General features: G+C 38.5%; 1 protein-coding gene and 2 long non-coding RNA genes across 4 annotated transcripts in view; all 3 read left to right on the top strand.

The window, feature by feature from the left end:
• Positions 1 to 3,098, top strand: part of LOC310880283 — a 10,307-nt gene extending 7,209 nt beyond the window's left edge. The window contains exons 3-4 of the long non-coding RNA XR_014571585.1: positions 1,198 to 1,249; positions 1,931 to 3,098. This is a non-coding gene — a long non-coding RNA (uncharacterized lncRNA). The remainder of the gene's footprint in view (positions 1 to 1,197; positions 1,250 to 1,930) is intronic.
• A 45,834-nt stretch (positions 3,099 to 48,932) lies between these two features.
• On the top strand, positions 48,933 to 63,900 carry LOC310890151. Its single transcript, XR_014577069.1, has 3 exons — positions 48,933 to 50,498; positions 62,516 to 62,635; positions 63,723 to 63,900. It is a non-coding gene; the product is annotated as an uncharacterized lncRNA (long non-coding RNA).
• A 13,458-nt stretch (positions 63,901 to 77,358) lies between these two features.
• NECTIN3 (nectin cell adhesion molecule 3) lies at positions 77,359 to 143,796 on the top strand. Of its 2 annotated transcripts, XM_083819343.1 has the most exons (9): positions 77,440 to 77,748; positions 103,657 to 103,995; positions 109,677 to 109,973; positions 111,949 to 112,066; positions 114,830 to 114,981; positions 128,948 to 129,086; positions 130,386 to 130,467; positions 140,379 to 140,441; positions 140,985 to 143,796. In XM_083819343.1, exons 1-9 carry the CDS (start codon positions 77,583 to 77,585, stop codon positions 141,159 to 141,161), a joined length of 1,533 nt encoding a protein of 510 aa, XP_083675469.1. In that variant the 5' UTR covers positions 77,440 to 77,582; the 3' UTR covers positions 141,162 to 143,796. The 2 variants fall into 2 exon arrangements, with proteins under 2 accessions (XP_083675468.1, XP_083675469.1); XM_083819342.1 differs by lacking the exons at positions 128,948 to 129,086; positions 130,386 to 130,467; positions 140,379 to 140,441; positions 140,985 to 143,796 and adding an exon at positions 123,803 to 126,704 and having other exon boundaries at positions 77,359 to 77,748.
• Positions 143,797 to 144,179: the final 383 nt, after the last annotated feature.

Raw genomic sequence — 144,179 nt, 5'->3', positions numbered from 1 at the left:
GATACTTCTGTTATCTGAGTGAGATATCCTACCTCTGATACCCTTTGAATCTTAAAATAGAATACATAGGCTGCTCCATTGATTAAACTGAAATAGTTATCAGACTGACATGATACAGAAGTAAAAATGGAGAACTAAACATTAGGTCTGAATATTATTTCAATGCTCTTCATTGTATTTACGTTCTTTTTCATCTAAAGAAATTAAGTAGTTATTACTAAAACAGTATGTTATCACAATAGTGTGGTGGGTGCTTTCAAATCCAGTAGCATGTTGTGTACTTAAAATGCCCAGCTAAGGGGACATACTGTGGTATGGTCATGAGCTCAAGAGCTACATGTTGTTGAGTGCTCAATTCTCCTGCAAGTTTCAAGTGCATCAGTTGGAGGCACTGAGTCCTTTTCATTGCATACTACAAAGCACGTTTTCACTAGCTCTGGGACAGAAGAACGGTATTCCACACATGGTCCTGAGTCATACCATGTTTGTAGTGGTCCTACACCTCATCCTGAAAAGAACTAGCATCTTTTTTGATTTAGTGGCCTGCTCTTTCTATGGTATAATTAAGATAGATATCACCTTGCAGTGGTTGGATGGCAATGTGCCCATTAACTATTACATTTTTGGGGGTACCAGACTTTTATACGTTTGACAACTAATATGAATACAGATAACAGGACATCACACCATCTGTTCAGAAGTGAGATTTTAATTTGCAGAATCATTTGTTGTACAGCTGATTCTAGTCAACTTTTATCTCTAAGCTTTTGATATTTCACTTCAGCTTGAGCTATGGACATACTTATGAGAAGCAGGTTTGTGACTGAAAGAAGCATACAAACAGTTAATCACTGGCTGCAGTTCTGCATTTAAGAAAAGAAAGACTTGCCTATGTAGCTCAGCCAGTAGGTCTCTGAAACCTCTGTGTGTTAGTGGTATTGTAAGTCCTACTATTCCAGATAGAAACTATCATCTAGGAGGTTCACCTGCATTGTTCTTTTTTATCCTTTAAAATGTTGTTCAGAAGGCCATTATGATTTTTGCTCTTTATTTGAAATTACTTGTCAAATATTTAACTCCCAACATATACTACCCATCCCTTATTTATACAGATTAAATCATTTAACAGTGTACGGTGCATATACATTTTGCTCTTTTCCCTTGTCTTCTGATTTTTAAATATTTTGCATTTTATAGGGACTGTAAACTCAATCATCACTAAGTTCTGATTTTGAAGCCACTGAGAAGGGTAAGCTTCTCAATAAGATTGCCTGAGCAGTACTGGCAATGCCCTGGTGCCAGAGAGAATAAGCAGTTTGTTTTATCAATTACTCAGATACATTAATGTATTTTTTTTTTTTACCAATCTGTAGTTCATCCCACCATGTCAATACCAGTCTCTTAGAATAAGAAATGAATCTCTTACATGTAGATTAAATTGTTTAGCTTGTATAATCATACATAAAATGTGTGCCACAAATAGACTCATTCCTGCAACAGAGCTTGGAGAAAAAGATGCATATTTCCCTGAACAGTGGTTAACAGTTCCAAATTCTTGTGGTCATACCGAAGAGGTGAACACTTAACATTTGGACCTCTACCTATGACTCATGCTGCTTTTATTCTGAAAGCATCAGTCTTAGCTGGGTGGCAGAAATGCTGCTATTCTGCAGCTTGAGTTTCAGGAAGTGGATAAAAGCAAGAAAGCTGTGCCCTGTGGCAGTGAAGTTTTTTCCCCTTGTTAACTGGATTTCTGTACAGTCCCTGGACTGTCCTATAGCCTGTATGCTATGAGGATGCCTCCCACCTTTCCGTATGTGTAGGAGGGCACCATTGCCACAGTTAGTTTTACTGTCATAATCATTTGCTCCCTGGCTGGCATTGTCAAGGCATTTGGAGAATGAATTTCATGCTTTTTTTATTGTTCTAGGCCATACTGTCAAGACAGAACAGACAGATACCTACAGCTTCATCATTGCCAGCAGCAGACTGCTGGGTTGGCATTTACTGATCAAAAGAAACACTGCCTGAAGAATTTCCTCTGCCCAAAGATAAAAGGAATACAATACTTTCATGGTAAATTTGTTTGAACGTGTTCGGTTACTACTCTTCAGCCATGAAATAAGAAGCTGTTTGTAGAGATCACATTCCCAAACAAACGACGCTGTGGGAAAAGCCAGATGCTCAATGGTAGTTAAGTGACACATCTTTATTGTAGGTGTCACAGCAGTCCCAACCGGAATAGATTTTCCACAGTTCCCCCACACTGAATTAGCTTCTGCAACTATTTATCACTTATTGGTCAGCAAGTGCAGCCTCTCCCCTAGAGCGCATACGTAAAAGGTCTACAAATGTTTGTTGCTTGTGCAATAGGTTGTTCGGTGGGTCTACAAGGGGTCCTCTTCATTAAGTACTAATGCATCAGCTGCTGCAAGGATTAGGAAATCTTCAACTGAGTGTCAGCTTCTGGAGGCAGATAAGTTTCTTTTAGTGAATTCAGAAGGGTTTTGAAAGCTGAGGGGTTGATATGTCTCTCATGAATGGCTCGTATAACAACATTTAAACCAGGAAAGTTTTCTTCCATGTTTAATATTTGCAACAATTTCAGCAGATTTGAAGACTGTCTTTTGTTATCTTAGTGCTAGGTCTTAGCTGGGGACTCCTAGTAGCCCCTCTGAAAATCCCATCAGTGAGAAACTCAAGCAGGCGTTGAGCTCAGGAAGGATTTGGGGGAATGAGCACCTGTCACTCGGCCTCACTGTTGTGACTAAAGGGAGCTTTGCTTCTATGGTATTTTCACATAAAATATATAAGCTCTTGGGTTCACAGCCTTTGAACTTCAGCAATAAGGCCAACTGCTTGAGTCACTTAAAACCTGCAGGAGAAAGCAGAAACAATACCACCCCCTGCCAGCTGGAGACTTACTCAATTCATTTATGCTTTATTTCAGCACACTACATTTCCAGCTAAGCCAGTGGTACAGCAGAGGTCATAATTTGTTTTTCTTTTTTTACATCACTTTGATTTTAATACCCTTCAGTCTCTCAGTTAAAGATCCTAAGAGTTTCTTGGTGCCCACAACTACCCATCTTCCAGCCTTCTATCTTACTAAAAGCCCTGGTGTGTTTTTTTGTTCTAATATGTCTAGGTCTGTCACACAGAAAAATAGCTGCCTATAGAAAGTTCAGCTGAGAATAAAACCAGAATGAGTAGCTCAGTTATCTATGTGACTGCTTCCTAATGTCATAACAATCTAATGTATATATTCGAATGCTTTCATCAAGACCTGAAGGGGATCTGTTAAGCTTTAAACAGAGCCATGATATTTTCAACGGTGTAAATTTAAACACTCCTGATATGTGATCCCTTGCAATCTCTGATCGTATCTGCATGCTTAAACTTCTGCAGGAGAACCAGAAGCTGCTTGCATGTACAAATCCAGGTAGAAACACTTTAATTCTGTAATCTGCTTTTCCAGACTCCCTGTTTCCAACCTTACTAAGTTTTACTGATTTTATTTTACCTTCCATCTTTCTGTGTTTATCTCGAAGATGCATTAAACACAAGAGCTAACCAACTTAGTTGTGTTGGTAGTGATATGATTATAAGTATTTTACTGAGTTACAAATACTTTCACACATGTGGCATGTACCTGTGTATAGCTTGCTCGTTAACATCAAGAAAACTATGGTAGTACTTAGTTAAAAGTAGTAGTTTAATTCTTGTCTTAATCAGAAAGTTAATCAGCACTAATAGTTAAGCCTTCTGGTCATAAATGCATGTGGTGAAGCTTACTAAACTATTCCCTTCCTGCTATTTTTACCTAATTTGTAGAAAACTATTTCGTGACCCAGAAAATCTGTCGTACCAATGACACCAAATTTTAGTCCTTTGGTATGTATTGTGTCAGAGGAACTTAACCCATTTCATCTTGTACAAGTTCATTCAGATGGCTGCAACTGAAATGCATCTATCTTCTCTACCTTCTCTTGTCTGTTTAGAAACTATGCGTTGCCTTGAAAAATAATATGATACCATTAAATCCTGAGTATAATTTCTAAAATGTGGCTGCTGAATGAGGATGAACTGTTGAGAAGAAAGACGTTCATCCAAAGATGAATCACATTTGGGTTAACCTAGGTACAACTTTTATCACTGCAAGTACTGTAATTCCACAGCTGAAAAATCATTTTTAACTTTTGGGGCAAGTTAAACTTTTATTGCAGTGCTGTTTGTTTCAAAATCTCTGACCTTTTCTCCAGTCAGTAGCAATTCCCCAGACTGCAGGTGTTTGCTTTAGACTTTTTCTTTTTTCTTCTTCTCTTCTTGCCATGATTCATTTATTATAAGTTAGAAAATTACTCCTACTTCCACCCTCCCACATGATGTATTACTACTGCCTTTGAGCTCACCCTCGCAGATTTGCAGGTGCTGATAGGACCAAAACCAGTAGGCCCAGTATCTCCCACAGCACAATCACTGCACGTGAAGAGCACAAAAACTGCATGCGCATCAAAGACACAAGCTGTGAATGTTCATAATCCGCTGCTGAAAATGTGCATGTCAGCAGGTCCTTCCATGTCAGGCTCTTTAAAAGCAGGCCAAGATCTAGACTAAGAATATTTGTACATTCTTTAGCACAGGCTTGTAACTTAACAGTATGCTTTTTGGGGACTTTTTTTTGTTCAGCTTTTTGCTGCACATGATAATTTTCTTTCAAATAGCAGATAGAGGTTAAGAAACCCAGCATATAAGCTCTTACTTCACTCTGTGTATGACCCTCTGGTCTTTTCAGGGATTCAAGTAGAATGCTTTGGCAAAGTATCCCCAGCTGGATATTTTCTCATGTTTACATTATATTTTTCTGCTGGATATTAAATTATTTTACATCCATAGTACTCAGGCTAAGCTATTAAAAAAAAAATCCTAAAATATAAGGTTAAGCCTCTGTACATCTCCAGATAATTGCAATTATTTTAGCTTCTTTCATTATGAATAAGTTGGTGTAAATATATTCTGACATACCAACCTTGCTTACAGAATTCCCAAAGAATGTTTTCAGGTTTTGTTGCACAAGATCTGCCTTTTGTCAACTACATAACCAGAAAATTAAGTACCCTCCAGCACTGATTAGCAATAGAGTTCATAAACTTTACTCTGACTTGTGCTTTGCTAAAGAGAGGAAATTGTCATTTCCACTTTTCTTGTAAAATCAGTGTCTAATATTTGAGCAGAAAGGACTATACCTGATACCAAGTACGCTGGTTAAAGCTCACTCCACCCTTCACTCTCTAGCATTTTGTAAGCAGTTTCCAAAAATGCAGGAGTGGAATTAGAATGCTACTTTTTGCCTTTTTTCCTAATTTCCATGGAACCTATCAAAGTTGTACAGTAGTTCTTTGACACACTAGAACTTTCTCTCTCAACATTCAAAGGCCTTTCTCCAGTGAAGGTAGATTAATACACTTTTCCAGTACGTTTTGTTTTGTTTTCCCCATAGAAGGAAGGAATTATTTTTGCATCCTTCTTTGTGATCAAAATGAAGCCTGTCCAAGTTTTAAGATCCAGAATGACTTCGTTTTTTTAATGAAGACATTAACCACCAGAGAGAAAGCTTTCCTTGGAGACATAGTTCAGTTTGTTGCTATCCCAACAGGGTGCCTTAGATCTAATGAAGTGAGGGAGGTCCTAATTATATAGCCCAGTGACAAAATATCACTCTTCAGGGCAACACAGAGGGATGAAAAGGTTAGAATGACCTTTTCATCCCTTTCCTGCACTGGTCTTAGATAAGCTCTAAAAAGGAGATTTGAAGTCTGTACTGCTTCCAAGAGGGACCAAACTGGAGGAAAAGCAGAAACCTTAAATGACCTTTTGTTGAGAAGGAGAAAGGTTATCAAACCAAATGGCGAGAGGTTATTTACACTGTTTGAAAAAAAACATGTGTAATTGGTTCAAATGATACTTAGCACCAGATTGTCTCAACAGTTTACTTGAGGCACTTTTGATCAGTTCAAGTACTTAACTTTGTGTTTATGGCATAAGGTGTTTAATTAGTTGAAGAGCTTCTTACTGTGTGTAGCAAATATTTCTTTACAGATCAAATAATTTTTGCTACCTAGAAACAACATGTCAAATATGTTAGCACTAAAGTCCTGCCTACCTTAAGCTTTGGTTGGTGTAAGACGCCATACAGGGTTGTGCCCATTTTTGAAGAGGAAGAGACAGAGAACTGAAGTACATCATGGTAAAGAAATAAAATCAAAATATTAAAGAATGTTTTGGCTCCTTTGACATCCAACAGAAACATTGCCTCAATGTGCCGTCTTTGCTAGAAATTACAATTCCATTGACAAAAATCAGACCAAAAAGCAATGATTAAGAAGGTGTGAAAAAGCAGAAAAAAATGCTTTGCTTTTCTACACAACTTTCAACATAGTAAGTTGTGTGATAGCAAGTGACTCCACACACTATTTCATTTATGGACTTTTAAAAATAATCAAAATTAACACTTCTGCAGCTCATCTTTTGTCTTTCCTTTGGTTACATATGTGACTTCAATATGTTCACTTTCATATCTGTTATTGTGACACTGGTGCATCATTAATTAGTGGCAACATGGTTTTCAAATTGCAGACTGAGTGCTAGCATGCAATTAATCAGAATATGCTCCGCTGCTAAAGACATTTTCCTTCACTGAAATGATGCCTAAGGTATCATATTCAAGAAAGAAAAGGGTGCTTTGTAATTCAGACTTAAGATAACTGCTCATTAATTACAGTCTGTGAGATACAGAAGAAGCTTTATTGTATTTTCGTAGCTTAAATTTTATAATAGGTGTAATTGAGGAATAGTTTTTCCTACATTCTTCATTTATTAAATATATCTGTTCCTTAGAAATGCAAGAGAGTCTAGTTGTATGGATAATAGTCTTAAACTCAAAGTAATTATAGTTGATAGAAAATAAATTCTGATAGGTTCCTAGGGAGAAAGTGTTTACTCTGGTCCTAAGGGCTTTCTAGTTCATTTTCTGTATAAGATTTTTGATATGTGCTCTCATTTGGGGACGTGTCTGAGCAGTCAGCTAAGAACACCTCTCATCAAAAGACTCGTATCATGTGGAAGCAGGGCTGATTTTTTTTTCCTGTTCATTCTATTGCTTAGTAGAAAATGTGATGTATGAAGTAAAGGATTCTAGTCTTCAAGCTTCAACAAACAATCTACAGTATGAGAATAATTCATAGCTTAAACTTCCAGTTATTAGTTTCCATCTCTTTCTTGATTTTTGCATCAAGAACTTGCCAGCAACAGTCTTGCATGGGAAAAATCTTTATATGTTTCTTGATAGTTTCTGCCAGTGGAGAGACTTCATATGGCCAATGTTTCTGGAGGTAAATAATTTAAAGCCTTGGTCCTGTACAGATACACAGAAAGGAGGAGAAAGGAAGAAAAATGAACTGTGAAACTAAAGGAATATTTGCCAGTGCAAGCTGAAAACATCAGGCCTGTGGCAGCAGCTTTGGGAATGAGTGCAACTAGAAGCCCTGGGAGTTTGAAGCAGTCTTTCAGTAAAATCACTTAAATCAGCCTGTAGAGTTGGTGCATTAACAAGCTGTTCTGGGACAACCCCCAACACAGCAGATAGGCATCAGCAGCCTTGCTGTCACAGCTGGCTCTTGGCCAGGGGATCTGCAACCCCATGAAAAGCCATCTCTCAGAGAACATATCCCTGGCAGCTGCCCAAGGAACACCATCTCCTGTCATACCTCAGGCTGAAATTATACTCAGAGCAACATGCGGACTGGGTGACTGGATGAGCTGTGCCCAGGTTCACTCCAGGAGCTCCAGCAGATGTGATGAGACAATGCCTTTTTGATAAATGTTTGTAAGAGCCCCTTCCTGAGCAAATCTGCTGCACCCATTGGCAAAGGAGGTAGGCTTCCCCATGGTGGAGAGCACTGTGCATGCTCACAGGCTGGCAGGACTGGAGTATCATTACCCCTACTGCTCTATAAAAAGGCTTTCTAGTGCCAAATATGATGAGAAGTGATGCTTGTGGTACATAACTGAACAGGGCTGAGACCAAGAATGTAATTCCATCCTGGCTTGTGAAAGCCATAAGAGAGCTCTCATCTTCATCAGTGCCAAGAACTTAAATTAGTAGAGATTTCAATTAATTTTAGATAGTGTGGCCAGTAGTTTCATAGTTATCTGAGTGAGAAGATAAACTTCACTATCCTTTCAGCTTTCCTATGGGTTTACTAAACTCAGATTTGAAATGTTTTTTAAAAGCCCTGGTATTTGCATACACTTCTTCAATCAGCAATTTCTTGCTGCTGAAGAGTTTTCAGGTTTTCTTTGGAAAAACACATGCAAGCTACTGACATTTTTGTTTCTGAGTATTATTTGTATCCAGTCAGACACAGTCATTTTGCTTTCTTACTCTGTTGTGTGGTTATAGGGTTGCCTACTGCAAGCTTCCTCAAGATAAAAATAAAATATGCCTTGTCCCCATTAGTTTGCATAGTCACAATATCTGACCATTTGCTGATCAATCCAGAAATTCTTCCAGCTGAAGCACCTCTAGCTTGGATGACAGTTTTTATAGGGAAAAAAAAAAATCTGAAGCCATATTTAGGATCTTATCTCACAGATTTCACACATGGTTGAATGTCACAGTGGTCATACTTTAGAGTGTACCTGAGGAAAATCATGTACCACAGGAAACTTACTGTGGCCTTCATGTCTCACAAATAATTTCTTTCCAATAAATATTTCTTCAGACAGGAATAAAATAAATTACAGAAATCCAAATCTAAACAATGCTGCCCCAGAACACGATTTACGGGAAAGGGTGACTTTGGAATCCCTACATAGACTTATATATACAGTTCATTTTAAAATATTGGAGACGTTATCTTTAATCCTTCCAATACTTAAGTAAACCTATTTCTGAAAATAAATAAATAAATAAATAAACAGCTTTCATAAGCCTAATGGTGTGTGCAGTCTGTGCCTAGTGTTCTACGGACTTCACCAGAGCTGAGTTAAGAAGGATGAGTGAAGAGAGCATGTCATGGTTATAGCAATTCAGATGAAGGCTCAGTACAAGCTAGCATCCAGTTTCTAACAGTGGTCATAACTGAACACAAAAACAATTAAAAAATTACAAGGCAAGAGCAAGGGGTTTAAGTATTTTGTATTTCATTTACTTTCTTCTCAATGTGCAACAGTTAAAAGGAAGACGCTTCAGCAATTCCTTGCTGTGGACATTCCTGTAGCTTCTAGATAGTCCTTTATTTTTTTGTAAAGGTATTAACTAAAGGTATGCACTATATGTTTTTATACTCTGCTACACTCATTTTATTGAGTGATTATGCAACATAAGTTCTGCAACAAGTGATTGTGTTGCAGGAGGTGTATACTTTGCTTCCATTTGGTGCATCTTCATCAAACTGAACTTCTTTCCTCATTGCTAAGCATTGCTTATCTCTTGAGCAGATATATCTTTAATGAGACATTTTTTCCTCATTTCATGCTCATGTTAACATCATCCGCCACTACAAGATGTTGATTGTAACAGCCTTTTAATATGCCCTTCTTGTTTGCTTTTCATTCTCCAAGTCTGGATGAAATACCTAGTTTTATCTGAATAACGGAATGTTTTCTTGCTCAACTAGTGGATGTAAAACCTAGCAATTCTGAGCCTTTAACAAATTTCATCAAATATTTTTCAGGTTGGATTTTCCCTCCATGGACGTGGTTCCTTTTCCAAGTATTTGTGGCAAAAGTAGTTTTTTAAAAAATCACTTCTAAATCTCCAGTTCAAACTTTAATACACTATGCTATAATTGCCAAAGATTTGCTTTTGCCATTGGGAAATTATTGTTTGATGATGAGCTTTGATATCGCTCTTTTTTTTTTCTCTATGCCCTTGCATAGGAAATTAAATAGAGAAAGCTGATTGAAGCACAATACAAAGAAAATGCGGGCATTGTATGTAATATGTACTATCTTAGCCTTTTATTATAATGTACGTGACAATGTGTTTTTATGTTCTCTGGTTTGTTCTAACAGTAATCTTTGTTAGAGCACTATACAATATAATTTATTGTATTTTATCCAGTAATGATGGCAATGCAACTTGAAGACAATAGTTACAATAGTCTCAATACTTCTTCAAAATTCTAGTACATTCTCATATTCACAATTAAAAAATATAATAATCTGGACATCAGACCAAGTTTTGGAACTATTCACAGAAATGTCCGCGAAGAGGAAAAACAGTAGTTGCTATATTACAAAAGAGTTTGTGATTACAGATTCCAAAGGCTGACTTGAAAGCAACCACCTAGAACTGTCAGAAATAGAGAGGCAAACATGCATGAATTATTCCCCGAGCAGTTTTATCTACACCTATTTTCTTTTAGAGTCTGAATGATTTCCTATTTTTTTAATCTAAAAAGTGTCCTTTCCTGTAGTTGTAAGATAGTATCTTTTGCTAATAAGACTTCTGCATTTGTCAGTTAGAAAAGAGTCTGCTTGTTTAACCAAGCAAAATTTTTAAGTCGGAATTTTCTGTCAGCCAATATCTCATTAACACATACACAACAAGCACAGTAGTGTAGCAGGACAAAAATATGAAGTCAGTAATTGCTATTTTCCTTCTGTCATTAGCATCTTTCTTTGGGACCTACTTTTCTGTAAGCCAGTATTATATTCTCATCAAGGGATATGATACACTAAGCTCTACATTGCTATTAAAATTGTCAGACTAAATCAAGACACAGATCTAACATACAACACTAAATGTTCAGCTGTAGCAAAATAGCATAGCAATTGCTAACCTACTTGTATGATGTACTGACAACTGTGCAGCCCAGCCTATTAACTGGCAAAGGCAATTCTTTAAATGCTTTACATGGACCCTGTTTCTCAGAAATCAAAACAGCCAGAACTTGTGAAATTTCTTCAATTTCATTGTCCAGATAGTATATTACTTTAACATAAATTGCTGGTAGTAGGTTTTTCCATTTAACTACATCAAGAAACTCTGAAGAGTTAATTAAAACATTGTATTTCATTCATGGAGCACCGTTATTTAAAGTTTTACAGGCATGAAGCCTTCAAGTCATCAAAGGATGAGATGAGATTTCCTTTACTCCTAGACATCGCTTCACCAGCTGCCTTTATCAGAAAGCACAACACAGCGATCACCTGGAAACATATTGATCCATATCCTGGCATCCAGCGTACCAAGTCTCATAGTTTGATGAGAATTCTCCTCTGCTGTATTATTCTCTTATTGTCTTTGACAACAAGCAATCAAAGAGGTTATCTTCAAAGCTCACGTTTCTCCAGAAACACATAATGTAAATGTATGGTACTCTGCTTGTCAGGTGACCCCAGGTAATTTAACACCAGGTAAGATTAATGCTACATTTATTCTAGGACATGTGGTACTAAGTTCTTGATCACAACTTGGAAACATTACAGAAGTGGTTCAAAGCACTTTTTCACTTAGAGGAAACCTAAATATATAGCCAACATTAATCACTAGCTCCAACTATCATTTCCATTTGAGACATGCCCCAAAATAAATGACCAAGTCAACTGCAGTCTGTCTTCAGAGGGATACTTTTAGAATGGACCACGACTCTAGTTTTATAGATCTCATTTGTCTGGGGGCATTAGTTTTCATTGCTATGGAAGCAAACAAATTTTCAAAAGCTGCTTGGCATTTGTTAGTGTGCTAATGAAATATTCTTAAAGTTTGTCAGAGACTGATTCCCATCTCATATACAGAAGGATGCTTGGCATGATGTTATTTCTTCTGACATTTATCTCCTTTTAGTAGGATGACTGACACCACAACATTGCAGTCATAATTAGCAATTTGTAAGTTGCATGATACATTTCTCTTCATAGACCTGATCAGCTTTTTTTTTCTACTAATTTTCACATAAACCAAACATGGCAGTGTAATGGTGAATAATAATTTTAGACATTATTGTATCATAAATCTCATCTTAATTTTGTATTTCCTTTTCTAACCTTGACTCCTCCCCATTTTGGTTAAAATTCTACCTCTTAACTCAGTTCTTATGGTCTTAGTAATTTTTCTTATTCACTTCTATGTTACAGTTGACTGAAAACCTAATAAGATATATCTCTGAAACCTTTCCTCTTAATTTCAATCACTATTTTCACTACCTGATTTTCCTGTGTTCCTCAACTAGGAAAGGTTGTATTCATTCAGTGGTAATTTTTTCAGACATTAAACTCACCAGTCCAATTTGCCAATCTTAAACAATAGACAGACATATAATCTGAGATAGTCTACTAATTACTCATCAGCTATGAGACACTGGTTTTCACTGTATCCAATTTCATTAAGTATTGCAAGTGTACAAAATTAAATAATATGTTAATATTATTAATGTTATATTAATATATTAATAGTAGATATTTGTGAACTTGGACTTTCACAACTTTTAATCTAACAAGCTCATCTCAAAAATCTTACAGAAGTAATGCAACAACTTGAATGGAAAATAACCATGAAGGTACCCTCACAGCTATGCTAGAATATATTTTACCTCTATTCCAGGTTGTCGATATAACCACAAAGAGATTTCAGCATCAGTTCAGATTGTATTAGGCATTTGTGATATTCAGTTGGTTCAGGTCTTGAGAGATTTTCATGTACCGAGAGTACCATTGCTCTCCAACATGAAGTACCTCTGTAAACACAAAACACTACATCTGGCAGGTCACACATTCAGCATTGAAAGAAATGAAGGCCAGGTAACTCATACAAGTCTAGCTGCTTCAGGAAATGTACCGTTCCTAAGTCATATTGGTAGGGGCTGTTGATCAGCTGTGGCTGATTCTAACCATCCATTTTCATCCCACAGCCTACAGATTTTTAAATAAAATCTTGAACAGCTAGCAGATAAAATGTGTGCACATATGTTTGTGTTGTGAGAGGAGGAGGGAAAGGGCAGGGAATCAATATTATAAAGAAGCAAAATGAATAATTAGAAGCAACAGTAGGAAAACAAGATTTATATATATATATATCCTTGCTTATAGCACTTCCTTGGTGAATTATAATCCTTCATTATAAGCTAAAGCTAACAAGACACAGCAAGGCTTTTCTGAAAGTTTACTAACTTTCTAAAGGGTCACCTTCTTAAAGTCATTCCACAACTCTCTGAAGTGTGAAAAGTACAGAACATAAAGGCTATAATATGAAGGTAATACTGTAGGGGGAAAAGTACAGAATGGTCTTTTAAAGTGGTCTGGTTACACTAGATTCACTGAACTAAAGGAAGGCTTTTATTCAGGAGGGGGCTGATATGAAGATTCTTAAGAAAAGATTTTGGTATACTGGGCTCTGAGGAGAACTCTGTTGCTTATTCTCTAGGAGTTCAAATACTGGTATTTGATTAGCTAGCTTTTGTAAGTGGGCACTGCCTTCAGACATTAACATAATTAAGTTAGTTCAGGGGGAAGCACAAATATGAAATTCAAATAGACTTTATAGTCCTCATTTCTTAAACACTCCTAAATGAGCTAATACACTTACCTTAATAGGAGGAAGATAAGATACATTTAGAAAGAGCTACCTGTTTGTATTGAGATCAACATACCTATAATTTCTACTTTCCTGATAGAATGAATGATGATGGAGAACAAAATGAATATTAATGCAATAAAAATCTGGTAATATATTCAGAAGGAAAGATAAAAGAAGAATAAACCAATGAAATTCTAGATCTCCAGAGATGAAAGCTGTTTCTTAAAAGTTGGAGTAATACAGGAGCAATAGAAAAACGCTTCTATCTTCAGATTGCAGAGGAATCATGAATCTACTGATAGATGTTGGCAATAACATGAGGAAAGATAACTGTATATGCATTGCACTGAGAATTCAAGTTGGAGAGGAGAAATTAAAAGAGTAAAGATTTAGCAAGTTGAATCAGCCTAAAGAGACATACACTTGAGTAAAGCTAGGTAAACAGTTTTTGCTCTGAAAATGAGCCAAAAATTAAAGGGAAGTGGAATAAGATAACTCTGCTTTCAAGTTCAAGTTAGCAGATGACAAACCTTTACTTACTGGAAAGAAAAAGACAGCTAACATGACCAAGAAGCCATTAGACATAGTCAGTGAGTTCCCCTAAAGGTTCTTTGGGAAGAAGCTGTAAAAGCAATACAAGATTATGTATATGCAGGCAGGTTGTCTGATTTTATCAGTCTAATGTTTCAATATTTTAGTAAGATGAATGCATTGGGTGGCCTCGAGGTGGAATGCTAATGGAAAAGTTCAGAAAAAAAAAGTTAATAACCATAAGCACTAATTCTTCATAAAGCACACATAATCCCTAAACTGCAGACTCAAAAATTCAGCCCTTGTAGTCTTGTGACAATTTATATGCATTGATTAGGATCTTGACTGGTGATTGCAATTAAAGGAGAGACAGGAAAACAGGATTTTGTTTTCAGCTTTTTAAGATGTCCTTGCTGCTGCATTCTTAAATTGATTCTAGTGCCTCTATTTGGCATCTGTTCTCCAGATCAAACCATGCAGGAGTGAAGGTTCAACAACTTATTTTAAAATGGGATAAAAGGCTTACATGATATCCTCAAATGACTCAAAATTCATGGCCTCCATTTCCTTCTGTGGATTGCTGAGTCATGTAACAAATTGAGTATGTATAAAAGGTGGCCTTTAGAGATGAAGTAGCAAAGAATTTGATTTCTTAGGAAATGCAAAGAAGGCAAAGAAATATTTAGCACAATCTATAAAATTTTCCTAACTCAGACAAAGTATTCTGTATCCAGTGTCTAAACAGCAGATTGCAATAAAAGTGGCTGAAAAGCATGATGGAAGATGAAAGATAGAATTCCTCCTTTAACTCAGGTGCCTATATTCATGTATTAATGAAAAAGACAGATTAAAGTAGCAGCTGAAGTTGTGTGTCAAGTTCCTGATTTACAAGCAATTATAACTGGAGATATAAAGCATTTATTCCTCTCTCAACTTGAAAATCTTAGGGAAACCTGTTTAGCTCTGCCATGACAAAACTTGAAGTGACCATTGATTAAAAAGATGCAATTCAAAATTGGTTTGGATATGGAAAACATGTATTAAGTTTTATCTTTAAGGAAAAAGATATTACAAAAGTCAGGAGCAAAATCTAGGGAAAATGCAATGTAGAAATGAGGTTAATTCAGTGAACATAGATTTTTCTTGAAAGTATCCAAATAAAAATTGATTTTTAGTGCAAATTTTTTGCATGTGGGGAAGGAAGAAAACCACAGGAATAACTATAGTTCACTAGGTCTGTCAAATCACTCGGATCTTTCCCTGATGGTGATTTAGATGTGGGACTGCAGGTAATGTACTGATAAGGAATTTAGAGAAAATAAAAAATAAAAGAAGGTGGCAGTAGACCTTCCAGGATATAATTACTCTAGTGTGACAGTTCAGTTTAAAATTTCCTCTCTACTGGAAAAATATTTATTGTAAGTGAGTATGGGAGGAGCTTTTAACATTTCCATAGCAAGGTTCTGACTGTCAGATTATTTACAGTTTGAAAGAAAGGGTGGGAATATCTTTTGTCATTTCAACACTTTAAGTGGTTTTACATACAGCCTGAAGTTACGTATACAGTCTTCGAAATCAAAGTATGCTTTATTCCACACTCCTTTTCTCTTACATATGCTTGTGACTATGGCAAGGGCTCAGGAAAATTGGCCAAAGTGGTTGTTTATTTAATGGAACTTAGACACTTCTAATTTGGGCAACAGAGCTGAGTCATTGCTCACATAACTAATTCGCTCTATTTTCTCTTTGTTGTGTGATGTTATTTCAAATCATGCTTATACTGAAGATTAGATACCTGATCAATGGGATCCCAGCAGTGGAAATATCTTCAGTTCAAAAATTAAACTAAGAGATTATAGCTGTCAGTGAAACAGGCTCATATAAGTTGTCTTTGTTAAATCTCTCCATAGGACTGTGGAACTAATAGATAAGCTAGCTCCTTAAAAGAAAACTGCTAAGTATCAAAACCAAGAATAAATCTCACCAGAGATTCAAATTCTGGATTGTTTCTCCCACTCTGTCAAAAAACAAAGTTCTTAAATATTTACCTATCTGTCTATTCCGAATCGTGTGTCAATTAGAGAATAAAACTTGAGCATGAAAATGTTCCTCTCAGGCTTGTTGAGCCTCAGGCAAGCTATTTGAGGTACAACTGCATATGCACTCACAGTGTATTGAAGACAGGGTAGGTATGTGGAACTGGAGGAATGCAATGTGCTGTCAGGCAATGCCCAGAAATACCTCCTAGTATTTTGTTTCAGAACAGCAATGCAATGAAATGTAAATAAGTCAGAGTGAACTGGTTTCTTTCAGGGTTTACCTAGAAAATATGTCTCAAATCATTTTCACAACTATGCTCTAGATTTGCAAAGCTGCAGAAAAGCTCTTGAGGTTAGAAGACTGCTCAGACAGCTGAAAAGAAGCAGTGTCAAGTTATTGCCTCTCTGTGTTTCTTCTCTGAATTCATTTGTGCAGAGACAGAGAGAGAGAGAGAGAGTACAATATGAAAGTGTTCTGGACATGAAAGATTAATTTTAGGAAGGTAACAGGCCAGTCAGGCAAAGATTGTGTCTAGCTGGTGAGATATACTTCTGAGCTGCTGCATGTGTGGGGAAAAAAACACATCAGACAGTGGATAAGTGTCAAGTTATCTGCTTTTAAAATCTTTCACAGTTTTCACAGTTGGTGCCATTTTTAATGAGAGTCTCTTGTATTGTGTCAGGAGAAGAAAGGGGAAGAGTTCTCATGCCAGTCAGGATGAGCTATAGATGAATCAGTGTTACAAATAAAGCTATATGGCTTAACCGTTTTGGTACAGGTGCTATGCATATCATACAGGGTGTAGCCGATGGGAAGGGACTGTTGACTTTATGCAGACTCTTGGTGGGTAGCATCAAACAAAAACCATAGCAAGGCTGCTATTAGTTGTACTGCACTGCAGCACACAGCTTATCACTTCTGGCTTCTGGGACTAGAGCACTGCAGGTACACTGCAATTAACCGCTGTAGAGAAAAGCAAGCATCCATTTGTACTTTTACTTGTTCTCTTCCAACTTAGGCTAACATTCACAGATTTCTAGTTTTTCACAGTAGTGGCTATTATTAGGATCATTGCAAAGAGTTCTGTTTCAATCTTTTGAATGTTAGGAGTAAAAAAGGAAAAAGTGATCTTCAAAAGAGAATCTCCTCTTCACATACAAGAAGTGAATTGCTTCTGTGAGTGACTACTCTGCAGTTTCTCCACCAAATAAAAAAAAAAAAAAAGCATCTTGGTTTGCACATCACAAGGATCTCTGGTGGATAGCCAGGTGTCATGCTCTTAGTTACTGATGTTATCAGTCCCTTGTACACAATGGGCATTTTTTAGCAGCCTGCTACTATTAAAACAAGGCACATGTTATGAAAATGATCCAAGTACAGTGAGGGTATAGAGGTGACTAAGTAAATCCGTGCAGATAAGTTGCCATTAAAAGAATTGTCAGAAATGTGTAAGTTAGCCAACACCAAGTCAGCAGACTACTGCTCCAAGACCATTGCACACAGCGAAACGGAGTGCTAAATAAAGCAGCTGAGACACAGACTTGTCATGCATGCAGAGCATGTGGTCACAGTGACCACAATTCAGTCAGGTGTGCATGAATCCATAAAGGACTCTGCTCAGAAACTCTGGACGCTGTTCTGACACATGGATTAGCAGACAAAAGGCTTCAGAGAAGTCAAAAGTTCAAAAGTGCATTTCTCCATAGCTCTATATTGTGCTTGTCTGTACTTTTGATTTGTTTCTTTTTATTATTCCAGCTTTTTTTTTTCTTTTTTCCAAAGAAATTATAAATTAATAGTGAAGGTCATGGAAACTATTTTGCTTCAAGATATTGTTTGATTCACTTGTATTCTACAAAGATCACTATCTCCTTTGTTCTCCTTATTGCTTATTCCAACAGGGATGAAACAGACATATTATGTTTTTACTCTACCCAGGTCAGATTATCACAGCATTGTTGAAGAGAAAAATCCTTTAAACAACAGGCAACCTTTAGTTCCACCACCACTACATCAGAAAAGAACAGCAATACAGCTCATTTTCAAAACAATTCATCATTAAAAGTTATACAAGACATAGGCATTCTCACACTCATGGTTTTGCATGTAGATTTCATTTCTTTGCTTAAACTCTTGCTGGTATTTTATTTATGGGATTTCTTAAAACTCAGTTACTAAAATGAAATAAATTGGATGAAGAACTCTGAGCTGATATGCTGCTTTTCTCCAAGTTGCTCTGCCTCCTTTTCCTTCACCCCTGCAGACTGAGGAGGCTGGACAAAGGAACAGACTGAAGTGAACAAAAATTGTAACTAGCAGTAAACATTGGCAAGTGTAAATAGAAAGTGATTTTAAGGAGATTTCCATTAAAAATTTAAGTTGAGTCAAGCCTGCATACAATTCTTGAAAAGGATAAACAGAGCTGCTGTCAATTCTTGCTTAGTTTCAGTTCTGTGCCTGTTCACTTGGTCTAGAGTTATTTACATATTACAATTCACAGACTGAAGCCCCTCTTTTTCAATTCTTTATGTGTACTGTATTTGCTTACTTCCAGTAACTTAACATTTTACTGGTACATTTAAAGTTACAGGCTTTTAAATGGAAGCTATCAAAATGTTTATTATAAGCATTCTCATCTTACCTGATGAGCACAGTATGAAGGATGTTCATATTTTCACTGACTTTTCAAGGTGATCAGGATCAACATAAAATTCAGTGTTTTGCTAATACTCCTCTTCTGTATGAACATATTTTAATGCAGGGTGGTTCTGGCATTAGGTGCTGTCTGTACTACTATTACAAGTGAACTCGAACTTGTCCTTGGCTTTCCTATAGGAAGACTATTCAGTTTTTTCTACATCCAATCCAGTTAGTTTGGCTTGTATAACAAGCTGGATTTAATGCTTCTGCACTTAACAAGAAGATTTTTTTGGAGGGGTGATCCTTTGGAGGCCCAGGAGTTGGACTCAATGACCCTTGTGGGTCCCTTACCATACCTATATTCTATGATTCTATGATATCTATTTATTCAACAACATGCACACAAAGCAGATGGAGCTTATTTCAAACAAGTACAATATCTGGATTGCTTTCAGTTGCCAAAGTGACTTTTATGAAATCCCAGAAAAGGTTTTGAACTACCACAAATAGCTGCCTAGGTTAAAGGTACAAGTTGCCAAGCATTTATGCATACAGTGCAAAACCATAGCTTTCTGGGTTTTACTTCTATTAGCTATCCCCAAGTTGTTAAACACGTGCTTCATTTTGTATGATCTGCTGTGCTTTCTACAAAGAGTGCAGATTTTAGGCCTAGTTTAAGCTTTTAAGCTTTTAATTGCCAATAAACAACTTTTGGTTCATTTGACTCATTGCCACACTAACATACTTTACATCTAAGGTTCGTTTAAGCTGACCACTGATTCACACCTGTTATCAACAGCATCATTTTTGATACAGTGGCTCCAGAGAAATAACTTGGGAGTTTTACAAGTAATACTTCTGGATGTCTGCATTAGGATAATTATCCAAAATATAGGTTTATAGGATCTCTGAGGTCCGAAGACCTGAAAGGGTTGAGAAGGAGACTTCACATCGACGGGCGGTAGGATGGTCATATTTAGATTTATTGCAGAGGGCTACCAGAGAAGCCTGGTGACAACACTGAAACATCACAGGCATAGTCAAAAGTTTTGTGTAAATTTCACATTGCAGAAATATAGCCATGGAAAAATACCAGTGTCCAGCAGGCAGGGAAAAGGTCAGAAAATGATTCATTTTCTCACCAGACCCAAGGGCAAGCCTCAGGTGATGATTTTCCTCACAATAACAGAAGGGCAATATTTTCTAATCTGTGTAATCAAGAATCTAATCCTTTCTCTTTGCTAGAATAAAATGTGTGGTCTTCACTGTAAGCTTGTGTAAATGTATGAAACAGAATAAAACTGACAGGCAGTAATCATTCCCTGTTTCGCCAAAACTGCAAAATGCAAACCCTCAAGAACTGGCAGCTCAAAACAGATTAGAGTCTCTCAAAGGTTGGTCTGTCTCTCCAAAAAGGGACAAGAGTCATTCTGAAATGTAAGTTTATGAATAATTCTCATTTCTAACTCAACTATTCACTCATCACTTGAGCAAACTCTCAGAATATAAGCACTATTGCTCCATCAGGAGAGACACATCCTGATCTTCTATTAACTTTTAAAATATTATTAAAACATTAATTATTAAAATATTAACCTTTCATTTTTGCAGTCCACATAAAGGACTGTCTATTTGTCTTAGCATTGAACATGCTAGCCATGTAACCAAGAGCATGGTTAAAAACACTTGTGGCTCTTCTCTTCTTAGGTATCAAGACCACTTTTGTGTACCTCATCTGAGGTACAAAACCCATTCAAGAGGGCTGTATTTTAGGATTCATATTCTGCCTTTGACTTTTCTGATCTTTCTGGACAATTGTGTGACCTCTGATCTCCCACTAAATATGACTCTGTGTTCACTTGGTTCCTCATTTAAAGGGTAGGATTCCCACTCAATGAATAGGACAGAAAGGGTTACTGAGGTCTGTTAGCATAGCTGCAGGTACGATCTTCCTCCAAAACATGGGCGCAGAGGAACAGATGTGTTGAGGAGGGATGTGTTCTTATGAACTGCACCATACTCATGGATGACTTGTTTGGTTGCTCCACCCTGTAGTGTCAGAAGCTATTTCTGGGAGCACACCTGCTTTCAGTTTTATGGTAATAAACCTTCCTAGTTCAAGCACAGCTTTGCTAGTGTTAGTGTATCAGCTCTAGGAAGTTGTGCCAATGCAACAGAATCTTGAACCTAATGGGACAGTGAGGGAGAATCTCCAGCTATTAACAAATCCCTCTGGGCCACATATTTATTTCCTCCGTAGAGTTCACATGAAAATACAACTTCAGCATTTTGTACTGTGCTCAGGTGGGTGAGGATGAAGAAGGACCAAGTTTAGAGTCTGCTTTTTATTTAACAGAAAAGACACCTGATGCTCAAAGAAAGGCAAGTGCTAGTAAGGACTTATTGCTAGTTAAGATTTTAGGGAACTGAGGTACTAATTTACACTATTGTCACTGCCTGTAGCTTTGCTTTCTGTTCACATACATCGTTATGAATGTCCTTCTTGAGTATCCTCCCTACAATGTGGAAATGAGCTGTCTTTCTCCTCAAACCCAGTCTCCCATTGGGATCACTTTCTCCATGTAGGGGCTACTCATTCACCTGCCAACAAGGCCTGCTTTGGCCCTCAGCCAGGCTCTGTCCCCATCAGTTTCTGTTACCACACACCTTGAGATGCTCCGTGGAGCAGATCACCTACTAGGTCTAAAACACCCCTTTGTCTTCAGCATCAAATTGAAAACATTGGTCATGAATTTGAACCCGTATGCCAGGAAGTCTTCAGGCAGACTCTTCTGTGGCAAAATATAACGATGTTACTCCTCCTCCCCACTCTGATTAGATAGAAAAAAAAAAAAGCAGCTGTGTGCTGCTCCTGACAGATCTGCCTCTGTCCTTCACCAGTCTGCCTCAGAGAAGCTATGGAGTAGATCCTTCGAGCAATTTCATACAGTGGTACTGGGAAGTAATATGGATTCATTCCTAATTTGGAGACAGTAAGTAACATCAGCTTTACTGATTTCATCAGTTTTTATTAGATACTTACCTTAAAAGTTCTAAAGAAGATCTGAGAAGTTACCTGCCTTGCTGGCAAGTTGTATTTCATCAATAAGCATAAACCTTTCTTACCTCAACATGCTCTTGGAAACAGAGTCATGCCTGTAGCCCTTAGCAAGCATCCTGCAGTCTTAATCCATACGTATTTGCAGTGGCGAACTTGGAAATAACAGTTCCTAGGCCTTTAAAAAGAGCTGTAACTTCTCTATCATCTCATGCTCCTTTTGGCTTAGAAATCCTAAGTCTGATCAGTCCTCCTCTGTATTTCCTACTAGGTTTTGCAATATTTGTCCAGCACTAAAGTTTCAAACTGAGGTTTATTCCAAGGCTCAGGAGTTACCAGTCATAAGAAAGCTGGAACTCCAGCACTGGTTACACTGAACACAAGTGAAAGTGCTGTAGTATTACCTGAGACATGATAAAAGTTGTATCACTTTCATTGTTTTACAAGAAGCAGGTATTCTTTTCCTTGTGCTTCTCAGTTGCAGAAAGAAAATAGCAACAGCAAAATTTCTTTTGCCTGGGACAAACACTAAGCAGTGACATTAACTTACTCTTAAGCGAGAGAGTCAGATGGCTGCACTCCTGGAGATCCATACAGAATCTCTTTACCATTACATTTCAAGTAGACTTTTTTTTTTTTTAAATACTGACTTTCTAATGAGAAACAGCATGTAGCTTTGTTAAGCTTGATTAGGCAAATTTAATTGGCTATAGTTAATGTATTTGTGTGAAAGACAAATACTCAGCTTAAGCATGGTTCTTAATCTTTCAGTAATTCAGAGTAATTTAACTAACCATGAAATCTTTAACTTTTAATGGGCTGTATTTCAAATAACTTCCTCTTTTGTCTCTTCAGCTGTCTCTTAAATGTTGTACACTTCCATTTCTAACTGTGGTCCACAATTTTAATGTCTCAGATAGATATGGATATATCCCTTTCAAGTACCTTGACAGTTTGGTCTCCTTCCTTGTATATCGCAGTATGAAGCACATCCTTTCTATCGGCCATAATCTAGTTTAGAGTTCTACCATTCTGGATTAAAGTCATGCCCTGCCTCCCCTCCTCCCCCCCATTGTAATTAGTTTCTCAGCACACCAGCAGAGCTTTCCCTGATATTTATCTCTTTTCTCTCCATGTTCATTAAGTTGCTACATTCACATAACTACATCCACCATAGGAGTCTGCAAGAACATTGTAATCAGAAAAATTAGACCTTAAAATATAGAGCTAAATCAGATATCAGTTTTCTTTGAGGAGTGTTTTAACCTTTCTAAGCATCTCTTTCCCTCTATAAACTTATCTTCCTTTTTCCTAAATTCCCTCTGTTTTGTTACCAAATTGGTGCTCATCAGTGGAAAGGTGGCAATTCAGCAGGACATTCAATACATAAATGACCAGCCGCAAACATCTGCGAAAGAACCACCCTCCTCAAAGAAAAAATTACTTTCTTGCTTCTTTTTTCACACTTCCATCCTAGCTGTTATGGCACACCTCTATACATGTCTACTGCGGTTACTCAGTTCTAATTATTCCTTCTCAACAAATATAAATTACTTCTGGTCTGTTTTTATTTTTCTCTTATAGGCTTGTCTTAATTTTCACTTAATACTTAAAGGTGTCTAAATGCCTTCTTATGCCTGTAATTTTATTTTGTGTTGTATTTTATCAAATGAACACTTCAATCAATCAACTTAGAGTTCATATTGTTTGAAGTATGCAGTCTGGATACTGAAGAACAAATAGCCATTTGAAAAATGGAACTCTGCCTTAACTTATTCTGTATATTTCAACCTTAATCACATCCTAATTGAAACCAAATTTAAACTTGCGGTATTTTTCTTCATTGCTATTGAATGCTATGTTCATGCCTGTGACTTTTGAAAGTATGTCTCTAACATTTGCAACTAAATAAGACAAAGTTGACTGTTAAGTGGCTGAAGCAATCACTCCATTAAGCTAGATCTGCCCTTCCACCCTCAAAACCGAGCAGAAACATAACTTTGCTGAAAAGTCCTCTAAATTTCTTATGTTAGAAACCACAAAATATAAATACTGACTTTTTTTTTTCTTTTGCAATTACATAAGGAATAAGGAATACTCATGCACATTTACTGTTGAGAGTGGCATGCACTAAATGACCTATCAGAAAGATAAATTGATCCATTACGTTAAACCACAAGGATAATGAACAGTACCATGTTGCTTTTTAAACCAATAGCACCTTATGGCAACTTAGAACCATGAGCTAAAAGTTTCTGAGATTTAAGTCGATTAACAGCGGCTCTGTTGGTCTACCTGTAACCTAGGTAAACTGTGTGCCAAAAGACTGCTCACATGGATGATGTGGCTCCATTTGCTCTTTATGCTAACATTTAGCTGTTCAAGTGTAATTAAATGTAATGTGTCTGTAAAGCTTTAAAAGATGCTACTTAATCCCCTAAATTCAGCTAGTCATGTTCGTTTACTTTAAAACTTATTAATAGCTTATCCTTGTGAGGTGTAAATTTGCCCATAAATGTAACCAGCTGCAAGAGAAAAAATATTTTCTTGGACTTGGCATTATCATCTGATCTTCACACACTGCTCTTGCTTATTATCTGAGCTGAGGAAATAGTATTTAAGCCCTTTCCTCTCCCTTGGACTGCTCCAGATGTGCAGCTTCACCAAGGTCTCTGCCAAACAGCCCCAGCTTGCCCCCAGGCTGAGTCCACTGCTTTGTCTGGCCTGAATTGTTCTAGTTAAGCAGTGACAAAGATGTTTACAGGTGTTTTGTTCAGGATGATATGTTGGAGGTTATTCCCACATGGGAATTTTGATGCTAAGGTTTCACCATTTCTTCAGAAAAGCACAATACAAAAAAAAAAATCTAAAATTTATAATCTCTATCTTCTGTTATATCAAAATGCTAAATGTTAAACCATCAGTATAATATTATAGGTGAAAAGATTAGAAGGCAAAAATGCAACCTTAAAACAATCTTGAGTGTTTTTTTTATTATTTGTACCAGTTTTCACACTTTTGAACTCTTAATCCCAAAGTAATCCTGGTTAGCCTGTGTTTTAGCTACATTATATTTCTATGAATTGTATCTGACTTACTGAGAGCATTGCAAACATCTGAATGCCTGGGATCAGGAAGAATCTGCTGTTTTTTCTTAGTGGAGGGTAACACAAGGTTCGTAATCCTAGCTGCATTAATTTTCAGCTTGAGTTATCACGAGACAGAAAACCCAAGAGAAAACAGAACATGTTCCTTGAATCTCTGGTTGCTCTTGTGGTATATTTTATAAAGCTCAAACTGACGGTGACACCGGAAGATGTACCTACATGTTAGAGATATATAATCTGTATTATTTCTTCAAGTTTTCATTAGTGTATGAAATAAACCTCCCAATTATTATGCTGGCCATCCCCATTTCTGTATAAATGAGCATGCTTTTGAAGCAACATAAGCTTCAGTACCTAAGTTTCTCTAAATTAGGTTGAAGAAATCTCCTAAATGCAATACACGGAACCATTATTTCTTCATTCACTTCAGGGATTCTTTGGCAAATTCCAGAATTGTCTGTAATAACCTGGAATGCTTTGTTACAGACAGGCATTTCTCCTTTATGCCATAGCAGACTTAACAATATTGCCTATCATAAAATCACAGAATGGTTTGGGTTAGAAGGGACCTTAAAAACCACTCAGTTCCAACCTCCTGCCATGGGCAGGGACACCTCCCACTAGACCAGGTTGCTTGTTGTGCTGTGAATTTTATTCCATTTTTGCCATATCAGTGTTGTGCAAAATATTCTATTTCTTCCATTAAAGATTCCTCCAAGCTTTGTCTTAGTGTATTTTGTCTCCATGCTACTAGTTGTTTCATCAAATTTATTCAATGTACAAATTTAATAAAGGTCCCATGACTGATCTTTTCATAATTTAACTAATCAATTCCCTCTGACAATTCCAACACTTCCCATTCTTTCCTCATCAACAATGATTACCTATTTCGTATTTCTTCTACAAATCTCTATCTTTGCCTGCCCTGCATCTTTTTGATTTCATTCATTTGCCTTCTTGCACACAGACAGCTGCCCTGCGCTAGCATAAACTGTGTTCATTTCTTTGTTAGCACAGCACAAAAATGGCTGGAAAAAAGTTTCTGTCAAATGTCCAGCTTGATTATTTAATTTCCTACTCAGCTTGGAAAGTCTGCTTGCAGACATACAATAGGTTATTTGGTCAGATTTTATTTATTTATTTATTTTTAACCTTTACTGTTTCTTTAGAAAGAATTGCAGACTTTTTTCTTGAAGACAAAACTCAAGTTTATGGTGCAAGTACTTTCTTAAAAAAATAAAAATCTCTATATTATATTCCTTTCATACAAGACACCAGTGAAAAAAAGTGCTTCATTACTGGTCTCTGATACCTCTGAAGGAAAATCTGTATGCAACACAGCAACATCAAGGTGTTCCTTAATAAATAAATAAATAAATAAAAGTAAGCTACCTGTTTCCCAAGAGAAATAATGAACATCCAATGATTCCTTTTCAAATAGAGCAAAAACTGTTTTGTATCCTGTGTAGAGAGTTAATAAGAAATTGATAGGTCAATTTAAAACTTCTGATGTGGATCACTGTTTCAGTCTTTAAAGAAAAGTATCAGAGGAAGAACTTACTTTATATTCCTGTGTGATGTTGTCACATGTCCTGTTGCCTGACACTTAAATGCTATCCATAGTCCAAGGCTATATGAAGGTTACTGCCAGGCTATTCTTCCATTTCCCTTCATCTTCATATCTTTAGTTAAGCACTAACATACAAACCCTTATTTTAAGCTACAAAACTAGTTTGAATCATGAAGCTTCTGCTTTTTAAAGAACTGTTTGTTCCATCAATCCATGACAATTCACACCTTGTCAGAAGCAAGTGATGCTTATTCAATTGAAGTATATGTTAGTGTACAGTTTTTAATTCTGAATTTTCTTAAAGGGATGGTACCAGTTGCTTGTCGGGTATCAAATATCCAGCATTTTGCATTTTTTCCTTATTTGAACACCCTGTCTAATCCCAAACTGCAGCATGAGTTAACTTGCCAGTCTCTGTGAACTGAGGTAAAGGTTTGTATATAACATCAGTTGTAGGTATCCCTCATACAAATAGACCCCACCCACATCCTGATGTCATTTGTTCAGCAAAACAGTATTCTGAACAAATTGACCCTTGAAATGTCACGCAGAGCTCAAATGGGTGATTCCCACTAACCAAGAATTGTCACATTGTCCTTAAAATAAAAGGAAAATGATAAAAAACTGCCATAAAATACTGTTAATCCATCAAGATTCCACAAATTCAAATAACATTTTAGAAACTCATGCCCCATAGACTGTAACCTCCTTTACAACCTTTCTCCATCTTTTTCTTTGTGTTCTCCAAGGCTAATGGAAAATAGCCTGCCTTTGAGGAACAAATTCCCCGTATTTGGCAGAAAGCATACCATGTTTATGTTTGAGCTCTTTCAATAGAAGTGGATTTTTTATATATCTACCAGGATTATATATTCAGCATTGTGTATGAACAATGAATGTGGAGCCTGTCACACTTTTCCAACAGAAAGCATGAATCAAAGTAAGTGTTGTGTTTTTTTTTTTTTTTTCTCCACTGTTGATAGTGCCATTTCTATTTTTACTGTGTTTCTAAGCACGATACAGCAGAAGTGACCAAGTGGCCTTCACTTCTGCCATCTTTTCTGTAGGCTTCAACTTCTTCACCCAAAGATGACAACAGGCTCAGGACCCCAATATTTAAACTCTTCTTCACTCTTTCAGACTACCAGAGATGAGGTTTTGATGCCAGGTTCCTCGTGTCTTTGAGGACTACCTGGTACTAGGGTGCACTTTCTCACTCCTCTGGCATGGTTTGCAGGTGAGGTTCCCCTATTGTAACGCCAGCTGCCATGCTAGGAAAACACCACTGGTGTCCTCTGCCAGGATGTTCCTCCTTCCTACCTGGCAAGCCATACTGATCTATGTACCTTGTGTACAAATATTAGAGTTTACGGGTTTATCTCACTGAATATCACACAGTCTTTGTGTGCGATAAAACATTGAAGGTCTGCATTTCAGATTCCTTTGTCTTTCCCACTCCCAGGATGTCCCTTCTATTTATTCTCACTTTTCTTGGTTTACAATGTGCGCTGGAAAACCAGTTCAGCTAGTTTTTCAGTTTCTTTGGTTGATTAACTTTTCCATAACGAAGTCAGGGTCAAGCCTGCTTTCTGGCAGTGCTATTCCATTTTCTTGCTCAGCAAACTTTGCAAGGATCAATTACACTTGAATGAACTGGAGAATAATGGTGGAATATGCATTGTTTGATGGTCTGACACCTGTTACTTCTTTTTGAATCACGCTCTGTATAATCGTTTATGCTTCTCTAGAGCAGTGAATGTCTCTCTGCAGAATGTAGATGTCTAGTTTTCGGTGGAGATCTGGAACCTGTCTAATTTTATTTCTGCCCTATAGCTTTCTTGTCAAGCAGAGTACCTAGGGCACGGTGTGACAGTAATTGCCATTTTCTGACAACCTGGATGATGCAGGATCATCACACAGGCAGCCTGACTCCTATTCTCCTGACAACAGGGAGCTTTTTTCTTTTTCCAAATAGGTTTCTAGCTAGGCTGTATTGCTATCAAAGCCGGAGTGGGCAGGCTGTGATGGACTTGGATCCATGCCATAGCACAGGGGTTCTGCCCGAGTGGCCAGCAAGCAACATTGAAACCTGCACCTAAACTTACGACACTGGCACTGCACAAGTGTGGAAGGCAAGCGATGTGACGAGCTTGATGAGCAGCTTTGACTCTGGATCCTGGCAGTCGTGTCTTCCCAGCTCAGAAGCCAGGGCTAGTGTTTACATGAGGGGACCCAGAATTTAAATCCTGTCATCTCTTCCATCCCAATGTTTCTAGACATTAAGGCTTTTAAAGCTGGTCAGCCTTCATCAGTAGGCAGCCCTCATTAATTATTCCCCTTCAGTATAGATTTCTCATCACCCTCTGAACAATGTTAAAAAGTTGTTATTCGTATGCAACAATGCTTGTACTGAAGGATTTAATTTAAGTTTAGCTTAATGGCATAAAGTCTGGAAATGTATATTTTTTTTCCTGTAGAGCTTTTAGGGCTGTCAGAGTCAGCAGCTTTCAAACATGCATTGTTATAGGTATGTAATTTTCAAAAGGTAAAAATTTGACAATGTAAATTTGTCAAAAATTCCTCTTTTATGACCCGAAGGGTAAAATGTTTGTCCTCTCCTGTCCTGTGCTGCTCTTTAATATATGGTCATTTGTTTTTCTCGTGTTAGTTAAATGCACAACACTCTATTTTTAACCTTTCCCAGAATTTGTCTACAATAAAACAAACAAACAAAACAAAACAAAACCAGACACATTTAAGTTCCAGAACTCCATGGGACGAGAGGGCAGGATATGTTAATCTTTCGATTTAACCTCTTCTACAGCATTAACACAAATTTTTCAAGATATTTTGCTGACTATTAAGGCACACCATTTTTACACTGTATCAGTAGTAGTCTGTTGTTGTTGTTGTTCTTGGTAAGTAACAGTAATGCCATACCATATGGTTCTTCTATTACTTCTAAAGATGCAAGAATACAAGAAAAAAAAATTATTTTTTTTTTCATGTCATGTGGAGGAGGGAAAAACTAATTTGTCTGAAATTTAGTTTGTGGTGAAATTGTAACTTATAATTGTAATATTCTCTAGAAGAATAGTGGAGATATTGAGTTGCAAAAATCTTCAACTAAGAGTATGATAATCATAATGAACATAATATTTTCCAGTTTTGGATTACTTAGACATAATGAGATTAGAGAAGTTAACAAAGAAAACATGAGATATTACCAAATATTACACAAATATTTTGTGTTACCAAAACAGGAACAGAAAGCTTTCTTTATGAAATATCTGCTATTTGGATACTTATCATTTGCTAGAGCATGGCATAAGAATTTTTAATAAAATTTTAATACATACTGACACATTCTTTTAATCTTTAACTTAGTGCAGTTAACAGTAGGTATAACATGTCAAATTCATTTCACGGGCTGAAAAAACTTTTTTGTCTTTATCTCCGGGCATAACAGTGCTGCTACTTACACACTATTTCGAAGTCCTACAGAAATGATGTCTCTCTATCTATAAGCCAAAAATATTGGTACCTTTCCTTTTTTTTTTTTTCCCCCCATCATTGCTTTGCAATGCAATGATTTCCTTGCAATGATTGTAAGAAAAATCACTTAAACCCAGCAAACTTATGTTAGGTATCTTGGTGTTCACTGTTGTTCCATCCTTGGTAGCCACGTAATGACCCACTATAGTTGTCACTATGACAATAAAAACTACTACAACAACAACAAGGGTACTATTTCAGAAATCTGCTTTGTGAATGTGAAATACAGCTAATCAACTTTAGAGTCTAGTTTTGTTAAGTAATTATTGCACAAGTGTTCCCCAAGACCTTCTTCCCTTTTCCAGCAAAACTCTTCCAGTCCTTCACGACTTCTGGAAATCTTCCGAGTTCAAACAATAGTTCCACCACACTTCTTCATCTAAAATATTTCAATAGGTACCCTGAAGCTTTCCTAGTCATAGGTTTGCCACGTACATACAGCTATACATTATCTTAAAACACTTGCATAAGCCTTCGGCAAGTCTAGATCACATTTCAGGTCTCAGAAGAATCATAGAATGGTTTGGGTTGGAAGGAACCAAAGATCACCTACTTTCAAACCCTCTGCCATGGGCAGGGACACCTCCCACCAGACCAGGTTGCCCAGAGCCCCATCCAGCCTGGCCTTGAACACCTCCAGGGATGGGGCATCCACAGCTTCTCTGGGCAACCTGTGCCAGTGCCTCATCACCCTCATTGGAAAGAATTTCTTCCTTAGAACCGATCGAAACCTACCTTCTTTTAGTTTAAAGCCAGAACCCCTTGTCCTCTCCCTACACGCTGTGACAAAGAGTCCCTCCCCAGCTTTCCTGTAGGCCCCATTTAGGTACTGGCAGGCCACTGTAAGGTCTCCCCAGAGACTTCTCTTCTCCAGGCTGAACAACCCCAGCTCCCTCAGCCTGTCTTCATAGGAGAGGTGCTCCAGCCCTCTGGTCGTCCCATTGCCCTCCTCTGGACTCTCTTCAATGGTCCATGTCCTTCTTGTGCTGGGGGCCCCAGAACTGAACACAATATTCTAGATGGGGTCTCACGAGACCAGAGTCAGGGAGGAGAATCACTTCCTTTGACCTGCTGGTCATTCTTCTTTTTATGCAGAATATTTCAAACCTATTTAACTTGAGAGACCTTCAAGTATTCACAGGCTGAAACCAAGGAGACCAAGGAACTGCTGAAGGATGGAAAGAAGAAGAAAAATTAAGCTAAGAAATCAGGAACAACTTCCTGCTCCTTCAATCAAGTAAAGCTGTGAGATAGATAGCTAGGGAAAACAGTGGAAACTCCACTGACTAGAAAAACATAAAAGCAAGACAAAGAATGTATAAGTAAATTAAATCCAATCTAGGCTTTGGTTAATCCTCTACATCCACATTCCCTACTGTACTTTAGGTTAGGCTAGGTCTACATGCAGAAAGTTCAGTTACACTCAAGACCTTGGAGAAAAAGGGCATCTTCTGCTTGATATCACGATGCCAGCAAAAAAAAAACATTATTTTGGACAGTTGTTCCAAAAGAAAAGATCTTCATATAATTTGGGGAGCTGCCAGAGAAATTAGGCCAACAGTTAGCATCTCCTAACTTCCTGATCTAGGTAGTGAGGCTTTGCCAGCATAGCTACATGAGTATCTAAAGAAAATGTTTTGAATATAAGTTTCACTTTCTAGTTCTCAGCCCTAAGGGATAGCTGACCCATGAATAAGACCCACAACACTATAAATGGACTTACCAGACATAGGTGTACAGTGTCATACGGTATGTTAGTTAACACAGTGAAAAATATGCTTTGTCTTATACAGTCCTGTAATCCTTCTTCAGCAGAGCTAAAGCTCAGTTTTTGCACCTGAATGAATGTCAAGTCCTGGCATTTATGGCATTTATGAATCATAGAATCATAGAACCACAGAATAGTTTGGGTTGGAAGGGACTTTAAAGCCCACCCAGTTCCAACCCCCTACCATGGGCAGGGACACCTTCCACCAGACCAGGTTGCCCAGAGCCCCATCCAGCCTGGCCTTGAACACCTCCAGGGATGGGGCATCCACAGCTTCTCTGGGCATCCTGTGCCAGTTTTTCACCATCCTCATAGGAAAGAATTTCGTCCTTATAACTGATCAAAAACTACCCTCTATTAGTTTAAAGCCATTCCTCCTTGTCCTATCCCTATACTCCCTGAAAAAGAGTCCCTCCCCAGCATTCCTGTAGGCCCCCTTTAGGTACTGGAAGGCCACTATAAGGTCTCCCTTGAGCCTTCTCTTCTCTAGGCTGAACAATCCCAGCTCCCTCATCCTGTCTTCATGGAAGAGGCACTCCAGCCCCTTGACCATGTTCATGACCCTCCTCTGGACTCATTCTGACAGATCCATGTCCTTCTTGTGCTGGGGGCCCCAGAACTGAATGCAGTAATATTAATACTTCTACATTTTAGATTTGCTGGTGGCAAGTCAGGTTCAACGGCTGCAATGACACATTCATTTAGTCACTTCTCACATATTGGTCATAGAGGAATCATTTTCTTATACTGCCTGTTCACACCCACCTACCCCCATCCCACAAGCTGTGTTGTTTACCTGTATAGATTTTTTATGTCTGGAAAGAGACTGGAAGCCCCATGTATATGCGTAGTATATGTACACTACTATTTCTTCGCACTTCTTTTGTGCCCCAAGGGTGCTTCTGAGGATCTCTTTTCTGAGGAATCTGGTCAATTAGGTCCCATCTAGGATGATTTCACCAAATTTTCTCATGCTTAATTTTCAAACTTACAGTGAAACATGAATGCAGAGCTTAGCCTCCTTCTTGCCTCTAAGGAGAGGAGGATGTAGCAAATCTCTCTCAGAAAACAGATGTCACATACTGTGTCATGCAGGCAGTGACTGTATGAAGTCACCAGCAAGATGACATGTCAGGGACAACCTGACCTAAGACAGGGTTAAAAAACCAAAGTTGTGTCCATTCTGCAGTGCGCTACCAGACATTGACCAGTAAGGACATTAAGAGAAAGAATACAAGAAAAAGCCAAGTATAGCACAATACTTCTGGTTATAGCCTCCCAGATTTAGTCCTTAACCAGAAAATTGCAATCAGCACTCATCCACCAACATTTAGCTGTGCAAGTTGTTCATCTCCAAACTATTTCCCTTGGATTGCTTTTTAAACATGCTGCCTGATGACTTAATTGGATGACCTGTGAGTCTGGTATCTGGCAAATAAATAAGTAGCAATCCCCTTTTTTCTCTCTGTGATATCAGTGATTTTACAGGTCTGAACTTCTGTAGAGAAGACAGAACTAACTAGTGGGGAACTGCAGAAGAAATCCAGCTTGTCAAGGCCAGGTGTGCTAAAAGATCATAGTAGTTCTAAAGTTACTTTGTTTATGTCCTGAAGTATCCTATTTCACACAGAAATGTAAGGTATTCAGAACAGTAGTCACTTACAAAGCCATTTTTTTTTCCACAGTACAGTTACAGCACAGCATTTACTTGTCCTTATCTTGTAAAGAAGGTTTTAGAATACTAACCTGACAGCCTCAGCATTGTAACCAACTTTTGGCACATATTCGTCATGGGTGAAATATCCTCAAAAGAAAGAGCATGTAATTCCCTATTTTTTTCCAAGACAAAATTAGTAATTACATTTCTAGGTGACAAAATGATAATAATAATTAAAAAAGACAATTTCTTTTGGCCTTCCAAGAGAAAAAAGTTGTAACAGTTGTTTCTAATCTCACCTATTTATGAAGATGAACTACTTATTAGCATTTGCTTTTCTTTGCAGTGGCATTATTTATTTACAGGCAGACATTTTTCCTTTTTCGACGTTACTGATGTGTCAGTTATCAAAATGAAAGGAGTAACTGAAGCCTTCAGTTAGGGTTTTTACTGGCTCAGGTGCTTGCCACACAATACATTCCTCATTCCTCAAAGGCTGTGGACGTGGTCTACCTTGACCTCAGTAAGGCTTTTGACACCGTTCCCCACAACATTCTCCTCGAGAAACTGGCTGCTCGGGGCTTGGACTGGCGTACGCTTCGCTGGGTTAGAAACTGGCTGGATGGCCGGGCCCAGAGAGTTGTGGTGAATGGAGTCAAATCTGGTTGGAGGCCGGTCACTAGTGGAGTCCCCCAGGGCTCGGTACTGGGGCCGGTCCTCTTTAATATCTTTATCGATGATCTGGATGAGGGCGTCCAGTGCACCCTCAGTAAGTTTGCAGATGACACCAAGCTAAGTGCGTGTGTCGATCTGCTCGAGGGCAGGAAGGCTCTGCAGGAGGATCTGGATAGGCTGGAGCGATGGGCTGGGGTCAACTGCATGAAGTTCAACAAGGCCAAGTGCCGGGTCCTGCACCTGGGCTGCAACAACCCCAAGCAGAGCTACAGGCTGGGAGATGAGTGGCTGGAAAGCTGCCTGGCCGAGAAGGACCTGGGAGTATTGGTGGATAGTCGGCTGAATATGAGCCAGCAGTGTGCTCAGGTGGCCAAGAAGGCCAACGGCATCCTGGCCTGTATAAGAAGCAGTGTGGCCAGCAGGTCGAGGGAAGTGATTGTGCCCCTGTACTCGGCTCTGGTGAGGCCGCACCTCGAGTACTGTGTTCAGTTTTGGGCCCCTCGCTACAGGAAGGACATGGACGTGCTCGAGCGAGTCCAGAGAAGGGCGACCAAGCTGGTGAGGGGTCTGGAGAACAAGTCTTACGAGGAGCGGCTGAGGGAGCTGGGCTTGTTCAGCCTGGAGAAGAGGAGGCTCAGGGGCGACCTCATCGCTCTCTACAGTTACCTGAAAGGAGGCTGTAGAGAGGTGGGGGTTGGTCTATTCTCCCACGTGCCTGGTGACAGGACGAGGGGGAATGGGCGAAAGTTGCGACAGGGGAGTTTTAGGTTGGATGTTAGGAAGTACTTCTTTACCGAAAGGGTTATTAAGCATTGGAACGGGCTGCCCAGGGAGGTGGTGGAGTCACCATCCCTGGAGGTCTTTAAAAGACGTTTAGATGTAGAGCTTAGGGATATGGTTTAGTGGAGTACTTAGTGTTAGGTCGGAGGTTGGACTCGATGATCTTGAGGTCTCTTCCAACCTAGAGAAATCTGTGAATCTGTGAATCTGTGAATTTTCAACTTGCTTTGCTGCTAAGAGATAATAGTGCTCTATATCCGAGCTTTCAGCTCTCAAGGACAAGCTGGCATTTAAGGGCTGGTGACTCCTTTGCATGCTTCTTTGTGCCAGCCTGAGGAAGGCCGATGAGCAAAGGAAAGCTAAACTGCTACCTAACCACTGATCCTTTAACTTATAGCAAAAGTGACTTTCATCAGATCTGGAAGGAGACTTGTAACTCATCATAGTTTAGCAGGTCTTGCATTTTAATCTGAATATATATGAAAGTAATTTGAGGCTCTGTTTTATGTTAAGATACAGTGTAATGTACGATTTTCTATGCTTGTGTTATTATGTGGATCTGAACAGATCTTAGGCAGCCACCATCTCTGTCCCCTTTGTGCCTCAGGGTTTGTTAATTGTGAACAATGGGTCACTGTCTCTGAGAACGAAGAGAGGCTAATGCTTCCTAAGTACATTATTGCCTATTCATTTTCCCCTAAAATCATTTGGCTGAATTTCATCTGCTCTTCCATCTGTGAAATCATCATTTAGCTGAATGGTGATTATGCAGAGTTGCTTTTCAGTTCTTCATTACTGTTTAATAGCTGTGTTGTCTTTAAAATATTGCCATATTTATACAATAGCTCAAATACTTGAGTCAACTGTGGCTTCATTTATGATGAACCATCTTCTTTTCCCATCATTGAGTTACACTGGTGGGAGCTCTAGTGTAGCTCTGGTACTGGAAAGCACTGGAGGTTTTTTTGTCTCCCTATATTCAGACATGGAGTGAGAAAGCTTAAGGTTGTCCCTCTGTACCAAAGCCAGTACCATGGCCCAATACCGTGCGCATTGAACTATAAATGAATCTGAACCATGACTGAACGGATTCATGATTGAAAATAGTTATATTTTACCTCATTTCCATGTAATTTATCCATTGTTATATTTCTTCTTTATCACAATGACCTTCTCTGGCCATAGATAAATTTGGATAAAATAAAATAATAAAATAAAATAAAATAAAATAAAATAAAATAAAATAAAATAAAATAAAATAAAATAAAATAAAATAAAATAAAATAAAATAAAATAAAATAAAATAAATAAAGTGATTTTATATATGTTTTCATGCTTGCAGATGTACCAAGACCACAATGGGAAGTTTGTTTTTCTACTACCTATACCAAAACTATATTTGCACAGAACATTTTATTCTGGTTATGCTTGGGATGTGTCATCATATTCCCATGCTCTTGTCTACCGTTGACGATAACATAAATTTCTACTATCTTTTTTTGCTGAAGTAGCCTTTTGGCAAAGAACTACATTCCTCTATTAATAAATATAATCTGTCATGCAGCTGATTTCTAAGAATAAAAGTTACAAAAGCAAGAGCTGTACTGCCCTGCTAGTCCTAGAACAGGCAGTGAATTAGCTGTTACCCATGACCAGCTTGTAACAGGTACAATAGCACTCCTAAGTCACGGCTCAACCTGAGCCAACAATCCCTCCCTTATATTTAATAATCATTTGTCTCATGGCTCATTTCCATCGATATCTTCAGGGTACCCTTTCTGCCTGGACAAAGATATGTACTGTCTTCTAAAGTTCTTTCACCACTACAAAGATTTAAATTGGCAGGCAGTTCTCTATTTTCCAGGTGCATACTATTAATAATTAACAGTAACAAAAAAAGAGGCAAATTTTTAGTTAAAGTTTTATATAACTGAAATTGCACCTCACTATAATTTACTCTCACATTTGAGAAATGTGATAAGAAACCAATTGCTTTTCATCTCTTTCAAACAAATGAGCCACAGTTCTCAACGGTGGAAAAAAAAGGTCTCCATTCTGGGAGAAGGAGTGAGTCACTTTTTTTCCTGTTACAAGCCTTCCTACTCAAAAGGAATTCAGGTCTACAGAGTAAAATCAAACAAACTATGATTGCAGGAAGCTAGGCACGTCTTATACAGCATCAGTAGATGTGGTAAATCAGGCTTATAACTCATGGAGGATCCTGGGAACCTGCTCTAGGAACAGACTCCAGTGCCTTCTCTTCACTGCTGTAAGCACAGTGAATTTGCTGTAGAACTGGCATAGCCAGGTATATCCATACGACACCAGTCCCTCATTCTGCACTCACATCAGTGGTCAATTATACTGTATTTGGATATATTTACACGTGTCTTATATTACAAGCCTGAAAGGGAAAAGATTTGTTTTCTTTTTCCACAGTCCATTGTAGGCATGTGCAATGTTGTGTCTTTCTTAAAACACATTGGTGGGAATAACTCCTGACCACTGAAATATGAGATGGGATTAGGATGATAATTTTAGGGAGAAATATTGAGGCATATTACAAGCTTACAGATGAAAGATCATTTGTATTGCTTTCTGATCATACTCCTAGAATGTATATAGATAATAGCAATATGCTTTGTAGCTTATAGTGGTATGAGCTTATATGTTCATGCACTTAGACATTGCAGTGCTGACTTCCACTTGACTCTGACCAAGCCAGGTTTCTAAGAAATCTGTCTCATCAACGCAGTAGCAAGGGGCTAAATGGGTTAAGTATATATTTTGTCTTTATCAGCTGCTAGGAAAATTACTATCCAGTTTTACTCTGTGTGATCAAAACCATGCCCAAAAAGAGGATAAGAAAAACTTAATATGGTAAAACTGTGTCTGTTACTCAGAGTGAGAGTAAATCAGCACCACCAGAATCCTCTTCATATTGCCACTGCTAACCAGGTGTAATCTAATTATAATCTTATCTCTATATCCCATTCATCTCTTCCCTTATGGCCAATAAAAAGTTATCCTCAACTGAAATGATAAAGCTTCTTCTGACGATATAACTCTTTTTTCTTTTTACAGAAGTAAACTTGTATATTGAAACTCTTTCCTGTAGCCACTGACAATCATCTTCCCTTCAACCACTAAAACAAGTTTACCAGTGCTCCTCATTCTTCTCAAAAAGACATAAAATGTTGTTTTGTCTTCCTGACACCTTGCTTAAGACATCTGCAGGTTAGAAAACAACTGATCTCATGGTGTACGTGGTGGTTCATGGGCACATGGTGGTTCAGAAACCATTTGGAGAGTTGTAGTTACCTTCTCTCTAAAGATGATTCTTCACCAATTCCAATATCTTCAGTGCTATCATCTGTTATCCTACAGTTGAATCAAAGGGAAACATTCACTAGCACAGACAATAATCTTCAATAATCTTCCAGGTGAACAGTGCAGATTGGCTTATTCTAATGCCCAGTAGCTGCTTGGCCACTATGGTTAGGTCTCATACCATACGTTAACAAGAGCTTGAAAATATTTAACTCTCATGATTTGGATAAAATCACTCTTTTCCATTTAAGAAGAGAATTATTCAGTTTCAAAGTTACCAAGAAAATCATGGACCGAAAAAATACTGTTTTTTGTAACAGTCATGTGTTTAATATATGGTACTGTGAAACACTGTGGTATAGATTAGTGAATTTTAAAGAGTCAGCACTACCAGAAAGGGGGTGGGGGGGTGGGGGGACTTATTGAAAAGAACTTTTTTCCTCTAGGAATTGTTAACCTGACAATTTGCAAAAGTATTAGCATAGTTATGAGCTCTAACTCACATTTTTCAGCAATAATCAAGGAAGCACTATCTATTATTGAACATTTATATATTATCACAAATTAATAGTATATGTTACTTGTAGGAGGCCTAAGAAAACCTGGAAGTTTAAAGTTGAAATATCTAGAGTTCAGTTAAATATCATTCATTATGCCAAATAAGGTAGCCAACTTTCAAATAAAATCAGCATTTTGTCAAGAATAGGACAGCAATATTTATTTCCAGTGATTACATGATATAGTGTTGAAGTACAAGGTGTTACATCAGCACTTTTAAAACAGCTAGCAATTAAATGGCAATAGATCATTCCTTGTCAAAACCAGAGGAAAACAAAACACACAAAACAAACAAACCAACAACAACAACAAAATACCCATTGCCTTCCTTTTTTTTTTTTTTTTCTTACTTTTTCTTTCGGAAACCCACTTGTTCACAGCCTCTCACCTCTACACAAAAGGTACAGCTAACTCTCTCGGTCTGTCTCTGTATCTCCCTAGCCTTTTAACGGGCTGCTTGGATATGAAGTCAACTGTAGAAGTATAATACACTAAGCTGCATTTTAAAGTGAAAAAGGGCATGATATTCCATTTAGCCAAATTAAGCTGCACTGTTAAGTATTTGTCAATGTCAGCATGTTTAAGCTATGAGATGAGCTCAAACTGTAAGCCTGTTCGTGAGGAGCTGCTTGAAGGCTTTAGGAAGCAGATAGAAATGGAGCTGCGATGTTTTTGTTATGTCAGCAGAGTTCAGAGGAGCACTCTCATAAAGCACCTAACCCTTCACCCTACGTACTTTTATTTTTTACTAACATTTGTTTACATACTGCAATAAAAATAATCAGATAACCTATTTCTTCTTTTCCTGATAGAAATATTTTCACATAATTCTTTGCAGTATATATTGTTTGTATATCAACAGAAACTTTGGCTCATGTGTCACTCCAGGAAAAACGAAAGAGAGAGTGGCAGAAAGAAAAAAGTAAGCATAAGCCTTAAGTGGAAAATAAAGTAGCATCTTTTCATTAGAGAGGGCTGCCAGCACATTCTAAAATTTAAAAATGCAAAAAATTAAGGATTTGGTGTTTGGCCAGGTTGCCAAATCCAATGCATCTAATTGTGCTGGAAGAGGAATAACAGCAAAAGTAAATTAGTAGTATTAAATCTCAATTTTTAACAAAAGAAAGAAAGAAAGAAAGAAAGAAAGAAAAAGAAAGAAAGAAAGAAAGAAAGGAAAGAAAGAAAGGAAGGAAGAAAGGAAGAAAGGAAGAAAGGAAGAAAGGAAGAAAGAGAGAAAGAGAGAGAAAGAAAGAGAAGAAAGAGAAGAAAAGAAAGAAAGAAAGAAAGAAAGAAAGAAAGAAAGAAAGAAAGAAAGAAAGAAAGAAAGAAAGAAAGAAAGAAAGAAAGAAAGAAAGAAAGAAAGAAAGAAAGGAAGGAAGGAAGGAAGGAAGGAAGGAAGGAAGGAAGGAAGGAAGGAAGGAAGGAAGGAAGGAAGGAAGGAAGGAAGGAAGGAAGGAAGGAAGGAAGGAAGGAAGGAAGGAAGGAAGGAAGGAAGGAAGGAAGGAAGGAAGGAAGGAAGGAAGCACTGCCAGGAATAAAATAATCCTATCCCAAATCTCTTCAGCACTGCTTTCCTTTCAACAATGAAGCTTTGAAACTTCCAGATAAGAGCAAACAAAGAAACATTTTCATTTTATTAGTTTTAAGATGAAGAACAGGAAGTCATCAGCCTATTTCTGCCCTGTTATATCCAAACAAGCTTTCTGCACCTGTCCTCACTGAAAAGGGAGGTGTTCTTTTTCTTCTGTTTTTTAGTGATACAGGTACGTCTTCCCTGAGCACATCTTGGGATCCACTTTGTAACTCTAATGTCAGCCATCTTCTAATGACCACAGCACAATATTTTCTGGATGAAGTATACATATATGCTTTTGTTTTCTGATTCCAGTGGAGGATAATTCTTTTTCTTTTTCATTTTTTTTTTTTTTTAATTTCTGTATTTGGGCAAACAGCTATCTCACCAGAAGCCTTGTTGTTCTTATAGGCAAGTTTACACAGCATAAGAAAATGTTTTAAACATATTAGAAGGAAATCATTTATAATGTTTTATGACAGTTTTTGAAATATACACACACATCCCCCCAAACACATGGCTAACTTGGGGCAAAAAAATACATATGTTTCTGATTCTGGTTAAGTTATTGTCTGTTTGAAGGATATATTTCCCAACCTAGCACATACCTCCCAAACAAACACGAACATAGGTTCTCACCACAAAATTTCAAAATATTAACATCTTGGAAGCCAAACTATGGAGCCAGCAAATTCACCTCCAGTTTATGTTATACGACTGAGTAACTAATAAGTTAAGATGAAAAAATGAGCTCCATTCCTGATTAACAAAGCAGCTGAGAATAATTCTGCAAAAGTAGCATCACCAAATTTATCCATTGCTTGTTTAAGTTGGTTTTCCTAGGGAAAGAAGCAATTTCCAGTCTGCTGTTTCCATCAGCTACTTCAGATGTCACCCGCTTGGGCTGGCCCTGCCAGGTACCCTGCTGCAGTGCCCCGGGGAGCATCCCAGCCATGGCAGTGTGTGCTTGGCACCGCTGCTGGCACATCCAGCTACCCACTCTGGCCCCAGGCCCCAGGGGTCTCCCTGCTGCACAAGTACTTTGTGTTGCTGATATTCTGAAATTTCTGTTTACTTGCAAACCTGAAATGCTGACTTAGACCTTAACAGAAATATAAGGGTGTGGTGTTTTGTTTTGTTTTCTGAAGAAAACAGAAATTAATTGAAAATATCTTTATGTCAACACCATAATTATATTTTGTTAACATGTAGCATACTTTGCACAAATAACTGAAAGTGATTCCCAGGAGAAGAAAACTTTCTTTAGCCCCAGTTACTGCTGAGAAAATTGTACATCAAAAACAACACAGGATTCTACATTTCCTGTAGTAAGCCAGTAGCACTATGCCAGTGATCCTACATTGTGGAAGAAGGGGTCATATATAGTTACCGCTCAAAGGCTTCATATATCAAATATTGACTAGTAAAATGCTTTACCTGTCAAGTGTGCAGTCCTTTTAATATTGCTGGACTTACATTTGCAGCTTGAGGAGAAAGTCATCTGAGCACAAGTATAAGAGACAGCATGTCTTTAAACAGAGATGCAAAGAAAGAGAGAAAAACAGGTCCTTCCAAGTAGCACACAAACTACATTCTTTGACAGGAGAGTAGAAAGAAATAAAAAATTAAAATTGAAAGAGGAACATTTGATCACAAAATAAATTGGAATGGGAGGAGGATACCTCATTCAAACAAAAAGGATAATTTTCTTGGAGAGCAAGGTTCAGGGTCAGTTTAAATCAAAATCCAGAATAGTGGGCAAAACCTTGGTATCTAAACATTGGCCTGGTACGTGGGGCATTATTCTTAAGAGGAGTCTTTTGGCACTTGTTTGTAACACCTGGGAATAAAACAACATTGTGTTTTGCTGGCAGAAAGGTCCTTGCCCTACCCTTATGCAAAGGACATGCAAGTGTGCTTGCCTGAGCAGTGGGACAGGGTGGGTCACACAGCCACACTGAACCCAGTCATATACTGCCTTTTAGTGGGGTTTAGCTCAGACCACTGGAAGGATTAAGAGAGGGTTCATGCCTGGCTGCCCAGATTATGAGGTTCAATCTGTGTGCATGGTTCTGCGTGGAAATATTCACAGATACTCTAGAGATCTACCCAAATCCCCTGTATTAAGTCTGTGGAATATCTTTGACTCTACAGTGAATTATTCAACAAATCTCAAAAGTTTCCTTTGCCAAAATATTCCCTTTACTTTTATTCTGTTTTTCACCCCTGCAATCCACAATTACTTTTGTCCCAAATGCTTACATCACCTAGTCTTTTCATTTAAATGCCCAGGAGAAACATTTTAAATGTTATTTACAAATTTCTACCGGCTGTTACCTGAACCTAAAAGTGTTTCCAGCATGTCCAGGTGAAAACCCCCCTTCTCTCTGGGCCCAGCAGCCAGCATCCCCCTGGGGCTGTTATTCATGGTGCTTATTTCCGCATGTTTGTGCACAGCAATGTTCCTGTGGTGCTACACAGCAATCCTTGGGAAGGAGAAGCTGAACTGTGCTGGGGCAGACGGGCAGAGTTGAATGAGGGGGAATATTGTTCATCTCCACCCTGAAAGAGGCAGCAATTTTTATCCATGCACAGATCACATTGTGTTCCTCATCCAAATACATGCTATGTAGAAATCTCCCAAGCAGATTAACAATTATGTTTTAACGTCTCGGATTAACAACCTGAAAAACAAGTGTTATACAAATACATTTCTGAAATTAGCAGATGTGTAACTCTGAAAATTTACAAGACTTATATAGACCAAGTAAACAACACAAATCAGAAAAATATTTTGATGTCATTCATGCTGTCAGTAATGTCCAATCCCATTTTGTAAAGATATCGGCATATAAAATGGATCTGTCAGAGTGTATCGACAAAAGAAAATCTCATGTAATTGAATATCTCTGTTTGGACTGGTGTTCTGTTTGCTCGTATCAGGACTAATTTATCAGTTCATATCAAAGATGTCTTCAGCACATTTGGAATAATGTCCTGTCTTTTGTTATCTGCATAAGAACGTATGTCGTCTTGCAAAACTCCAAGATGAGAGAAGTGTTTTACTACTGTACGTCACCAATAATCCATCTGTTTGCAGCAAGAGTGTGGCAAGTAAATTACTCATCCAAAACAACTCGTCTAAGTATACTTCATTGGAGATTTTGTATGGTGAAAAGCAAAATCAATAACTTACAGAACAGGAAAATGCTTAACAGTGGTCAGCACCATCTCTTGCCATTCAGTGATAAAGTGTACGCCAGGACATAATAGTTTTCTCTAAAGGGGTAAAGTTAAGGACTGCTCCTGGGTGTACTCACAAGCTCCAAAAATAGGTTTTTGTTTTTATTTATTTATTTATTTTAGGGGGGAATGTGGAGAGGAAATCTCAGTGCTGGCATAACTTGCATTACTGTTTGCTTCCTTCTTTAGATCTCCTCAAGGTTATCCCTAGAGCCAGTGTGACTCTTTAGGACCTTTTGGTCTTTCCCTGTCTTTACACTTATGAATCATAGAATCATAGAACCACAGAATAGTTTGGGTTGGAAGGGACTTTAAAGCCCACCCAGTTCCAACCCCCTACCATGGGCAGGGACACCTTCCACCAGACCAGGTTGCCCAGAGCCCCATCCAGCCTGGCCTTGAACACCTCCAGGGATGGGGCATCCACAGCTTCTCTGGGCAACCTGTGCCAGTGCCTCATCACCCTCATTGGAAAGAATTTCTTCCTTAGAACCGATCGAAACCTACCTTCTTTTAGTTTAAAGCCAGAACCCCTTGTCCTCTCCCTACACGCTGTGACAAAGAGTCCCTCCCCAGCTTTCCTGTAGGCCCCATTTAGGTACTGGCAGGCCACTGTAAGGTCTCCCCAGAGACTTCTCTTCTCCAGGCTGAACAACCCCAGCTCCCTCAGCCTGTCTTCATAGGAGAGGTGCTCCAGCCCTCTGGTCGTCCCATTGCCCTCCTCTGGACTCTCTTCAATGGTCCATGTCCTTCTTGTGCTGGGGGCCCCAGAACTGAACACAATATTCTAGATGGGGTCTCACGAGACCAGAGTCAGGGAGGAGAATCACTTCCTTTGACCTGCTGGTCATTCTTCTTTTTATGCAGAATATTTCAAACCTATTTAACTTGAGAGACCTTCAAGTATTCACAGGCTGAAACCAAGGAGACCAAGGAACTGCTGAAGGATGGAAAGAAGAAGAAAAATTAAGCTAAGAAATCAGGAACAACTTCCTGCTCCTTCAATCAAGTAAAGCTGTGAGATAGATAGCTAGGGAAAACAGTGGAAACTCCACTGACTAGAAAAACATAAAAGCAAGACAAAGAATGTATAAGTAAATTAAATCCAATCTAGGCTTTGGTTAATCCTCTACATCCACATTCCCTACTGTACTTTAGGTTAGGCTAGGTCTACATGCAGAAAGTTCAGTTACACTCAAGACCTTGGAGAAAAAGGGCATCTTCTGCTTGATATCACGATGCCAGCAAAAAAAAAACATTATTTTGGACAGTTGTTCCAAAAGAAAAGATCTTCATATAATTTGGGGAGCTGCCAGAGAAATTAGGCCAACAGTTAGCATCTCCTAACTTCCTGATCTAGGTAGTGAGGCTTTGCCAGCATAGCTACATGAGTATCTAAAGAAAATGTTTTGAATATAAGTTTCACTTTCTAGTTCTCAGCCCTAAGGGATAGCTGACCCATGAATAAGACCCACAACACTATAAATGGACTTACCAGACATAGGTGTACAGTGTCATACGGTATGTTAGTTAACACAGTGAAAAATATGCTTTGTCTTATACAGTCCTGTAATCCTTCTTCAGCAGAGCTAAAGCTCAGTTTTTGCACCTGAATGAATGTCAAGTCCTGGCATTTTAACATAATCATTTCTATCCAGTGGTGATTCTAGCAAGCCTGGTAAATGTATGCATATTTTACACATAAGCAATGAAACACTAGCAGAAGTTTATGAACACAGTGATGAATTTATAATCTAAATCCAAGCTACGGTGTATTAGTGTAACAAGAGTTCATAATTCTTTCTGCAGGCTAAGGAATGTCAATAGGCTGCTTCATAAAATAATGAATGTTTGTAGTCATAATTTCATGGGTTGACTGCAATTTAATGGCCTTTATTTCCAATATAAGTTCATGAAGGATATCAGTAGTAAAGAGGTTCGTATGAAATATGGTCTGTCAAAATTACTATTGAGCTGTAGTTGGTGTGTTTGTTGCAGTTTTTTCCATACTATTACTGTTTATGTGATGATCCAGTTTCATAAAACTTTATGTGCCAATTAAAAGTCAGACATTTGCAATGGTTTTACTACATATTCTTATCAATCAATTAGAAGGTGGCATGACTCTGGGTTGCGCCAGTTTTATGCCTGTCCGATACAAATTGCTTCTGAGGGGCTTTTGATTTATTCAACGTGAATCTATACACATGCACTTTGTATTCTTTCCCTCCATCTGCCTCTGAGAATTTGTGGTGTTGGAAGGTGTCACATTCACTACCGAAGGGATTAATTTCCTAGTTATTCAGCAGGGACAAAGCGAGCAACAGCATCCTACACAGAGACCTGCTAATGTGCTCAGTCTTGACCCGCCTCCAGGGCAGAGCGGATAATGCATTCCCTGTGCTGCTGCCTCCTTAGTAAGTGCACAGAGGAGAGTGAAAATCAGTGCTATTAGCACTCTTCCACTAAGAAACGGACCTCAGATCTTGTGATTTGAACCGGTGACCTAAAGATAAAGACTTTGTATGCTTTTATCAAACCTTTGAGATAGCCAGATTCAGCATTTAAAATGTATGCTTGTTTTATGTTCACTAAGTCTAGGACACACCAAATTCGCTGATATATTCATGGATTTCTTTTTCAGCAACAAAGCTGGCCAGGGCAGTTCTTGTTGCCCACTGCTACACCCTCTCTCCATCCCACTCCCTCCATTGTGTGTCAACAACTGTGCAGTGAACCAGATTAAAAAATAGAGTGCCATGAAAGAATTAAAGGACGGAAGAAAAGTGAGAGTTACGTATACCAGTGCTGATGTTGAAAGAAAAATATGTGTAACCATGTTCTTGGTTCATCATGTGCCAGTTCTGATGAAGCTGGTCCTAAGTATTTATATATCAAATACATCGGATAGTACAGAAATTATTTTTACATTCTGAAGCTTGCAGGATAAATCCATACAATGAAATAACAATTTATTCTGAAACTGCTCTAAACTTATCCTCTATATGAAAACAATGAAAATGAACAATAAACTATTAAAGTGGTAGCGAGGAGGATAAAGCAACGTACAAGAAGGAGAGCAGGAGACTGACCTGAGTTCTGACTCAACTCTTTGTGCAAATCAATAACAAGTGCTTCAGTTTTTCCTTTAAAATATAAGTAAAGAAAAAAGTAATAATAACCTTTCATTGTTAAGAAGCTCTGAGCCTTGGAGGAGATGAAAAGTTACATAAGTGCAAATTACTGTGCTTACTCATTTATATTAAGAAAACGTCAGTTTTTCATTAAATAGTTTGCTTTGTTCAGAAGAATGAGATCCATATCTTCATGTAACAGAACTTTTTCAGCCCGCTCAGATGACCAAAGTGTGTGATTCATTTGCTGTGTGCAGCAGCATTAAGCTTTGCCATAGTTTTGTCTGTGCCTCGTGGTGAGATGGGCTATGATCTCAAAGACTGGCAGCCTAGGGCAGGATTCAAGCTTGGATGGGAGATCTATATGAATGCATGTTATAGAGTCTTTTTGCTTCAGCAGGTGTCACATTTCCCTGAGTCAGTATTGAACTGAGACCTTAATTTGGCAGTAGAAAGCAGTGTGCTTTTGGAGGTGTCCTTTACCCAATAATAAAGTAATACCAGGAACCCAGCCGCACAGGCATACTTCGTTTTCGGTGGTGGTGTTTTATCAGAGATACCTGTAGGGTTCATAACCCTTATTAGCTGCAAAGCAACATCTCATGGGTGTTTTCTTTCAGGAAAACTTCAAATATTACGAGGTCTTATCTTAACTATGTTATTTTACCTTAATCCCCTTGGAAAAATATACAGTTTCTACACATCCTGGCTGTAACACTGGCATGCCTGCTAATTCTTGCACAATGTGCCTGGCCAGCTTGTTGCTCAGTGTTTCAGAGCTTTGCATCCATTTTCTCTTGGTCTATTCCATCTTTATTGCTGTTGCTCAACTCCATTCCTAGCAGCAAACCTTAGATTTTCTCCTCTTTAATCCACTTTGATGTAGCAGCACCCACTAACTGACTAAGCGTTCAGCAACAACTATCAGATAAGGTCCTGCTTTCAGGGCAGCAGTTGCCAGCTGACGGAAGTAGAATTATCTGTCGGGCCAGTCCAGAAGCATGTATGGACTGTCCATTTCAGGCAGTCATGCATTGTTTATATATACATATTTTAGTTTACTATTCAGCATCCTCTAACATGATGAATAATAACAGAGCCAACAGTAAAAATGAGCTGTACTTATTATTTTGGGGACAAGAGGTAGGCAAATTGAGCAGATAACTCCTCCATACCAGTTACAAAGTACTGAAGATAGAATAACAGGAAGGGGAAAATGGTTTGAACCTACCAACTTTTTGACCTGCCCCATCCAGAAACTGGTCGGTCAAGACCAGTGCATTGGAATGGTCCCTGACCTGCGGATATCAGCCCTTCACAGCTGAAAGGAGTGCATCTAGCCTTGCTGGTGACATCCCATTCAGAAGTGCCCAAAAATCTGGTGACAGAAAAACAGTCTTGCAAAAGGGTGGTAGCTCTGGGCCACCTGGAAATCCAGCAGTGGACGGAGATGCTCTGAGTGGTTAAACAGGACATACAGGAGTCATGAGCAGAGGGTTGTAAAGCAGCGTATGTTTGACCTATAAATCTCTAATGCAATGTGTGTTCAGGGAAAAAAAAATGTTATGTAAATGTAATGGATTATCAGGTTCCATCTAGTGTTACTTAATTTCTCATTTTTCTGTTGTTTGTGTTGTAAAAGGTATTAGATGTGCTCAGTATGCTAACAAGAGTAATTAATGCCGACTTGTCATTTCCAGTGACTTGCTTTTGGCATCCAAATGCACATCCCGTTCCATGAGCTCTAGTAAGTGTATATGTTACTATTTCCTTATATAAAGCTTGTTTATCAGAGGAAATAATGCTTAGCTATTTAACACTTGCTGTGCCTGTTGTTCATTTTGCTAGTTTTTTCATAGCAAGCCCAAAAGAGATCTAAAATCCAGCTTAGCAAAGGCTAAACAGCCACAAAATGTTTAGTTTCTATTAAACCAGTGGTACTGACAAAGTCTGTTTTGGTTGTGAGGCCGGTGAGGCTTTTGCAGAGACATCTGAAAAACAGCACTCCTCACTTTTCCTTCCATAAGCTCGGGAAGTATTTATATGCTTATAAATACAGACACTGACCAGGAGCCAAGGTTCTTGCTGGCTTCATTGAGATGCTTAGATGAATATTAACAAAACCAGCCATTACAGGGTTTTCTAAATTTTGTGAGACTTTACCTCTCACTTCTGAAGTTGGAGAGGGGATTTATACTTGAGCTTTGAACCCAGGGAAATTCCTTTTGGCTGTGTCAATAGCACAGCGGATTTTGAACACAAATTACATCAGTGGGGAATGTAAACAAACCTTTCAAAAGAATAAATGAATATAAATACATACAAAGGGATATTACTGGGCACCTTAGTTTCATGGAGAGCCAAAGTTCTCTATCATTTGCCATCCGAAGTGGATTCTGAACTGAATCCAAATCTGAGAGGTTTCATCTTGTCCTTCCCCACATCTGCTTTCCCATCTGAAATTTTGTGAAGTCACTAAGTCTCAGCATCATCGAACCCAAGGCCATGTCCTGAACAGGCTTCAGACTCAGACTCCTTGCCCCAGAACAGCAGAGCTGTAAATGCTGAATCCGAGTGTCAAAATCACCACCAAAGCTGGGAGCAAAGCAGGATTTCTTTTATCAGCTGCAGGGTTCATGTATGGCAGCTTAAGCTGATCACAGAACTATGTGTTTTTTTTCTGAAATTTAGACTTCAGTAGCTTTAAGGTGAAAGAATTATATTTCACAACTCAAGTAAACAGTCTGGTAATGATCCACATAGCTGAGTTTTGGATCAAGATTACGAGTTTTGTTAAGAAATCGAGGTAACAAGTTTCGATTCAGCAAGGAAAAACAGGTATGAGTGAAAACCCCTAAATGAACCCTAGGAACCGGAACTGTAAGTCTTCACAGGCCAAGTGACCCACTGAGCAAGGAGGCCGAGACCCTTCTGTCCATGACTGAAATTGCTGGATACGTTTAGCAATTGTTAAGTGCAGTTGCAAGTTGTGAAGCTATTAAGTTGATCCCTTCTGCCAAAGCTTTTGGACTTGTTTTGGGCTAAAAACATTGCTGTCCTTAGAACAGAAGCCTGAGGCAATCTAACGGGGTTTTAAAAAAATTGTTTGTAAGCACATACACATGCCACTTGGCGGACTTCTCTTTCATTCTTGCTGACAGCAGGAACTTGTCGAATCAATATGATTCCAACATATCAGCCCACAGACTTGTGGGGTTTATATTTTCATTAGAAGTACATATGTGTGCTCCTTTGTCCTCTCCTCAGCCCATTTTTTTTTTCACAGTAGGAATTCTCTCCGCATATTTGGCGTGGAGGCGCATCAGCACTGTACCACCTCTGGCGAGCATCGAGAGGCTTTCCAACATAAAGCTGATGAATCTGCATGACTCGGAAAAATAACTGTGAGAGGGGAAGCGTGGTTCTGTTTCATTGTGTGGCTCGCTTTGGAGACCATTTCCCAGGCAGCTGTTTCCAAGAGGAAAGATCTTGCCCCATCTCTCCCGCTGCTGGAGGGCCTGTGCCAGGCTGCAGCCTCCTGTGGGGGCCTCCCCCACCAGGGCAAAGGGGTGGAAAGGGGTAATTACTCATTAGCACTTAGGGAAATGATGGAGGAATGCTTTGTAGCAGTTCTTTGCCTGGGGGATGTCCTGTAGCAGTCCCTGCGCTGGACACCTAATTTATTGCTGCCCTCAGGGTAAGTATTTCTGCCACCAGAAAGATATTTGCTCCCTGCAGCTCTCAGGAGAAAATGGAGAAGACAGGCACCAGCTTGGTCTTTAGCCAGTTTCTTCATGTGTCACCGTACTCAATGTGTGTTTCTCTGCTGAAACAATCCTTGGGTACTTCTGAGAGTTTCACTCAGTCATTTCCCCATGCTTTGCTGGGTTTTTTTGTTTGCTCTGGTGTTGCTGCTTCATTCCTTGTATTGTTTTCTGTGGGGAGTGGAAAAGGCATGTTGTCTTGCAAGCTAAAGGTGGCACAGGCTGTTTTCATCATCACATTAATGTAAACACAGACAGATAGAGGTTTTGTTATTCTGTTTCGAGCTGCAGGGAACTTTCCTAGTTTTGCTGCTGCCACGAAGCGTGCAGCCCTCTGAAATGGCTGTCTGCCTGTTCCAAGCTTGCTTTCAGAAGGAAACTGGCATTTAGCATTCATGACAGGATGAGACTTTAAAGGAAAAGGTGCTTTTTATTCTCATTTTCACACACAGCTTTCTGTTTGTCTTCCCTACCTAAAGCAAATGTTAAAATCAGGCACCTGCAAGGCAAACATACCACTTCAACTGCATGAATGTTGCAATATGATTCCAACACTTAATACAGACATTTTTCTGTTGACCACTTCACATGATGACTTAATAGAAAATAAATGATGGTCTTATTTGATTGAAATTTTCTCTCTCTCTCTGTCTCTCTGTCTCTCTGTTTCTTTTTCTTTTTCTTTTTCTTTTTCTTTTTCTCTTTTTTTTTCTTGCTTTTTTCTCTTAATGGGGAAAGAAGGATAAAAAAAGGGAAATAAAAATGGGTCAGAAAGTGATGAATGACATCTAATGAGTTGCATGGGAAAGTCAGGAAGTTCCAAAAATAAGAGTACTGAATTAGGATCACATGTGTTAAGAAGTAAGTGTAATAGAATTAAAGCAAGATGTAGTTTAGAGGTTCATGTTCCTGGGATATAACAAAAAGGAAATGCTAAGTGAAGCAAAAAATTGAGGAAGTATCATCATAAGTTAATAGTGGTTAAAGAGAGAGAAAAGGAAAAGCTAGGGTGAGTTTTTCTGGACTGAGGTAAAGAAGGAAGGAAAGTGGTTTCTGATTGTAGTATGCTGTCCACAGGAATGCAGGCAAATGGGGGTATGAAAAAGCTGCTACACTGATGCCAAGGCAGGAGGATTGAAAAAATAAAATATAAAAATAAAAAAATGCAGTATTCTACTTGCCTGTCTTTGCCACTGAGTGCATAAGCCCTCACTCATCTCTTGACGGCACAGCTTCACCACCACTGTGAAAAGTGAAGGAGGAAAACAAGCCCAGGCTCTGAAAACACATGAACTGCTTAGGGGGCACATTCAAAACAAGGAATCGGATCTTTTGTAAGTGAGAAAAAGCCACATTAGTCAGGGAAGGGGATGACTTTGGTTTATTTTGTTGCTAGCTGATAGTTCTGTTTAATCTATGGTTAATGTAAAACCTTTAGACAATGTTTTCAATCCTAGGTGCTTAAACAAAGGCTCTTAAATCAATTTTCAGCACAGAAATAAAGGAGGACTGGTTTTCAAAGGCAATGGCTTCAGTGAGGTTTATTGGTGCTGTGTCAGCTCCCAGTCAGCTGCCAAAATATGGATTTGGGAGCCCAGATGCCAAGTCGTCAGCCAAGTATGAAAAGTTTGGCCACAAAATCTGCTGTTGTAGCCTTGGTGCCTGAAGAGTTTAGAAAAAATGTTCTGGAGAAAAACACAGTCCAACAACATTTCATTCGTTGTTTTCACCTGTTCAGAGTTTGTGGTGTTTGTGACCCTGGGAGGAAAATCCATGACAATTCCTAGGACTGCCCACTTTGCTTCTCTTCTGTATATTCCTTTAAATACTCTTTTGTTTGTCTATCTACAAGCAAGGTACAAACAGCTCAGAGAGTAAATGAAATGGTTATTTTGTTTCCTGAACTTCATTTTATTTTTGCTACTCTGGAAAACTAACAGTCTTGTAGGTTTCCCTTCGAATCAGAAGGCAAATTCTTTTATAATATTGAATCATTTACAAATTTAGTGAAAAGATTAAAAACACACCAAGCAGAGGATATATAATTTAATTCGCCTGAGACAACTGCTATTAATTTATTCTATCCATTAAACTTTCACTTGTTAAAAACCTAGGATGCATCTATTTGTGAGAAAAATTAGATTATAACTCCTTCTTGACTCATGCAATTTTTCACATCAATGGCAAAACCCCAAGTTGCAGAAGTTTATGAAGCTCTTTTTATAGGTGCTTCTAAGTTTCATCTGAGAGCAGTGTCCACTTCAACACATTTTAATAGTGACCAAACAGCCTGAAAGTCACCCAGGAGTATTCAACCAGTTGAAGTCAACAGCAGGCATGCTGGGGACGTAAGCAACCTTACTTACAGGTTCCTAGAAACACCATAAAGGACCTCACGGGAGTTATGAAGCCAGCTGCAGAGCTGCCTTATTGCTCTTGATGGATTTAATCATTGCAAAGCTGGCAGCCTTCGGCTCACACTGGAGTCGCTGCATCTAGGCACATCTTCTGTGAGCCCTTAAAGGTCCAGATTAACATATTGCTTTTGCGCATCAGCATTTGAACATCTCTTGGAGAAAGGGCCTGACAAAAGTGCCGAGCACTCGGAGAACAAAGAGGTCTGGAGAGCAGAGAGGACTGTCATGTAAATAGCTGATAGAGGCTTTTGATAGAGACATTGTCCACACTAGTGCATCCGCAGCCAAGCTGAGCATCCTTCAGCTTTAGGAGCTGCAGGAAGAGTTTAAGTAGCAGCTGAAGAGGCCGTGAGCCAGGACATGATACCCACGGACCAGCCCCTGGGTTAGTCCTACGATTTACACAAGGCAATCCCTGAGGTCCGCTCTGAAAGCGTTTCTCATCATCCAAGGATTTCCGTTGGATTAATTAAAACATTAGTGCCTGGAAAACCTTTGAATTTCCTTTCAGCAGCGTAAGGCAGCACTGAAGTTCTTTGTCCAATTAAAAATCTCCATTTGACCTTCCACCCTTATTTTAAAAGTGGTGATTTGGCAAAACAAACGCATGAATACTAATGACAATTGTCATCCCTTCCCTGGTTTATCTGCGCTGCATCCTCAGTTGCTGCTGTTATGATGATTTGGGATTTTATTTGTATTTAAGCTCAAGTAAATGCAGGTGCAAATTGGACACAGAGTTGCAGTTCCTGTCATGAAGCCTAAAAACCCCTCATTCCAGAGATGATTCTTGTTAAATACACAAATGGGAACAACTTGCCTTTCACTAAGTCCTCCCTAGACAGTGAACTACTGCTCTCCTTCACAGATTTCTATCAGAGGATCTTTCAGACTGCTGACCGCTATAAAATCCTGCTATTGTCCCTACCTGCTACAAATAGCTTAGCCAACTCTGAACTAAAACCGGAGTCTTTTCACTGGATTATGCATTGCAAAAGGCTTTGGATTATTTTGTATGACTAGACCCCTTATATATAACAAAGAAGATTATGGTATTAAACAATAAAGAATTTTTGGACTCGTGGGGGTTCAAATCTTTAATTATTTTGCTAAAAACTTCAGGATAGAAGGCTCTTGATAATCTTCTAGTGCAATTGATACCATAGCAATTGGTACATTTCTGAACACTTTAAAAAAATATATTATGCACAGCCCCTCTGATACTCTAGGTGGCAAAACAAGTCCCACTCACTCACACCACATCAGTACTGACTGCAGCACTGAGCCATATTAACAGGAGTCTGCCCAGGCCTTGGCAACTGGTTTACTAAAACACTTGAGAACTGATACATTTCAGCAGTAGTTATTGTTCTGTTGTTATCAGCATTTACATAGGGCTGGCTGTCTCGCAGCCTTTACGTTTATTCACTGTTATTTACATCAGATGCAACTCACAGAGGTAGAAGAGAGCCCCCAGTGAGCAATTCCTCACATGGGATATCCCACAAGCACCAGCCTCATGAACCTTCGTTCTCTGTGAAGAGTTTACTTGTGATTGATTGTCTCTGGCTTTTTCATTCTGAGCTCAAGGTGAAATTTCTGCCATGGGCATGCATTTATCACACTCTCTGATGTGTGCATTCTCAGGTACATAAAAAGATGGGAGCTTTAATGGTAACATTTACCATAAAAAGACACAAAAAGGCTCTTGTTCACCTCTCTGACCACTTATTTTCTTTAAATTTGTAGGAACTGAACTATCTTTTAAACCTGTATCTCTCTATCAAAGGTTATTGAAATTGGCTGGCTAGTTCAAATCTACTCAATGGAGGGAAAAATGTGGTGAAATTACATTATCTGGTTTCCATAGGAAACAGAGCTAAAAATTAAGTGGCCTACTTTACACCACTGGCACAGATGAAGTATGTTCCAGGAACATGACCCTGATGAGGTGAGAAACAGAAAGTGCTGGAGTCGGACCCGATGTGAACAGGGGGAGAGGAAATCTGCAGGCACTGATGGTGGCCTGTACAGACAGGCTGGTGTCCATCCACGTGGCTGGGAGGAAGCATACAGATCCCTGAGGCTCAGGAGATCTTTGCGAGCCAAAATTTCTCTCTGACTTTTGTGCAGCACAGATTGTCAGGAGAGATGTTAGAGGAAGAATTGACGGTGATCAGACAAATGAGGAGATGTTTGGGAGTCAATGCACTCAAGGACTTCTTTTACAAAATATGATTACATCGGTACCCAAGAATAGATAAGTACTTGAGTAGTGGTAGGAAAGGATTTTTTCAACAGGGCTGAGATGGAATAAATGCAGATGTCCTCCAAGAAAACATGCTACTTTATTTATACCGCTACTGAATTCAGCTCATGACCCCTTGCCCATAGGAATTTTGGTCCAGCATTCGCTTTAATGAGTCTGTCCCACACAGGACAGCAACGTGGAGAAATTTCTATTTACTTGTAAAAACGTGCAGCCAAGCCATGTAATCTGCATTGCCTGACAATGTGTTCTCCTACTGTAATAACCAGCGACCTTGGAATGATTTAAACTGTAAATAACTTCTGGGGCTTATCAGAAGAGGAACAGTGAAGAGAATAATAAAACAGTTAACTGTACTTGATACTCTGAGAACTCACCATTATTCTCACCTATGGTGAGGCAACTACCTTCCCATGAAAAACAACAGCAGCTCCCTTCTCTGCGACAAGGATCCATGCTTTGAGAACAGATGGTGTTACTTTGCATGCCAAGAATTCTGTAGTTCACTATTTATTAAATTGGCCAGAGAAGACCATATGACCAACTCTCAGATATTTCACATGAGCTGTGATGCATGCATTGTTCACTCTGAACTCTTGTTTGCTCTGAGGACCTTTTACACTGTAAAGGAATGGAGTTTGCACGTGACTGGAAATCAGGTCCACAGGTCCTCTGATTTTTCCTCCAGCTTTTTTTTTTTTTTTTTAACTCTGTTTCTATTTTATTCCTCAGTTCCTTTTTATTTAAATCACTGTTGGAAGATGATGTCAATTACTTTACTATGTCCCCCGTACAGATGGTGTCGGTGTCTAAAGCTGGTCAAGAGGAAGCACTACTGCTTTCATTTCATGTCTGTCTGGCGTCTCCTTTGAGTTCCTCCTGTGACCTAGGTCCACAGTTCATGATTGCTCTACTTCCTCTTACAATAAGTGCCAGAACTCCTATGTCTTCAAAAGCAGCATGCCCACAGATTCCAGCAGACCAAAGAGCAAGCCTTCTAGCTTTCTGTTGACTCCTCTCCCCATAGCGACACAATGCACTGAAGTCCAGGACAAACCACAGGGGCTACAGATATTTCTAGAGGGAGTAACTGAGATGTTTAGATGCATGGTATTTCTCAGGATTCAGCCTGGATGCTGACGTTTTAATCTTCTCAGTTTCAGTCACCTTTTCAGCACTGTAATATACTGCAGTATTACGATACCCAGAGGAAAAAAAAAAAAAAAAGAAGAAGAAAAAAAAGAGGCCAAACTGAGCTAATCTCTGCGAAGCTGCAGTTTCTGTAAAGAACAATTCCTGTTATTGATTTTGGCTATTTGATATTTCTGTGTTTTGGAGATTGCTCTGAAAGGAAAGTATGGCCCTCAAGTAGACGTTTACAGCACTTCATAAGGTCCCAAATTACTTGACAAATACAGCTTTGCATAACCTGTAATCACCATCTACAAGGGGGGCCTACTCTGCCCCTGGTTGTGAAAAAGCACACACAGTGCTTCTTTACAAATGCCTGCAATTGCAGTAGCAAGGCTCCTGAGAGAGGCAGCACGTGCCACAGGCATTACAACTCGGACTTGCGTGTGCTCAGCGCCAAAAGATCAGGCTTGTTTGAGAGCAGCTATGCCCTAGGATCTCTTTTCTGTGTTCACTGCCTAAGCTTCTCAACTTTTTACTTTTTTTTTTCCTTTAATGAAAAAACTCTGCTTTGTGTTGCATTAAACAGCACATTTGTGTCTTCATTCTGAAGACTGAGAACGGATTTCGTTACAGATATACATCTCTAGACAACTTAGCTCCTTAAGTAAAAGGATCCCAAGCCTTCAGAGATCAGAGTAGCTAAGGAAATGTTAAGATGGGGAAGTTGTTCAGTGACCAAAGTCTGAGATTTACAAGCCAGTGGATCCTGTGTAATCAAATCACGTTTTTTTATGGTTGGTTCCAAAGTCACCTCAGCAGGCAGGGCTGAGGGCCCACAGGATGGGTTTGTTGGAATTGCACTCTGGAAATGGGACATGGTGGTGGGAGGGGAGGGAGAAGGGAAGCAGCCAAGCAGGCAGAGAAGCAACAAAGAAGCTCTGATTTAAGATCGCTCATGCTGCTTTCTGTGCTGCTGCAAGCCATGCTTGTTTCAGATTTCTTAGCCTTCCCTGGCTAGAAGACTTCAGAAAATCATCTCTTTTCTTCTTTATTCAGACCTGGACTAATGTATAGACAGAGCATAAGACAGAGCATTGGATAAAGTGTTTAGTAAGAGGAAAAAAAGAAAAAAAAGTACTGGAATCTCGGCAGGGCCAGGCTTGCAGGAAGAACCAAATCTTCCAAGCAGGGCACTCAGTCACTGTCTAGTGGTAATGGAGGTGTCTGTTGCAAGAGTCTTTGGAACTGCATCTGCAACAGGATAAGGGGAGACCCCTCAAACCACTGTTTTGCTCAGGTCTTGCAATCCAGCAGGCCATAGTCCTATTTGACCAGCCCAGTAGTGATGAATAATTCACCCCTACTCATACACCTTAAGTACATTAAAAAAAAATCTCTTAAATATCCTAGCCACAGACTTCAGGCTGTCCTACATGGCCATTTCTGGAGAAATGATTTCTATTGACTATTTACAAATGCCTTATCTATGTACAATCTGATTACTTCTCTAGCAGGGATGCTTTGGGACACTCCATCCAAAATGTTAATAAACACAATTGGGCATATAAATTAGACTAGACACAGCAGGATTTGCTCTGGGGGCAATTTCTAGAAGAAATATTCCCATCCAATGGGCTCTTGTAACAATTAATCTGCCAGTCGATCACCTTGTTTCAAGTTGCTTCATTGTCTCGAGCCAATCCGTTATCTCACCTACAATGAGATGGTTGGGATACTCCTTAACACCCAAGGAATTCATGATGTGAGAGCACTCAGTGTACATACAGGCACAGCCCTGCAACCCAACTATGCCGCAATTATAACTAAAGAACAAACTTGATTTACCTATTTATAACTCACAACTTCAGTCTTATAGTTGCTACACCTAGCTGTCTCGGATGTGGGATGATGAAGACATGAAGAAGTTTTTCTGCTTCTGATGATAAATCATTTTCTGAATTAGAATATCTTTTTTTGCAAATAATTTTTTCAGCAATAGCTGAGAGGGATCACTCAGATAGGTCTGCCTTCCTTCTAGATACAGGTGGGGACTGAGCTCTGAGCTGCAAGCTGGAATTTAATTTCTGACTTCTGCTGTACTTTAAAGGTAAAAATCCCGTTCTAGCATACCTGTTATCACAGTTCTATCATACCTGTTATCTCCTCCAATTTGAGGCAAGAGAGAATTGCAAGCATGATCTGGACTTCCATTTGTCTGCTTTTAATTGAAAATATATTGAATCTTTCGATTCTCAGCAAGATTGGAAGAAAAATCCAGTCTGATCATTATTCTGCTAGATATATGATTTATTAGGATGAAGTTAGCCTCTTCATATTTGAGAGTTACAGTATCCTATAAAGTCTGTTACTTTTGATGCTCGTTTTTCTTAATGAGTGCATTTCTAAAAAGAGCCACCCAGAAAATGGTCTGAACAGAGGAGAGTGGGGATTGAAGCAGAGGAAGAGGGAGAGAAGAAGGCATTTGCTGTATATTTCAATGTAGTATCACTTATTCCAGAAAAACTACACTGTTTCACACTGAAGAGGGATCTAAGTTGAAGTGACTATAACTGGGAATCTAAGCCTGTATCTACCACCTGAATCAATATGTAAAAGCTCAGATAGCTGAGCACCCGCTGATCCTGGCACTTTCTCTTTTTATATGCACATAAAACAATCTTTAAAGGTTTTCTTGGTAGTACATTTAATTCTTCCTCTTCAAATAATGACATTTACATGGTAATCTTTCTTATCTTCAAAGCTTTTATCCTAGCTTTACAGGATTTCTACTGTACAACAGCAGTGTTTACTGAAAGCGATCAGCAATCATATAACTCTTCTGTAGATATTCCAGTGAATGTTGTTTGGGACAGTTCCTGCTAACATAGCAGGAAACATGCAGCGAATGGGAAATGACATGAATATCTTAATTTGGATCCGGATTCTGTCAGTTCCCTGGTGGAAAGGGCGTGCAATTCACAGAATCAGGTCCCTTGTTTTAATGTTGAAGTATTTTAATGATCTACTTTAATAATGCAGGTAAAGACAAGGAGCATTGCCTGTTTTCAAATTATATAATAGTTTTGCATCAAAGCAAAATGAAATGTTTGCTTACAAATTCTTAACCATAGGTATTCAGACAGCTTTGTCTTTTTACATGAAGATTCAAAATATGACAGAATGTCCTGTAGCTTTCCTGGAAGATCGGTGATATTTTCCTCTATGCATAGCTAATAAAGTATTAAATTGCTGGACTCAAAATAAAAGCAATAAGAATTATCTAGGGGAGGAGCATGTCTTTTGAAGGGGTGAAAAAATTTCTGAAACTGTTCTTAGGGAATAAGCCCGCTCTATTCCTTCTTCCTGCAGCAATCTGTACAGTACAACAGTCTGGGTATGCTATTCTGTGCAATTTCACAGATCATCGCATCAGCTTCTTGTTTCAACTTATTGCCAGCACCATATGATAAAATCCAAGAAATCACTGAAAATGCAAATCATATTAATCACTGGCAACATAGTGATTTATGGAGAAATCAGTTAGAGCTATACACCTCGTGTTCTAATCACATCTAGGTTTGTCCTGCTATGAAGAAAGTATATTCACTGATTTATTAAATCACTTCAGACACAATGAAGTTTACTGGAATGAAAAACTATGGTGTCAGTAAAACAGAGCAGACTGTGTATCTGAAAAAACTTTTTTTATTACTATTATTACTGTAATTTTTGTGTTCTATCTTTATTATTCTATGATTTACACTGAAGACTGGTAAACGTGAAGGAGATCTGTCTCCTAACTAGCTAGTTGTCTTAACTAACATTCCTTTACTAAGTTTTTAGCTTGTGCTTTTCTGTCCTTGTTATAACAAACATCTTCCCATTTGAAGTAAAAAAATGCCATGCATTCCCATGGACAAAACCAGAGCTTAAAAAAAAAGCTCAGAAAAGATTTTGCACAGTTCACATGTCAGACAAACTTGTACAGGCTCAAACTGCAACAGAACACAAAGATCAGAAATTCCTAGAGGTCTGTACATATGCATCCACAAAAGATGTCTGTAATACTTGAGTAATATTGGTACAATGTTGTGTGGGCACAGAGGATACAATGGGCATTTTATAGAAATCTACTTTACTAGGAGTTTGAGGACACAAAAGCAAGCAGAGAATGAGAAGTCTGCGTGCAGATTTCAAAGCAATTTCAGTCATGGGAATGAAAACATGGGTCAGTCTTGTTTTTCAGTAGGACATAATGAAGTGACTCATAATACAGAGACCAAGTATGAATTAGCATGGTATTACAATGACATGGATACTAAAAAATGGGAGAATTATATACAAATGTTGCTAGATGAAAGAGAAATCTCGAATTAAATCAACATTTTCTGTGTAAATAAATGTGCATATGGGTATACATGCATCAAGTGTAGCACCCTTCCCCTCAACCTCTAGGAGACAAAAATTTACACATTATTTTTTTCTTATACCGTTTAGTTATATTTTTTCTTATTCTGTGTCACCCTGTGCCCCACCCCATGGGAAGATGGAAAAGAAAGTTTAATCATGAAAACCTTTTCTCACTACACCTAATGGCAAAAACAGAACTGGTTTCCTTCTCTCAAATAATTTGCATAAGAGGTTTGCTTTCGCAGGCACCAGTTCTGCAACATACATCATTGGAATGATAACTGGTGGCATGGGGTGACCCACTGTCTTCTCTGTGCCCATAGCAAGTTGTAGGAGTGCTTCAAATATATGGTCTGTTGTAGGGATGAGGTTCTAGATCTCTCCACTTTGCTTGGTTCCAAAAATTGCAGCTTGTAAGGATTTCAACGCATGGAGTTTTGAGCTTTACCTTTCTTTGGGCCCTTGGGTGTTGGGCATCTGCACCTCCCCACCAGCACCACTGTGATGGGACCTGCCACCAACTCCCATGCTTCCATGTCACAGGAAATATTGCAAATGCAATTGCAGCTGTGCACCGCACACTGTTTTGTACCCCTCCCGGGGCTCAGCGAACGGCAAGATAATAAATTATTTTTCTACAGAGTGCTAGAGTGTGCACTTATATTTCCTGCACTTATACTGAAGTCCTAGACAGAACTATGATATAATTGATGGTGATGGCAATGTAAATTACATTTTGGATATAACTCAAAATATCTGAGATAGCTATTATGCTTATTACTGATGTAGGTTTGAAATTATATCAACGTCATCTCAGAAGTATGATAAATATCTGAGACTCTAATACCTGCAATTTCTTTTTAGGTCTGGCTTTTCAGCACAAGGATTCTGAAGGGAGCAAAAACTGAGTTCTCTCAAACATATGGCCGTTAAGCAGTACTAGACACTGAATTTCATTTTCAAATTCATAATTTTGCAATTTGGCCACATACTACTTCATCATGAGGAACATAAATCAGACTCAGAGTTCATACACAAGTATTCATCTTAGTATTTATGGTTAAATACTTTCTTATTTTTGCTTACCATCTTTGTGTGGAATTTTGTAATTCTATAGGTCAGTACTTTGAACAGTAAGAAATCATTAAAAAATTGTTTTGAAAAATAATGTCCTTAAAATAATAAAGATTTTAGCTGCTATGCATGACATATAATGACCCAAACTGCAATAACAAAAATAAGCATCTTGGGTGGTACATGTAACAGAACGATTTTAACGTACCTCATCAAGATACTGATTTAGCCGAGGTGATTTATTCTGAGGGGAATATGGCATCTATTTAAATATATATATATATATATTTTGGCTAGGTCTACCTGTTAGTCTCATGAGTAAGCAGTGACCAGAATTAGTAATGGGATAAAAGATTTCAGAGCATACTTAAGCAGCTATAAAAGTCCAACCAAGACATTTTCTGAGCCAATATTTAATTAATTATTAATCATGGCAACAGGAGATCTTTTACATTCAAATAGCCACACTTTCCAAAGAAGCTTGCTCAGAGAACTCAAGCCTCTGGTCACCAATGACCACAACAGTACTTAATAAATTAATTGCAAGTATAGATCTCAATATTCAGGTCAAATACTATTTCAGAAATTGAAGTCCTTCCAAATTTTGCCTTTGGGTTTTTACATTTTACTTCCTCTTTTAAAACAGCGCAGCCATGCCACCCCTTCTAAATGCCATGGTTTTAACACTGCAAAGTTGATCTCATCTCAGGAAGACTGATGAGGACTTGAACACCTGTGAAACCTCAACAGGTTTGATTTTAGTTTGGTGAGGCTTTTTATTATTACTGTTTTACTTTCTATTATTTTCTTTGGTAGTCAGCTTTTGTTCAATAGAACATGGTTGCACTCTATCAAAATGTCAAGACATTTCACTGTTCATCTCAACATAAATCTTAATTGTGGTACAATGGGTGAAATGTTCTCTTCTGGCAAATCTAGAAAAGATTTTAAAACAGTCAGTGAAGTCGGTTGATACTGAATCAGTACTGTTTGATATTGATATGAAGTTTTCATGATAACCAGACAAGTGTTACATGGCTCAGGTTCAGGAACTACAACCCAGTGTCATGCCAGCAGTCTTTATGTACAGCACTAAGCTGGAAAATAAATTAGTAGGAGATCAGTAAAAATGACTTTGATTGTATGTCAGTGTGTGTAGGTCTCCAAAATGTTAATCTTTCCTGAGCTTCACACTCCACTGGAACTAAAGGGTTTGTCACATGAATTAAAAATGTAGGGGTATGTTTTGTAAGTTACTTCCCTAGTGGGGTGCCAGAGAACAGGAAAAAAAATTAAAAGGCATGAGATTTCAAATTTGAGATGGATGCCTCAGAAGGGAGAATTATTAGAGTGGAGAATGGGTTTGTAGTGCCATTTTTATAATCAGTTAAGGGCAAATGTCAGGAAGGAGTGATTTCAGACCTTAAGTCACCCATGTGTATGCTTATGTCTTTATAAATGTGGAGAGAATAGAACCAGCAGATAGCATCCCTTACATCAACATCCAAACAAACTCGTGTGTGCTTTAGAGCCCAACCCCCTGAAGGTGTGTCGTTTTAAAAGATGCATATACAAATGCTGCATAGACACAGTTATGTTTGGGATTCATGTCAGAGCATGGAAAGAAGACTGATTGCTATTAGAGCCTCCGAGGTTTCAACATCAGGCTGTTAGTCACTTGTTGTGTAGTCCGTGAAATTGTCGGTCTCAACAGCTTCCCTTGGCACTGATGATATGCTCTCAGGGGACAGAAAAGAAAGAAAAATCTGCCAGGAGTCTAACTGTAGTTAAGTGGAAATAAGTAAGCAAGATCAGAGCTTACAAAAGGTAGACTTACTGCATTTCTTTTACAGCTGAGAAAACAGAAATCGCTTTTGGCAATGTTAGCGGAGTTAGTGCTCCGGTGCGGAGTAGCGCTGGGAACAATACTGAACAAAATCCTGCATTGTTCTTTCCAGAGCAGTCCTGAGCTCAGGTTGGGTAACACGCATGGTACCTGCAACTGGCCTTGTAATGCAGTCAACATCGCAGGTATGTACTAGTGACCAAATAGAGTAGTAACAAAGTTCAGTCAGAGTGTTCAATGCCTCTTCCTTTTGTCTTGTAAGTCATTGTGCCAGCTTTTACTTGAAGTACGCTCACTTTTCACTCTCCTTTTCATACTTGTACAGAAGGCACTTGTCTGCCTCCAGTTACATAATGTCTGCTCAGAGGCATATTTGTTCTTAAAAAAAAGGATACAAACTTCATATGTAAACAACTTGCATAAATTATGATGTCTTAGTCCAAAATATATTCACAAGGGCAAGCCTTCCCTTTCCCTAATTTGTATGCCTATAATGCAAATGCCTACAACTAAGATAGTTAGTTCAGGCTTTCTAATTTTCCAAGTAAGAAGCAGACACTATTAAGGGTGTGTTCATCCACCCTACTTCAGATGTCCACATCATGATGAGATGAACTCCACCACAGAAATGCTTTTTCCTGTCCAGCATCTATGGAGAAAATAGAGGATGGGGAAAATATATTTATTTTTCATTAGATGAATCCCTTTATTATTTTAAAGTCCACGAATACGTCATATATGATACAAGACACTTCCTCTAGGTGTCCATAGTTGTAATACCTTTGGGGTCTTTATGTAGAGTCCATGTGATAATATAGTGGCCTTAGTTTTTTTTGGTTTTGTTTTTGTTGTTTGTTGTTGTTGTTGTTGTTGTTTTTATTTTTTTCCTGGAGAGATAGGGGGGAGGGAGGGGGAATGACACTGCTTTGTTAAATTACTGAATTTTTTTTTAGAAGTTACCACCTGGTACATGACATTGATAAAGCCGTATCCTCCTAAAGAAGGTTATCCATAAACTACGACGGCATTGACAAGCACCTTAGCAAGGCTTCCTAGTGGCAGCTGGATGTGCTGTAGGGAAATAGTCCCATAGGTGGGAGAACACAGTTTCTCTAGCTCAGTGCCCCGCTTCACCCCCAGAGGAAGTAGCTGTCCCAGCTATTCAAAGGCTGAAATGGGATCTGCTGTGTAGCTGGCGTTTGATCCATTAATTACCCCGAGGATTACATCTAAGGCCTGCAGCTGACTTTTGAAATAGTTTGGAGCCAAAGGAAGCAAAGAGGCACGAATCTCTTTTATTTGCAAAAGTCTGACACTGGTCAATGTAAGGTGCTACATTTTACAACACAGGAATTTTATTTGTCATCCTCACGTAAAGGTCCAGATTACAGTAATCCTGCATGGAGGTGAACAATAAAAAATCATTGTTCCCTGTACTTCAATAAGTTTGTGAATTTTGCTCATATGAGATATCAGAAAATTACACATTTATGTAGACTTAGATGTTTTAATACCATTAGGATCTACTCTGAATGGTTCTGGCTATCAGTTGAACCCTCTATGGAGAACACCAAAGTTGTTCTTTTTGCTAGCAGGAGAGCTGGTTTTGAATGTTCATATTCTTGTTTGGAGTGATCTGTGCTTAGTTTGGAGCTCTAGAACTGGAACAGTTTTGCAGAAGATAGCTGGCTGCCTGACACACTCAGAAAGTAGCTGCTGCAGCAATAAACTTCTACTGTATTTTTATATAAAGGCAATCTAAATGGCAAAACTGAGCGTTATATTTCAGAAACATATATGGGAAATGACAACATCACAAGTGACCAAAAAATGGCTATTTCACCTGGAAAGGGAGAAATACAAAATCAAAGTATGCCATGAAAGTGGATTCTATGGTACATTTGAAAATTAGCAGTTTTTACATTTTCATCAGTCCCGCAGTCACCTTGTACTTAGCGTTGGCCATGAAATGATGGCAGAATCAAACTTGGTAAATATTTATTTAGCTCTGAGGGATTAGGACTAGTCCCCTCGGTTTTCCTTTCACACAAATGTGAAAAAGTTGGCACATGCAAAGTTCAATTCACTACCAATAACCCAGGGGGATACAGAGGCATTTCAACTCATAAAGGAGCTTGCATAAGCAGTTACAAAACTGTTATATTTCAGTTGTAATATAGCAGAGAGAGTTTGAACTTTGCAGTGTGGTGTCCCTTGGCTGAAAGGGGGAACGCAGGCATTCTGCACCAGGGCTTGATGCAAGGTCCCTGAACACCACCACTTCATGGGGAGAATTCTGTAGAGAGGATTTCCGTGCTCCTCCAGAAGCCAACAGATGCTTGGTGGAGTTCCACTAGATCCGCTTTACATGACTTCAGAAAAAAAAAAAAGAAAAAAAAAAGTGAAAGAACATGCTCCAACCCCTTTTTCTTTTTTTTTTCTTCTGCATCAGCACAGCTTCTTTAATACTTAACACTTGTATACCCTGGAATTGTACCATGCATCTTAACTCTTCTTTGCCCAATTTATGAGATCTGCGTGTTATGCTTCCATGCCAAAGCTCTAAAGTGGGCTCTGGTGTGTTTCAAACACGTCTTTCAGAGATTCACTTCTGAGCACATCAGGCTTTCTGCTCCTGTATCTATTCCATTCTGCTTCTTCAGCAGATCTCCAAGACTTGAGGAAATAAATAAGCCCACGCCTTCCCTTATAACCATATATACCGTATGAGTTTAAGCCAGTTTTGCAACGAACCCTGTGGACTTTTGATGAGGTCTTTACTATGACAGTTGTTCCTGCAAAGCTGCCACATCCCCTGCACATCTTACAAAGGATGGAGTGAATTAAGGCAGGCCTCTTCAGAGCTCTTGTGCTAACATACTTGAGCTCTCAGGAACTCGTTAGGCTTGTCATGCATTTACACACAGTGTAGCACCTTTACTTCTTTGTGTTGCCTATGAGCACTGAAAAAAACGTACAGTGGCATTGACACACAGTTCTCTTTGTTTGTTTGTTTGTCTTCTTTCCAAAATGCAACTAGATCTAAATTGAGGTGCATACATTGAGTTACTGACACCTACAGTCATTAATAATGCAGAAGAGCAAATTATGTATTTTTATAACACTAAAAAATAAGGGAAAAAAACTCCCATTCCATTGAAATTAAAATGGAATTTTTGTGTGTTTTTCATGTAAATGTTGCATTTTGTTCTCAGAGTATGTACCTCTTATTCTTTCTTCTTTAAAAGATATATACAACTCACTAATGAGAAATGTTGTTTGCAATGGAAAAGAAAAGCCAAAATGATTCATTAAAAAATGTCAAAATAAGCAGTTGGTGTTTCTGAAATGACACATCTCAGGTCTTTTTATACTGCTTCCATATTTTTTCAGTCGTAAGTATTTGCCAAATTACACTCAATGGTGTGAGCAATTTCGGTCACTTTACAACTACTTTCAGTGACTTTTCCAGTAATTGAAAAAAAAAAAAAGTTATCTATCCCTGCTGTTATAACAATAAAGGATGTAAAAATATTCACTTTAAAATGGAGCAGGAACAATAGACATAGTCATAACAGATGAATAAGAAACAGTATTCCTCTTTCATGGAAGTAACCCAGTAGGTATTTTTCAAGCTCTCTACTACATGTCTACACTTAACAGCGGTGAGTGGTAGACAGCTGCCTCTAAAAGCCAGCCTTCCAGCCCCTTGTTTTCCACATTCCTTCACCACCCAGGCTCAAGTGCCTTTTTTGCCATAGCTAGAGTCTGCATGTGGGTCTCAAGTAGCAAACCCTCATGTGAATCCTCACATGAATACTCCAGTGACTTCAGTGGTTTTACATCTAGCTAACTTTTCTTACAGATCTCTCTCGTTGGAAATTTCAGCCTTTTTCAAGCTAGCACATATACTCACATTGGGAGATTTGATTTAAACTCACGTTTTCTGATTTAAAAAAAAATATAGATTTTATTTTTTTTTAATTTTCCAACTCACTCTAACTAACACAGATCAGTGCTTCTCCATTACTATGATTAACACATGGACCAAACTCTACATGTGTGAGTGACGCTGTCCTGGTCTCACTAACCTTATGAAATAAAGAGTATGCATAAGTCTTTGCAGAATCACAAGAAAACTTGCAACTTACAGACCTATTTAGATAAATGTGTCCGTACATAGGTAAATAAATGCCACATACTAGAATGATGACTGGGTTTCAGTCATAATTCTATTTTGCTTAGAACACAAAAAATGTTCCTCTAGTAATACATAACAAGAAAAGCATAAATTACCTAGTGTTCTAACTCTGTGCCCTTAACTCTCAAAAGATATACTTATGTATTACTGGACAGGGACATGGAAATAAATATTTATTATTATAAATTAAGGGCATATGTCTCTGCTTATAACACACCAACATTAAGTACTAGAGCATTTTTTCTTATGGGAAGGAGTTGCACAGTCTATAATTTATACTGCTTTCCACACATGAGAGAGAGCAATATCTTCTGCTTGTCTACAGAACGGGCAGAGACAGCACCAAAGCCACCTTCACTTCTCATACAACCCACCCAAATGACAATATCCCAGTTCTTAGACAGGATGTATACCCTTACAAGTGAAACGGTTCCTCGGTTAAGTCACTTTTCATAGGCATTTCTAGGATTATTAAGGTGAGCGTTATCAATAAGAATATAAGTCATTCTGATTTTAGAGACTCTTTTTCTTCTGTCTGAGAGCTTACAGCCTTAATGAGGGGTAATCATGGGAAATTGAAGTGCTAGAACCAATAAATGATGCAGGCTAAAAATGGCTATCAGATTCGGGACTGAGTATTTTAGATTAGTCTCAGCCAAGGATCCATGGAAAATTTGATTACTATTGGTTAAACATTTTGTGCTATCAAAGTGTGAACATTTTCTGTCCAAGTAAAACTGTCTCTGCTTGCATAATGCAAACTGTTTTCTAATCTCATTGAAATTATATATGTTTATTTGGGCTAATTTTTAAGTTGGCATTTATTCTTGAACACCCCCATTCTCGCAGTATCTGTTAGAATCACGACATTACTCATGTAATCACAACTATTTATTTAAAACTTAGCTTATTTAAAACCCATGCTTGTAAAACCTTTCTAAAGCATTGTACCATTATTCACCTCATGGAAAACTGTCAATTTCTGAAATATTCAAAAGAGTCAGACTCAGAGGTGGGGGTTAAGTGTGATTGGAACAATCTAATACTTCTCTGTATCTATCTTATTTACCATGAGTTCCATTCTATGGATTTGCAAGCAGAGGAAAATCATAGCTATTAAATGAAAGTATCTCTAAAACTCGTATAAAATGGTCATTTCAGCTTGAAACAATGAAGTGAAAAACCCAGCTCACTCAAGGCTAAAGGCAAATGGCACAGTCTTTGGTGGGAACATGGAGACTTCACTGAAAACACAACTCATGGACTGGATGCTGTCCTTCCTCAACCACAGGCAGTCATTTACACAAGCAAGACATAAATACTAGCACATTTGTGTCATTCATCTAACTATAAAGAGCTAACATATGAAGAGACTAACAGAAAATCATACAATTCCACACACTTGTTTCTAGCCTTGGAAAAGCACAAGATTATGAGACTTAAAGCTCTTGCTGAGGCCGTAGTGAACACAGCCTCTGTTGTGGTGCTGCACGACTGGGCAACTCTGGAAGAAAAATCTGAAAAACAGGATTTGTCAGTTACAAGTTGGCATCGTTCTTTGTGTTCATCAAAATGTTTAAAGAGCTAATCTGAAGCAAAAAGTGAAACAGGATAGCAGCTGGTGCAAAAAGATCCTCCAAGAACATTTGATAGACTACATACGTGAGAGAAAGCATGGCTCTTTAGCCAACGGAGGGAGAATTTCAATAAAGACCTAAATTTATTATCACTATCCTACCTGTTATATCTAGAATTACATTGAAAAACAAAGAAATATTGGTATTTTTCCTTTCAAGTGCAAAGCATAGCTGTGTTTTGTTACATTGTATTCCTTCCACAGATTAAAGCCCAAGAGTTAAGAGTGTTTTCACACCAAAATATAGATACATGAATAAATCAGTAAATAAAAGTGATCATCTGCTGCAGGGCAGATGTTAACAAAGCACTTGTGGTACAGAAGTGAAAATGATATCAAAAACATTTGCAAACAACTCTAGGATTGGCAGCCATCAAAAGCCAAGAGATTCACATTTAATGCTGATGCTTTTCTCTAATTCAGCTGCATAAAAAAGAGACACCATATGCTCAAGGGTGGGAACAGGGTGGATATACTAAACTAAGATTATATAGAAACTATAATAAAATCACTGTTGAAGAATTGATCCCAGCTGACATGCTGTTGAATGTAGTTGGATGTAAATGAGCTGACAGAAAATATATAATTAAACATATAATTAGATCTCAGAACTCACTGCTGAAGGTTATTATTGAAGATGCAGCTCATTTTAAGAGGTGTATTAGCAGGTGTGAGGTTGTGGGAAGGAGAAATATGTTTTATAGCCCTTGTTTAGCAAGATATTTACAGGCACATACAATGAAGAGCAAGTTTCCTTTCTTTTAATTAGATTCTTCTCCTACCTAAAGTTACACATCTGCAGTTTACCAGTTAAGCCTGTATTGTTCCTCAGTTGTGGCTCTTAAAGAATAAAATCCTAAGAAAGTCAGGTCTCTATATGTTGTACACCTCACATAAAATATTCCTGCAAACTGATTTTTTAGTGTAAGCTTAAAATAGCACTTCTTAATTTCCATTGCAGGGTGGCCTGTTTTGGGTTGCTTAATCCTCTCTGAATGGATTACAATAAATTCAAGGAAAAAAAATCCAAGGCCTTGTGAACTCTTTAGTACAGTGTAGTGTAGAGGTACCCTTGCCCCCTCCCATCCCACTCCTGACAAAATAATATTACTCCAAACCTCATTTTTGCAGAATCTGAAAACATTTATGAATTTGGGATAGTTTCCAGCAAATGGCAGAATGTCTAGTTCTGGAGAACTGAAACAATGAGACAGTAAATATTTCCAAAATGAAACATCGATACTTCACATTTAAAGGGTGCTTTTGTTTAGAAATGGGCCTACTTTGAAGGGGTCAGAAATGCTTATAAAAGCCAAAAAAATTGAGCAATTTTTTTTTTGGCACAAATTAAATTTCTTTCTTTCTTTTTCTCTTTCTTTTCTTTTTCTTTTTTTCTTTTTCTTTTTCTTTTTCTTTTTCTTTTTCTTTTTCTTTTTCTTTTTCTTTTTCTTTTTCTTTTTCTTTTTCTTTTTCTTTTTCTTTTTCTTTTTCTTTTTCTTTTTCTTTTTCTTTTTTTTTCTTTTTCTTTTTCTTTTTCTTTTTTTTTCTTTTTCTTTTTCTTTTTCTTTTTCTTTTTCTTTTTCTTTTTCTTTTTCTTTTTCTTTTTCTTTTTCTTTTCTTTTTCTTTTTCCTTTTCCTTTTTCTTTTTCTTTTTCTTTTTCTTTTTCTTTTCTTTTCTTTTTCTTTTTCTCTTTCTCTTTCTCTTTCTCTTTCTCTTTCTCTTTCTCTTTCTTTTTCTTTTTCTTTTTCCTTTTTCTTTTTCTTTTTCTTTTTCTTTTTCTTTTTCTTTTTCTTTTTCTTTTTCTTTTTCTTTTTCTTTTTCTTTTTCTTTTTCTTTTTCTTTTTCTTTTTCTTTTTCTTTTCTTTCTTTTTCTTTTTCTTTTTCTTTTTCTTTTTCTTTTTCTTTTTCTTTTTCTTTTTTCCCTGATATTTTGGCTGGACCAACAAAGAAAAAATCCACTGCTTATGAGCCCTTAATCTACATAGATTTTTTATTGTTATATAACAGTTTTGATCATGAGATTTCTAGGTAAAAGTGTTACATAAACACAATTTAGATGTTATCATCAATAAAGACACTCTTTCCTTACAGGAAAAAGGGTATTCATACCCCTATAAATGCATCTTTCTTTTCTACATGGCAATAATTTAAGTGGTGCAAGATATTTATGTAGACAAAGACTTCAGTAGCATTTTCTATATGGACCAGTGCACTTCTCTTGGTTCAAAGGCACACCTTGAGACAGACCAATGACTGCTCATGTTAAGCAGACCTTATACTATATTATTATAGATTACATATGTTATGTTATGTTAATATTGTTATGTTTATATTATATTATATTATATTATATTATATTATATTATATTATATTATATTATATTATATTATATTGAGATTAGTATGCTTACAAGGGCATTTATTACAAAGCTGTATAGAAATGAAGCACTCAGTGCACAGGGGCTAGTTTTTAAAGTTTAATAAGGTTTCTTCAGTTTACAAATCTTTTTCAAAGGATTAAAAGCATGTAGGCACATTCTAGGCTACTCTTTTCAGGTTGAAGGCAGACGGGCAAATTCTGAATTCAATTATGCATGTACAAGTGCAAAAATAGCTGTCTAAAATTAATACACATTTCTCTTTCCCACTCAAAGTTTTAAAAGGCTTGATCTGCAAAGGATTTAAAATGTGCTTAAAAATCTAAAAATCATTCAGAGACTGAAGCCTTCGTTTAGTTTCAGGTCAACACTAATTTGGACAGACATTCAAAAGTATCACAGAAACCACAAGGTACACTGGCTTAAGACAGCAGAAACCTGCAGGTATGATACGGTGATTTTTTCTCATTGAACCATGGCATATTTCAGTCTTTCACAGGTCTTTGAATTCACAGAAGTTAATATGGTTTCAAGTACAAAATGTGGATGTAAGCAGCAGGAATATGGTGTGTTACTGCAGTTGCCTTGTGACTTTACCTTGATTCGTCTTTCATATATTACATATCCAAGCTGTGTTCCTAGGACACATGCAGGCACAATCTTTGGGTTTGCATACTCCACTCCTCATCCTGAGGAATACCTGCAGCATTTAACAATCAATGTACAGAGGAAAAGACAATGGAAAAGAAGAAAAATAAAGTAATAAGATTACACCACTTATAGCAGTTAAAATCTCCCCCAAAATGTGCTTACTTCTAAGGCTAAGTATAAGCACTCTCAAGGAAAATTAAAAGACTAAGGGAGGAGCAGCTGAGAAGACAAAGACTGTAAGTCTAAGAAGAAAAACCAGCAAGTTTCTCTGGGGAATTGTAAGCCTGCTTCTTCTCTCATAATTAAGTAAAGCTGGTGTAACAATAATGATACTAAAAATGAATAAAGGATCCCCTTAAAATGAATGTTAAAACCGCCTTTTCCTTGAATCAAGAAATAAGCTCTTGCCAGAGCTGGGATCACGTCAGTGAACAGAGACAATGAAAAGATTGCCGTGACAGGTAGGCAGGCACTATGAAGTTGTGACTTCACTTGGCTATCATTATTTTTTCAGGAGCTTATCTTTGTTCTTTTTGACTCTGTAGAAGAGGAGATTCCTTTAGCCATGAGTGAAACATCTAGAGGGATGGGAAGAACAGCACAGCATCAGGACTGCCTTGGGCCACAGCCCCGGGCTCTTCCTCCAACACCTCACACCAGACAGGGCTGGAAGGAGCTCGGCCCCGTGGAGGCAGGCCAGCAGCTCTCTTCTGCATGGGGAAAGTGATCAGACCACAGAGCTGCGGCTGGGGCATCGCTGTGGCCACAACAGAGACCTTTTTGATCATCTTAAATATCTTTTGCCTGCACCTAGAGAGAAATGCAATTGTTTTTACAATAAAACGCAAAAACTGCAGTTGTTCATGCAGATACATACAAACCAAGGGTGTTTTTGTATTTATTAGTGTAAAATACCACAACTCTCTGCAAGTATACCTAAATAGTTAAAGACGAAGCGAGGAAGCACAGAAAACAAGCATACAGAAAGAGGGCACAAGACTACTGTAAAGGGAAGCAGAGCAGAGAGAAAACAGAGGAAGCATTGTCTGGCTTGCAAATGTCCTTCCAAGAGGAATCCTTGAGTTTTCTGTCCTCTTTTTCAGAGAGGTAAGTAGTAATCACAGAGATCCTACTGCAAACCATGCCATTTCCTTGCCTACTATTTTTTGCCTGTCAGAAATGCATAAGGAATTTACTTGCTTGGCTGGGAGTCCTAAGACTCTTGGCTGAGACGATAGGGCTCTCCATTTAATTGAAGAGGGGATGATACATACTTCTGACCACAGGTATGAAACGTAAGGTTGGGGATGACTATTGTCGGTGACTGCACTACTGCTTTGTGAAAAAAAGCATGAGCTCTGGGACTTTGCTGAGACACATCAAGGATCTTGCACAAACACATGAGAGCGGGGCTGCTCTGTGTGCAAGAGAACCAAAGTTTTCTTAATCACGCTTTTCAGTAAAGAGGCAGTGAGCCGCTCAAATTTCTCATTAAAGGGACAGTCTTTGATTGAAACAAGATTTAAATGTCATCTTTAATAAATAAAATATTTGGCAAATGGATTTTAAAAAATATCATATACCATGCAACTGTATATGTATGTTATTCTTGGCTAGGCTAGCTTATGATTTAAATCAAAATATTGTGATAAATTTTTCTAAGAGATGACAAGCCAGATCATTTTGCATCATATTGTATGCAAAAAGCTTGGAAAAAAAATAAGAACAATCCAACTTAATGACATACTTCTAATCTTAGTCGTTTCTTAGTAAGAGTCATGGTGGTAAAGCATCCTTTACCCAAAGATTCCTAAGTGTATCCAACTCTGTTAAAAACATACTTTGCCAGCAATAAGGCAAACTTTGTGCATGGCGAGGAGTTGTCTGAACCCTTCCCATACAAGTTCACAGACGATCAGAGCACTGAGCCCACCGCAGGGACAGGAGGTGCATGCAGATAAATATGCAGCCCACGTTTCTTTGCATCCTTGGCCCTGCTGGAATCGTTGTCAATCACGCCTGCACAGCCCGCAAAGATGCTTTTCCATGGCTTCCTCAAGAAGGAATCGGACAGGCACCTTTCTCCATACAGCAATATTAACTCTGGTTGCAGTTTTGCTGGAGCGTGGACAGAGACATGACGACTCCGACTTCAGCTGAAGGAAAGATGCAGCGAGGATTTCACTCACTGCAGAAATGTAAGCACCTGTCAGCAAGTCACAGAAACTCTACCTAACAGCGGTATGATTGTCTAGTCTGGCTGAGAGGGTATGGAAAAAGGCAGCTTTTCTTTCGTGCTGTTTCACTGTATTTTTATTTTAAAAGGTCATAATGGGTGGTGGTGCAGAAACATTGCTAGGGAGGCCAGTCCCATCCATGCGAATGGAAGTGAGTTTTCAGAAAAGCACATTGTTCTGTTACAAATCTATTTACAAATTCCCACTGCAGTGAATGGCTCTTCATTCCAGTGGGAATTTGTGCCTTCACTTCAAATGTTATGCATATAAGTTAATTTCACACTGCTTCAGAACTTTGTTTTCAAATGACCAAAAGGGTTAAGAACTGCAAAGTGAAGGATTGCCAAAGACCCCAAGCTGAAATTAAGGGGAAGAGCTTTTTTTCACGGGGGGGGAAGGGCAGGTGGGCAGACAATGGCCAGAGAGGGAGGAAAATGCGGGCGGGAAGGAGAGCACAGGCTTTTGTAGCTCTGCAGCTCAAAGATGCGTTCAAACAGGACTGCTGCCAACTCTGGGAAAAAAAACCATCTTTTTATGGAAAAATACGCCTGTAACAATGGAATTACAAAAACTGAGCCAGTGTGTCCTACATACGCTTCCTCAATATTATGTGGGATTCATTGTTTGGAGCATCATACCTTCAGGAGTGTTGTAAGCATCGGAGAGCCAAATTTAGCCTTGATACCATGAAGTCAAATTTCCTCTTCTATCACATAGTCTCCAGGATGCCTGCCTGCAACAGCGCTGAACTTGGCACTAGAAGTTGTTACCTACAGACTGGGCACAGCTTTAAATATGACAAACCGCATTTGCTTCCTTAGCCCGGGTGAATAGGTGCACATATTTTGGTGCCAGACCTTCAAAACATTTCATTTTAATGCAATTAATGCCTTTTGTTATTTGGGAATGAGAAGAACTGAAAATAATATAGCATATGACAATTTGATTATAGTTGTCACAAATAGGATTTTAAGGGTTGCACTCTCAATTACGCTATGGCCCCATTACATTTCCTGTCCAGCTAACGACTGCCTTGAACTTGGTGTAAACGTAATTATGAGATTTAATTTGCTTCAACTCTTAAGTAGAAGGGGGATTTATCTATATAGGACTTGTCTATATGGGGAAATGGAATAATTACACACAATTAATACATCTGCCTGGAATGTTACAACAGCAAAGCCATATTAAAACATTCTCTTACCGCTACGCTCATCAATTTTCCCATTTTAAAGGCTCTAAGAATAAATAAATTTGGACTCTCATGATTAATTCAGTCTTACATTTATCCAGATTTATTGGCATGGTGGGATATATGGATTTCCATGGAATCAAAATGGCAAAAATTGCACCACAGAGTAAAGGGTCAGGCTTTGAGAGTATCAACAGAGTGGGAAGACCATGCCACTGCATAGCCCTTTATCCTCTGAACAATCTGTCCCCAAAAGTTGTTTATGCAGTTTGGGACAAGATCCTATGCACCACCTGAGCAACACTGAATCCCCATCCCAGAGCAAACTGGGAAGGGAAGAGTTTTGTATCATCTGAGGGTTAGATTTATGGAATGGAAGAGATTTGACAAAACTTTTAGAGTCCTCTCAGTTATGTTTGATGGCCCTCCAAAATGGCGACAAATGTAAAACACCCATCATGGCTAAGTTTGCCCGTAGGAACTCTTTGCCTGAATTTGGTTTAGTTCCACAGCTAAAAACTAATGAAGGCAGCTAATTGGAAAACATTTGGAGTAGCTGAAGACTGGATGAACAGTGCGAGCCTCTGATAAGCTTAGCCGTGCACGGCTGGGAGAGAGCTGCTTTTGGTGCCCAGCATGGAGGGAAGTTAGTGAGCATTGCACTGCCGTGTGGAGAACGTGGGCTGATCGGGGAACCCCTAGCCCGCGGGTATCCCAGCACGGCATCACAACCATGACACCAACATACCTATATACATGGTATATTCATGGTGGTATATGGTATATTGGTGGTGTATACATGGTATATTCATGGTATATGGTATATTGGTGGTATATTCATGGTATGTTCATGGCACATGGTACAATGGTGTTATATACATGGTACATACATGGTATATTGGTGGTATGTGGTATATTCGTGGTATGTTCATGGTATATCCATGCTATATTGAGTATTTTTCAGTCACTCTTCTAAGCACAGAACACCCGAGATGGAAACGCGTTCCCTGCGGCCCGCGGAGCCCCAGCCCCTGCTCTGGGCCCCTCAGGGGGTCCCGGCCTCCCCTGGGGCGGGAGGGGTCGGGGAGGGGGGGGGGGGCGCGGCGCCCCCGGCCCGGGCCGGGCGGGCGGGGCTGGGGAGAGTGGGCGGGGCGGCGCGTACCAACAGCCCCACACTGGGGGGGGGGAGGATGCCGCGGCGCCCCCCCCCTCCCGCTCCCCCTCAGCTTCACTCTCCGCGTTGCCACGGGGAACCCCCCGTTGGGTTTGGATCTACCCGGAGCGGGGACGGGGGGCGAGACGATTTGCCCGAGGGGGGGGGAGGCGCGGGGAGGGAGGGGTACGGCGGGGGCGGGGACTGAGGGGCGCGGCGCACGCCTCCCTCCCTCTCCCCCCCCCCCCCAGCGGGTGGTGCGGCCCGCTCGGCGGAGGGCGGGGAGTCGGGCGCGGCGCCTCCCTGCTCGCTGCTAAACGCGGCCGGAGCCGGGAGCGGGGCGGTGGCGGCGGGACGGAGCCGGAGCCGGGCAGCGAGCCGGGCACGGAGCGTAGTGCCTGGGAGCCGAGCCCGGAGCATGGCCGGGGCCGCGGCCGCTGCTGCTGCTGCTCCCGCAGCCCGCGGGGAACTTTTCCCCGCGGCCGGTGCCTCCTGGCGGCGGCGGTGGCGGCGCTTGGGCTCCGCGGCGCCCGGCGGGCCGGGGCTGGGGCTGCTGGGGCTGCTGGTGTCCCGCCTGTGCTGCGGTAAGGCCGGGGGGAGCGGCGGGGAAACTTCGCGGGAAGGGGGGAGAGGAGAGAGGGGGCGCGGCGCGGCGCTCGCAGCCGTTGGGCTGCGGTGCGGACCGTTAGTGCCGTTAGTACCGTTAGCGGGGGGGGGGGGCGCGGGCCGGGGAAGTTGGGCTGGGGCTGCGGGAATGTCCCGGGCCTGCCCGGGGCTTCCCTCGCCTCCTTCCGCCCCTTCTGGGGGCGTGCTGGCAGCCCCCGTCCCGCCGCCGCGTGCCGGGTGTGAGGGAGCGCCGAGCCCTTCCTGCTCCTCGCGGGGCCGCGGCTCGGGGGCTCCGGGGGTGGGCAGGCTGCGGGGGGCGGCGGTAGGGGAGCGGGGAAGCGCTCCCGCACGGAGCGAGCCGCTCGCTGCGAGGCTGCGCTCCCGCATGTGATAGTCTCCCCCCTCTGGCAACGATGCGGCTCTCAGGAAGATGGTTACTGCCCGCTGGAGCCGCGCGACGTGCGCCTGCCGAAACGGAGCCGCCTCGGGACGGCCGGCGTGCCCCCTGCCCCTGCGGGGGGCGGCTGCGCTGGTGGCGTTCCGATGGTTTTTAGCGGTTTGTCAGCCGCTAAGCTGAGCCGCTGGTAACGTAACTGAAACAAGGTCGGTTGCCTTACTGCGCGTTCTCTGCGGCTCCTTGGCTGAGCGCTGCAGGAAGTGTTGAAGACCTAGTTTCGTCCCCTCGTAAATTCATCCGGCAGTTAGTTTCCACGCATAAGGCTTTGGAGCTCTTAGGCAATAACAAACACTTATTAGGCAGGGTTTGGCTGTATTTGTTATGAATCCTTCACTATTAAGGAGGTGCTACAGTTGAAAACAAGGTCTGAAGACTTAGTTTACGTAGGGTTGGCAGACTTACTGTGGTAGCACGCTTCTCACTCAGGATCAAACAAAGGGTTCAGATTGCTTCTCTTTTGAGGTGAATAAGTTGTAGTTCAAGACTTGACATAGCCTTGCTAAGCTATTTTTACATCTAAATATAAAGATAATAGTAACAACGAAGTTCAGAGCATCCGTGTGCTGTGTCATGTGGTGGCTTTCTATTTCGGTCTTGATGAGTGTAAATCAGTTGTCAGTCTTCCCAGATTGCTTTTGGCGTATGTGAACTTGACCGATAACACTTGAGAACATCTGCCAGAAGTTTTGAAGTGTGATCTAAGCACAAAATGGGGAAATCTTAAAGTACAAATGACTCCTGGACTGTGAGGTCAGGAGCAGGGGAAAAGAATTTTTGGTCAGTATCTTAGTGCTCAGTTAACTCTCTTCCTGCTTTCCTGCTCCTGAAATTTCCCACAGTTGTTTTCCTTATCTCTGGAACTGTCAAAGATAAGTGGGGGGGGGGAACACATGTATATATACAATGGCTGTAGCTTTTAATAATGCTAGTGTCATCTCACATAAATAAGTTCTGAGCGTGATTAGATGTTGACAGTACATAAGACTGCTGATTACTTTTCATCACCGTTTTTCCTGCTGGCTGGTCAGTGCTGATAATGCTAGCAAAAAGAAGAATTGAAAACAGCGCCACCAGAAAACCCTAGCAGAAAACCTTCAATATAAAATCAAACCTTTACTCAATCATTTTTGACTGACAGCTAGAAATGATGATTTATTTGATCTGTAATTCCTCAGAGAAATATTACCCCAAAAAAGCTGAAGTGGGAAGGAAGAGAAAACATATGTGAAATCTGAAGTAACAGCAACCTCTGGATTTTTTTGAATCAAGACAGAGCTACGTTAATAAATACTGCTTTTTTCAGTAAAACGGGGCTATCAAGTTCAGATTATGTGTACAATTAATTCTACCAGTTACTTCTCCATCAAACACCATTCGATGCAATGAAGTATGTACTAAGCTTATACAATCAAAATTAGCGTAGTTTTGAAGTAAGGGAAACATATGACATGCGTAGCAAGCATTACCCTAACTCTTGATCCATGAAATAGTGTATGTATTGTCAAGTAATTTTCAGCTATGCTGAGTAGGTGGACTTGTGAGCTACGGAATAATGAATTGGTCATAATTTCAGTACACAATTAGTTTTCATAATGATGTTGTTTTTGGAGTGTAAGCATGAATTAAAGAGAAACCAGGCAGAATTTTAAGGTGACTAGAAAGGAACAATGTACACGGTGTTTTTCAGTGACTTTGTTGAGGGGAACTCATATTTTGCAACTTGAGTTGTTGGTTATGCTTAGCTTCTTTATAAAACAAGGAAAAAAAGAAGCATTTGTGGGACATACCCTTTTAAATTCAGAGGGGTAGAAACAGTCTACTAAAACAACCTGCGGTACAGAACACCACAGTGTAGTGGAGCTGGAAGGACAGCTACATGGGTTGGGTTATAAAGGTGTGAAAACTATACAAATACAGGTATGCAGTGTACCATATACAGAAGTGATACTGTGAATAAAGCTAAGGAAATTCCTGTGTAACTATTGACCAGAACAGTCTAGTTGACTGGGAATTTTATTATGACTTTCAGGCTAAGTCATGACAAAAGTATGAGGTCAAACAAACAAGATTACTACGTGGGGGAAGAGGAAGTACAGCCGGGCACTGAAAAGACAATACAAGCCTTTTGTGTACAGGGAGGAAAAAGGACAGTGATAATGGCTTAGGAATTCCTGTCTGAATATGCGTTTTCAGAAGATGGTAGGGAGAGAAATGCACTTAGAAAAGGCTTTAGGAGACCCAATAAGATGATAGTAAGAGGAGGAGTAGAAGGGATTTCGGTACTTGAGGAGAGTGAAATACTGGTACGTTATGTGGCTGGTACAGCAGTGTGTGCAGCATCTGTGTGGGGAAACAGAGCAACTGCACTGGAAGACGTAACAGTAACCTCTGACAGATGAAGAGTTAAACATGGATTGTTTGTTAATCAGCAAAAAATGAAACCAGAGGCTTGTCCAGCTCATACTTCAATTTAACTCAAAATAATAAATAGTCTACAGTTTTGGAACAGTTCTTCGTTCTGTTTCGTTGCGGTAGGTCTGTTGTGTTTAAGATCACTGTTAAACTGTGGTGCTCATGTAAAATAAATACAGGCTAACTACAATGTTAGCATCTACATTTAATAAAATATATTGTATAGGCTTGTTCTTGACTGCTATTTAAATATTAGACAAGACTTTTTTTTAACATGCAATGTAACATGTAAATAAAAATAGTGGCTGAGTTGTTCTAGCTGATGGAAGTGGTTATAAAACTTTCATGGAGAGGGTGAAAGCAGGTGGTAGGTTTTATATTCATCAGTGTTAATTGGCATCCTTAGGTTTCATTCATACTAAACTTCATGATTGCTGTAACATTTTGGCTTCTGTTGTGCAAGAACACCTGTATACGTATGGAAATGAAATATAATGTTACCTTGAGGTGCTGAGATCTGAATACTTCAGGTATTATAAAAAATTGTGATGACTTGTTAGCCACTTACGCTATGTAAAGATGGAGCTGTTTCTTGATCTAAACAATGTGTTCCTCTCTTTATTGCTGTCTTAAATAACATAGCCTTATGTCATGGAATGTGAATGTTTTATCTTGAGCAAAAGAGGACTCAGGCAGGATTTATTTCTTGTAAGACTGCAGTGCCATGTGTCTCTTTCAGATATATGATCGGTGTAGATTTTTCTTTTTCCACCCCCTTTATGTAGTATGGCTCCCAGGATGATACTGGAAAGCAGGAGTGTTCTACAGCAGGAGAAGCAAAAGTGTGCTGTCTCTGCAGAGCATCTAAATCAGCTGATTACCTCTTAGATGCTGGTAGTCGAAGCTTTCAAGGTATGCAACATCACGGATGTAAATGCATCTGCTGGGAAAAGGAGCCGGGGATACGCTGTATCAGCCAGCCATGTGTGGGACTGATGAGGAACATTTCTAGGGCCTGTTGAAAAGCTCAGTTAGGAGCCCTACAATCTCAAGTTTAAGTCCCAGTGCTTTGAAACAAAGTCAGTAGTGAATGAAAGGAGGGCAGTATACCTGCTGTACAAACTGGTGCGGATTAATCTCGCTGATTGCCAACAGCCTGCTGTCCCATTTTAGACTGTGTTGTTGCTGTGGAAGTAGCCCTCACCTCTGTCTTGGGACTGAGGGCAACCTTGGGTTTCTCCTGTGTGCAGACCTGGTTTGGACCACAATCCATGGCTACTGACCGACTAGGCAAGTTGGCAGTGAAGTGAGGGAGCTCATGTCAGTTGCATTGCGTGCAGGTGTTGTAGTCCTGGTACATTACTCCTCAAAGATGAGCTGTGTGGTAACCCATCGCTTTATCTTAACTCTGTATTTGTTATGTGACATCTTGTTTACAGCTTTGAATGGCCATATTGTGTGGAATCAGGGCTGCTTGTATGCTTTCTTCTGATGACCGTTAAACTTCGTAGCATACAGATACTAATTCAGAAGGTCTTGTGAGGAGTTTTGTTAGGAACTTTTCAAAGGATACTCACTGGCCAGATTTTCCTAAATACACTTGAAAAATAGCTGTAGATGCAATTACTTAACTACTGTTACTTATTTCATTATGTCATGTGTTTTGTTTTTCTTGCTTGAGGGGGAAGAGGGGTTGTTTTATTTTTAGGATTAGCTTATCTAAACATGTATTTTTTTTTCAAGGTGCTAATTTGGAGGACAGTGGCGTTCAGTGCTTCAGAGACCATAACCATTGGAAGTGAAATAATATATATTTTTATTGAGAGAATGCATTCCATGCCTAATCCAATAATTCATCATCGATCAAACTTTAACAATCCATTTACTGCTTAACAGTCATGCTCTTGACTCCTTCTTAGAAAGCAGAAAAGTTGTGTAGGAAAGAGTACCAGTAAGTCTGGGAAGAAATCCCAGAAATAGTTAAAAAGGAGAAGGTGGGAAAAGCTGAACATAGGTAAAATGGAAGGGAATAGTTAAAGTATTTAAAAAGCAAAATAAGCAGTAAAAGATAACGGGGAAAGTGATTGTTTGCAGTCTACAAATGAAGGAGAGATGAAAAAGCTCTTGGTTAAGAGCTCGTCTTGCTCCCTGGATGTGTGTGGGGGGCAATACAAGTGTGAAAGAGCTGGTTAAAATGTGGTATAGATAAGTGCAAGTAAGACTCCAGAGGGGACTCATGGCCAGTATTCACCTTGACTTTGGGAAAGCAAGGCCAGGGGTTGCTATATAACTTAATACTCAGTCTTGTGTTAAAGAGCTTCGAGGCATGGCACAATAAATTCCAAGTCATAGTTTAAAAACAAAACTTTCTTGTGCTATCAAACAGATGAGTACTTCAAGTTATTGTTCTCCATCTAATTCCTTTCAGCTAATTAACTTTTAGACTTGGGACTGTTTCAAATGTCAACTGATAAATAAGTCTCTGTCAATGAATTACTAGCAGAACAAAAATATCGGAAAGAATAAAGTACTTCTGAAGAGCCGAAACCTGGGTTTCTGTCTTCTGTCCTTCTACCTGTGTCTTCCTGAGTGTGGGAAACTGATCTGATCAAGTTGTACATCTGCAAGATAGCAAAAAGGTCACTATGAGTTCAGGTGACTTCAGGTATGAGTTCAGGTAATAAGCTTCCAGACTCACCTCTTCAATCACTTCTGTGTTCTTGTGGGTTTTTTTCTTGAGTTTTCTCATTTACAGTATGGAAGTAAAAGCAATTTTAATATTGCAATACATAAAATTAAATAGCATGACTTCGCCTTGGCCACATGAAACCCAGTCAAGTCTAGTTTGTCTAGAGCTGAGTGGAGTATTAGAATTACTTGCAGCAGTAGATGGTTCTTGCTGTTTATTGTTGTTCTTCCTGTATCAGATTATCTTTTAAGATACAGGAGATCATCATTTCCCTCTTTTCAATGAGTCTGTTACTGAAAATGACAGTTTTTAAGCTTGTCCTCAGTATCTTCCTGTGGTTAGTTTGAACTGACAGGGTATTTTCCTTAAGTGACTGTTCTAAATGCCTAGCATGTTAGCAGTATCAATCACTGTAATGTAGTAGCAAGTGCAGAATTTAAAGTTATCCCAGTTGCAATCTCTGGCCAAGAAAGGTACTGAAAGGTAAATAAAGGCTAGTCAAATAGGTTTCCATGTTGGATGTGCATAAAGATGAGTGGAGGCAATGAGCTGAACTAGCTTGATGAACTTCTTGCTTTCTGACCTGTTGTCTTCCTTACTCTTGAGTCAGAGGATTACAAACTAGAGTTTGGCTTAATTTCTTAATCTAGTTCTATGTGGGCTGTCTTTGTCTACTTCTGTTGCTGCTTTAATTGTAATACAATGTTGCGTGTGATTAAGCTGGAAAATAATTATTGCTGAGACGAGCATGCTTCTGAACATCCTATTGGATGAATGGCTGCTGGAGGTAGAACTGGGAAAAACCGAGGTTATTTTTCAAAGTAACCGGCTTTGCTTGATTTCTCTTCAGTGTACTTGATTTGGTGGAACAGTACTTGCCTTAATCAAGTATAAGGTAAATAGCATCAAAAGCAAGAAACTTCTTCATGCTAACGGATGAACTGACTTTTGACTTACGTTAATCTGTTTCTTTTTTTTCAGTTACTTAAATGAGACTTCCTCATATGACCCTTTGATTTCTCCTACTTTCCTATTGGCCTTTGCAACAATAACAATATGATTTATCAACTCTGCTAAAAATGATTACTAGAGGTCAGTGAAGCCAGGAAAGACCTGGGAAGCTTAATTCTGTGTCTGAATGTGCTTCTCATGGTTGATGTTTGTACTATAAAAACCGACCAAACAGCCCTTCTCCAGTGGTGCCACTTCTGTGCTTTAAACACTTCAGTGCACTTGTGACTTCCTAAGGTAGACTTTCTTAAAACAGGAGCAATATTGTTATGACTTCATTAAGGTGCTGTAGCATTTATCTCTATAGCTAAAGAAAACAAACATGGGAATTGGATAGTTGTAAACATACCATTAATCACTTCCTACAAGATTGGAGCACATACTGTTGCAATGTGTTGTTGGTAGCTGAGGTAGCATAAAACAGCCTGCTTCTGGTAGCTAGGAAGTGCTATATACCAAATTGTTCAGGATATCCTGTACAGGAAGGAGCATACTAAGTTTAGGTGGCATTCTGCATAGCTGCATTTTGGTATTTGATGGTATTGGAGATAGCTCAAGCTTCTGGACATGGCTTATGTGTCTAAGACAACTTCAGTTCAATGGCCGTAAAACAGGCTTTTGACTGTAGTGAAGTGTCTTGATTATTGAAGTTGACGTGTCAGTGGTTTCGCATAAACATCTAATAGTGTACATTACCTCCTGACAAATGTGAGTGTACTCAGGTGTAGAAGAAATTTTATGTAAGCTTCATATAAGATCATATAAGAATACTACTGAGAGTATTCTCTTTTAAAGAGGTGAAAACTGTGGGACTCTATGGAAATATTAACAAAAGTTCTCTTGGTTGATAAATTTTGAGAGCTAGTCTGGTGCTGTTTCCTGAGACTTGGGAGGCACAGTTCAGGTGTGTTAAACTGATGTGGCTGCAAATATGTAAGTAATGTAGAGTGAGAAAAGTGAGTTGTGTTGTCTCCACAACTTGAGGCTGATCTGAAAAGAGATCCTGAATTGATTTCTGTGAATTTATAGGATGTGGAATTCATAGGATGTGGCTATGGGCAAAGGAACAACAGTGTTACTTAGTATGACAGTAGTAAGGCTTCAGCAATCTTTCAACAAGATTCCTGAAAATGTCCTTGTAGCCAAACTGATGAGATGTGGTTTAAGTAAGTGGACTAAAGTGAGTGGGGGGAAAAAGAAAGCTTTGTGCGCAGCTGGCCTCAGGAGGTTTGGATCAGCTGTCCAAAGTCCAGCTGGAGGCTTGTTACTGGTAGGTTTCCGCAGGGATCTGTATTGGGACGGTCTGTCTTCACACCAATCATTCATGCAAATCAGTAATGAACTGCCATTAAGCTTGTGGATGGTATTGTATTGGGAGGGGTAGTGGATATTTGGGAGGCTAGGGCTAATTGAGTCAGAGGTCTGCAGGCTTAAACATCATGAAATTCAACAAAGGCAAATGTCAGATCTTACTTGGGCAGAATGACCCCATGCAGCAGCAGGGATGTGGTGTGAACTGGAGAAAACAAAAACTTTTACAGGAGAGAAGCTAAGGGTCCTTGTGGGTCAGCAGCACACCTTTATGGGGTAAAAGGTGAAGGCATGGCCACACAGTTCTGGGGAATCCAGGTTCCTGGTTACAGTGACTTAAAGGGTAAGAGAAAACGAAGACTGGATCTCCTTAGAGGTTCCCAGAGAAAGGGGAAGAGGAACAGACACAAGCTACATCAAGGGAAATTCCAGTAACATGTTAAGAATGCTTCTTCCTACAAGGCAAATGGAGCACTGAAACATGTTGTAGAGTTCCTGTCCTTGAAGATATTCAGAACTAGATGATGGTAGGACCCTGAGCAACATGATCTGACTCCAGAGTTGGTCCTGCTTTAGGTTGGGGATTGGATTGGATACCCTACGGAAGTTCCTTCCAGTCAAAATGAGCCTCATCTTTTGTGCATGGGTAGGCAAGAGCTAGCGTAGCTAGTAGTTGCTAGCTGTGGAAGAAATGTAGAACTACTTAGATGTTTCAAGCTTAAACAGAAGTGAAGGTTGTCCTATAAAGTGGTTTGTCTTGTAGATTAAGAATGATTAAAAGCTTGCTTGAAAATTGGTTCTTGTTGTTAACCCCTACAATAAGTAATAACTTAAGAAGAATTTCTGTTAGTTCAGTATGTAGCCAGTGAGACCAGTCTCTTACAGCACACAGCTGAGAGTAGTGCTGGTAGTGTGACAAATATGGAAAGTGGATTTTGGCAGTAAAAATAGCAGCTATTATAAAGCTTTCTTGTGCATGGCTATCAGTAACAGACTTACTGTCCTGATGCAGACCCTTGACAAAAAAGGGTTAACTTGCTGAAATGATTTGCAATGCTGCCCTCCACTGCAGTGTCAGCAATGCAGGGAGCAGCACACATCCCTGTAACTCTGTAATGTAACTTAAAATTCATCAGATCTTGCAATGGACAGCTGAGATTTAGTCATCGTATTTCATGATTTGCTGCTGACAAAATGTGGTCACTCTGTATTGCATGGTATGGCTGCAGTTGTTAATTATTGACAGATAGCATTCCAATTGTACATGTAAATGGAAATGCGAAGCTAGTGCTTAGCCGCCTTCCTGGACTTGTGACTTAGTAATCTGCACTACAGATAGCAACAACATAACTGAGGCTTACAGCAGGAGAAGTCCCTGGAATAGGTGTTACATGCCTAATGTCTGAGGAAGGACAAGACCCTGTATAGAAAGGGAAGGACTGGAGGAGTAGCCTCCTGCTTGAGGGAATCGGAGCTTTCCTGGGGATTGCGAGTTTCATCCCTTCATTTAGAAAAACATTGCACACTAGTGTTCCTCAGAAGTTTTTTAGCAGTTCTGTAATCTGTGTGGGAGGTATACTTGTGGGGACAGGGAATGCTGAATGCTTAAAGCTGTTGCTGTATGCTTACAAGGACACAGTTTCTTCCTTAAAATCAGTTTAATAGAAAAAAAAATGCTTGGGTGCTTATCTTAAACTCAGATTTCTTGTCTGTAGAAACCTTTCTGCTAGTTTATGCTTAAGCTTTCTGTAAGGACTGTGCACTCCATCAACACCAAATGCTGCCGACGGTCTCCGGGTGTCCCATGTTACCATCTTCATTAGTACAGGCTAGGCCTGTCAGCGTAGTGGGACCTCGACTGACCTTCACAGAAACGTCAACTGAAAGGTGTTGTGACAGCTTTTCTCATGTTTAAGGAAGCTTATTAACTTGCTAGCTGGGGTTTGTACTGATGGAGTTGTAACTGAAACTGTGGTCTTAGCAGTTCTAATCATCAGATGGAAGACATGAAAACTGCTTAGTGGTTTCATTGTGTGTTTGCACTTTGTTCTGTGCATCTTAATAGTCTCCTGTTGTGTGCAAAAGACCTAGTGTCATTGGAAAGAAAAGGGAGGTAATAGTTACCAGAGAGTTTACTCTGGGTCTTTGAGGCACCCCATCTGCTGACCTGATGTAAAGTCTTCAGAGGTTTCCCCTTTGGATCCAGGTTGTAGTGGAGAGAGAAACTTATCTTTAAGTGGCTACTCTTTGCAGATATCATTGTAGCCACCAAGGATGGTAACCCTAAGCATTTTTAAGAGTGACTAAAGAACTCTGAGGGCAAGGGTGAAGGATGCAAGTGCAGAGACCACAAACTAGTTGCCTTTCTGAATGAAGGAAAAAGACTTGGGTTGAATGCATCTAGCAGGTCAACACCTGGCTGCATGGCTGGTGTTGTAGATCGGGCTTTGACTTCTCCGACCACTGTTTTCCATGAGGAACGAGGACTGCTGAGGCAGAGATTAGGTCTATCTGGGAGATTAAGGTGGAAGTTTCTTTTCCAACGGATTTGTTAATTTCTGAGCAGGGCTTCAAGTATGTTAGAATACTCCCACACTTCTCTGTAAGACGAAGTGAAAACATGAGGAATGATGAACAAGTGTCTAAAGGGGACATGATGGGAGATGCTTTTTGACTCCTGTTGTCAAGGCAGCACAAATGGGAATCCTATGTGCAAGTGCATCCAGCATGGCAAACAAACAGGCTGAATTGCACATCTGTGCTGAAAGAGTAGTGTGGTGTCACACAAACCATCCAGGAGGTGCTTGGGATATACTCAAGTCAGTTTGTTGTTGGAGGCGAACATGGACTGACTACGCAAGATTGTGTACTTAGATATATGAAGAACTGGCTGTAACAGTCAATGGCAGCCTTGACTTCCATGATTTTGAGATTTAAGCTTGAAATCCTGGGAGGACTAAACAGCCTTGATAGTCATAATCCTGGACTGTGGGAGAGATGACTTCACTTTATTCAGAAATGTGCCTGTCATGCTCTCGTGGGGAAACAGCTCTAGTGAGCAAATGATCTGAGGACAGCTGACTGTCTTCAAGGGGAAAAAAGCTGCAAACTACAAGAAATGGCTGCTGTGATGTGATGGAAATCCATGCTGATAGTCTGTCAGACCTGTTGGAAGAAAGGAGAACTCACGGCTGAGGCTCAGCAAAACAAGCCAAGTCCACGGAAGGTTGAAGCAGAAGGAACATGGAGGCAGTACCTGAGAGCACAGGTGCAGAACAAGGAGAGCTCAAGCTTGGTGTAGCTGGAATGAATAAAGGGTGCTAAAGGCTGACAGGAAGGGCTGCTATGACTATACTCGCAACAAAAGAAAAATTAAAGGGTATGTGTTCCTGCTGGTCGGTGGGGTTGGGGACTTAGTGAGGAAGGATATGGGGGGGAAAAAGCAAGATTTACAATATGTCTTGTTTCGGTTTTCACTGGTGAGTCCTGCCCTCTGGTCTCCTAGTTCCTTGAGTCTACTAGTGGAGTTGTTGACATGTAGCATTACCCACTGTAGAGAAAGATAATATTCAAGAGTACTTAAGTCATTGCATGTATTTGAGACCATGGACCAAAAAGTCTGCTGCTGAGTGAGCTGGTTTACGTCACTGTTTGCTGTTGCCTTTGAAAACTCTTCGTGAGTTGAGGAGGTTCCTGGTAAGTGGAAAAAACAATATCACATCCATCTTGAGGTAAGGAAGACTGAAAACTACAGTCTGATCAGTCTTGTCTCAGTCCCTGGAAAGACTGTAGACCAAATCCTCCTCCAGGCCTTTTTAGGCACATGATGGCCAAGAAGGTGGTTGGGAGTGGCTTGAAGGGTGGTATTCAGTTAAGCCGTGTCCAGCTGGTGGCTTAATTGGTATTGGGGCAAATGTAATTTCCTGTCTTTGAAGACAGGATAGTGTTTACTGCAGGTTTGCAGAAGATGCCAACCCAGGGTACCATTTACAGGAGAAGGTAGGAGTGCTACTTTGGACCTCAGTGTGCTGGAGAAATGGGCTGGCTGCAACCTCACAGAGCTCAGCAATGGCAAGTGCCAAGTCCCACATCTGGACTGGAAAAAATATGCAATAGCATGGGCTGTGGTCCAGTGCTCTCAAAGGTAGCCTGGCAGGCACAGATGTGGGGTCCCGGGGAACAATAAATACAGCATGCGTAAGCAGTCTGCCCCCACGGCAAAGCAAGACAACCACATCCTGGGCTGTTGAGCGTGACTGCAAGTCAAGGGAAGTGATTCTTTGCCTCTGGCACTGGAGCACAGTGCTTAGTTCAGGACTTGTGAGTACAGTGAAGGTGCTGAGGTACCAGAGTGAGCCCTGTGGCAGGCCACGGTGCTCGCCGGCTGGAGCAAGAGTGTAGGAGAGACTGACAGAGTTGGGCTTGTTCAGCATGGAGGAGGGGAGGGAGCCCTTCTGCCTGCAGCTGCCTGAGGGGAATGTGTCAAGAAGACTGAGCCAGGCACCTCAGAGGTGCAGCACAAGAAATATGAGATATATGTAAGCTGGAGTGTGGGAAATTCCAGGTCAATGTAAGGAGGGAAAAATGCCTCTTTGAGGGAAATGAGACACTGGAGAGGGTTCCCAAATTGGCTGAGGACTGCAATACGGTTATGAGGACTGCAATACGGTATGGCAATATGCAAAACTTAATTGGATGAGGCTCCATGCAGGAGGATATAACCAGACCTACTTTGAGCAGGACTAGGTGGCTTCCTGCGGTCCTTTGTACCTACATGATATCATTATTCTCTTATATCAATATTACAGCTTATTTGACTTTGCCAGTGAAATATGTATTATGAAGAAACCTGTACCTAGGAATTCTGTTGTGTCTGTGGTAACTGGTAGGTATCTTGTCTGGAAATGAAGACTACAACTCATCTCTGTCAGAGGTGATTTGTTGAAGACCCTCGAGATGCCATGGACTTGGTGCATGCATTTCCTCTAGGAGATGATACCGATAAGTAGTGCTTCCTGGGACCTGGACATTCTGCATGCCTTGGTTCTGACAGATTAAGTCTGCAACAGGTGAAGAACATGTTGGTGCAATTTATACTTGGGAATAGACACTAGTTTCTCTATTTATCTAGCAAGATGGGCGTTGCAGTTACCATTGCAATTACTATGGCAGTGTGTTAGTTATAACTGTGTAGCAGGATAGTGTCATCTTAGCTTACAGTCAAAGGCAGCGAATAGCAATGATAAAACCTTAGTGATGACTGTGTATTTCATTTTGGGTTCTGATTGCAGTTGCCTTGTATTTCTGTGTAGGTAATGGCAAGTTTATTATATGGTAGTGCTGAGACAACAGCCATGTAACTTGGAAGGGAGGTTGTTTGTCAGATTTAAGTGTAAGCGTGTGTCCTGGAATAACATCCCCCATTTTAGCAAGTTCGTGGCTAGGCGGAGTAGGTTACACTGCAAAGTCATTGATAACTTCCTGATTTTGCAATGAAGGAGGAGTGATGGGCTATAACTCTTCAGACATGTGTGATACTTATTGCTACAGCCCCTTTCCTCTTCCCATAAAAAAAAAGTTGGCAGGTATTGTAATAACATTAAATATCTTCTAAGGAGGAGAGAGGTTTGACCTCTCAAAGGAAGTGTGGGGAGGGTATTTACCTGACCAAACCTTCAGTTAGTAGTTACTGTGGTCTTGCTAAACCTTGTTCTGGGGAGAATTCATGTGGTGAAAGCTACAGTTCTGGGTGGTGCTGGTGGAGAGCAGAATCTTGTGTTTAGTGTTTTTTCTGGAGTAAGAAACCTTGTTCAACATGCTATCGGCAACAACAAGTTCCATATGAATAAAGGTAGCTTGCAGTTCCATGTGAATAAAGGTAGCTTGCGGTTACATGTGAATAAAGGTAGATTACCTTACAAAACAGTGGTTGATTATTAAAACAATCTGACTAGTGTAGATAAATGTTTGTATATGAGGCCTTCTTTGTGGAGGAGAGGACTAACTTAGATATCTTATGTCTTCTGAACTATGTGTACTTAGAGACCAAATCTTGAGTACATAATGGTCCGTTCCTTTTTCAAGGAACCGACCTATTAAAAGAGTACATGGGGCAAGTCAAGTTTTGCAGTTGGGGAGGGGGGAACTTAGCATGCTATGTGCTTATATATAAATAGGTTGTCTGTCCATACTTCAGATACCGTGTTCAGCTCTGCTCCCTTGATTTTAAAACCAAACTGAAACAACAACAACAAAAAAAACTTGGGTTGAGTAAATCAGAGGAGGGCGACAAGGATCAATGGTATGGAAGTAGGCTTGTATATGTGGCCTGCAAAGAATTCTCAGTTGAGGAAAAGAGTTGATTTGTTAGGAGGAGGGAGAGGAGAGGAAGGGGTATGGTGGCATCAATGTAATCATGAGCTATGTCTAAAATGTGTGCACACAATGTGTAGACTCTTAGAGTGCAAAAAGTAGGGGCTCCTCAAATGAAGCTAAAACGGGTGGAGGTGCAAGCACAGATGTTTTTAGAACTGATGGCAAGACTGTTGGTACTTGTTGCCAGAGGATGCTGTGGTTGCAGAAAGCTTGTGATGCCAATGGGAGATGGGCCAGTACTGAAAAAACAGTGGTGAGTTAAACTGACAGGTCAGGTTAGGGTTGGGCCACCTGAAAGTATTAGGAGTAAATGATTGTCCTGAGTCTTTTCTCTTGCTGTTTCCTATGCTTCCACAGTAATCTGCTCTTGTTAATCGTTTCCCTTGTGGGAGCACAAATGCAGTTTCCCTATTATGACAAATTAAGCTATTAGGTTGCCATGTCATGGGGAGTGGAGGGAAAATATCTCAGTATGGAACTGCCTTCTTCATCAAAGGTCCTTCGTGTTTGCAGCATCTTATTCAACAATTTTTGAAAGGTGAGGCTACAGAGATGGTCTTGGTGATTTACTGCTTAACATTTACAGGCATACTCAGTAGTAGAAGGGTTCTTGGTTGTACTTGGTAGTATATGTAAATCAGGACCTTTACTGGGGTGTCATATCTGAGAACAAAGATGACTTCTTCCAGTCTTTCCTTGTGGACCATATTTAAAGCCTTTGAGCATGCTTTTTCTTTCAAACCTAGATTCCCTAGGTGGCTAGTATGTGAAGTACAGTATTGCAGTTGGACAACTCCAGATGCAACCTTACTGATGTTGGCTTAGAACCAAGCTTCTCTCTTTGCTGGTGTATTCTAGACTGCGACCTTGAATTGTTGAAATATAATCAACATCTACTTAAACTTCTTGTGACTTTGAGAACCTTCTTTGTTCTCTAACCAGTTTGGTAGCATCCTATATCTGGTACTGGTTCATACTGACTACTGTTCTAATTTGGTCCCATTAGAACTTGAAGTTTTCTCTTGTTTTTCAGGCTGACTGGGAAAGACTTATGTATAACTTCTTTTTCTGTCTCTAATGCAGTTAGCAGCTCAACAAAGATGCAGAACAGAAGCACAGCGCTCCTTTTGACCTCCTGCTGTATCTGTTAGCTAGCTATTTTTGTTAAGTATTTAAACTGGATGCCACATAGGAGGACTAGCCTTTTCTTCCAGCTCGGTGTGTCAGGACTATTTACTCACGTTGTGTTTCAAAAGACTTTGAAGAACATTTGGAACTTTTAAACAAACCTTCCCTTCAGAAGGTTTGAGTGGTAACTTGAGCAACTGCCTGTTGATCTCCCTTGCTTTTCTTTAAGTATATCAATACCTATTCATTTGATATTTGGGGATAAATACATTTAAAGAGGAATAGGAAGCATTTTGTGCTTCTGGGTGGAAGTGGTATAGGTATCTGTAGCTATCTTGTATGCTACTACTAGTGTTGGATGGAGTAGGACTGAAGATACGTTCTCCTCTAGTCCTGCTTCTAAGCCTGACCCAATTCCTGGAAAAAGAGCACCTTATTGTCTTGCTTGCTCTTCTTTAAAGGGGATGGGATTGAGAGGTTTGTTTAAACTGAGGATTGGAATGTTTGCAGAACAACTTCCAGCTGCCTTATAGATCACTTCACTCATTAGTTCAACATGTCTTGTAAACATATGAATGCTTAGTATTGGGGTAAACACAAGTATTTTAATTTGCAGTGTGTTAACATGTGTAGAAGATTATAATTCAAGAGCATGTAAAACACAGTGATGCTAACATGGTTTAAGTTGAAATTCCAGAGGAAGTTTTTAAGTTGCTAAGGCTTTGTCAACATTCTCTCTGAGTAGTTGGATTTAAAGCTTTAACCTTATAAAACTGGCTTTCTGAGACTGTCCTTGACAACTCAATTTGAATCATGAGCCTAACCTTTTTTAAAAAAATTTTTCCTCTTGTCTTAGATTGCATTTGATTTTCTACTGCCTGTTGCTAAAGGTCTTTGGAGCATGGTAAGAAGCAGAGTATGTCCTGTCTTTGCTGTATGTGGAGGTAGTGTTAGCTTGTGCTTCGGCTCTAGTTACATGTGGAGAAAACAGGATTGTGAAATAAGCATAAGGGCTCAGACATACGGACCTTGGAAGTTTTAGTGCAGGAGTTGGGATCAAGCTATGTTAATGCTGAACTGAGTTGAATATATATTTTTACTTAGTGTTGCACTGGAGTAAAAGAGCACTTGCTAATACTTTTTCTTGCTTCCCATGAGCAAAGTTTGCATTTAATGGACAGAAGGGTTACATTTGCTTTTGTAAATGTAATTGCTGTTTCTCTTTTGGAATTAAGACTGGAGCTTAGTTTTGGTCTGGTTACAGATGGAACAAGTGAACGTTCAGAAGTTAATAGCTATATTTCAAAGAGAGGAAAGTTTGTGAGCAGCCACAGTGGGGCTAATATATCAGTGCTGTGGGAGAAATCTAGGAACATGTCATTACAGAATTGTTTTTGTAACGTTCCTGGTTTTCTTCTGGAATCTGGTCGAGTTGACCTCTTGATTCAAAGGGTTGGGTCCTTGGAACACTAGTAAAATTTGAGGGGGGGAGGAGATTAAAAAAAAAAAGACTGATAGCTAGCTAATATCATACAAGGAGAGGCTAAGAGGGCTGGCCCTGTTTAGCTTAGAGAACAGAAGACTGAAAAGACATCTAATGGATGTGTATAAATATCTGAAGGGATGGTACCAAGATGATGGGGCCAGACTTTTTCAGTGGTGCGCAGTGATAAGAGGCAAGGGGCACAAACAGCCACACAGGAAGTTCCAGATTAATATGAGAAAACACTTCTTTACTGTGAAGGTGATGGAGCACTGGAACAGGTGGCCTGGAGAGGCTGTGGAGTCTCCTTCTCTGGAGATGTTCCTCAGCTGCCTGGATGTGAGGCTGTACAATGTGTTACAGGTGACCCTGCTTGGTCAGGGAGATGGGCTAGATGATCTCCAGAGGTCTCTTCCCACCTCAACCACTCTGTGATTCTGTTACTCTGTAAAGCAGAATAAGGCCAACAGGATTTCTCTTGCTTTAGCCAAAGACTGTTCAATTGTTATTCCTAATTTTCAAGACTGTCTTCCGATAGACTTTTCCATGCCTGTGATACTGTTGCAATAAAAACTGAACAAGGTTTTAAGAATTGCTCTTCAAAGATAGAAGTGTTATACTTAGTTTCCTTGCCTTCTTTCCTTTATTTAAAAAAAAAAGGAAATACTTTACCTAAAAGGGAAAGTTGAGCTGAGTTAGTAAACCTAAAGGTTATAGAAGGTAACATCTGTTTCTGTTTCTCATTACCTACCTCCCCCCAAAAATTTGATTTACAAACTAGAATTCTGCTTGAGCTGGGGATTGTGACCAGGCAGGTGATCGTGAAGGAGGAATATGCTATAATACTTGCTCTCTGATTTAAGAGCAGTTTTCTCCCAAGGACTTGGCTAACAATTCCAATTGGAAGCTGATGTTGAAGCATTTTGAGCTACGTGAGTCTGTTCTGTTCCTTGGTTGTGATCTTTTCTTGACACAGTAATTTGATTGTGCTCTCTGCTGAAGACGCACACTGACTGCTTCCTAGTAATTTAAGAATATATTTTTATAAAGCCTCAAGTGGTGGTTTGAGGGCTGCTTTCTGTTGTGTCCTTAAGTGATTTTATTCTCTAGCTAAACAAATCTGAAAATGCTACCAGACTGGGTGGCTGTGCTATTGCTGTCTCTATTGCATTACCACTTGTAACTGACTAACAGGGGAGAACCCACCTCAGAAGGATAATTCAGGAAGAAATCAAGTGATTATTTTGTAGGGTGAGCTCTCAAAGGCACCTGATAAGTACTGATGCAGGAGGAAGAAGGGCTAGAAGAATGATACTTATCTTTCTGATGCCAGCTGAAATTAAACTGAGGTAATGATGTTTAGCCTGACCTTAAAACTCTTCTGTGGGAAGTTGTGCTGACATAGCAACTTGCTGCCACCAAAATGGGATGTTCTGGTTCTGCCCCGCTCTTGATTGGAACTCTTCTCCTTAGCTGCTCCATGTGTTAGCACTGAAGCAGGATACACCCAGAAGCTGAGTAACTTGCTGATGTGGGAGAAGACTTGGTTTTTTTCTGCTTTTGTGCTGTTTGGCTCTATTGTCTTGTGGAAACACTTGACAGCTAGTGCAAAATAAGTGGGTAGGAAGTGGCCATGTGGTCCCTCTTCCTTACTAGTTAGTGGTGGACTGTTAAGTAGGCACAGTTCTATAATGGATAACGAAAATGGATTGCTATTGTAATTAGACATGTATGACCATTCCCTATAGAAAGATTTCTAAATCTTCTGTTTATTGCAGTGAATAACCAAGTTGGTCATATGGAGACTAAACTCTTGTTTTCATAGCATGAGTGCTTTGCTGCAATAAGGTCACTGTTTTCGTCACCCTATCTCTTTTCACCTAATGAGAATTTTGATTAAGAATTACCAGTGAACCGCTTCTGTTATCATGGCAACATTTGATAGTCCCGTGTTTTTTTTTTTAAAAAAAGATAGCAAGTTTTAGGGATTTTTCTCTTATTTCATCTTTAAAGTGCTTTTTGACGAGTGAAATGACAATGCTAAGTGCCTTGCTGTTTTAAATCAGATTCTTGGAACAGTCTAAAACTGGGGAGTTAGTGAACCCAATGTAAATGTTATTTTAAAAAGAAAATGTTGATTGTTTAAACCAAGGTGAAACTTTAGTCTTTACCTCAAAATAAACAAATGCAACTAGCTTGGACTGACAGGCATTTGCAATACTGGGCCTCGAAATCTGGTGTCAATTTAAACTGTGGTAATGCGAAAGATGATTGGAAGGATGAAGAGAGATACAGTTCATTCGAAGAAAGAGATGTGTCAACTCACAGGGCCAAAAAACATGTTCCCCTGGAAGGTATTTCAATGGAGGTATTGGAACAAGCTGCTTATGCTTTCCATCCCTGCATCCACAAAGGAGTCGAGTCCATAGCTCTAACTGTGATGCTATTTTATCTTGAGACATCTTGGAGTAAGTGCAGAGCCAAGAGTACTAAATGACTGCATTTTATAAGTTCTCTATGCTGGTAAAATTGGAAATAGAGAGGGACTGTACCAATTTGAGAAACTGTTGGTGTCTACATGCAACTAACATAGTTGTCTATGAAACAGGCTCAGAGGTGTAGTAGCTGACTGCTATAGGCAAGGAGTTCTAAAACATCTGTCCAAACTGAATGATATAGTTAGGTTCAAAGCTTTAAAAAGAATAGGATTGGGTGCGACTTCGCAATGTGTTAACTCAGTAATTATTGTAGTTCACCAGTAGAAGATGCCTGGTAGTGTCAACTACCTTCAGACAACTTCTAAGTGAGCAAGCAGAAAAGATGGATCTGCAACAGCTTTGTTAAATATAAATGAAAATATATGAAAAGTTCTTGATGGTGTTTTGATCTGAGAGTTTACAAGTAAATTTACTCACTTAAGTGAATACTGTTTATTTCACAGAAGTTGAAAGTGATGGTAAACAAGGATTCCAATATTGTATGCAAAGAAGGTCTCCTATTTCAAGAGGAGGATAGTTGAGCTTTATTAAAACAATGTATCCAAAGTGGATATCTTCCATCAATTAAGGAGATGAATAACGTGGTCGTAAAGTGTCTTGTGCATTATAAACTTTTAAAAGCAGATTTTGAAGTAGATTTATGACTTAGTTATTACTCCGCTATAGTCTTCAAGCAAAACAAGCTCTTGAATGGAAATATTTGTGTCCAAGGAAATAGTCTTCATGACTCCAGGTTCCTTTAATAGAGAGCTCTGAGTATCAGCTTAGTAATCAACTTCATAGTTTGAACAGTTAGTTCAGCAACCATAAGTAGTTAAATAATGGCAACTAGCTGAAGGTTAAAACCAGAGAGAGTTCTGCAAGTGGGAGATGTGTTTTTCACTTGACTGTAGGAGGGACAGAGTAGTAGGCACATACCTGTGAAGGTTACAGGATGGAGCTAAGAGCTATCCAAGTGGTTTTCTAAAAAGTCTTCTCTGGGTGTAGAAGGAACTGAAACAGAGCAGATGAGTCAATTCTGATAAGCTTTGCTAAGTCGTGGCTTACATTGCCTGTAACACTTTAAACATGAGGATCTTTCAGATGGCTTCAATAAACTGTTTTCATTATGTGTGCTTTGTTTTAATTCCTTCTGGAAACATTTAAGGGGAACAGTAAGAGCCCCTGAGAGCTTGAATTGTTCTCTTTGGCAATAATGTGTGTAAAACTGTCCTCCTTGAAATGAATTAGAATTGAGGAACAGGTGACTTCAATGGGAGTCAGAAGTGTGCAGAAATCCTTGAGGCAGTAACAAGCCTGAGCTCTTGTAGTTAACACAAGTTGCGTGTTAGTAGGCAATAGAACCTCATCAACTAAAAGCTCATGACTTTACTACCTTTGGTTAATCAAACTGTAAGTAGTAGTTTCATTTAGTATGTATGTCCAGATAAGTAGTGCTCAACATACAAAAAGCCTTGTATCAGAACATGAACTTCTAAGAGATCTTTCAGAGTACAGCTTAAATTTTATTTCAACAAAACATAAACATTTTTACAACAAATTTAATTTCTGGCAGTATTCAGGCTAATGCCCTGAATGGTACTAGGATAAAGGTGGCATTACAATCAGAACTTAATGCAAAAGCAAGAAATGTATTTGGAGGTGGTTTTGGTTTCTAACACCAAACTGAAATAGAACCCAACTGCAGGAGCTGCAGAACAAAGAGCTTCAGAAAAGGCTCCTGTAGACTACTTCGGCTGTGTTGTGAAAATAATATGAGCTTTTTTGTTTGGGGGTGGGGAGGAAGTAGTGGGAAGGAGAGTACTGTTGGCAGGAGAGTGTAGACCTGCCATCAGTCATAAAAACACTGGCAAGTGGAGGTGAGGTGGACCAGAACTTTTAAGTTACTGAATAACAAGGAGAGAATCTATGGTTTTTAATTTTTTTACCCATTACTACTTGTCTTTCAGTGCTAAGCATTAAATTTGTGTCCACAGTATCATAAATGGATCATAACTGCTTTATGGAACAAAGTAGGAAATGAAGAAAGGTGTTTGATGTATGGACTTGCAGTTAAGTCATCCACAGTCACTGCCTTTGGAAGAGTTGTGCATGATATAACTTAATGTTTCCAAACATCAGTGCCTTCTAAAAGCTACTGTAAGAATTTAAATCTTGGCAATTAAATGAATAGAAGTGTACCATTGTTTGATGAAACTATCAGTGGTTGAAGTACAGAATTGCCTGTATGTAACATCCTCCTCCCCATGAAGTAACTCAAGTCTTGCTTTCCCGTGTGAGTTATTTAGTTTGGAGCAACAGATTTCACACAGTCATAGCTTGTCTGTCTTGCTCTGCTCTGACCTAGCACTTGAAGCCTAACAAGATTATTAAATACTTTTTCATGTTGTAACAGTTTTCCAGTAAGAGAGGTTCAAGACATTCAGTGCAACTATATGGTTGGTTCGTGCAGTAGTAGTTACTAGATATGTTCCTAAAATCATGCAAAATTGAGTCTTAAGTTGCTGGTTTGTAATGAATGAAACCTTGTGTTATAAGGGAAGAAAGCCTGTTGGCCTACTCAGTATTCTCAGTTGTGAAAACATGGAGTGTGGCAAAAATGATTTTGTGTTGATATTTGATTGTAAGATGCGTGGTTGCAGTTGAAGTGAGAATGAGCATTTGCAGTGATAGTAGAATACTGTGGTGTTTGCTAGTATACATGGAAATAGGCAGAAAAGACTTGGTGTTAGATGACCCTTGAGCCTTGTGTTAAGGAGAATCTGGAAAAAGAAAATCTCAGGTGTCTCGTGAAATCTCTCTCAGTGGAAACACAGAAAATGACCAGACAGGTGCGAGCAAGCTGTTTGAAATTGCTCTTGCTTTTATTGACTAAATGACTTTCAGAGGTCCCATCAAGCCTAAATTATTCTTTATAGAATAACAATGCTCAGCAACAACTAAAAGAACTATCAACTTTGTTTTTATCCTAAATCCAAAATATAGCACCATATCAGCCACTCTGAAGAACATTATCCCAGCCCAAACCAGGACAACTTGTCTTCCATGATTGCCTGGTACTGGTATTTTGATCTTCTAAAGTTCTGTCTAGTATATTCTTTTTGTGTGCTTGTTTTGGGTTGCTTTGGGAGATGAATTATGGCTTAAGCCTCATGCTGATGCTGAAAAATTTGTAATGAATACAAAGAATGAGTGAGTAACCTTTCAATAAGGTTAATAGCCCCTGTATAATGGAAGCTGTATCTGCAGCAAGCGGTTTACATTTTTGGAAGAGCTACTAGTGTGAGAAAGCTGTTTTGTGGACTGACTGAATCCTGAAATTTTCTGGTTGCTACTCAAAGGTTGTTTCGAAGGATACTGAAGGATAGTAGTGCTTCCGAAGTGATATTGGTCATGTAGTTGACAGACTTCTATACGCTGTTTGACAAAATGAAGCTTCACAAATTCCCCAAATTTTATAGCTGTGTAGATAGAACAACCATTTCTGAGTTTGAGATTGAAAGGTGAGGTGCACAGGAAACTCCTGAGTGGTGAGGAGAAAATACTGAACTGATGAGAGTCAGGAAAGAATAGTTGATATTTACAGGAGTTTGTAGCTTTTGTTTTTAATGTGCCTGGATAAGAATCTGTATACTTACGTGTAAGGTGTACAAGCATTTGGAACTGCAATTTTTTCTCATTTTGTGCGACAGTATAGAAAAGTAGGGCAGGTGTTTGCTCCTACTCTTGGCGTAAGTTAGTGGTTGCAGTTGACAAGTGATTTCTTAGACATTGCTGCTTTTACTTGTTCTAGGTGCTGGCAGCTTCTTCAGGAGCTTTTTTCCCCGTGTTTTTGCTTTTCTAAATACTAAAAGTGCAGCTACTAGTTTTACCTAACTTTTCACAAGCCTTGCTATATACTTGAGGGAGGCTCCTCAGTCTGTATTAAACACAGCCAATACCATCCATTTACTTTACCATCCCCGAAATTACTATGGATAATTCTGCTAATCCTTTGCTAACAGTAGATTAACTTCCTTTATGCATCTCCTGCCCCCCGTATTTACTTTTATGCAAACGATGTGTAACTGCAAGTTAAATGACACACACAGGTGAGTTGATCTTGTCTCCTGATACATTCAAATTCCAAAGAAAAGATAAATTTGTAAAACTTGGTTTAATGTTCTGTTGGCTCAGTTTCCTGTAATGGAAAAGGTAAATTAAGAACAAAATGTTTCTGATGAATGTTATATAGCTGCAGCAGGTCAGGTGTATTTGAGGCCTGTTCACTCCAGCCTGTAAATCTTTAAAAGTAGCAACAACAAAGTTGGACTGCTGAAAATATCCATGCAGTCCACGTAAGAAATAACACAATGGTCTCACGGCACAAATGAGCTGTTAAACGTATTCCATAGTGAAAAAGATTTGATTTTCACAACAGAAGAAAACAGGAATAATTGTTAGTTGAGTATTGAAATTTTTTAATGTGCTTTGGTTATCTTCATGTAGCTGATGCCTGTAACTATTGGAATTGGACTTGTCAAAAAGAAAAGCCCTAATTTAAAAGGAAACAAATTACTTGCTGTGCTACTAAGTAGACTGACTTTCCTATTCAGTTTGTTGCCTTCCCAGAAGTCAAAGCTGCTGTTGTGTGATGTTGTAAGGCTTTTCTGTACGTAGTAGTAGCTGGTTGCAGTTCATACAGCTGATCATTCTATCAATGTTTGGTACAGATGAAGACTTTGTATAGGCCTAACATTCTGAATTGGTGATTTCTGAGCAAAAATCATTCTGTTGCATCTATGACATCATAGAATATGTACATTGTGAACATTGTGAAACACAGTACATGGTATAATTGAAGATGTGTCACAGAAATAAAACTTGTGAGCCTTGTTTATATGTGAAGCAGAAAGCAATAGTTAGCTTTTCTAAGGAACACTCCCCCTTATGCTTAAATGTAGCAATGGCAAGTGGAGACTAAATTTGGGCTGAACTTTGCTTGTTCCAATCAAGTGTTTAGATAGCTGCCTGATTTTGAGTGTCTGTCTCAATGCATATTAGTTGCAGAAGTGTGAAGAGGCTAGCAAGTGTTCTTTGACTACACCTATTTTTGTTTTCTGGCCTTTTTCCCCGTACCAGCCCCTACTGGCCTATCAGCTGTCTTGGTATGAAGTTCTCCTTAGTTGGATTTATTTGTGCTACTTCGTGTTTTCGTACTACTGGTATTAGTCAGGAGCTCTGTACAGACTAAATCTTTATCTAAATCTTTAAATTACTCGTTTAAGTGACTTCAGTGACTTAGTTATGGTTTGAGCACTGAAAAATCAATTGATGGGAAATGTAAAGCTTTCAACAAGGGACTCATGTAAAGGTGTATAGAGAATTTTTCCTGAAAACATTTTTTTTCTCTGGAGACTTTCTGACCAAAAATATGGTTCATGTCTCCAGTTGAATGACTGATCTTCATGTATGTGAAAGCTGTGCTACTAAAATTTGGACCTAAATCTTGTTCCCAGGTGAATTTTATAAGTAACAGCTCAAGTACCAATTGGACAACTGAAGAAAAAATCAGAGCAGTTGAAATAGTACCTTGAAAACTTAAGCACAGTAAAAATAAATGCAGCGTGGATTAAGACCTTGATTTTTTTATTGTTAGTTTAATTGGAGAATGAATGATTGAAGTTATTGGAACATCTGTTTCACAGAAGAAGCTGTGAACTTGTGGTTTAATGAACAGGTACAAACTTCTTGGTCTAGTAGATTTCCTGTCTTGGAAGGAGGTAGTGCAAAATGCTGACCTCAGAATAAGACTTCTATTGTGGAAAATATTTTAGGTCTTGAATAGAAGTAAATTGAATCTTAAGTGAAGAGTAAACATCCCTACTCTTGCAGTTTTACTGTGTTAATACAGAGGAAAGATATAGTATGAAGAGACAGCACTATAGCAGGAAGCTTATCTGATGATATGTCTTCACTGGAAACAAGGGGGTGTTGAAGCTAAATCTGAGTTCTTAAGTTGATGGTCGGTGTTGGAGATGAAGTAGTTTAAGAGGCAGGTTTTGCTGTGACCTGTAGACACTTAAAAAAAAAAAAAAAAATTTATGACTGGTAGAAGGCTTAACTTATATATTTCTCATTAAATGGTCTCTATTAGGAGTCTTTTGAAGTTTAGAAATAACCAGTTCTTTATTTTTTTGCCTGTTGCTCTGGATCTAGATATCGTCTGATACCTAGTTCACGTGCCAAAAGGATGGATGCACCAGTTATATGATCATCAGGTTGTCATTATAGAATGTTGCATATTGATCCTAATGTTCTTTGAAGAATGATAGATCTACATCTAGTTTGGTTGCTACTTGAAGCATGCCTTTTGTAAGAGCAGTAGGTGTTTGTACATTGCTGTGAATCAGCTAGACTATGGTTCCTCAGAAGAAGTAGGACTTCTTCGTAAAAGGCAAGCTAACTGATGAAGAAGGCTTAATGTGATGACTTGGAGGCATAACCTTCTTGTGTACAAACTAATGATTGCTTTGTTTTTAGGTACCTTAGCTGGACCAGTTGTTGATCCACATGTGACAGCAGTTTGGGGGAAGAAGGTTGCACTGAAATGCATAATTGATGTAAATGAAACAATAACACAAGTTTCCTGGGAGAAGATGCACGGTAAAATTTCAGAGACGATTGCTGTTCATCACCCTGAATATGGAATTTCTATTCAAGGAAAATACCAAGGAAGAGTGTCATTTAAAAATTACTCGCTCACCGACGCAACAATCATCCTGAAAAATGTAAGCTTTTCTGATGCAGGAGAATATATTTGCAAGGCAGTTACATTCCCACTTGGAAATGCACAGTCATCAATAACTGTAACAGTACTAGGTAAGTAACATTCATGAAAGGAAGTGGAATTAATAGCACTAACTTGTTAGCAAAACTCTGCAGACTTCGATGTTGCATTTTACTCTTTAACCCCCTGGCAACACAAAAATATACTCGCTACTCTTTCAGAACGGGTATCTTGATATTAACAGCTTCATTGATAAGTCTTCTTTAGAGCCTTGCTTTTTTAGAACTTACACTTGGATTGTCCTGATCCTTCTCAGAAATCCTTTTAAGACATCTTGGACAGGTCTTCAGAATTTTAACCTGGCAGTGCTGATACTAGGGACTTGCATGTGTGCTGTGAAGCTGTTGAAGGCAGTGTTAGCCACCACTTGGCCTACATTCCCTTGCAAGTTTGCTGCTAATATGGGAAGCTAATGTAGTTGCTTGGGGTTGGTGATGTTACCTATGCAGTATAAAAGCAGAGCTGTCTAGATTACTATTGGGAACTGTGGGAAGAGAGGGATTTAAAACCCTTGTCTAGTTATGGGTAGCTATAATGTGAAGCGTAAATAAAATTCCTTATTTAATTTAAACTACTTTTTGTCCCTCTTGATGGTTTTGTATTGGAATGCTGTCAGAAGGACTAGTACTGAATTCTAGGCTGACTTGGGTAGTTGTACAGTATGAAATAAAATGATCACTTTATGATAAAACTTTAAAACCTAATTACTTAACTGTTCTTTATAATATTTGATTTTAAACTAAGTTGTTTCGGCATCTGCTGCAAGTTAGCTATTTTGTTCAGCAGAGCTGCCCTTCTATTTTTGTAAGTAAATGTGTGTTTTAGGATATTCTTGGTCTCTGATCTCTTCCACAGTAGTAGAATTCCATACAACATAAGTCAGATGGCTTTAGTGTGGTATGTGAACTGTATTTTTCACCACAAGGTGGGGCAAAATAAATGCATCAAAGCAAGTGACTTGATGCAATTTGAAACAGCTAAATTCAAAGAAGTTCTGTGTGATACAAAGCACGTGGCCTTGTGGTTCTCTCTTCCACCCCTATACAGTCTGTAATACAAGCAGTAATGACCATGACTACTTAAAAATCTCTGGGCTTCAGGGTTCAATTTCATTGGTATACAGTGGGAGGTTCTTACTGGTATCCCTCATCTCTTCTGGTCAGTCCTTCTTTCTGGGATGTTTTCAGACCTTCCTAATAGTTGGCCATTTTGTCCTTCAAATCTTAGGTTTGTGAAAAATATAAGGAGACCCTGGAACTTGGAAAGCAAATATATGTCCTGTGTGTTCATTGTTTAGCATTTGAAAAGATAGCACTGCAATGTGTTTGAGCTATCTATTACTGAAAATTAGTTTGAATAGATCAAGTAAGATGTCAGGTGTACAGTCATCTTGTTAATAGCTTTTTTCATGGTTGATGTAGATGGTTGCTGATAGCTGTAAGCCTGTCAGTGACATGGTACCTACCTCTGAATTTTAAAACTTGTCCAATTCTCGGCAAGGATGCATCTCATACTAAAAATAGTGACAAATATGCATGTTTGAGTAGTACATCTACCACAAAAGACTAAGTACAGCTCTCTAAGCAGATAGGAGTGGGGGAGGGGAGAGGGGAAGAGAGTGTGCTAGTGTCTCCTGTCACAAGACAGTCTTTCTAGGCATCTTTCTTTTCTTCAAATTATCGTTCTTAAAACAACTTGCCTTTCCATCCTGGTTAGCAGGTGCTTGGCTTGCATGTAGAGCTGGATAACTGTTGGGCTCGCTCTGTCTCAGTGTTCTCCTGTCCTTCTGGGAACTCTTTCCTGCACTGACATCTAGAGTTAAGTAGTAAAAGTAATAGGGGAGTAATACTACTCAGCCTGGTCTTCAGAATATGCATGTAACAGAGTAATTCTTGAGCTGTAGTAGCCTGAGCTCAGCAACCACAAGCTTAGTCTTAAGGCATGGAATAGCTCCAATCAAAACCCAAAAACCTGGTGTGACTTACTCAGCTTTATCTGGACTGTGGTTTTCCCTTATTCTAAAAATCTCTCCCATAAGTGAGGGAAGTTCATGTCCTGGGGCTGAAACTGATTATTTCCCATCCAATCAGTGTCTCCTTTTTCTACTCTTGGATCTTATTTAGCAAGGAAGCATTTGCCCTAATATGCGTAGTGGGTACATTTAACTCTGTGGTGTAGTAGGTGCTTGTATGCTGTATAGCAGAGACACTGAAAACAAATGGAGGGGAAAAAAAAACTACAGGATAAAGTATTGTGTGTTTTACCACAGTATATCGATGGCACTTCAGGACATATCTTACACTCTTTAAATTGAGTTACCACATGTGCTGACTTTCTTATTCCCAGTTAGCTTAGCTTAGTATTTTGTGCCTTCTTAAGAGGAAGTGCAGTGTAATAGCAGAGGCTATGATGATGAAGACATGCAAATGCTTTTTTGGGTCAAACAGGTAAATTAATCTTTTCTAAGATCTTGGTTCTTCAAAGTTAACTTTTTAAACTAGGGCAAAAAAAGTATGTTGAACTGCCTGTTTCTTTACCAAGATACTGACTAAATGAGCCAAAATAGTCTTTGTATACCATATTTTCTTTCTTCAACAGGGTAGCTTATAGGGGATAACATACCTCTATGTTGTTATTCCATTGAATGCTGTATATGACTATTTAAGTACTTGGTTTGGTTTTACTCCTACTGTCTTGCTAAGCGAGATTTCTAAGCCTGGATAATGGTAAAGTAGGTCTTGTTCTTCAAGAGACTAGCACTTAACGATGCAAGACAGGATTTAAAATTTGTGAAGCAAATGAGCTGGTGATGGTGAATTTAGGTCTGTTCCCCTGAACTATCCCAGACACTATTGTGCAGATTTTTACAGTGAGAATTTAAAGAAAGATGCGTGTTGGTACACAGAATGGATCCTTGTCAGACAGTTTTAACTGTGTTTTTTGAAACACAAGATACAGGTGTAAAGAAAAAAATCGATAAAAAATGAGTAAGCTAACTGATATAGAAAAATCAATGCCAAAGGGTTCATTAGTAGGCCAGATTCCTTATTATACAGAAGGATAAGGTTACTAGTTTCGAGAGGGAGAGGTAATGAAGAGTAGAAATACTGTTTTTGGAAAAAGTTGAAGTACATGTCACCTGTGATGAAAAAGGGACTAATAATTCCCAGTGTCACAGTAAATTTAATGTTAAAGGAAAATAATACTGTTGGCATTGTGATCTTGCTATTTCCATCCAGACCTCTGGTGCACAGTGGTAGAAGAAAAAATTACTTTAAAACTATCCTCATTTCTGGCACCTAATATTTGAAGACAAATTCTTGTAACAAGCATGGTAAGTGAAACAGCATACTGAGTAGTCTGTTTTGGATCTGGAGATCTCAATTATGCTTGTTAAGACTTGTAATTGAGCCTTGTATTCCTTCATAAATGGGTAGAGGGGAAAACTCTGGAGCTGTATATTTGTATCTTTGAGGAAAGTTCAAAGAAATAGATTATATGAAGGTTTTACTTCTAGCTCAAAATATGTCAAAGTTCTGATGTGAAAAGCTAATGCTAGCTGCTAAGCTGTTTGATTTTTTTGTAGTGATGGAGATCTTGGAGGTTGGGGGGAGGTTAGTGGGTGGTACATCAAAAGTAAGTATCCTTATTCTTGTGAGACGTAAGTGTAACTTCAGGTGTTTACTTCTGTGTTTTAGTAATGCTACTGATAAAGCCTCTACAAAAGCTGGTGAAGAGGTTACTACTGGTGGTTTGGGGAGAGTGAGGGAGTAATGCTTATGTAAAATCAGGGAAACTAAATTGTTTGCCAAACGGTAAAACTTTAAAAATGTTGAAATATCTATGCTAGGTTTTGAAAGCTATTTCAGACAATGGAATGCTTCATATGTACATCAGTTTGAAGATCCAAGCTTATTACAGAACACTTCAGTTGTTGGTAGTGTTGGAGTATGCAGTATCAAACTCTGAAAGATGCTCTGTGGTAGATGGTTCAAACTGAAAACAGTAAATGTAGTACTTGATGGAATAACCTTGCTGTTGGCTTATTTATGGTAGGGTCACTAACAAATCACAAAGGGGTAGGCATTCAGAAAAACAGTAGAAAGCAGTTAATTCTAAATGTTTCCTCCCCAAGACAAGTAACTTTCAATTTACGAGGTATATTCTTCAAGCACTAGATATATCCTAAGCGTAGGAGAGAACAGATTTTTTTATAAGGTTTTCCATTCAGTAGTTGCCTTTCTTTTTAATGTAATTGAACAAATAAACCAACTTCAGTGACTGAAGAGTGGTATAGAGCAAGCAGAAGGCAGACAAACTGATTCTAAAACGGAACTCACTCAAGCTGAAATAGCATATTAGTTAGTTGTCTCTTGCAGGTATTGTTGCTTGGAGAAGTATATTGGCAGCTCTTGTGAACTCTGCTCTGTGTTTTAAAACATGCAGGCTAGCTTTTTTTGTAAGAAGCAGAGGTCTAATTCACAGCCTTTCTTAAAGGATATTGAAATATGCAAGTGGCAAGAGTTGCCAGTGGCCTGTAATTATTGAGGGCTGGTCCACTGAGGTAGATTGTGAAGCATTGTAGTACATACTCATGGCTTCACTTCAGAGGGCTCAGATTGCTTATTTGCATCACAAGACAAGGGTTTTGTAATAGGCTAGTATGCTACTGGGAAACCCATATGTGCCAGTATTGGATATTGAAACAGACCGTCTGAAACACCAAAATCTTAGTTTGCGTCAGAAACAGCAGATGGTCTGGCTGACTTAGGCAGTAACTGGTGGATGAGTCTTATGGGGCTGGAAGAGACTGCTGGAACAGAAAGGAGTCCTTTTTAAAGGCTTTTCAGAATGCAGTGGTCTGTGCATAAGGAACCTAACCTTGAGAACAAGCATGCTCTAAACTTGGGGGTAAGCAACAGGCTTACAAGGAAGTCAGGTTCTTTGAGTAGAGTTTTTTTTCTTGAGTGTTGCCCAACGTATTGGGGTCAAGTTTTTTACATCTATATCTAATGACAGTCTATATGTCTATTTTATGCCTCTATATATCTTATATAGATTTAAGTTTTGCATTAAACTTAAATATGTAAGTTTCTGTACAGGTATATTTTTGCACATTTGTGCATACAATCAGCATCATGATTGTGTATGTACATATGTTAAAATGCATTTTTAAAGGTAATTCCTGGCTTCATTTCTTTTTAGCTTGGAATCCATTTGTTTTGTTGCAACGACCAACTGCATGAAGCTTAAACTCTTAAGTCAGTTTTCTAACCCCAGACCACTAACTTTAAAATGATAAAAAATGACTGTATAGATAAATAGTTTAAGTATAAAACTTCAAAGTGCAGCAGAACCCAAGCGTCTTATAAATTAACAGCACATTTTCAATCTAATATGCTAATCTGTCAGACACTGGAAATGAAGCACTGTAGGTGGTGGTGTGAACCTAACCACTCTGGAATTCCCTGTCAGCACATTAAACATAATGAGTGAACAACCTTACCCTTCGGTGGGTGGGTGGAGGTGAGTTTGTATCAGTGGGCCAAACTATTGTACAGCTTTCACCCTTGATAACTGATGTTATTTGTTTCCAGGACACCTGATTAGCATGGGCTTTTCAAATGGTTTAGATGTCTGCTTAATTCTTGTACATACAGACACTTTTGGAAATTCTGTTGTTGCTTAAACTCACTTTTTATCCCTTCCCTAGTTGAACCTGTTGTGAGCTTAACAAAAGGACCAAACCCTCTAATAGATGGTGCAAATCAAACAACAGCAGCAATTTGTACAGCAGCCACTGGAAAACCTGCTGCAGAGATTGACTGGGAAGGAGGTCTTGGTGAAATGGAATCCAGCTCTACTTTGTTTCCAAATGAAACAGTGACAGTTGTAAGTCAGTATAATATTGTCCCTACACGATTTGCAAGAGGAAGACGTATAACTTGTATTGTGAAGCACCCAGCTTTGGAAAAGGAGATAAGATACTCTCATGTGTTGGATATACAGTGTAAGTATACTTCAGAATAGTTGCTACTTGATTTATGTATTATAACCACATTCTTTATCAGTGCGTACCTTCCACAGGGAGATGAGCACTTACAGCTTCAGGAAAAAGAAAACTGAAGAAAACGACGTGACAATAAGTAGATCAGCGAGGAGTAGGAATCTGGGGTCTCTGTTTTAATTTTAAATAAGTCTAGTCAGAAAACTAGAATACTGTTGTTTCCACTATTTGTTTTGGATACTGACTCATGGGTGAACTTACCATTCATGTTTGTATTTAATATAACAAAGATTACAGACAAAATAACTAAGTTGATATGTAAACTATTTAGTGTCCTATGATTTTAGTAGTATTAAAAAGAGTTCTAATGAGGATTTGTGGTTATGAAGACAAATGGAAAGTATGGCTTATGGGGATTAAGTTACTTTCAAATTAGATGTTAAGCTTTTTCCAGTCTAATTTGCATAAGGAAACATGAATGTAATATACAGTGTTAACAGTTAGTGCTCATATAATTCAAGCCTATACCAGGCTTGTTTAACAAATTTGCATCTTTAAAACACCTGAATATGAAGTAAGATGGCTTATAACTCTTCTTTGATAAAACATGTTAAGGCAAGTAAGCTTTAGGCATGTGATCAGTATTCTATTAAGCAATGAATGGGTGACCAAAATGAGTTATGTTCAGTTTCTTTGTTTGATAATCTTTTGTTTCAGCTTTGTGCTGCTTTAAAGCTCCTAAATCACATAAGTTTGTCAATTCAATTAGAAGAAATGGAATGTCTAGAAAAAAACAAACCTGGCTGTTTCAGTGTGATGAAAACCTATTGTGGGTTTGTTACTCTCTGTTTAGTGAAGCTTAGTTCATTTAAGCATACTGGTTTGAACTGAGATGGCCTTTGGAGCTGTACTTCATTTCTCTCCTTTTGGAAGTTACGATGCTGGTTAGGACTTGACAACTTTCCTGCATGTGAACATTAATACTTGAAAGATTAATACTTTTGAACTTCTAAAGGATCAACATTTGGTTATTGCCAAATACGTACAAACATATCTTCTCTTAGCACAATTGAGAAATCAGTCATGTGGGTACTAAGCAGTGATTAGTACTGGTTTTTATTTTCAGTATTGAATTGAAGTTCTAGATTGAAGTGATGTTGAGGAAACAGAAATGCAGGTAAAGATGTTTGGTTCCCTCTGCTTCTAACAGTGAATGAGACTGAAGTTATATATTTGAAAATGGGCCAGGTTGATACTAAAATATGTGAAATGTAGTGCTAGGCCATGTTTCAGAACTTGTAACACTACCATATACTAAGCAACACAGCAGCAAGTGAGCAGAGCAGATACTTTTTTTCCTCTAGTCTTGATTCTTCCCTTCTACTCACAGCTTTTGGGAATATTCCTGTGCTTTGGCTGTAGGAGCTTATACCAACTATATGTAGTCGTAGTGGTGGTTCTTCACGTGGTTTTCTAAATATTTCAGCTAGGTCTCTCAGGCTTATCTGAAGCGACCTTCTTGCTTTTTCGGAGCCATAACGATATCCTGCCACATTACAATGCCAGTGGATGACTGCTAACCTTTTCAATTGGCATCTGTGACCTTTTTTATTTCTTAATTACTTTACTTTGCTTCTCAAAACACTGTTCTGATCTCTTACCTATATCTTGTTAGTGAGAAGTAGCTCTAAATTACCGAAGAACATTGAACTGATTCTTCTCTTCTGAAGTTCTTTCATTGCACTCAAATGCTGTTTATGGAAAATGCAGTGGGACAGTTGCACCAGTTCTAACAACTCTACTGTTCCCCACTTTATCTACTGCTGTATATCATGCTATAGCTTGGAACCGTTTGTTTCCTCTGTTTTTTATTTAGAAATTAACACCACTACCTTCTGTTCCACCAAACCGATTGTTACACAGAGCTTGTTTAAAGAAAATACTGTGGTTATTGATGGGTTATATCTCTTTTTGGCAGATGCTCCAGAAGTTTCAGTAACTGGCTATGATGGTAACTGGTTCATCGGAAGAGAGAATGTTCAGCTCAGGTGTAATGCTGATGCAAATCCATTACCTATGGAATTGATATGGACCAGGTAAATATTTATAAAAAGGGGCATGCCACATGATACTGGTGGTATAAACTCCTAGTTTAAAAAAAAAAAACTGAAGAAAATGATTGTGACTTGTATTGAGATGTAATTGTCTTACCAAGTCTCATTTAAAAATGGGGCACAAGAGGTTTATGTATGAATATGGGTGGGTGGATATCCTGTAAGTTTACCAGCCTGGAACAGTTCGTCATTAACTTTGAAGGATCTTATCTTAAGAGTGCTTTAGAATAAACTGTATGTTGCAGTATAATACACAAAGCATGATACATCTAGTAGGGATCCAATTACTTCATTAGTTCTGTTTTATTATTACTTGAAGATTATAGACACTTCTCAGTATCTGCATTTTAAAATCTGTAAACTGCAGTTGAGATGGCAACTCCTACTTACTGAATTATGGAACTTGTCATGTTTTTCAAGCAGTGTTCAGCTTAATGTAAACTAGGCTTTGAATGTCTCTAGAATGAATAAATAAAATTGCGTAGAGATTTTTAAATAACAGCTTCATTACGTGAATGTAAGGATTTGATGGCTCTACTCTGAAACTTTCTGTGTAGCTTTTTGAAGTCACGTATGTATGTGGGGCAAGAGACACGAGACGACAAAAAAGCAAACAAATCAAAATCTGTACTATGAAAAAAATGAAATAAAGCCAGCTACTTTAAGTTGATTTGGTACCAGTGTTGGCACTAAAGGAATAATTCCATGAGGATGGTATGAATTTGTAAGTCACAATATTATAGTGCTCTTGTTGGTAAGATCACAGGAATATTTACTGGTCTAAAGTTGTAATCCATTTCCCTGCTTTCCCAATGGTAGTTATAATAGCCTACAGAAGCAGTCATAGCGTGGTTGGAAAATATGGTATTGATGAGAACTGATGGATGGCAGTCTGACAGGAAACCAAAACATTGCTGTAACTGACTCTATCCTAGATGCAGGCATAGGAATCTTAAGTCAGTATTGCAGCTAACACTAGTTGTAATGTAATGGTCTGGTTACACCTAAAATAGGTAGACTAAAATGTATGCTTTACCTATATGCTACAGTAGTCTGCCATCCCATTCCTTAATTTGGAACTTAGTGTGATGGAAATAATGACAAAGAAATTTGTGTTCAAAGAAGCATGTAAGGCTATCAAAAGCAATACAGCTTGTTTCTTGGGATGAACTATAGCCTCTCACTTCTTTTATTTGAACTTAGAGATGCATATAGGAACTAATCAATACAATTCTAATTTCAGTAAAAATACACTCAACGCTTAAACACTTGAAGCTTTGGAAGTCACTATTAAACTTCCTAAGGCTAATGTGAACCAAATTTTACAAGAGAAGCTTAACTTTCTGGAGTCAAGTGGGTGTACCTCTTTGCTTAAATAAAATCCACCCAAGCAGTTGTAATACTGATGAATGAGGAACTTTGGGGGGGAGGAAGGGAAATCCATGTAAAAGAAGGGAAGCTTGAATGTTTAAGGAAATGGAAACCAGATATATTGAAACTGTACTATCTTACTGACTTGCAAATGATAACAGTTCTTTTACTGTTCTAGTAGTTCTAGAAGCTTGGTCTGTTGGAAGCAAAGATGACTACTTGCTAGGATTGTAAAATGCTCATGGTAAACAAGATTTAAAAATGCTGTTTATATGGAAGTTTAAACATTACGATATAACTTTCAAACAGACTATTTAATAATCTTCTTTGAAATACATAAGTGATATTATGAAGTACAAGGTTAATCAAGCTTCAAGGTTAATCACAGCTTCATATGGCGGCTGTTGTCCAGCAGCTCTGGGCAGTAACCAAGAAAGTTACAGAAGGCTCTAAAGGCTGATGGAATATCTAATATAGTGTTGGAGTGGCTCTTGTGTTTTGATACAACTTAATATTTAGCAAATATCTGCTTCCATGGTATGGAGACCTGGTGATCACCTGTTTGAATATTGAGTTAGTCCTTGTTAGCTTTTAACAGATCACTAGATGAAAGCAAAATAAAATGCAGTGGTGGTATGGGCATTAAACTATACAGGTGTTTCAGTAGGTAGTTGGCAGCTGTGTTAAGACAAGTTCCAGTCCTTCTGCCCTTTCCCCTTCTATTGTCATTACACAGTTGTTACTGTTACTGTGTGCAGAATGTTTCAGCTAAGTAGTAGGTTTACAAAAGGTTAGGAACAATTTTTTTCTAACCAGTTGTTTTCCTAAATGCATTGCTAAGCATCAAATCCAGTTGCAGTGCTGTAATTTAGAAGGGAAAGTGATGGGGTGGGGGTAAGAAAAGACAGGTTGAGAGGAAAAACTGCTTGAACTCCTGCTGACAAATGCTAGTGAAATTATCCTGTAACTTCGTCTTGCACTGCCAGAAATATTCTTTGTGACTGCTGAACTGTCTGGAAAATAGGTAATCCTGACAGTAATTTAAGTTCACCTTGGTGAACTAATGGTCTTTACAGCTTGATTTAGATAAAAAAAAAAAAATCTCAAAAAGAACTTGAAGGAACTTAATTCAAGTAATGTTAATAGGTAGATGATTTACTATTGCCAGCAGATTTGATGCTTAAAGGACTTGATACAGAACTTAAAATGCTAAATATTCAGTTGGAGACTGAGAACATCCAGTGAAGGCCTATTGAGAATATCAGTGTTCAGTGCAAGTTCACTTTAGCCTACTTCAAATAGCATTTAACCCAGTTAAATTAATAATTCAGTCGAAGATTTGCAGCTGAAGTATGGCCAACTGTTTCATTTTAGGTTGGATGGACAATGGCCTGAAGGACTGCTGTCTGTCAACAACACTCTGCAGTTCACCAGCCCATTGACTTACAACTACACTGGGACTTATATCTGTAAGGTGACTAATGCCCTTGGTCAGAGAAGTGATCAGAAGACTATCTACATATCAGGTAAGTCTTACATCTTGGCAACAACAGTATGTTAACTTTGACTTCTGTCAGTAGTTGAAATAGCAAACTGAAGAGCCAGTTGATGCATAGAGTGAGCCTTTCCATTATATGAAAGTGAAGTAGAAATAGAGTTAAGACCTACAGCAAAACTTGGGAATAAACTGACTCTTCATAACGGCAGCATACAGCGCAAGTTATTGCGGTTGAGGTTGTCTCCATAGAGCTCTTGAGAGTGTTACCTACTTCTTGGTAGGTGAACTTTGTTTTTCCAATCTTAACCTGTTTTGGCAAGACATACTACAATAAACAGTACCTTGTCTATAATAATCAAAACAGCAGTTATTAGTGGGAGAGGAATGACCAGCTTTAGCGAAGTCAGATTTCCTTCAAGGAAACTTAAGTTATGTGTGCATTGCAGTCCCTTAACTGGTCGTTTGTTTTTCTCAGGATGCAGGTATCCAATAATCATAAAGCTAAGTATCTCATACAGAACATCTATTTGATGAGCTTTGTATAATATGGCAAACTTGTGCATTTGTTTAGCACCTGTGCTGTTGGAAAACATCTGTGCATCTATATAATGTTTTACTATGATAGTTTTGTTGAGAAAGAAAACTAACTTAGCAAGGTATATGTGAATAGTGTTGTACAAATGTCTAAAGAAAACAACACTCCAAATTTCCATGACAGACTGCCTAAATTAACTACTACCTAGCTAAATCATCAAGTGCTAATACACTACTACTTCTCAAGGAAATAAGACATAAATTACTGTTTCATTCTCTTGTGTGGTCTTGCAAGCTGTTCAGTAAGTTGATGTTACTTCTACAATATAAAATAGCATCAGAGTGCAAGTTGACCAGTTACATGATACATGAAAGCAATCATGTGATCTTACTCTGAAGACAACTAAAACTAAGCATGAAAACTCAGATGGATATGAGAATGAAAACTTAAGACTAAAACTGGAGATACGGAATGCTTGAAGCCATGTCAATCACAGTTCTTATTTGGTAGATGCTTGCATGCATAGAAGAAGGGACAGTGTTAGTTACTCATACTGACATAACTATGCTGAGAGCCATTGCAGAAAACTAGTATGTTCCAATTAAGTAGCTAATGAGCTAGTTTACTGGAAATTTCTAAATACTATGAGGCAGTAGATTTAGTTGTAAACAGAACTTAAGTTACATAAATTTTAACTCATGGGTGTGTAATGGTCTAAAAGCAATTAAAGACTGTTGTACTATAAGAAGTACTGAGTCAGACAAAAACTAGAAAAGCATCATTAAATATGGTGAAATATCCTTCTGGAGTGTAACATTCAAATACTTAGTGTATTTTGGAAGTTTAGCTATGTCCTCAGCCCTGTTCTAACCTTAAAGAAGGGCGAACTTATTTCAAATCCATCATTCTTCAAGTTGTCAGTTCCATGAATATGATCTGCTGTCAGTCTTTTCATGATGGTTATGCATGAAAATGTAAAGCTATCATTCAAATTACATTTGCAGCCTTTGCTAACAGACAAAAATGGGCTAAGTCTGAATTGTCAAGGTTTCATAAAATGATCAAGTTTTTGAAAAAGTAGAAATGCATTACAGTTGAAAGCTTATGTTCTAGCTTATGGTAAATACAATAACTTAGACTAGTTTACAGCTAAGATAATTAAGCTGTGGTAATTTCTTTACTGATGTGGATTTATGGGTGCTCTTGATATGCATGCTCTTCAGCTTTGTTCAATAACTTTATTTTGTTGGAGTAACTTTATTGCAAATACTTAGCTGTTTTAGGGAGATCCGAAACTGAACAGTTGCTAGATAGTTCATAAAGGGCTATGGCTCTACATGTTCTAGGAATTGGTAATAACAGGTAATCAGTTGAAATCAACTTTGTTTTGAAAGCTTCATCATGTTAATCTTTGTGTGTATATCATCATGCACATCTAAGAAAATATGGGTGACTTCCAGACAAAGACAATCTGGCACCACACCAGTGCAACTAGTGCTCACGCGAGTCATACGCATTTGTTTAATCCTGAGACAAGTATCTAGCACTTGGCAGTCTTCCCTAAGCTACGTAGAGTAACAAACTGATTAAAAGCATTGTTAAATGCCAGTATATGGGAGGCGTGATTAAAATGAGTTGAGGCATTCACAAAGTATAGCACCTGTATTGTTTTCAGAAATTAATATTAATCCCATTTAACTGTGACTCTGAGACTAGCTGTTCAGTGTTGACTATCTCATTTAATGAGATGCACTTAAAATGGTGTAGAACAGGTAAATGAATATAAAATATCCATTGTTACGTAATTATCACTTTAGCTACTCTATGGAAGGAACAGACTGATGCAAAAAGTATAAGAAAGTAAGGCAAATAGTAAACTTAAACTGCTTGCCAACTTTATACTCAACTGATCAGGTATTGTCTAGTAATGGTGAACATGGCACTCCTATGAGTGTTATCCGTGTCACTCAAACTGTGTAAGACTGCAACAATCATTTCATTAGCTTATTTTTGTATCTTAGCTGTCTCCCACTGTAGAAAACCGTATTAAAAATATTATGCAAAAATATTAAACGAAATCTGGAAACTAGCAGGCAAGTTATATGATCACACCATCTTTTAAATCTTAATTACAAACCTGTCTAAGAAAACTTACGAAGTTAGCGTTACTGAACAGTCATGGTGTTGGTAGCTGTAAAGCTATTTAAATGCTTTGGAAAATAAATAACTATTAATTTGAAATGTGTCAGGATTGGAATAAAACCTGAGCAAAAATATATTATAATGCTAATGCGCGTTGAGACCAAAAATGTATTATAATTAAGATAAAGGAAAACAGTATTTTATCTTAATACTCTAAGTCAAATGGGTAGCTATAACAGTAGTTGACAGGGATTAAATGATTGACCGGGTTTTAGTTCAAGTTAGTAGTAAGCCTTTGGATAGGGGAAATAGTGAAATCTTACTTAAAGCTACAGGTGTTTTAATAACTGTTTAGAGGCACAGGTATCTTAATATCTTGTTTTGGTGATGTGAAGTTACTCTTTCTGAACAAGTACATGAAGTAATAATGCCTCTCGGGATTCAGAGGTGATCAAGTATTGAAGTTCCCGATTTATTCCAAAAGTTAGTTTTCCAAAACTAGCTGTCAGCTGGATTTGCCAAGCAGGCAAACCTTGTAATACAGATTTGCTCAGTGGTTTACACAAGGAATCAAATTTTATATCTTCCTGGCTCTCTGCTGCCTCACTTTTGCTGCTGTGGCCTCGTTTTTCTCCACCTGGGAGAGAGAGAAGTGACCTGTGAGACTTGCATTGATATAGGAGCATATTTGCTTCCTTTGTCATCTTCTCTGCCTTCAGAAAAGATTGTTTTTGTTGAAAGTCAAGTCAGACTTTGTTAGCCAGCAATCCTAGCAGTTGTAAGATGATCTGACTTGTAAATTCAGAGCTGCCTTCTTGTAAGATGGATATATTGTAAGGATTAACATAAAAGAGCTTGTTCATTGTTTTTGCTTTTCTCTTCCTATATAGACCTCTTCTTTGAGGGAGTGTTGTGAATACAAATATTCTTGTATTCTGTAAAAATAAATATATTTCAAATTAAAGTGGGAAGAATTTACCAACTCATTTAGAGCTATGTGCTCACAACAGCAGGCAGATGACCAACACCACCAGAGCAGGTAGAGACAAAGGCAGTCACTGGCCCTGCCTGAAGATGTGGGACTGATCCTGCCTGGTCCTACTAAAGTGGGATGAAGGCTAGTGAATTCGTTGCTCCTAATTCGTCAGGCAGAAATGAAGTGCATTGTTAACTGGAAATCATGAGCTTTTTCGTTCTCTTACATAGAATATCTCAAGAACCTCTCTTCTAACTGAGCTTTTATGCTATCTGATATAACAGACTTTGGACTTAGAACATTGTTTCTGAATATCACAGATGCACAGAGATCATTGGGTACAACCCCTCTGCCAAAGGGCAGGTTGCACAGGTAGGCGTCCAGACAGGTCTTAACCTCCAACCTGAAAGGGGTATTCAGGTAACGTTCATGATGGCAGGCTTTTCCTGTGTACCATAAAAAAGGCAAAATGTTCCATTTTCTGTGGAAACCCGAGGTTGAAACTGCCAAAGTATGTTCAACCTTGAAGAATGAATGATCGAGTCTGATTAAAGAAATGGTCAGTTGTTTTGAGGCCTGTCTCACATCATCTTTGTATCTATCCTTTCCAAATGGGGAAGGGGAAACAAACTGAAGATAATCCAAGGGAAATCTTGTATCCTTAATCCGATGTAAAGCTGTGTATTACAGGACTAGGGAGAGGGTTACACATTGTCATTACCTACTACCTGATTTCTGGAGTCGCAATGGTTGGAGAAACAGTACTAACTTTGAAAAACATTCTCAGACATTCAGAAAATAGTCATAGAAATATTTCATAGAAAGGCTACTTCCCCTGCTGTAGTAAGGCTGTTGAATAGTAAGCTTTTCAGCAGTTCAGAGAAGGGGCACTTTTCTATAATGCCCAGCTACACAGAGCTGTCAGGTACTCCAATGTTTAGGTACTTAGCATGTAAGGGAAATTTAGTAATAACAGTGGGTGAAGGAACAGCTAAGGATAATTCTCTTCAAACATGCATGTAATACATGTACAGGCGCAGTCTCACTTCTAGAATTAGAACTGCAAAGCAGTAGGTACGTGCAAGACAACTGACTTGCAATTATAGTTGAGACCAAGCCTTCCTCTTGTGCAAGGCTAAGGAAGGGATGTGTGAGTGGAAGTGTGGGGTCTTGAATTGTGTAGGGTCTCTTTCTAACGAGGAGAGCTAGACTTTATTGTGCTATTTGAAACTATGCAGCCTATGACTGTTACTGTTAATACACAATTAGGCCAAATTACATTCCACTTGAAAAGATGTTTTCAGTGATGCCTAAGTGACAACTTCTAGCTGAAAGATATGTCTGCCAGTATTGAATTTAATTTTTACCTTATCCTTATTATACAGTTGGCCACTGTACTCCTGAAGGACTTCAGATAGGACAACACATGAAATGGTTTGCAGTTGAAAAATACTGTGTTCTGTAGCTGATTTTTACAGTGGTATGCTTGTTGATACTGAGATAGGGCTTAACTGAAATTGTTGAAGATGGTTTTCCGTCTCTTTCTAAAGACAGCCCATCCATTTACTTACTCATATGTCTTTGAGGCTTAACTTATACTGGCTTTGAACTTCTGGGGAAGAGAAGATAGGTCCTGAACATTTGAACAAGGAAATATTGCAGGGAGATTGAGAAGGGCAGATGTCAATGGGGATATGAGATGAATCATGCAGTTGGATATTTCTACTAAATTTAATTGTGGATTTAATCTGCCTAGGGTAAGTTGCTTGTACTTCAAGAGTTGGGAAAACTGTATCAGGAACCTTCACTGAAGGGAGGAGTGAAATTATGTGACTGAAGCAGAGTAAAACTACTGTTGAAAGCTAGTACTGATTGTCATAGGAAATATCTGGGGGAAAGAAGTAATAGAGTAGAAACTAAGTATACTGTACCAGTATATGTTTTTGCAAAGCTACCAGAGCTTCACTTGATGTAAAGAACAAATCTCAAAATCTCACTTTCCATAGTAGAAAATGAACAAAGGCTTTGAAATGAAAAGACAAACAGCTCTGGTTTATGTGCCAAGGGAATGGGTGGATTTATTCTACCATAGCAGAAAAGCTTTTGTGTTCTTCTAGTTTAATCAGTTATGACTCCTATTTTATTTTAATGAGGATAGTAGCTATATAATCATAGAAGAATATTTCTGTGCTTCTTCACTTATCCTTATTAGTACAGCATGCTTGTCTTAGGGATATGAACAGGGCCCCACAGTGAGAGACAATCAGAAATCAAGACATGCTTAACCTAAAGATAACTTATTTCAGAATTTCTGCTTTCAGCTGCCTGGCCTGCATGTTTAATTTGGTATGTTATGGTTTGCACAATAACAGAAGCTTACATCAGTGAAAGAGATAAGATAATATTAAACATTATGTCATAAGTTAAGAGGTTAAGGGGAAAAAACGGGTAGGGAATGATGCTTTTAAACAAATTGCTGTCTAAAACAATTAACTTATTAATTAATAAGTCAAAATGGTGCATTCTGATTTCTTGTAGAAAACATTAAGAAAGCTAAGAAACAAATACTGGTGATGACCTGAAATGTTACTATAATGAAAACAGCTGATTGGCTGCTTTCAGAAGACATTGTCTGTTTCGGCTATTTTTTTAACACAGGGGAATTGTCTTCATTTGGAGATAGCATTTCAGACATGTTTTGCTAATGTTATGGAGTAGATTTAGGGAAAAGGAATAGCAAGGTTCATTGCATTTTCTATTTGGGAAACTTCCCTGGTGCAGGAAGTGAGGGGGGAGTCAGGGGGCGGGAGGGAAATCTTAATTTTCCCTCAAAGCTCTGGTTGAAATAAGCAGGTAACTTCACCTGTTCTTACTTCTGATTAGCTTTATAAACAAGGAGAGCTGGTTTTAATATTGTCATTCTCCAACAATAAAAGATATCGACACAAGTGACAGAAGTATTTATATGCATTCCTAAAGTATATAATCATTAATAAATGCTGAATTTATTGTATATATGTAGTGAGTTGAACATCAATATGCTAATTAGCGTTTGTAGATGATACAGTTGGCCAACCTGACAACTAGTAGATGAACTATATTTTAAAGGAAAGGCTTTCTTAAACTGATATTTGTAATAATAAATGTAATTGCTGCTGTTGTTTCACACGTGGCAATTGAACTTTGCAAGGTGATATTGCTACCTAATTGTGAATGTGTATCTTATGCTGAGAATGTGGAAGGTAAGACACAAAACCTTGTTACCAAAGAGAGGTAGATGAAGAAATACAAAGCCAGTTAAAAGCAAGTGTGTATATATATCTGTGTGTACATCTATATCCTGGAAATAAATATCAGTGGTGCTGCCTGAAATTGTATGCTAAGCTAACAAATCTTGTATCTAAAGCAAGTACATTTTCAAGGAAGAGAGGCTTGAATAACTTCTTGACCTTTGGATTTATAGGACATGGGAACCCTGGTAAATTTGGATTTCTTAATCTCTACTTCTTTGTTTAAATTATGAAATACACTTTAAATCCATTTTTACTAAAATCATAATCTGAATTCCTCTTGTTCATTTTGGTAGTGCATCTTCCTTGTTCAGTTTCCTGTCTTCTGTCAAATTAATTTCATTTATGTATACCTCCCTAACAAATCACCACTTCTTTTACATAATCAGGTAATAAAATTTTGTGCTTTGAAAACCTGTATAAAACTTCTGTCAAGCTTAAAATGTTAAATTCAAATGAGTTTTGCAGTCTGAAGTATGATTTGCAGTGATGATGACAAATGTGGCAATTCTGTCTAGTTTGAGAGAAATGTACGACCATCTCTGAATAGTAAGATTACAAATAATATCTAAGGATTTTTTCAGCTTAAGATTTGTCACATAACTGGAAGCTTAACAAATCTCCAGTTTGACCTGTTTTATTCTGTGGTGGTAAATTCAGGGTGCCTCTCTACTCTCTAATATGATAGTAGTACTTCAATGAATCTTGCTTATAGGCATTTAAATAATAACACAACTTAGTGATCTACCTGGCTGTCTGTAATATTCTCTCTAAAAGATTCAAACTATAATAACATGTTTAAAGTATGTTGATTCACTGATTTAATTTAACAACTACCTTGCATTGGGCGAAGCAAAGATCTTTGTAGTCAGTGCAGCACTGAGGTAGAAACTGGTGTTGCATATCACACTGAAGTTGATTGGGATAATCTCAGGAAGCATCTGTCATCAGCCCATCACTTGCAACCTTGTCTTCAATGCAGATGCATGCATCTTCTACAGTAGATCTAAAGAACAAAGGAGAAAGCTGAGTAGTGAAGAAGCTCGGTATCTGGCAATCTCTTGCTTACTTGCAAAATCTGACATGAAATCAATTGATATTCTGTTTTATGGAAGTAATATGGAATCTTCTTTGTGCATGAGGGATCAAATTGCCTTTAGGGGAATGCAAGATACCATTTTTACTCAAATGTTCCATTTTTAATTTTAAACCCTGAAAGCTCCTTGCTTAGTGATAGTGTTATTTTGAAACTAATACATTGTATTTTTAATTATGCTTCATTCACTAAAACTAAGGCGAGGCTGAATAAGATGTATTAATGCAACATGGTTTTTGGAGAGAATAGCTTAAAATCAGTCGTTCATGTCCTGCTGACTGAGCACACAACATAGTTTTTCATTCTTATAACACTCAGTGTCCTAAACAATTTCTGAAGGGGGAGTTTGTGGAGTAATTTACTCTATGGCATAATCAATCAATTTGATCCGGTATTCCAAATTGCTGTCTGGAAAGGTAGGAGACTGCTTGGGTTTTATTTAATAGACAGCATTTCTCCATGATGGAGCTAAACATGAACTATGGACGGTGAACATACACGATCAGAAAAGTGGCATCTGCTTACTTTGAGGAGGGCCAGATGACTACTTATACATGACCTTTTTTGAAATTTATCAAGGAATTTTCCTATGCTGTTGCAACATAACTAAAAACAATATACTGAAGCTGGTCCAAAGCCTGTACGAAGTGTAAGACATTTTTTGTAGTAATGTGAACTTGAGAATGAAAAACTATTCTTGTAGGACGTACCCATCAACTTTGCTTTCTTATAAACCCTTAACTGATTTAGCTTGCATTGACATTCTGTGCCTTTTCTGTGTCTTGTCTACCTCTTTGCTCTTTTCATTAGATCCTCCTACTACTACCACTCGACTGCCCACGGTTCCCTGGCATCCTTCGACTGATGGCATCACAGGTTTAGCAACAGAACCTAGAATAATAGATTTTCCAACATCATCCTTGCCAGCAATGCAGGAAGACACTTGGGGTACCGTCATCGGTAGTGCGGTGGGTGGGGCCCTCTTCCTCATACTTGTCAGTGTTCTGGTTGGAATTATCTGCTATAGGAGAAGACGGACGTTCCGTGGTGACTACTTTGCTAAGAACTACATTCCACCATCAGATATGCAGAAAGAGTCTCAAATAGATGTTCTTCAGTCAGATGATGTGGATTCTTACCCTGACAGTATAAAAAAGGAAATAAAGCATCCAATGAACAGCTTAATATCTAAAGATTATTTAGAAGACCCTGAAAAACCAGAGTGGAACAATTTAGACAATATTAACAGGTACCAGGAACGTTATGAAAGACCAATGGATTACTATGAAGGTGGAACATTGGGGATGAAATATATGGGTGGTGAATGTTATGATGACAATGAAGAAGACTTTGTTTCTCACATAGATGGCTCGGTAATATCCCGGAGGGAGTGGTATGTGTAGTAACCACTGAAAACTAAACTTGTATCTACAATTCATTTCATTGGCTGATCACTTTCAGATTGTTTATACTTAAACATGAGGAGGAATAAACTTTTTGAAACTGATTTTTTTTGAAGGTTTTTATATTGTGACTTGACATGCAAATATTCAATCTGGGGAAAATGTATTTGAGCTGCTTATTTTCCCAATGCTGTACTACTGTTTAAGATTGATTTTTAATGCAGAGTGCTTATATTGGTTTATGTCAGAGGTTAAAGAAAAAGCTAAATTAAACTTACCACTCAAAATTGTTTAAGAATAAAAAGTGACTGCCTTGGGTCTCTGATTCAAAAAAAAAAGTTCACATAAGATAGTGATCGGGTATTCTGGGACATGTACTTTTCAGATCTAGTAAATCAAATAGCCACATCTAGATACTATCTATGGTAAACTTAATGCTTCTATATAGCAAATCCTGTACCAGTTAAAATGAGTTACAGTGGAATCAAAGCTTTATTCTTAGTTTTTCTGCACAAAAATGAATACCTCTTAGCATTTTAATGAGCCTTCTTGTATCTATGTATTTAAGAAGTCATTGCACTGAAAGTAACTTATCTATGAGCAAGATTTTGAGGAGTAAGTATAAACCAGTAAAAGGCTTGTCTTTGAATAAGAAATTTATTTTTTTAGTCATTGATTTCTAAAAGCTTGTGTGTACATATACAGTATGGTATTTTGTTAGGCCTGTGCTTGTCAGGATGTCAAGTCATTAGTGAACTTGAGACTCCTTCTTGCAAGTACAGAGTAAAATTTAAGACTGCTTTCTGAGGTGTTATAGGGATCGCAACATTGAATTTGAAAGCTGGAGAACTGGACATAACTAGTAAGAAAACTCCAATGAATTTCTAAGCTGAAGGCAAAAGCCAACTTAAACATTTTCCAGGATGCCATTAAACATGAAGTGTGCTAAAAAGTGTCAAAACACTTGCTTGAGTTTTTACGACCAGAAGTCAAAACAGACGTTCTACCCTACTTCTGCATAAGTTACATGGCTTGCTTTGAAGAGGGTAACTAGAACTTGAGCTTATTAATAGGGAAGTGGATGTGTGCATTGCTACTTCATGTACTGAAAACCTACTATGCAATGATGCAACTACAGAATTTAAGAAACAGCAGTTTAGGTAAACTGTGCAGTCTCTGTACAGCAGTGGATTTGTTTTGCCTGCAAATAATTCAGTGTTTTAACAATGTGCTTGTTCTTTAAAATTACATTGTATGTAGGACATCTCATTTGACATCTGAAGTAGTTCTACTTTGTCTTGAGTGGTTGCACCAAACTAAGTCTGACTACAAAGAGAAATTGGGCTGAAATAGGATTAGATGAATTTTAGAAAAATGATAAACTCAGAATTAAAAAGAATGGTGTTCAAGTGTTATCTTCAAATGCTTAGCATGAAGAAAAGAAACTGATCTGGCGATAGAGATTTAGAACCTGAGAAGGGCAAAACCTTTACTACATTCAAAATGAAATGGGCTGCATATTTATGACTGCTTCATGAGTGGAATTTCTTGCTGGATCTTGCTGAAGTTTCTTCTATCCTTGTGATTTTCAGTAGCTTACAGCATTTAGAGCTTGACAAAAGTAGTTGTATTAAGTGTTGTAGACAATACACTGTGATTGCATATGACTGCATGTCTTCAAAAAAGATTAAAACAACAGCTTCATTTGAAATTCAAATGGAAAGTAACTTCCCTAAAGAACTTAAGTTCACATTTTGATTAATGGATTACTGATACATAATTAACCGAAGTCTCAAAAACAATAGTAAATGATAGTGTGTATCAGTAGCTTGAGAGCAAACTTGAGGAAAGGAGTGAAGTTTCTAGCTGAAGGTTCTGATCCAAATTCTTTCTGGAATAAAGAGATTATACCTCTCTTCAAATAAAAATACTTGATATATCATCTTTAAAAGATGGTGTTACTTGGAAACAAACAAAACCATAAACCTGTTATCCACATGGGATATCTTGCTTGTCTCTGTGGAGTTTGTTTTTGTTTTTTGTTTTTGTTTAAGAAATACATACATTTAATTCCAATGGGTTAAGAAGTTGAAATGTTTGAGTTGAAGCTGATAATAGATATAGGGCTTACAAGTGTTGCAATTTTTTGTACATTGTTATGTCTGCTGTAAAAAAAAAAAAAAAAAAAGAATTGATTGTAAGTACAAATGGCTCTTGTGTGAATAAAAATTTTTGTTACATTCTCAAATGTAGGCAGTGTTAAAAACTGAAGTTTGACAGACATTAAAAGTGAAGGTAAACAAGTATAAGAATGGCTAGAAGGAGCTGCAGTAATGAAGCTGTTAAAAGGGTCTTCTGAACATCTCTTCCTGAAGATTCTTATCTTATAAAATGAGTGGCTTTGGAAATGATTTAAGTGTATGAACTTCAGGAATCGTGAACAGTGGTAGTTGCTATCCAAACAAATGCAGTTTAAGCATGAAGGATACACTATCTAGAATTCAAAATATTAAAAAAAAAAAATCCCTGTTCTCAGCTGCTGTAGTTCTGCTTGAACTTTATATATTTAATGAATCAATTTTCATCTACTTATGACCAATTGGTCATTAAATAGCTGTGTTGCTTGCACCATACAGCTTAGGTACTCTTTAGCTTGGTACAGTACTCTGGGTTTATGATTCTTCATCTGGTTAGAGTGAAAATCTTTGTGCCTACTTCTTTGCCAGAGCAATTCAAAAAGCAATTTAAGTGAGCACCCTGATAATTGCACTTCAGTTCCTGTAAACAGGCAGGTACCTCTGCTGGCAACTTCAATTGAAAGACGAAAGCGGCATATTTATGAATTCTGGACCTAGTGCTGTGTATTAGTTACCAGCAGCTTTCTTACCTAAGCAAGATGGAACCCAATATAAACTAAACCTAAGCCAGTTAAAATACAGTAGTTAAGTGCCCTGTTAACTATTTGACATGCCCATTCCTCATGAGAAGAGTGGAATTAGGGTTCTTCTGTGTATAGACTGGTAGCTGATGGGCAAGTTAACAAGTCAAGTTCATATCAGGAAAGATGTATGGTAAAAACAAAATAGTTGTCACCTAAAATGGTATGTGACACTGACCTTCTGGATCAAGTTGGTTAAAACTAAGGGATCAAGTCATAAATTAATGAAGCTATTAAAAAAAACAAGCTGTTCAATACAGATTTTTCCTGCTATTTGAACATGTGAGTGATTTCAGGGGAGTATTGCTACAGGGTCTTTCATATACTAGAAGAGGACAGGAATCCCTTTTTCAGATTGGGGATGAGGTACTCTTTAAAAAGTGAGGGGTGGAAAAAAAATTAGTCCAGTTTACAGTCAGAACAGGTATTTGAAGTAAGAGTAATTAATAAAACAGCTTGGATAGTTGCTTTGTTTCTGGACACTAGAGTAGGATATATAGCTGAAAGGCTCCTAAAACTTCTTGTGGTAAGAGACTAAATGGGGGAGGAGTATGCAGTGTTCAGAGAAACAGTATTATTTCTGAGGGGACATAACTAAAGTATGCTGTGTTTAAAATATTACAAGCATAGAGCTGTGTTAACTTCAAACTCTAGTGCTGTTAGCTTTCTGACACAATAATGAATATACACCAGAACGCTTACTTTAGTTTGTTACCTGCATTTCACAGGTAACAGTCTTGGTGAAGCTGACGTGAATTACCCCTGTTGTGCAACTTCTTGATAAGCCTGATGCAAGTTTGAAACAGAAACAAATACTGAATTCAAGTATGCTAGCAGGTTTCATGCTTAGCCTTATAAAAGATTTAAAACTTACTAGGTTCCTAGCATAGTGAAATGGGTGATCTTTGAAGACTGACAAGTGTGTTAATCCAATATGGGAGTTGTTAAATGTAGGACTTGACACCAGTGAGCTCAAATGAAAAGTGCATCTTTCACAAAACAGTTTTTCTTCTTTGTTAAAGTTTACTTCAAAAGGAATGTTTCTCAATAGCTTTAAGTGCTAAGTGCTAGAGATGATAGGTAGTCTTAAGAGTTGCTTTAAGCGAGCCACATATTAGTAAGTTCTGTGTTCATTGCTCCTCATAGCATATTTTTCCTTGATTCATTTTTTTCCTTTGTGCAGACTTAAGTGACTTTAAAGACAGATTGCAGGTAAAGCCATGGTTTTCCAGCTCTTTTGAAAAAGCCATGGTTTTCTAGCTTTTTTGAACTAACACTTTGTTCATTCACATAAGTGCAAAGTATGTGTTCTGTAACTTCATTTTGCCTTGAAAATGAAAATTAGTGCATGCAGTTAAAAAAAATCATTAAATGTAGCCAATGGAATCCAATGAAACGTTTGAATTGATGTTAATGATTTATGAACTCCATTAATTTAACCAATTTTTTAAATGGATGGCTGGAGCCAAGATTACGAATGCTAGTGCAAGAAGAGGCTTTGTTGTTCGGTGATGGAAGGAAGAGACACATCTCAGAGCGACAGTGAAATAGCTTACTTGAGTATAGAAAGAGCATGAACTTCATAAAGGTGTAATCTGTGCTATCACATTGCAGATGTGCCATATAAGCAGACATCTTCTGTTGCTGTAGCAGGGGCTGTGATTGGAGCAGTCCTTGCTCTTTTTATCATTACCATCTTTGTGACAGTGCTGCTGACCCCAAGGAAAAAAAGGCCATCTTATCTTGACAAAGTGTAAGTATGCATTGGATTTTTTTAAATTTGAAAACAATTTACAGAATATAGTTGTTTTATTGGAATTTACATGACTGAGTTGCCTTAAAAACTGTATAGCTGTCATAATTTCAGGGCTGCATTTTCAAGGTAGTCAAATGTGATATCACTTGCATTTCTGAAAAATAAATGAAGGAGCTAAGAGCGGGTTCATATATTCTTAATATGTTGATTTTAGCTTTATGCTTTTCGTTGTAATTGCTTGTAGTTGAAACAGGAGGATGGGGAGAGGCCCATCTTAACTTTGCTAGTACTAGTTTATCATAACCATAGGTTTAATATCAAAGTAAACTAGCCATGCTTTGCAGAAGTAAAGGTCCAGTAGGGTTTATCCTGCGATGTGTGTGAAATGAAGCAAGCACTCTGACTTGCATGGTTAGAGACAGGTGACTTAACGTGCTTTCTGGCATGTTGGTTGGCTGTTCAAGTTTCTGATGCTGACATGCACTTGAGTTTTAAGCTTCTGATATGGTCAAACACAAACAAGCAAACAGATTTTGTCAGTTAATGTAGCTGATGTCTAGACCCTGTTTGGAGTGTGCATAAAGCACGCATAAAAAGTGACAGTGGCTTAGAATATTTGTAAATACAAGTCCCTTCACATATGCTATATACAATTAACACTTAAACGGAATAAGAAATGAAAATGTCTGTCATCTCCCTGAATGCTTAATGAAGAGTTGAATAAAATAAAGCATTCAGCATAAAGTAACTTACAGCACTTGAATCTGTTGAGTTAGGAAAATAAGTCAGGTGTTTTTCTTAGAACTAAGTAATTTATAACATTATTAGAAGTAATACTGTTTTCATATTGGCTTCTCAAATTCTGTAGCTGAAGCATATTTATATGAAGAGATTTACACATTTGTATTCTATAGCCATTTGCTTTCATTGAGCTCATAATAAAAGTCTTGGATGTAATTGTTGGTAAGGCTTTTTGAAGAAAACTTGTATGGGTAAACGTTGCTCAAGCTCTATTTCATAACATAAAAATGATGATAGTTACCTATCGCTTACAGCAGTCCCTGTTCTACTTAGATGGAGGGTGGGAGGGCAGTTCTGTCCTCCAAAAAGTGCTTGGTTGAATTATTTCCGGTGGTGGATAGGTTATTACAATGTTCCACAGTTGGGTTACTGTTGATTGAAATGTGTGTTCTTGAAAGTAAGCATTGGATGACTTTGCAGCTGGAGAAACATATATGACCCGTCAACTGGACTTCACAAACATGGTATGTCATACTTTGTTCTATTTTAATATAGGATTGATCTTCCACCCACTCAAAAACCATCTTCCTGTGAGGAGAGAGCATTCTCTGTACCACAGAAAGAAGCTATGCTTCAGGTGAGTAAGGGGTTACATATAAGTAGAGGTAGGAGAAGTGATAAGTATTGAATTACTTCAGTCTCATTTTGCCTTCCTGGTAAAGTACCAAGGCTTTCGTTCGTTAACTCACAACCAAAAGGTTTCTCTACCTATGCAATATCTGGATCTTATGTTCTTGGTGTTAATGGGATCCTTAAAGGTTGGACAACTGGTGAATAGATCTCTTTTGTATCTTTAATAGTGTTTGACAGTCAGCTGTTCTTGATGTTGAAGTGGTATTTGAAATTGTGGTGATTAAGAGAATATACATAGCTTTATAAAAGGCTTTTCATTTGGGGAACAGATAGATTTGGTAGACTTAACAAGACACTTCAGCGTAGTGATCTTTGCTGGTAACAATTGCCATTCTTTTAAGTTATTGTTGTTGGACTGGTTGGAATACATTGGAATTCTGGCTCCATGGTTTACTTAATATGCTTTTTTGATTCTTAGTGAGGGTTGCTAAATAATTGTCTGCAATTATCTAGATTCTAACTTTTTAAATTTTTTTATATAATATACCTTCATCAGCACCAAAAGATTCTATACTAGCTCTGTGACAATTACGTGACTTTTTAGTGCATTTGCATGGGTAGCTTAATGTGATCTAAAATAATGCTGTTCAGACAAGATTGGCATGTGTTTTCTGCTGGGCGTTTAGTGGTTGTTTGGTTGTAACCTGATGTGGAGATCTTAGTTACAGATTTTCTTAAAAGCACTGAAGATACTTCTGTAGATTTTCTTCAGGAGGTTGTTGGCTATTAAAGCTTACCAAATATAAGCTGACAATAAAACCTTTTATCTTCTTAAAGCAATTAGTGCATGAAAATATTATTGTGTTACAGGTATTATGTTGAGTAACAGTTGCTGGTTTTGTTCCTGAGTGAAGAAGGAAACTAAGACCCACTGCTATTATTAGTAGAAGCTGGATGATTCTAATATTATGAATGTACAAAAAATGTAATTGACAAAAAGTGTAATAGATTGTTGTCTTCTGCTTCTGAAGGCAGTGTAACACCTAAGATGACACAAAGGAAACAATGCTTTTTGTTCTTCGGGTTTGACACTTGTGCTAACTATGGAATAACTCTTCTGGCATTACCATAGTTAGTGAATGCAATAGTGATGGAGCGTACTTCTGCTAATACAGTCCTATGCTTGAAATATTATGGTAAAATATTATCTTGCTTACTGAATCAGAAGGTATGTACTGTTGTAAGGTAGTTGTACATCTACAGTGCTGTCAAATGTTAAAAAGACAACAGATAGAAATGCAATTTGCTGTCCTTTACAGGGTACTCGGAAGCATCTCAGAGTCACAGAATATCCTAAGTTGGAAGGGACCTGCAAGGATCAAGTCCAACTCTTGGCTTCACACAGGACCACCCAAAAATCAGACCATATGTCTGAGAGCGTTGTCCAAACGCTTCTTGAACTCCCTTAGGCTCGGTGCTGTGACCACTGCCCTGAGGAGCCTGTCCAGTGCCCGACCACCCTCTGGGTGCAGAACCTCTTCCAATCACCTGACCCTCCCCTGTCCCAGCCCCATGCCACTCAAGTTCCCTCGGGTCTTGTTGCTGTCCCCAGAGAGCAGAGCTCAGCGCCTGCCCCTCCGCTCCCCTCGTGAGGGAGCTGCAGGCCACCATGAGGCCTCCCCTCAGCCTGCTCTGCTCTGGGCTGAACAAACCAAGGGACCTCAACCACTCCTCTAGACCCTTCCCATCTCTGTAGCCCTCTTTTGGACACTCTAATAGTTTTATGTTTTCTTTATACTGTGGTGTTCAAAACCACCCACAGTGCTCAAAGTAATGCCACACCAGTGCAGAGTTGAGTGTAACAATGACTCCCTTGAGCAGCTAGCAAAAATGCTGTGCTTGATGCACCCCAGGATAAGGTTGGTCCTCCTGGCTGCCAGGGCACACTGCTGGCTTGTGTTTACCTTGCTGTTGACCAAAATCCTCCGATTCCTTTCTATTGGGATTGTTCTCCAGCCTCTCATCCCCTAGTCTGTACATATACAGTCTGAACAGAGTTCCCCTTTTCCAGGTGCAGAATCTGGCACTTACTCTTGAACTTAATATTGTTGTAGATTGCCCATCCCACTAATTTGTCAAGATGTCTTTGCAAGGCATCTTGAATGTCAGCAGCTCCTCCCAATATAGTATCATCTGCAAACTTGGTTAAAGCACCTTCTAGTCCTACATCCAAGTCATTTGTGAAAACGTTAGAGAACTGATCCTAAAATGGAGCCCTGCGGAACAACACTAGTGACTGGCCATCAGCCGCATGCAACCCCACTTTCTATAACTTATTGATCCTGACCCCTCAGACAACTGTTCATCCTTCGTGTTACGTTTTTATCTAGCTGTATGCTGGACATTTTCTCCAGAAGGATACCATGATAAACAATATTGAAAGTTTCACCAAAATCCAAAGTTACATCAACTGGCTTCCCTTGGTCAGCTAGATGGGTGACCTTGTCTTAAAAGGAAAGTAAGTTTGTTAGGACCTTCCCTGTCATGAACTCATTTTGGTTAAGATCAGTGACTGCATTGTCCTTCAGGTGTTTTTTCAGTAGCTCCCAAAATAATCTTCTCTGTAATTTTACCAGGCACTGAAGTGAGACTGAGAGGCCTGTAATTACCAGGGTCGTCTTTCTTGTCCTTGAAAATTGAAACGATATTTGTCAGCTTCTAGTCAACTGGGACCTCTCCAGATTCCCAAGACCACGAAAGAAGAATTAAGAGGTCTCATGATGACATCAGACAGCTCTGAGTACCCTAGGCTGAATCCCAAGGGGCCCCCCAGACTTGTATGCATCCAGGTGGAACAGCAAATCCCACACAACATTGAGGTTGGCTGGGAATTTATTGTTCTGCAGTCAGTCCTGAAACTCAGGGCACCTGGAGTCCCAGAGCCCATGGCTAGTGTTGAAGACGGAGGAAAAGAAGGCATGAAATGTCTCTGCTTTGTTTATGTTCCTGTTTGTGAGGTGACTGTCCACATGAAGTAACGGGCCTGTGTTTTCTTCATCCTTTTGCTTTTCTTTTGCTCTTAAGATATTTTTAACAAGCCCTTTTTATTGTCCATCACGGAACTGTCCAGCTTCTACTCTAACTGAACTTTGGCCACACAAAATTTCTCCCTACAAAGGCAAACAGCATCCCTGCAGTTCTTCCCATGTCACCTGACCTCGCTTCCAGCAGCCATATGCTTTTTTCTGCCTAAGCTCTAGAAGAAGATCCCTGCTCAGCCAAGCCACCCTTCTGCAATGCCTGCTTGACTTCTCATGTTTTAGAATTGCCATTGCCTGTCCTCTTAGGAGGTGGTACTTAAAAAATGACCAGCACTGCTGTACACCATTATTTTCAAAAGCAGTTTTGCAGGGGCTCTTACTAACTATTCACTGAGCAGCCTGAAATCTGCTCTCCACATATCCAGTGTTGAAGTTCATGGTTTCTTTTTCTGAACTGTCTTTGAATTCTCTCTGGTTTTGCTTGCTGTGGCTTCTGTTAGTGACCACTTAAGAACTAAGAAAAGCTGAAGTTGGCTGTAATCTTTGTTGAACAAAGAAGAAAATGTTTTATCTAAATGCATTTTACAAACTGAATACCAAAACCAGATTCGATTGAATACTCATTTCCCTCAAGCTGGATAAATACTTCCTAAGTTGTTTTGGGAAAGGGAGAAGACATCAAATTCTCTTTCAAGCTACATGTTAACTATTCTTTATTTAGAACTAATGGATGTTGGCATAACATTGTTAGTATACCTGTTTTGTTTTTCTTCTGTGGAATTTTGTAAAACTGAAAAGAACTGGAGCTGGAGGCTGTCTTCCTATCTGCTAATGATACTATCCATACACATGTACTGTCTGTTATGCTTGAGGCAAGTGCTTCAGCTTAATCTAATAGACATAAGTGTCAAAATACTACCTTTAGTCAAGAAGTGATTGGTTGTATTTTTTTGTCATAATAAGCCAACACTTGAATAGCTATAAAGAGGGAGAAGAAGCGACTTAGTGTGTCTGCCTTGTCCTGTTTGGCTAAGTGTCTGTAGTGGCCATGTAAATTATGTTCTAAATGCTGTTTGAACTGCAGTGTCTAGACAGAAGTGAGAAGCATGTTGGTAGGCTTCTTTCCAAATAGTTCAGATACAAGCTTATAGCTATGCTGAAAAGAAAAGCAGGTGAAGCGTTGCTGTATTGACAACAGCAACAGATGATCACATTAAATCTGAGCAGAAATAAGCTGCACAAAAGCGCAAAGTAAAGCTAAAGGAGAATGAACTTAAATGGTACCTTCTACATGTTTACAGTAGCCGAGGAGCGATGCAATTTAAGCTGATTCTGTTGATACATGTAGTGTGCAATATTTTTAATCGTTGATACAGTTAGTGCTCAAGTAGAGCACAGTAGTTTTTATGGTCATGTGAATTATTTCAGATGTAACTGAATAAGCTGAAATGCTCCTGTTTGTGTGCAGTAGTCAATTTTTAAGTAGATCTTAATGCATATGTGAGCATATGAGTGCTGGTATTAAAAGGAAGGGGAGTGTTATACACATTTGATAATAGTGGAAAACAAGTGTTTTCATAGTAACTCTTTCAGACTTGGAAGCTTTAAGTGCAGTTGGTGTTTGTAGTAATGTTGAACATTCAACACATAAGTAGAAGTACGTTGTAACTGAACACTCCTAATTTTTTATACTGATATTTGTGGATACCAACTTATATTTTCCTGTGACTCATGTAAAAATTGAGAGGAAAAAAGGCCCTAAAAGAGTGAGGGTGTAGGCTAAATCAAAGAGCCAGTAAACGGAACAAATATAAAAATGACCATGTAAATGGACAGTTTTCACAGTAAAGGCTATCTGAGCTCTTGCTTTCGTGCTTTTTTTTCCTAATCATTGTCATGGAAATACTATTTGTTTACTCAGAACTGCTTTTTACATGCAATATGAAAGAGCAGTGAGCAGCCTGAGGGTTATATTCTTGGTGAGGGCACAATCTTTGCTTGGCAACTGAGTTTTGAGGCAAGTCAAGAAGTTGAGCAATGGAAGAATTCCAGTAGCTTGAAGAGGAATTTCTCTGTTGCATAATATTAATAAAAGGAGTGGGAGGGGGGGCACTAATCCAGGCAAACAATTTGATTATTCAAGTTACTTAACTATTTCATACAATATATTGCAAAGGAATATATTTCTAAGAAGCCAAGTTGACTTGTTTAGAAACATGACTGAGACAGGAGCTCTTCGATATTATGGGAAAAAATTGAATTATGTCATGCTTGACAAGCCTTTCCAAAGGAAATGGAAAAAATAATAATACTTCAACTGTGATTTTATATAATGTAATGCGTGAATATTCAGGATTCTTGAAACACTCAGAAATTATTTGGACTTTTTTTTTGTAGCAGCAGAAAGAAAAGCAGAGAAAGGAAATACAGTCAAGTAGGTAATTCTAGCCCTGAAAAGACTGACTTGAGTCTTGAAACTTCAAACACCTAACATCTATAAGCAAACTATCCTGTCAAATGGTAAAGCTCTTCAATGGTAATACAAGTATTCCTTTCCAAAACAGGAAAAAAGTGAACTTGTAGTAGCTTAGTTAAAAACATAAGGCTATGCAACACCCCTTTATTGAATGATATTTCTGGACCATATGCAAAAAGTAGTCTTGAATAGAGGAAAATACTGATTCATTTATGGCACTTGATATTGATTCATTCATGGCGCTCCTGCACTCTTCTACTTGTTTTCATAATGATCTTAATACAGGTAGGAATTTCTCTTCCTTGATGGAAAAGGAAGCGTTATTATAAACTGCTTTAGACTGCAAAGTTGTTTAGGCAAACAGGATCGAGTAGAAGGAAGCATAAAATGTGTGCAGATTAACTCATCCATATTGATGAAGGATCTTAAAACAGGAAGGAAACATTAACCTGATAGGGACTAGAATGAGGCACGGCTTTTTATTAATGGACCTTGAATGTATGAAGACAATGATATACTCTGTGGGATGGATTCCTATAAATAAGATCTCTTAGACATGGGGAGTAGATAGGACATATTTATAATGGGATTTGTGAATTGGAAAGGATGAGAAAATATAAGATGAAGATGTTGTTGAGATAATTGGTTGAGCCTTTTAAAGGACTGTTTGAGAAGAAGCACGTTGAAAGTAAAATTCAGTGCTCTGGGGAAACACTGAAATGCATAAAGTAAAGCATTAGGAAGGAGATAGGAGAAGAAAAGCAACACTTAGAAATATCAAGTTTGCAGCAAAAAACAATGAAACAAGACATTAGATTCATGAAGATTTATGGCATTGGAATAAGCTGACATTCAAATTACAAAGTTTTAATTCGAAGAATAACACTCCTCACTTTTGTTTGTCAGTTTGAAGACGGTTGTTCTTTAGGAAACGTTGGTTTCCTGAGATCCTTCACTTGGCTCCAGTTCAAGATGTAAATGTCCAGTTAGTGTAGAGGTCATCTTGAATGATTACAAGCTGTTACTTTGCTATATGGTTCTGTGCTTGAACCGCATGTTCTTATATTCTTACTCATTCATAATGTGTTAGAGTAGAACAAGATTTTGACTTGTCTTTTTACAGGAGTGGAATGTTCTCATGCTTGACTCTGTCCTCTGTGTTGTTTAAAGCAAGTCTTTAAATGTAGAACTGGCAACTTTTACCTTAGCTTCCTTTTTAACATAGAGACGCAGTGATTATTAGTATTGTACTTTGAGACAGTAGTTTCTGAATTGGAAAACAAAATGAAAAAAAAAAGACCTGTTTAAAGATTTAACCAATACAATTTTTAGACATTGCACTTGGTATTGAGGAAAAATATTTATTTCTATTGAACATATTGAACAGGGCTTTAAACTATTACTTGATCAAACTTTTTTCACTACTGACAAAGAAAGGGGAGAAGAATTACTCTCTCATATGCTTGAAGGTCTGGAGTGGACAGATAGTTACTGTTCTGTATTCTTCCTACAGTGCTATCAGGAACTAGTACAACAAAACAACAACAAAACAAAAACCACTAAGTTTACATTATTTTTAGTGAATTGATTCTTTGTTTAGATAGAAAATGACAGAGTAGAATGGATCGGAGATCTTGAGCTTGGCTGAGTAAGGTTTAAATTTGGGGATGAAGGTTTGGTGAACTAACTACTTGAAATGCTGATATTAAATCATGATTTGAGTAGTACAAGTCCTAAGATCCTGCTTAGGTGAGACCCAAGCAAAACACAGATGCCTCTTTTCTCCTGTTGGATTGGTGTGTTAAATTGCTCAGATAAAATCTGTTCTTGTTTTTTAGCAGCTGCTGAATTTATCTGTAGTTTGTCTTCTGAGATTGGAGCAAACTTACACTTTAAACACTGAGAATATCAGAAGTTATGTAGGGTGCTTTAGCCATGTTTAAAATTGATACTTGGAGCAACATAAGTCATGACTGAAGGAAACAGTTGGCCATTCTGAAAGAAATATTGAAGAACAAGTGTTCACCTACCAAGTGAAGAACCGTTCTGAAGAATAGAAAAAATCTGTTCTCTCCCCTTTCGTTAAGACAAAAATCTACAGAAATGAGATTTTTCTGTGAGGTATTAGAAAAGCTTGCTAATAGAAGAGAAGAGAAATAATTTTCCCAGGCAGCTTATCATCTTGCTTGTTGTCCAGCATATCTTTGCATAGCATTTACAACCACTGTTCAGGCTGGAAAGGTGATTATACTTAAACCAAACGTCTGGATGAACTCTGGAAGTGCCTTCCTGCCATAGTTTTCTAGCTTACTTTCAAGATCACAGTATGTGTGCTGTTCTATATGTCAGTAATGCTGATTTTCTAACAACAGAATATAACAATAAATACTGGTTTCTCTCTATGTCTATGTTAACAATACATTAATCATAGATAAGTTAGCTGTAGTTAGCTCATTTTTCTTCAAGTGTTTGCAGTGAGGGGGATTTCCATTTGGTATTACTTCACTGAAGTTGGATTATTTCAGTGTAGTTGGTTATGGAGTATTTGTGTACTTCAGTATGGGTTCTGGTTGCCATCAATATGTAATGCATACCCTAAATAAGCCACAATGTCTTTCTTACAGTATCAGTAGTACTAATAGTCATAGATGTTCCAAAAGCAATAGAGTTGACAAGGTACAGAAACTTTCTAAAATACTGTTTTCTATCACTACGTTTTTTCTTCAGTCTTGAACTTAATCCATTGTTACTTCAATCCATTATTACTTGTTCCTTACTGAATATTCTGATGGACAGGGATAACATCTGTGTTTTAGCTTTTTATGTACTTGTAATTTTATTGATATGCTTTTGTTCTCTGAGGGTTAGCACAAGCACTTAGATCAGAGCAAGGCAGCATCAGTCACGCTCTTGGGAACGTCGGTGTTTGTTCTTTATGTTTGGGCTAAATCTATTGGCGCATAAAGCTGACACAGAGCCCAAGTACATAGTTTCAGTTCGGTTATGAAATGTAGATGCAAATAGTCTTTGTTCTCTGCTCTGTCTGCTATCAGAGAACCTCTGTGTTCATTACTGAGTTTCTTGAAGACATGAAATAGACTACAGATACACTGTTGGGGTAGGATAGTATCACTTAATCAGTATCTACTATTTGATTGGAGTGCTGCTTGATCAGTAGATTGGAGTCAGCTTTAAGACTTCTTTGTTACTATAATAGCCATGTAGTGCTAATAAGTTCAGAAAAGTAAGAGATCTGTAAAAACTACATTGATTCTGCTCATGGAACTGTTCTTTGGAATCCAGTCAAAGGCAAATAACCAAATAAGTGAATTGACTTACTTTTTTAAGTAGAAGGCATCAAATAACAAGACCCAGCCAGATGGATTAATTACAGCTTTTCTTCTGTTACAACATAGCCAATATTCCAAAGGATTGCTAGGCTTAATAAACAGAGCAGTGGACTCCTGTTTGGGTTATGCAAGTTTTACTGCTGTATATGGCTATATTTTTATTAGCAAGCCACACTGAACAATAGGAGCAGACATATTGTTACCACTGAGATTGTAAGCTGTTTGTGCTATCTGCATTTTGGGAAATTCTGATGGCTGTTAGTTATTTTCCTGTTCTGTGAATAGAACATCCATCAGCTCCTAATGTACATATAACTATTGGGCCTTGCTAGGAGTCTGAAGTAATATTTTGGAGACATGCTTTGAGGAACAAGTTTTAGGCTCCACAGAAGAAGTTGACAGCGGAAGATCTAGGCAGCATGGAAAACCAATAGGAAAACTAGTCAGCAAAACAAATTTCAGTAGATGAGTTATGAATGTATCTGCTTTAATTAACAATGAAAAAAAGCACTTTTGCTTTGGATATTGCCTTTAGAAATTAGTATTTTTTTCAGAAGGAACAGCTTTATTTAATTTTATCAAATTAAGAAATATTTAATTTCATCAAATGGAGAAACCAACATGTTATCCCCTTTTACTGTTTGTAGTATCCAATTAAATTCCTTCTCAGTTAAATACTTCTGTGCAATATCAAACTGTATTTATCCGTATGATGATAGTGATGATTGTGAAGACTTGTACTATATTTTGGATTTGACTTGGTTTTAAGTGTGACTTGTCTAAAGTCAATGTCATAAATTTAAAAAGCTTCTTAATCTCACTCAAATGTGCTTATATTTAAAGTCAAAGTAAAATTCATGAAAATAACACTGGTATGTTGACAACAGCATTTTTCTTCACACCAGAGATTAGCTTTTAAGTGGTGTTCTAAAAGGTGGTCAGTTAAGACACTTGAAAATGCCGAATACGTTTTTGTGATGAGTAGTGTATTTGTGTAAAATAAACCTGTTCTGTAGTTTTGACTTGCTTCCACTAACTTTTCTTTCAGAAAGAACATTTTGCTTTGCAAAGCCAGTGTGGAGAGAGAGATACTGGGAACTTGCAGCACATGGTAAATAAGATGGCTTGAATTCCTAAAAAAAAACAAACTGATTTACTCCACTTTCTTAAAATAAGTGTGAGGTTGTTTTATAGTACGAAGAACAAAATACTTGTCTGTCCAAGTGAATAACTGTTGGATGTGTGGGTTTGCTGTCCATTAAGTTGAATGAGTCAATAGGACTTGAAAATACTGTATTTCCTAAAGAGTTTTGCTGACTAATTTAATCATATAATCACTAGAACTTTAAAGTTCTTGTTGAATAAAATAACAAAGCACAGAAGTGCTGACAGACATTTTGATAGTCTGTTTTGCTTTTTAGATTTGAGTTAAATTCTAACTTTGAAACAGAAGTTACGAGGTCAACTTTGAGCAGTTATTAACATTTGCCATATAATAGTCTTAGGGATTGGAATTTTCAAGTTCATGTTTCTTTATACCTAGGATTATTTTGGAGATTATAGACCTTTCATTTTCATCAAAGGTTTAACAAGAATGGGAATTGTGGGTTCTGTACATGAAATATGAAACTGTTTATTTCTTGTATGTGCTTAGAAAGTCATGAATGGAAAGCAACTTACCTGCGAAGCTGAAGAACTACAGGAACAACAGAGTCTTCAGCATATATATCCTGTTTATCAGCACACATATTACAAAAATTGGAGCAGCAGACACCCTCAAAGCTTGGGACCTGGGAGAGTCTACATCAATCCGAGGGAGCATTATGTATGATTCCACATGCAGATGCTAATTTTAAGATATGAGTTTTTTCATACTCGTTGACCATACAACCAATATGGTTTGTTGGCTTTGATCTCTAAAAGATTATTTTTTTTTTCTTGTGGAAGGAAATTGCATAGCAATTTTGTGTAAGTAAACCCTATGGAATTTGTGACTTAACTTGATTCTAGCATTGGTATGTATTTCTTTTAGTAGTTACAGTACAACATCAGCCTGCCGAACGAGGAGTGCGACCTAGCTTTATTAACCTTCATAGCCTTAAGATGTATATGCTACAGTTTGTTAGGTTGACCCATGACCGAGTGTAGTTAGGCTGTTGCCCCAGTTATCAGTGAGTATTCTCTCCCTAAACAGATGTTATAAAATTGCCTATGTAATAATGAGTAAAAGGCCAGCAAGAGAACTGAATTCCAGGTGATCTAAGTAGTCATAGGCTATCAGTCAGTTTTTTTGCATCTTGGAAAGCCTGGGATAATTACCATTTTGACTGGCCTTAGCAATTGATTTCTCCACTACCTCTACCTCTCCCAGTCAAATGAGCAACTAGACTACCTCTCAAGTACTGATTTACTGTTTCATAACATGTTGGGTGTCTTCCCACCTTGCAAAAACAGACATAATTTTGTTATATCAGGAATTTTGTGTTCCATGTTATTTTCATCCTGGCTGTCAGTTGATGTACTTTCTGGTTATAGTTTCAGAGTAGGTCTACATGAAATTTAGTTGCAGGAAGTAGATTTAGACTGATAAAACTCACGACTATTTAGCCATTTTCTCAGTTAAGTTTTTCAGAGTTTGCTCTTGCTTGTCAATAAACGTATTTCATGTTCTTTGGTTTCTTCTCAATTTGTGATAAAACTATTGCTGTGACACATTCTTATGTCTTGACAAGAAAAGGAAAGCTTCAGTAGTCTTCAAGTAGTTTTCAGTGCTGTACTTTCCTCTTAAACAGCACTGTGAAATAACTGGTGAATGTACTCATGTTACCAGTGCTAGGTGTTCCAGATCAAGTCTTATGAGTGTGAGTAATGGTTGAAAAACATGCTCAGGATCTTAAAGTAAATTTTCTTTCAGAGTAAAATACTCGGCAAGTAAAAAGAAAAAAATATATATATATATATATTTACCAATGCCAAAATGAGCTCATGGGACAATCTTGAAGTTTAAGGCAGCAAGAAATAAGATGCTGACTGAAATTGTTTTGGAGAAACTTATACATACGTACAGAGTAAGGATTTGGCCAGATGACTTTAAGACAAAACGTGAAGTATGGTTACTTCACACTGAACTAACTTGTTACAGATTGAACATAACGTCTGTAATATCGGTGTTTTTTCCTGCAGACTTGATTTGATTTTTGAGGCAGAAGACTCCCCATTGCAGAAGCAATAGAATTGGAACGTTGTACAGTTAAATGTGCTGCAGGCAGAATGCTTTTAGAAAAATATGTATTCATCTCAATTGTAGTAATGTTAATGACATCACTATGATAGGGTTAGGTAAACGCTTGTAGTTTGGTACAGGCAGTAGCTAGAAGCTGATGGTTTAGATGCCCATTTTCTGGGCACTAATGAGGCATTAACTGTTATCTTGCTAAGCAACTTGCTTTTATATGTGGATGAAGCTGACAGCTGAAGGTATGACAAAGCAAAATTTTGGGAAGAACCTGTTTCTTGGGAGCTTTCTTTGGCTGTTCTCTTGTGGACTGATGAGCATGTTCATTTAAATTCTGAGCAGCTCTTTTCAACTTTGAGGCCTGCTGCTGTATTTGAGACCTGAAGAAGGGCTTGTATACCCCAAAACTGTTTCCAATGTAAGCTTGCTTCTGGTAATTAGACCAATATTATTGAGCAAGACTTAATGCAAAAGATGTTGAAAGTGCATTACAGGGAGGTTCAAAACTGCTGTTGTAGTAATGCTTACGGTAAATTCATTAGTTGAATATGATACTGAAAAGCTAGTAACTTCCTATTATGATGACATAAAAAAAACTTGCGAGTTTAGACATCATTATTCTACTTCCTTTTTCTTAATTGCAGATGCGTTTTGTTTCGAAGAGTTGAGATGGGGATGAAGGAGGAAGGGAGGGAGAATGTTGGCAAAAAAGTCCATTTTCTAGTTATTTCTAAAAATTATTTCTAAAAATGTAAGATTAGCTTAAAAAAAATGTAGTCTGCCTATGTTGCTCAAAACAACAAAATGTTTGTCAAAAAAAAAGTTTGAATTGTAAGCTCTCCATCAGCATGTACTTTGCCCTAAAGTAATTAAGGCAATGTATTACTGTAATCGTTACCTGTGAGAGGATTTTTTTTTGTAATATATTCAGGGACATTTAGAGTATTAAGTCTTCTGAAATGTTGCCTACAGTCTTAAGTGTGGCTAGATGTTGGGGGGAGGGTATTTTTGCATAGAATTCTCTGAAGATAACAGGAGAATGCTAATTAGGATTGCACAGAAGATTGCACACGTAGAAGTGAGTTTGATCCGCTTTTTTAAGGTGTAGAAAATGTCTTTTTATTTTTGTATATCTTTAAATGTATTTGGATTTTGATTTGAATAAACATATGAGAAGTAAGTTTATATGTTTAGATTTAAGATTAAATGTACCCATTTTCTTGGCATGATATATTTCTTCATGTTTCTTTCTCTGGTTCTATATGTGCAGCATGTGACTTTTTCCAGCAGTACTACTTTTGAATACCTGTGGTGTTGGATGCTGAAGCGAGATGTCCTGCCAACGGTTGTTTTTTTTAACAGGAGGGTTATGGTATTTGATGAGAACTAAACTTTGCGCCTGCAGTCCATTTACTGAGCTCTGAATTATCTATATATCTGTGCATTTTACAATTGCATTTGTTGTATGCATTTAAGTGGGATAATGTGTGAGCGTGTAAATCACTTGATTCTTGATTGGGTCCATGGTAACCATTGACTTTGGGATGACAGTTGATTTGCACTTATTGGTCTACCTGATTTTTTTTTTGGTGAAGATACTGCCATGTTTTGTGC

This window comes from Anser anser (assembly GCF_964211835.1).
Source record: "Anser anser genome assembly, chromosome: 1".
Lineage (NCBI taxonomy): Eukaryota > Metazoa > Chordata > Aves > Anseriformes > Anatidae > Anser > Anser anser.
Note: the sequence above shows the minus strand (reverse complement) of the source record. Positions and strands in the feature narration are given on the sequence as shown.

What these genes read in the sequence shown, in the direction of transcription:
- NECTIN3 (XM_083819342.1), top strand. Translation starts at nt 77,583, where the DNA reads ATGGCCGGGGCCGCGGCCGCTGCTGCTGCTGCTCCCGCAGCCCGCGGG. An exon ending in GGTGTCCCGCCTGTGCTGCG is followed by an intron (nt 77,749 to 103,656) that starts GTAAGGCCGGGG and finishes CTTTGTTTTTAG; the next exon opens with GTACCTTAGCTGGACCAGTT. An exon ending in TCATGTGTTGGATATACAGT is followed by an intron (nt 109,974 to 111,948) that starts GTAAGTATACTT and finishes TCTTTTTGGCAG; the next exon opens with ATGCTCCAGAAGTTTCAGTA.